At 47.9% G+C, this 144,179-nt stretch overlaps 1 pseudogene; it reads right to left on the bottom strand.

Annotated features, from left to right (window-relative positions):
• Positions 1 to 58,869: 58,869 nt before the first annotated feature.
• LOC147736756 (uncharacterized) lies at positions 58,870 to 119,316 on the bottom strand (annotated as a pseudogene).
• Between the last annotated feature and the right edge of the window lie 24,863 nt (positions 119,317 to 144,179).

Here is a 144,179-nt window from a genome sequence, read left to right as displayed (position 1 = left end):
GGACTCCCTCATCCCGGACCTCCCGACCTCCAAGTGCGAGGGTCCGGACATCAAAGCACGCCAGCCCTATAACTGGGGCAGCTCCAGAGCAGGAAGGCAGTTGTATCTTGGAGTCGAGAGACGTAAGAGGAACTCATCCTGGACGGACTACTGGCGCTGCCGTAGCTCTGTCCTGTGCACCATCGTCCTGCCTGTTGGCGCTGCCACAGCCGTCGTAACCTTCATCCTTCACCGTCGTCCGGATCTGCTGGCGAGGCCGCGGACCGTTGTAACCGTCATCTTCATCGGGACCTGCTTGGCTTCTCCACGGCCCGTCGACCATCCTTCATCCATCTCGGGACCTGCTTGGCTCCTCCACGGCCCGATCAGCAAACACGCCGAGCTCGAGGATTGAGAGCTATTTTACGCATTGGTAACTAAGACTGTCCCGCTATCCTTTTCCTCAACCAGAGATCAGAACCGAGGGGACCCCTGAGTCCAGACCTCCTTGTATCATATCAACGTAACCTAAGAATTGCATATAAAGTCTCGTTAACCTTCAATCTTGTGTGGTGTCCGTCTGTGGGGGGGAAGTTACTTATCTGTACAGTCGTTGGAGACGGCTCTCCCTGGAGACCTCTCCCCGTAATCTCGGCCGACCCTCCCGGTCCGTCTAACATGGGCAGATCACTCTTTAATTTACTTAGGGGACCCAGGGTCAACTCTGCCCCATCCATGGCCCCCTCCAGTCTCTGTAGACAGTGGCATAAAATGACACCTGAGTGTTTTATGAACACATTCCTGGCAACTATTATCCTGAAATCAGGGAATATTGAGTAATGTTTGGCCAGCTACAACTCCATAGTAAAAACTACCAAAGACCAGCTGGCATCATTGAAACATTACCATAAATCAGCCAGATGCCAACATGCAGCACTTTTCTCTCTAGATTTACGGAAGGAAAAATGTATTTGTAAGAACTTGGAAAGATGTTGGCGTCACATCCATGGTGTAATTGATAAAGAAAGGTATAAGACCTCTCTGGCTCAATATAATAAGAACTTAAAGAACGCACACAGAGCGGACATTGCGTTGCACTTTAACCAGGCAGGGAACACCCCTAAAGAATTATACCAAATGCTTAAATCCTTTACCAACCCGAAGGCCTGCAACAATGAAGCTGCTCCATCTCAAGAACTCTGCGATATAATAACTAATCATTTCGTAAAGAAAATCGAGCTCATTTATGATGAAATCACTAAAGACAGGAACCCTCTGAATGACAGTGCATTCCACCATCTTCCATCATTAACCAATGTGCCTTCACTGGAAAGCTTTCCCCCTCACACAGTTAAATCAGGATCCCTTTGGATAATATTCCAGCCAACATTTCCTCGTTACTCTTTAAACCGTTGTCCCCATCTACCTGCTCAATCCTTAATCTTTCACTAAGAGAGGGCCAATTACCACTTGAATGGAAGGCTGCACAAATAATTCCCATCCGAAAGAAAGCTAATGTTCCAATGGAGGATCCGTCCAACTATCGTCCGATTTCTCTTCTACCCCTTCTGAGTAAGTTATTGGAAAAGCATATTCATAATCATCTCTCTTTCTATGTTGAATCTACTGGATGCCTTGACTCCTCCCAGTCTGGTTTTAGGCCAATATTACAGTATTGAGTCAAAACTGATTGCCGTCACTGACAGTATAAGACACTCCCCTGACAATGGACAAGCAGTACTACCAGTGCTGCTGGATTTGTCAGCGGTTTTCGACACTGTTTCTCATCACATCCTACTCAGACTTGGATAAATTGGAATCCAGGGACAAGCCCTTCAGTGGATTTGGTGCTTTCTCACTCCTCAGACTCGGACCATCAATCTTGGCCATTTCCAATCACAGACCATGGAATCGACCAAAGGAGTTCCTGAGGGATCCTGCCATAGTCTCACTCTGGTCAACATTTATGTTGCTCCATTAGCTGGACTACTTAGAAAGCTGGGCTTCACACCAATCTCGTATGCTGATGACACCCAGCTTTTACTGTCATTTGACTAAAATTCCCACAATACTCAGACTGCTTTCTCGGAAGGCATGATTGCCATCGCTAATGGATGAGAGTGGAGAGGTACACCACTAAATTGTCTTTTCAAAAGATGTAAGGGTACAAAGTTCCTTAGTATTTGAATTCCTTTATTTCAACAATGTCATAACTTAGGGTCCAGCCAATGTGTTGCCATCGCTACTTGGAGGAGGAATCATTTCCTACAGCTAAATGCTGGGAAAACTGAGATCATGCTATTCGGAGAAGCGCCTCTGCTCTGGTATCCAGAATGGTGGCCTCGGGAATTCGGCGATACGCCGGTTCCTAAGACTGTGGTCGAAAACCTAGGCATACGTCTGGACCAGAAATGCACAATGAAAGAGCAAGTTACAATCACCGTGGGCTCATGCTTTCATAAATTAAGCCTCCTACACAGGGTATTTCCATTTCTCTCTCTTGCCAGAACAGCTTCTCTCTGTCTATTACAATGTTTGCACTGACTTCCAATAAGGAAGCTGTTCAGATTTAAGATATGCTGCATTGTGCACAGAGCACTAAACAGTAAAGGTCATGGCTATCTAGCAGAAAAGCGTATCAGCCACCTAGATCTCTACGCTCATTTATTTATTTATTTTATTTATTTTTGCAATTTGTTCAGCGCACAACTACCCGGAGGTGTCTCGGCGCTTTAAAGATCAGAAACTGCACAAACAAAGGCATCTCATGAGACAAATCCTTGCTCCTTGTCCCGCAATTCAAAAAATCCCGCTTAGGTGGGAAAGCATTTTTCCACTTGGCCCTCTATTATTAGAATCAGCTCCCTATTCTTCTCCGGAAATGCCCTGAATACCTTCTATTTAGAAAGCTCCTTAAAACTGAGCTCTTTTGGGGGTGATTCGGGCACTTTATAATCCAATAAAAATAAAAAATAAAAAAAATGTGAGAACACGCTGGGCTGAGTATAACGGTTTTGCTTGCTGCAAAACTTGAGGGGGCCCCCCTGCAAGGTACACACAGAGCCCCCCTCTGTACTCAACCATGAGCTCTCATGCCAGGGTACTGTGCTGAGGGGAACCCCTGGAGCTCAGGCCCGCCCACACCGAAGGGTCTGGGGGGTGTTTGTTACCCCTGCTGCGTCTTCTTGTAACATCCAATACATCCAATACTGTGCTATTGGTCTGTTCCAGAGCGCTGCTTGAAGATATCACCTTATTAGCTGCTTAATGTCGGTCTTTATAAGGTACATGCAGACAAAGATTACATTCAAAATTACACTCTCTGATCTCTTCAAAATGTGTGCTCTGAAGTTACGTTGTGATGTTGCAAATACTCCAAACACTGTCCCCCTCATACTCTTCATAGTTTAGAAAGACAACCCACAGTGTACTGGTGCTCATTGCTTTAGCGTATGCATTTCAACACAGCACAGCACATTTCACTTTCTGACAAAATCAATGGGTTTTCTTATATAGTGACCGAGCACATTTAATTGCCACTGAGTAGAAGCTTATAACCGTTGCTCGCTAGTAGTACTCAGTGTACTTGCCTAGGTGAAAATTAACAATGTTTGGATCTTGGAACATGTTGTGAATGAATCACGTTGTAACAACATGTATTACATCATGAGTATTCAAATGTAAAACATGTGTATGGGATACAGTGTAGCATAAAATCCTGCCTATATCTATTCGAAGCCAGGAGCGTATTCAGTTGAACCCATAAGGTGTTGTTATTAAAATGTTACAGATCACAATGACCAGTCACACTCAATAAATGCTGTGGCTCTGTCACTATTGTGGCAAATATCTTAATCTATCTAGCGTCTTCATCTGAGTCTTACAGAAAGGTGAACACACTTAGATGGACCATCGTATACATCACACTCTATTGATAGGACACCTGTGGTAAAGCATCCAGTACTTTGATTATGAAAAAAAATTCATTACGATAAGTAGACCTCCTTTACCAAAATATCAAATGTTACAATGTGATAACGTAGTCTTTATTGTGTTAAATGCCTGGCCTGAGAATCCCGATCTCTCTCTGATGGGTCTATCGAGTTTAATTGACCATGATTTTGCGTTTCAGACAGCCATCCTATGGATGTTTTGGCTAGGCAGTGTTCTCCTGGAATTCTGTTCTCAATTTCCAGCTGTACAAATCATTTTTAACAGCAGTGGATTATCTTGCCTTTCCAGAGCGACCAAATCTCTGTGTTGCTTGATGTGTTAACCCTTTCGATGCTGATGACGAGCTGGGCTCGTCATGGTGCACAGTGGTCGTGTGCTGATGACGAGCCCAGCTCGTCATAAAATGAGGAAAATAGCAATTTCCAGCACAGGAGGGGAATTGCCTTAGCAGCGAAGGTGTTAAAGAATAGGAAGCTTGAACATTGGGTCTCTGTTGGACTTGGCCCTTTTCCCGGAGATTTCTTGCTTTTCGCTCCCCTAATTCTGTATGTCCCCCCATTGTAATAAAATTGTATAGGTTGAGATGCCCTGTGTATTATTAAAATCAATGCTAGGTGCAGGTGCTCTCTACCCCCAACATGGCTGCCGCTGACCCCTGCTACTGCAGCATGATCTTTTCAGGCGCATTCTAGGTACCAGGAGCTGGCTGGGACCCCAAACATTGTTGCCATTCCAGCCTGCCTTGCCTGCCCACAGTTAGAATAGGGAAGCTCCTGGCACCTTCTAGATTAGGGGCGGAGCCTATTTTTGCCGCCTTAGAGGGTGGTCACCTGACCTGGGCCTATATAAAGGGAGGGAAACTTTCCAGTCAGTTGGGGCATCACTGACCTGGGGGACCCACGCACGAGACTTAGGCGGTAGGGCCTAGACAAGGACCTATGCCACTGGGAGTGACAGGGCTTAGGTGCTGCCTTTCAAGTTGAGTGAGCAACCCTGAACTAGCCCACTGATCTGGCCCGACGGGAGGGGAACCCAGGGACCACCTGCAGTGACTTGCTGAGGAATCCTGTCAGCAGCCCTCAACTCAACACCCCTTCAAGAAACGAGGAACTATCCACAAGGGCGCCAAAACAATCAAGCGCCAAGAAGAAGAAGTCTAACTGCGCTAACCAGGACCACTGGGGATCCACCAGGTATTGGGCTGTGCTCCTTCTGCCCCTTTGTCCTGACCTGGGTCTATGCGCAATCCTGCCACTGTCGTGTGGCCTGTCCTGTGTGAACTGTTGGATAAACTGCTTGCTAAGCGCTAGCCCCCTGAACTGCCTCACTGGTCTTAGCTGCCTTTCCAGCTCTCTCCTACTGATCTGCCAGAAGAGCGCTGGGTTTTCCCCTCAAGCGCTGGGTTTTCCCCTCAAGCGCTGGACTTTCAGGGGTGCTGTGGCCGTCCTAGCGCTACCATTGCCAAGCGCCAACTGGCCTTCAGGCGCTGTGTGTCCCCCGAGAAGCGCTGCATTTCGTCCCAAGCGCTATATCTACCCAGCGCTATAATTGTGCCTCAAGCGCTCACCTGCCGAATCCTGTGAGGAACTTCTAAGCGCTCCTTTGACCAACGAGGCGCTGCGCAGGCTGAGCACTGTGAGCGTCCCGGCAGCGCTGCCCCTTATCGGCGTTGTCCCCAACACATCACCGCTGCTCCTGGGACCGCATGCTGAGCCGACACTGCGGCCATCTGCCCCCTCGGCGGCCCCCGTCAGGAGAGGGCCGCCACCGTGTGCTGAGGGCCGCGCCAGGCCCAGAAGAGTGGGGGGGGGGGGGGGGTAGAAGGCGCCGACCTCTGGCGCACCCAGGGACCGCTATCACCGCCGTCAGCCCAGATCCCAGGAGGGCCTTCCTGCCACTGCCAGCATCGTCGCGGCAGCCCCACGATGTCAGGAGGGGGCTGCTGCAGTGTCGTAGCGGGCCGCGTTAGGCCCTGAAGCAAGAATACCCCCCATCACGTGACGGGGGACGCCAGCCGTGTCATCGGCCGCGCCCCCGTCCATAGCCGCGCAGCCATTGGCTGCAAGTGTCACGCCCCCAGGAGCTGCTCCGCCATTGTCCGTTGAGGTCAAGTCCCTCCTGCACCGCATACCGATTGGTTCCTGGGCCGGGGAGGCTGCAGAAGGCCCGGGAACAGCCTTGCATCGTCGGGGAGGGCTCCGAGAGAGTCTGAGCCCCCCCCATCCCCAGAGAAGCCACCGCAAGGGCCCGGTAGGCTGAAGACTGAGGTAATACCCCGGGTGGGCGGGCGGAAGGCCTGAGACCGCCCCCACCTCGGGGGAAACTGTAGTTGGGCCCCGTTGGCCCCCCATCGGCCCATGTAAGTGCTGGAACTGGGCCAAGGCCCCAAAAGACACGCTTGGGGGCATGGAGCTAGTTGAGTTAACCCCTGCCTAGGGTAAAGTTAAATGTTTATTTTTAGCCTCAGGCCTGGTTTGCTCTGGATTAATGAAATGTTCATTCGTGCTTAAAGCCATGTCTATTCCAGCCCTAATGACAAGAGCACCTTAGCCTGATGCATGGGTTACCCTGGTCTAGTGAGAGGCTCACCTTCGCTTGATGCTTAATTAAAATGTGTAGGGCTGAGTACTGAAAGGTTTGCTCTCACCTGCTAACAGGGTATTCCTGATTAAGGAAATGTTTACTTCTGCTAATTGAATGTTTTACCTTTAATGAAATGTGTAAGCTCCTGTTTAGTGCTGCAAACCCTGAATACCTACAGGTATCTTTTGAAATGGTTGTCCTTACCTACTGAAAGGTTTTACCTTGGTTAATTCACTGTTCTACATTTAAGGAAAAGTTATTCCTACCTAATGAGATGCCTGTTCTTTCATGATGAAATGTTGCCTGGTTTTCACTAACGTGTTTAGGCCTGCAAAGGAAGCTGTTGATTTAAGGCATCCAGTTATCTAAGGAACTGCCTATGACAGAGTAAGGAAATGTTTTACCTAGGCCTAAGGAAATGTTGTCGCCCAGTTAAATGCAAGGGTTATACTGACCTCCTGAAATGGGGGCCTTGCCTGATATTTAATGGAAGGTCCTATACTCCTGCCAACGGAAATGCTAAGTGAAAGCCTACAGTTATTCCATGACATGTTTACTGCTGAGTAATAACACGTTTATTCCTGCTAAGGAGTTTAATGAAATGTTCACCCTTGCTTGGTGAGAGGTTAATTGGTTTGCCTACTGAACAGGTTCCTTACCTGGTGAGACGTGGACTCTTGCTACAGGATATGCTCATCCTTGCCTGGTGAGCTGGTTGTCCATGTTTAATGCGAGGCCCACCGTCGCGGGGTTCCTTGGTATTTAATGTTTAATGAAATGTACCCTGGTTTATAGTAGAGTACTGAAATGCTAATCTCTTTATGAAATAGTTATTGCAAGACGCTACATTGATTTTTGAACTGTTCCCTTTACTCCCCTCTGACGAAACGAATTGATACTGTGATTTTTGATTACCCTGACTCTGCTCTAGATACAATTATTTGATTGTTTTAATAAAACTTGCTGGTGTGGTCTCCGTCATTGCATGTGCGTTTATTGTCTCAGTGGATGCGTGTGCTGTGTAGTCACTTAACACCTAAGCTTTCGGGTGCCTACCTGCTCGTGCCAGGCTACCCCCGGGGAACTGGTGACCCCAGTTCCTACAGTCTCTGAGTGCTTGATTCTCAAATCCATCTTCACTTTAGGAAACTTCATTGTCCTGTATCCTCTGCTACTCTTTCCAGATGTGTTACATGGTCCATGAAACAATCTGTAATTTATAGAACCTGTTTCATGGGGTCATTCCTCTAGGGGTGCCATGGCTTTCTAAACGTGTGCAATACCAGAACATTCTTCTTTTTTTTTCTGTGTATCTTTTTTTACTCCTCAACAAGCAGTCAGCGTTCCAAACTATTTTGAATGGAATAGTATAATATGGCAGTTTTTCCTCATTCATGTTCCTCATCTCATATCAACTCTTTCAAATACTTATGCAACAAAGCTGGTAACACCATGCAGTTTAAAGCAAGGGAGTGTTCCTTTAGATCTGGCCTAACAGTGCAGTTCTGTCAACCATTTTATACGCCGACGACACCCAGTTGGTTCTGGCCATAAAGGGTGATGGACAGAAGATGGCGGAGAGTTTCCAAGATGGGATGACTGCTATTAGTGAGTGGATGGCAAGAAATTGCCTGAAGCTCAACTCTGATAAAACAGAGGTGGTTATCTTCGGTAAGCTCTCCCCAGCCTGGTCGGCAACCTGGTGGCCAGCGGCCATGGGCACACCTCCTTGCCCCACGGTCAAAGTTAGAAACTTAGGTGTCACCTTTGACAACCAGCTCAACTTCATGGCCCATGCGAATAAAGTGGCTGCTAATGCTCACTTTAAGTTACGTATTGTAAGGAAAATCATACCTTACCTACCTGAATCAGCAGCAAAAACACTAGTCTCTTCGCTAGTGTTGTCTTCATTAGACTACTGTAACGGTCTGCTGCTTAATGCCCAGAACAGAGTCATCAAAAAATTACAGACCGTTCAGAATGCTGCTGCCCGCGTACTTGCAAAAAAACCTAGATTTGCACCCATCACGGACACGCTTAAAAAATACCACTGGCTGTCCATTCACAATAGGGTCAAATTTAAATCTCTGTGCATTGTTTTTAAATCACTTCAGGATTTAGGACCTCGATTCCTTAAAAAACAACTGATTCCTTACAATCCTTCGAGAATGCTCAGATCCACATCTTTTAACCAGCTAGTGGTTCAACGTAGCCGTACAGTTTCCTGGGGTGATCGCCGCTTTTCAATCGCGGCCCCTAGACTTTGGAACACCCTACCCATCCACATAAGAACCAGTTCGACTCTTCTTCAGTTTAGAAAAAAACTGAAGACATGGCTTTTTAATCAGTAACCCACTTTTCCGCTTTTTTCTGTCTAGGGTGAGACTTCAATGCAATTTCAGCGCCGAGACGCCTAAGGGTAATTGTACGCGCTCTATAAATGGCATTAAATAAATAAATAAATAAATATTTTTTATTTTTGTTTATTGAAATGCTTGCCACAAGTATACACAACACCCCAAGGCTGGGAGGCATCAATATCATCCTCACATGTGTCAATACAAGCCAATTTTCGTTTTTAACATAGAAAATGCAAAAAATAACTGACCCACCCCCACCTCTCTCGGCACTGAAATAGTTTTGCGTCATACAATTGTCGGATCCAAAAGCCATGTGAACACACTTGAGTGATAGCACAAAAAAGGTAGTTCCAAGTCCAATAAGTCCTGGCCAGACACATGAGGGAAGACGATCATGTAAATACGTAAGGCACGTTACACGTCAGGGGGGGCTCAATAAGTACACAGTCAGTGGAGCCCAAAAGTCTTTGGTTTGTGAGGCCTCAGACAGCTCTTCCGTGTATGCCTCCAGTTGTTCCCTACAATATATTCAGTCTCGGATCCATTTCTTCACACTAGGCGTGGATTTTTCACCCCAGCATTGCGCCACAGTACGCTTATCCAGCAGGGGCGAGACTGCGACTACCCGCCTGTTGCAGGGCTTAAGATACTTCACACTACCCATTAGGCATACCTCCGGTACACACTGCATGCTCTCCATCACAACTCGCAACCTTGGCCCAGAACGCAGCTGTCCCATTGCACTGCCATGCCAGGTGTAAAAAATAGGTGTCAGCCTGTCCGCACCGTACATAATTAGCTGTGTCCCGCAGGCCGAATCTACGTAATTGCACTGTATAATATAACTGGTGCAAAAATTTAAAATGAATGATGCGTAAATTATAGTTCGCCATGAAGCGCCCAGCAACTCTCAGTAAAATTTCCAGTGATCTAGAGGTAACTCATACACCAGCGTAGTGTTCCACTTAAGATATGAAGGGTGGTCCCCTGGCTCCCTCTCCCACTGTGACGCATCATATAACCTAGTGATCTGACCCTTGCGTTCATAGAAGGCGTGTTTAAAGCGTAAGAGTGGGTATTCCCCACGAATTGCTTTCTAGCGGCCTCAAGTTCTCTCCATACTAGGTGGATATGTTCAAGCTCTAGCACCTGTTGCTGAAGCTGTGTGCTTATCCCTCTTGATCTTATTAACAGCTGCCAAGATGGTGATAAATTTCCTCCTTAACACTGCCTTCATTGTGTCCCAGATCGTTGAAATGTGTACATCTGGAGTGTCATTGACTTTCAGATAGTTCTCAATTGTTCTTCCTCTCTGACCAACCACTTCCGGTCTGAGAAAGAGAGTCTCTTGCAATCTCTAGTTGCAAGTAGAGGTTGTGTATCATGGGAAGGAAGGATCTAAGAGGACCAGAGAGTGGTCAGACAGAGCACCAGGCTCTATCTCTACCAATGTGGTCCCATCCTGTACCTCGCAGGAGCCCAAGAAATGGTCGAGATGGGCATGGGATCTATGTGCATGGGCATAGAAAGTGTAATCACATGTAGCAGGGTGTCTTTCTCTCCATACGTCCCGCAGACCCATCTCTTGAAGCCAAAGGACGCCGTGGATGTGACTCCCGCTGCCCCCTGATGTTGCAATGAGCGATCTAACTCATTGTGGAAAACTAAATTAAAGATCATCCTGTGTCAACATAATGTCTGCTACCGCCCTTTGCAAAAACTGTTCCTGACCCTCATTGGGGGCATAGATGGCGCCTATGACCAGAGAGTGCTGACTAAAGTGAATTTGATACCCCAGTAGGCCAGTTATATCAGTGATTTTTGTCCCCACCTTCCTTCGAAAGGAGCCTAAGAAGAGCAGTGCCGCCCCAGCTGCCTTACATGGCAGAGAAGAGAAAAACTACTGAGGGAACAATCTGGATTTAAGTCTATGCCAATCGCTAGCTGGTTGGTGAGTTTCCTGAAGTAAGCAAGCATCAGCGCAGGAATTGCTCCAGGTATGAAAGAATAGCCTGTCTCTTAACTGGATTGTTAAGTTCTTTCACATTGAGGGTCAAAATACTCAAGTCCCCGTCATGGATGCCATAGAAAGTCAAGTCAAGTCAAGTCATAAAATTTATATAGCGCACTACATACCCAGAGGGTTTCAAGGCGCTTAGGAAGGGGGGGATGATTATTTGTCAAATATCCACGTTTTAAGCTGCTTTCTGAACGCTAGGTGATTCTGGGTGAGGCGAAGGTAAGCGGGGAGTGAGTTCCAGGTTTTGGCAGCCAGGTAAGAGAAGGATCTGCCTCCCATGGTGGTCTTGTTGATGCGAGGTACAGTGGCGAAGGCTTGGCTGGAAGAGCGGAGTTTGCGGGAGGGGGTGTAGAAGGACAGTCGAGAGTTGAGGCAGTCTGGTCCGATGTCGTAGAGTGATTTGTGTGCGTGGGTGAGCATTCGGAAAGTAATCCTCTTATTGACGGGTAGCCAGTGGAGATCTTTAAGGTGACCAGAGATGTGTTCGTTGCGTGGGATGTCTAATATGAGCCTGGCTGAGGCGTTTTGGATTCGTTGTAGTTTATTCTGGAGTTTAGCGGTGGTACCTGCGTAGAGGGTGTTTCCGTAGTCCAGTCGGCTCGTGACCAGAGCATGGGTGACTGTTTTCCTTGTTTCGGTGGGGATCCAGCGAAATGTTTTTCTGAGCATGCGAAGAATGTTAAAGCAGGAAGACGATACGGCGCTGATTTGTCTGCTCATTGAGAGTGAAGAATCCAGGATGACGCCAAGGTTCCGTGCGTGGTCTGTCGGGATGGGTGCATTTCCGAGGGCTTCTGGCCACCAGGAGTTGTCCCATGCAGAGGGGGATTTACCTAAGATGAGGACCTCTGTTTTGTCTGAGTTCAGTTTCAGTCGGCTTTGTTTCATCCATTCTGCGACTTCTTTCATTCCTTCGTGAAGGTTAGTTTTGGCGGTGCTGGGGTCCTTGGTGAGAGATAGGATCAGTTGAGTGTCATCTGCGTAAGAGATGATGTTGAGGTTGTGTTGGCGGGCGATGGCCGCGAGGGGGCTCATGTATACGTTGAAGAGGGTGGGACTGAGTGAGGATCCTTGTGGTACGCCGCAGATGATTTCAGAGGCCTTGGACTTGAATGGTGGGAGGCGGACTCTCTGGGTTCTTCCGGTGAGGAACGAGGTGATCCATTCCAGTGCCTTTCCTTGGATTCCGATGTTTCTGAGGCGTTGTAAAAGGGTGCTGTGGCAGACTGTGTCGAATGCTGCAGAGAGGTCGAGGAGGATGAGGGCGACTGTGTCTCCATTGTCCAGTAGAGTTCGAATGTCGTCTGTTGCTGCGATGAGAGCGGTCTCAGTGCTGTGTTTTGCTCGGAAGCCAGATTGTGAGGGGTCGAGTGATTTGTTGGCTTCGAGGAAGGCGGCGAGCTGGTTGTTGACAGCTTTCTCGATGACTTTGGCCGGGAATGGAAGAAGCGAGATGGGGCGGTAGTTTTTGAGTTCGGTGGGATCTGCTGTTGGTTTTTTCAGAAGGGCGGTGAGTTCAGCGTGTTTCCAATGTTCTGGGAAGGTAGCGGAGTTGAAGGAGCAGTTGATGACGTCTCGGAGGTGCGGAGCTATGACGGAGTCTGCTTTGTTGAAGATGTGGTGAGGGCAAGGGTCTGTGGGGGATCCAGAGTGGATGGAATTCATCAGGCGGATGGTGTCCTCAGTGGAGATAGGGTTCCAGGCGTTCAGGGTGTTAATGGGGGGAAGATGGACAGCTGATGGTAGGGTGGGTTGGTTTCCGGGTTGGTTGTCAAAGCTGTTGTGGATGTCAGCAATCTTGTTGTGGAAAAAAGAGGCTAGGGAATCGCAGAGGGTTTGAGAGGGGGTGATGTCGTTGGAGTTGGCCGAGGGGTTGGAAAATTCCTTGACGATGTTGAAAAGTTCCTTACTGTTGTGGGCGTTGTTGTCAAGTCGATCCTTGAATGCTGTTTTCTTGGCTTTACGGATCAGTTGGTGGTGAGTACGGAGGGCGCTTTTGAAGGCGTCTTTGTTGCTGGTGGATGGGTCTTTTTTCCAGGCTTTTTCAAGGGAGCGGCACAGTTTCTTGGACTTCTTAAGATCATCGTTGAACCATGAGGCCTTTTTGCTGCCAGGTTTGCTTTGACGTTTCTTCAGTGGTGCTAGGGTGTCGGCGGTGTTGGATAGCCAAAGGGTGAGGTTGGAGGCGGCTTCGTTGGCGTTGGAAGAGAGGGCTGGGGAGGTTTGAAGGAGCGATGTGGAGATCTGCTCCGTGGTGATTTTGTTCCAGTTTCTTTGTAGGGTTGGTTGGAGGTGGTTGGTGGGTTTCGGCTTGTTGTAGGTGAAGTGAACGCAGCTGTGGTCAGTCCAGAGGAGATCCGTAGTGTGGCTGAAGGAGACATGGTTGCTGGAGGTGAAGATGGGGTCGAGTGTGTGACCTGCGATGTGGGTGGGGGAAGTGACCAGTTGTTTAAGTCCGAGGTTGGTTAGGTTGTCCAAGAGGGTGGTGGTGTTGCGGTCGTTGACCTTTTCAAGGTGGAAGTTGAGGTCTCCCAGAAGGATGTAGTCTTTGGAGGGGAGCGCGTGTGGGGTGATGAAGTCCGTGATGTCTTCACTGAATTTTGCGCGGGGTCCTGGTGGTCTGTAGAGGAGCGTGCCTCTGAGTGTGGTTTTGGGGTCGATGTGGATCTGGAAGTGAAGGTGTTCGGAGTTCACGAGGTTGGCGTCAGAGCTGGTTGAGATGCGGATTGATTTCTTATGGACGATAGCGATTCCTCCTCCTGTATGGTCGGTGCGGTCCTTGCGTGTGATCTTATAGTCATCGGGGATGGCAATGGCGATGTCAGGGGCGGAGGAAGCGTTCATCCATGTTTCCGTTAGGAAGGCGACGTCAGGAGAGATGGTGTCTAGTAGGTTCCAAAGGTCAATGGCGTGCCTGTGGACCGAGCGGGTGTTGAGAAGGATACATTCTAGGTGGTTGGGGTCGGGAGTCTGTGTTGTGGTCGTGGCGGTGATGTTGGCGGTGCCGATGAATTTGCAGGAGATGCAGGAGAACGGTCCATGGGTGCGTCCAGGAGCGGCTTGGACGCAGTTGGGGGAGCGACCGGGGTTAAGGGCTAGGAGGGTGGCAGCATCGTAGGTAATGCGGTGGGGCTGGGCAGCGTGAGGGGCAGGGGGTCTGGCGCTGGGCGCGGTCCAGGCGCGGACGGGCGTAGACGGGCTTACCTTTGGCGCACCTTCGGCACGGGTTGGGCGCGGACGCTGCGCGTGAACGCTGCGCGCGGGAACTACTGTCATATATGGATAGTGGAAGGGGAGGGGCGAGGGCGGCTCAGCTGGGAGGCGTGGCGGGCTCAAGGGACGGAGCACAATAACAACAAGCACAAAATGGAGGGGAGGGCAGGGCGCCGGGGGCTCTTACAAACAATGCGCAGGTCGGGTGAAAATGGTCAAGGAATGAAAACGGAATGCAGACGCTTTAAATATGGCAAACTAGTCACAATGCAACTTAGAGATAAGCACGATATGAAAAACTTAACTGCATGCGCTTTTAAATCGCCAAACTCGGACACAGTGTAGCGAGAGAAATAAGCAGGTAATGAAAAGCTAAATACTAATTTCACACGCTCTTAATACGCAGATCTTAGAGTCAGAGCAGCATAAAAATAACGATACCACTTTCAGAGGGAGCGCAGGCAGGGGAGCGAACACTCGAGGCAGAAGCGAGGAGTGAATCACAGCGCCGTGAGGACAGAGGACGCGTTTTAATGTTAGTGGGAGGGCGGCTCAGCTGGGAGGCGTGGCGGGCTCAAGGGACGGAGCACAATAACAACAAGCACAAAATGGAGGGGAGGGCAGGGCGCCGGGGGCTCTTACAAACAATGCGCAGGTCGGGTGAAAATGGTCAAGGAATGAAAACGGAATGCAGACGCTTTAAATATGGCAAACTAGTCACAATGCAACTTAGAGATAAGCACGATATGAAAAACTTAACTGCATGCGCTTTTAAATCGCCAAACTCGGACACAGTGTAGCGAGAGAAATAAGCAGGTAATGAAAAGCTAAATATTGATTTCACACGCTCTTAATACGCAGATCTTAGAGTCAGAGCAGCATAAAAATAACGATACCACTTTCAGAGGGAGCGCAGGCAGGGGAGCGAACACTCGAGGCAGAAGCGAGGAGTGAATCACAGCGCCGTGAGGACAGAGGACGCGTTTTAATGTTAGTGGGAGGGCGGCTCAGCTGGGAGGCGTGGCGGGCTCAAGGGACGGAGCACAATAACAACAAGCACAAAATGGAGGGGAGGGCAGGGCGCCGGGGGCTCTTACAAACAATGCGCAGGTCGGGTGAAAATGGTCAAGGAATGAAAACGGAATGCAGACGCTTTAAATATGGCAAACTAGTCACAATGCAACTTAGAGATAAGCACGATATGAAAAACTTAACTGCATGCGCTTTTAAATCGCCAAACTCGGACACAGTGTAGCGAGAGAAATAAGCAGGTAATGAAAAGCTAAATACTGATTTCACACGCTCTTAATACGCAGATCTTAGAGTCAGAGCAGCATAAAAATAACGATACCACTTTCAGAGGGAGCGCAGGCAGGGGAGCGAACACTCGAGGCAGAAGCGAGGAGTGTCCCTCGCCTGTTCCCCCGCTCCTAGCCCCTAGCCGACGACACCCAGCTGATCCTCTCCCTAACCAACGACCCCGCCGCCGCCAGAGCCAATCTGCACGAAGGGATGAAAGAGGTAGCCGAGTGGATGACGACCAGCCGCCTGAAACTGAACTCAGACAAGACGGAGGTCCTCATCCTAGGCTCTTCGCCCTCCGCCTGGGACGACTCCTGGTGGCCTCCCGCCCTGGGCACCGCACCCAAACCGACAGACCAAGCACGCAACCTGGGCTTCATCCTGGACTCCTCCCTCTCCATGACCAGGCAAGTCAACACCGCCTCCTCGGCGTGCTTCAACATCCTACGCATGCTACGGAAGATCTTCTGGTGGATCCCCACCGAGACCAGGAAGACCGTCACCCAGGCCCTCGTCACCAGTCGACTGGACTACGGCAACGCCTTCTACGCCGGTACCACCGCAAAGCTCCAGAAGAGACTCCAGCGGATCCAGAACGCCTCAGCCAGACTCATCCTCGACATCCCACGAACCAGCCACATCTCCGGACATCTCAGAGACCTGCATTGGCTCCCCGTCAACAAAAGAATCACCTTCCGCCTCCTCACCCACGCACACAAAGCCCTACACAACCAAGGCCCGAGTTACCTCAACAACCGAATCAACTTCTACGCTCCCAAACGCCACCTCCGCTCAGCCAACCACGCCCTCGCCGCCGTCCCCCGCATCCGAAGAGCGACAACAGGAGGAAGGTCCTTCTCCTACCTGGCCGCCAAGACCTGGAACTCCCTCCCGACCGACCTGCGCCTGACCCAAGACCACCTCTCCTTCAGGAAGAAGCTGAAGACCTGGCTGTTCGAGCAGTAACGGCACCCCCCCACCCCCCAGCGCCTTGAGACCCTACGGGTAGGTAGTGCGCTCTATAAATGTCTTTGATTGATTGATTGATAGCCCTCCTGAACCTTCCTCTCCTGGCCACCCCCTATGGGATCTCCCTTACCACTACCTCTTTGATTGCAAAATGTGTGACTTTGTGATGAGCAGAAAGAAACAAACCCCCAATTCAAAAACAGTAAACAGCTATTGTCCCTGGTTCGGGGAGTGGGGGGGAGAAGTCCAACCCTAGAAAAAAAAGTGTAGATGGGGAACATGGCCATCCTCCTCAACTCTTACCCAGACACCCACAACCGGCTCCAAACATCAAATAGCTTATCTTCAGATGGGACCCTGAGCCACAGAGTCCTCCGACAGCTAGCCCAGCAGAGCTCTCCTCTCTGACGCGATGATCTCCGAGCCCCCCTGACCAGTAGCCACCCACCTCTACCTCTGGCGTCCACTTGCTCGACTTTTCCTCTTCTCGGGTACTGAGCAATCCAGATCATGAGCATCTATCTGTAGGATTTACATGGCTCCGCCAAGGAGTGTAGATGATGATGTTGATCTGGCCAGTGAAAAGTCAGTCTGAAGGGATGACCCCGTGAGTAGGAGATCTTGTCCCCCAGGGAGGCTGTTACCAGGCGAAACTCCCTCCTCTTCTGGAACGTAGATGTCGCAAGGTCGTGAAATAACTGTAGGGTTTTTCTTCAGAACACTATTGCGTTGACGACCTGGCCACCCGCAAGAACCGCTCCTTCAGGGGAAAGCAATGCACACAAGTTAAGTTGTCCTATGCCTGTGGCTGTCTAGGAACCCCACGGCACACTCTCTGGGTTCTGTCCAGGTGTATCTCAGTTCCTGGCTTGTCTCCCAGTACCTGGGCGAACAGATCTCCCACATAGACTTCAACATCCCCTTTCTCCTGTGGGGCCCCTCTGATGCGAATGTTGTTCCACCTGGAGTGGTTTTTGAGGTCCTCCGCATGGGCCTGCAGGTACAATTGCTGGTCCGTGGGCCGTATTATCTCCAGCTGCAGTTTCTCTATTTACTCATCCCATGCGCTCTCATGACCCTCCAAAGCATCCATTCGATCATCAATGTCTGTCACCTCCTTCCTTATTGCCTGTAATTCGCTAGTTCGGTCTCCCTTGATGTGTTGCAGGCCCTTTCTTAGGGACGAGAACAGAGTCTCCATATAGGAGCGTGTGACCAGCACCTCTAGATCCTCTCCGGGCAGAGAGGTCCCTCTTCCAGCAGCCATCGGATTTTGTGAACATGTCTTTGAGGGTGCCTCCTTTCTTTGCGCGGGCTGACGCCATTGAGACGAAACCACCAAGTCCACTGCCAAGAGGCCTGTACCTCAGGCAGCTCTCCGGCTGCAGCGAAGTCCACTCCTCCTCCTTGCGTGGGGGGCGAGAACCCTGCTCCACTGCCTCCCCATGGGCTTCTTCGCACTCACTGAATACAGGCTTCCTCAGGGGAATACCTCCTATACTCAAATGGCCAGATTGCCCCTCACTGGGCCTCGCCACACCTCCTCAGATCCTCTACCTGTTGAGGCACAAACCCCTGCTGGTTCGCTCTGCTGCTTTTTTTCCAAACTGGTCTCCCTGCACTGTCCAGTCAAGGGGGGGAGCAGCAAACCTCTCTGCCCTTGGGCCCCCCACCACTTACTTCATGTTACTGAGCGGCTTCTCTTGACTTCCTCTGGTGATTGGGCCCAGGTGGCCCGCCCTCCCAGTCCAGCCAGGCACATCACAAACCGGATCCTTCCTCACAGTCAGGGCCACGGCAGGTTTCAGATTGCAGCCCTCGCTGCCTCCACAAGTCCGCCTCCAGGAGGGCGGTGGTGGGGGTAGCAGCTCAATCCACTTAGGCCCTCTCTCCTCCCTTCTTCCTTCAGGGGAATGCTTCCCTCATTGTCGCAGCCCAGGGAGACTCTCCATACCCACAGACTCAGCAGGGGGGTTCGCTCCTAACCGCTCCTGCACTGGATCCAAACGTATAATAGCCCGGCACACTCTGTACACAAATGCTACAAATTCAAAATCCGTTCAAAGGAAATTGTTCCAAAGACGAGTCGATGTTCGATTTCAGTTCATTCTTTATTTTTCAGTCTTTAAAAACTTTTGAAACCGCCACTTTTGAAATCGCCAACGCGTTTCGTCCTATCCAGGGACTTCTTCAGGGCTTGAAATGTAAATACAGAGTATTGAAATTGATAATCTCTCATATGTTCATAATTGGTGATTTTTTGATTTTAAGTTAGTGCACTTCCTTGTACATTAGATGTGGTATTGGCAGCTAAAGAATCTCTGATAAGAAACAGTGTCCCGGATGAAGTGATTCCGGTTCCGCTAAAAAGTCCTCGACAGTGTCTGTCTCACGTAGATCTGGAAAGCGCTGTGCCAATACCACGTCTAATGGAAGTGAAGAGAAGAAAAAATCTTGGCCAGAAAAGTCTTCAGTGGTGAAGAGTCATCAATGTTTTTAAATTATAGGTCAATATATTATGTGATGTGTTGGAGGGAATCTAAAAAATGTTCTGGCTTATTGGGACTAGTACCCCTTCCTGCAAAAGTGCAGTTCAAAATAATCAAACTTTGCTTCTAGCTTTGTTCCTTTAAGGAAGACATTCCTTTGCCAGGAGTTGCTACTTTTCATTACCAAGTATTCCATTCCCATGCTTTAATTTACAAGGTGCTCCAGAGACGGAAAGTGGTGCTATGTGTTTCATATGATAAGAACTTATACCATCAGCGCAGAGCAGAACTGAGATTGCGACACTGTGGAGACCAGTGGTCTTTAACCTTTTGACCTGTGTGGACCCTCCCACCAAATAACTATTAAAAGCATAAGCGAATGCTATAATCTTAACCTCAGAAAAAATATACAAAATTATGAAAACAAGTGTACATCAAATATATACAAAGATTGTGATATACGTTCTAAAATTCACAAATGAAAAAACATGCAAAGTCGAAATTTTTATTTTAATGGAAAGGTTGGAGCTTTTCAGAAATGTTTTATTTCTAAAAGATAAATCAGTATATTAGAAACTCACATGTGACTTTTTCTTTGTTGCTTCTAAAGCATCCTTTCTTTTTCTCAGCACCAACTAGTGCTTCCGTTGAGGCCACCAATCGTCCATACTACTGTTTGCTGTACTTGTGCGGCTCCCACAAATAAAGCTAAGGAGACCAACCTAATGTTCAAGTCCAATCTCACATTCTTTCACATTAAAGAGAGTTTTTGATTTTTTAAAGTTTACAGTCTGCTTTTTTATGCATATGCACTTTATTAAAGTAATAATGGTATTTTACTAGCTAAACAGATTCCAAGTCCATTTTGTTGACATTGCAGACCCCCAGTGGTCCACGGACCACACGTTAAGAACCGCAGGTCTAGTCTGGGGACATTTACAGTTGACCAGGTCTATGTCATAAGCAAGTCATTTTTAAAGATATTAAGTAAATCAGGGGTGCAAGTACATAACTCTTTATCAACTCTGAAAAGCAAAGTGCATTGTCCCGATTTCACAAATCTTAGGCATTCAGAGTTCTGTTGAAAGAAACTAAAACTTGCTTTTACATGATCTCCGTGCACTTTTTGACTAACTAAGATTCACTCTTGGGACCAAGAGGCTCATGTTATCCAATGCTGCTGCAAAGTCTAAAACAAATCCACATAGAAGTCCCATTTTTTTAGGTTGAGTATTCAAGACCTGTAACTTCTCTTGTGGGATGAAAGCCTCCCCTTCCTGCTTTTGATTTGTTTGTTTCAGTGTCCTTTAAAAATCCTTGATTGCTAGTGGTCAGTCCTGCCTCTTTGTCCCTCCTTTTTGTCTTCCATTCCTCCCACACAGCCGGTACTAAGTACTGTCTCATTACGCCATCGTTCTTTATATGTTGTTTGGGAGGCTATTTTTCTTGCTTTCCTGCTCTGTCACTGTTTGCCTGTGTTCAGCTTTGGTACCATAGCTGCTTAGATTTAACTATAGAATTTCTCCCTGCGACCTCCTCTTAATGCTACAGTTGTGTTAGTGTGTTAGGCCTCCCACGCCATCCCTGCCGCTCCATTGGTTGTATTGTTTTAGCCTCTCTGACATATTCAATGTCTACCATCAGTTGGCCATTTTTTGGTAGGATATTACTTTGTTTGGGCTTTTTTTTTTAAGGGGGATGAGGCTTGTTTTTGTCTCTCGTGGCTTCTGATAACGTTTCCATATCCAGCATTGGCAATGGCTAAAATGAATTAAGATGCTATTAAATGGTAGCTCCCTTAAGAAGGTGCAGCAGTCTTAGTGCTCAGCGTGAAGATGGTGCAGTTCTGCTCTGCTTACGGTTGCAGGAACAGGTACGACAAGGAGAAGCCCATCTTTTTCCACAAGTTAGAAAACCCTTTTGCTTGCGTGCTTTGAGCGCTGCACTGTTTACTTTTTAATTAGGGTTGATAATTAATTAGATGTGTCTGCAGTGTCATGTCTTAATTGATGATTTCTGCTTATTTTGCTGCCTTATTCAGATCTGTGTGCTTTATCCCAGGTGACTTTTAAACCTCTCCAACATGGTCGCCCTTGTCCATGTTCTTTAATTTTCCTTCTTTTGCTTTTTTTCGCCGGACATGCTGCATACATGCGCGGTAATTTCATTGAGGGACACACCTTCGCCACTTTCACCTTACCCTATTCTGGCGTTCGCGGTCCTGACTCCCCATGCTCGCTAGTAAGTCCTGTCCCTCGCCTTACATTAATACTCTCCGTCGGATTTCCTCTAGTGACTGCAACAACAGAATCCGTCCCTCTCTGCTCTCCCCACCCCCTCTCCAATTTCCTGCTGTAGCGAGGGGCAGCTGTCCAGGAACGTTCCATTCATTTCTCTTCACCAAGAAGTGCCGTCGCCCGTTCTCTCTCCCCTCATTTTACTACGATGATCTCCCAAGTACCTCTATCTGGACTCTTCCCTCATTTGACTCATCCCAAACCTTATTTTACTACTATGATCGCCCAACTAACCAATGCTAGACCCTTCCCTCCTCTATCCCTCCTTTGACTCATCCCAAACCAGATTTTACGACTACGATCGCCCAACTAACCAATACTAGACCCTTCCCTCCTCTATCCCTCCTTTGACTCATACCAAACCTCATTTTACTACTATGATCGCCCTACTAACCCTTTATAAGCTCCTCCCTCCTCTGTCCCTCCTTTGACTCATACCAAACCTTATTTTACTACTATGATCGCCCTACTAACCCTTTATAAGCTCCTCCCTCCTCTGTCCCTCCTTTATCCTATTCAATCCAACGAATAGACTCACATGCCCACCGCTCCAACTAACAGCTTACATTTCCCTATACTAATCCACCACTATTCCACCTTGGGTTCCGGAGTAGCGTGCTACTTGCCGAAAAGCTCTTCAGCACCTCGTCAGGTGTTCCAATTCCAATTAATCACCTTGCCCCATTTGGTCTGTTTTCAGGTTGGTGAGTTTATCTTCTTGAGCCGCCCTGATTGACTCCCCGGACAACTTGTTTCTGCTGCTCCGTTTTTTGTTGGTTAGAGTCTTTCCATGTTTCAAATTGTTACCCACTATACTCAGCTATAGTTTAACGTTGCACCATTTCCCCACACAGAGGTTAATATGCCTCAATGCTCCTTTGAGGGCACCTGTGCTTACTTGAAACTCAACCTCCGTCACAGAGTGCCTTCTACTGGTGCTATCATTTCTACTATTGTTACGTACATAATCATTGGTACTGTATGATATGTGCCATGATTGCTTTCATTAATAGTGATATGCAAATATTACTCCACTGCATGTTAAAAACGTTATCATTTCGGGGGCTGGCCAAGCAGCATGGCCGACAGGATATGAGCTCCATTAGCTCCCGGCCGGCCCAGCTTACTAATCCTGATTATTAGCAGATCCTGGTGTGCTCGGACCGAAAACGTTGTGGGTTGGGAGACTCGTTTGCCTGGGGCTCCATCCGGTGTCGAGGAAAGGTGGATGGCCTGTTGACCGCCAGCCTGAAGCTACGCGAGGCCGGTGCTGCGGCCTACGCGCGGCCTACGCGCGGCCTACGCGCGGCCTACTCGCGGCCTACTCGCAGCCTACTCGCGGCCTGGCGACCGAGGCTCTCTGTGGCCGCGGCGTCGCTCTATGGGGGAGCAGAGGTCGAGCCTGTGAACACCCGGACCCCAGAGATAAGCAGAGGTGCAGGGGATCTCCCTGGGGTGCCGGGGCCCGACTGAGTCCGCCGCACGGATAAGCCGCGGCGGGAGTGACCGCCGCGATCCCAGCATCGGAGCCCTGGGGCTGGCCTAGTCGCGCTGATAGCTGGGGGGAGGTCCCTACTGCCATCGGGGACCTCCCGCTGTCTTGGGGCTCCTGTGTTTCCTGGAGGAGGCGGCCGGTGATCTCGACCTGGCTGCCTGAGACGTGAGGGAGTGCCGTGTGGGACCAAAGTGCGACCATCTGCAGGCGGAGCCCACCGGAGCAGCGGCACTGCCCCAGAGGGGGATTGTGGTGCGGCGGTGAGGGGAGTGATCCGGGACCGGGGTTCCGATCGGCCCGATCCTTTGGTTGAACCGGCTAGACTTGTAGGCCCTCCATCATCGGAGATCCTCGGAGTTTGTCTAACCCGGTGGGGGGTGCCGGCTGTGCATGGACTGCCGGCCGGACTCGGAGAACTGGTCGTGTCCCCAGGCATTTCCACGTTGGGCCTGGTGAGTGGCGGCGGGGGAGGCATTGGCTGCCACCCGAAATCAGGAACGCAAGCATTCTTGAATGGGGACAGTGGGCATGTCCTTATTGTCTGCGTGGCACCTCTGTGACTGGGGGTGAGGAGACAACTGCCCCTTGCTGTGGAATCAACTGGCAGTCGGGGATTTGGGCTGCCCCCTGGCCAAATCATTGCCTCAACTGGACAGCGGGAGGTCCGGGTGCCCCTGGGCTGGGCCTGGACGAGTGCAGCGGTCCCGGAAAACTGGCATAGGGGCAGAGCCTCGCCCTGGGACGGACACTATGCAGCTGGTGTGGAGGTGAGTGGGGCCTGGCACTGTACGTGTCCCTGGCGGAGCACGACCTGGGGGACTGCTGAGGACCCTCTGTAACCCCGGGCATTGTCGAGGGGCACATTGTTGGTTCGGACATCTGGGGGGGTCCCCATAGACTCTGATAATGCGTAAGGACAGGATGGCCCGAGCCTCACAGCCAAACACCATCACGCAGTACACCACGCAGCGGCTCCTTTCGCAGCGCATCACACCTCAATCCGGTCAGGAAGAGGAGGGAGGCGTCCCCGGCGGTTCCGGCGAGCCCTCCCGGGCAGAGCTACTGAAGGCAATACAGGGGTCCCACACTGCCTTGGAAAGACAGATCGAGACGGTATCCATAGATGTGAATCTCCTGAGGGCGGATCTCCGCAAGGTAACATATAAAGTCACTGCGGCGGAGTGGAATATAGTCCAGCTACAAGAGGAGGTGGTGCCTCTCAAACAGACTGTATGGCTGCTCTCAGCCTCGACGGGGGAACTGGAGCGAAGAGCGGAGGATGCCGAAAGGAGGGCACGCCGCAGCAACATCAGAGTTCTTGGCATTCCGGAACGCGTGGAGATGGGGAATGCAGAGTGCTTCCTGGAACGCTGGATCCGCTTCACGCTTTGTCCTACCGGACTGTCAGTTGTATTCGTGATGGAGCGCGCCCATAGAGCGCTGGTCCCGCTGCCGAAGCCTGGCGCTCTGCCACGGGCCCTCATAGCAAAAATCCTGAACTATCGCGACAGGGACTGTATCCTGAGGGCGGTGAGGGAAACGGCGGACCTCACCTTAAAAAATTCCTGGGTGTCCGTGTACCCGGACTACACCCGCCAGGTCCAGGAACAACGTAAATCCTTCCTAGCGGTTAAGCAGAAGCTCCGGGAACTGGACTTACAATATATGCTACTATACCCCGCAAAACTCAAGGTCCTATCCCAGGGCAAAGCTCACTTTTTCGATGGTCCTGAAGAGGTATGGGAGTGGCTCGAGATCAAGGGAGACGCATTCCCGCCTGGGGAACGAGGTAGATCCAGAAGTGCGTGGGGGACACGTCCTGCGAGGAAACGAAGATCCAGACGCAGGCGCTCGACTGGCGACGCTGATCGTGAAGAGAGACGAAGAGTCACAGTGGAGGATGATTGATGATTAAGTAACATTGCCTCACAAGGCCTCTGCTAAGCTGCCTGGCTAGGCACACACACCCTACACAACTGGTCTTGTGTTGGTAAAGACTACCTGCTCTCTACACGAAGCACCTGTTGGAGCCAGTCCCCTTCCGTTTTGGGTCAGTGTACAGTGTGGAGGAGGATTCATCAGTTCTGGTCTGTGGCTGGGGTGTTTCTGAAGACGGAGAGTCATGGCTCATGTGACACATTAGAGGAAAGGATGTATCCTCTTTCTGAGTAGACTGTGTGGTTTTCAGTAGAAGAAAGTACCTTGGCAAGCAAGACCCAGCAAGACATTAACCCTTTCAGAGCTCCCCTGACATTTAATTATGGCACGTTCCTCAATTGTGATTCCACCCCCATTTGTGGCACAACAAGGTCAACCTTCCATTCAAGGGGAGGAGTGGATAGACCTGTTTGATAATTACATTATTGCACTGGATGGGCTGGAATTCACTCCTGAATGGAATAAAGCATTGTTATTAGACACCATTAACAAGGAGGCTCATCATATTTTTTAATATTTAACTTAGATGCTGGGTAGTGACAATCAGCCTGTCGAGGATGTGTTCAATGAGGCAAAACTACGTCTGGAAAAAAGGTTTGTCAAGGAGGAAAATATTGTAATGTAATGTTACAAGTTTTAAGGCAGCCCTCAAAAACCAGGCAAATCGCAGGATGACTGTGTATCAGACTTACGTGAACTTTCTATAAAATTTAATTTTAGCCAAATGACCAACGATCAGGGATCAACAAAGTAAAAAAACACAAGAGCATCTGTGGGCAGCAAAAAATCCTTCCTTGAAGGATGCCGTCTCCATTGCCAAGGTTGTTGAAGAATTGGATGGATTGTATGAAAGAGATGAGTAGGAGAAGTTGCTGCGGTTGGAAAGACCAAGCAAATACAATAATCAAGCAAAGTGAAGGGTTGCTCCAGGTGCTGCAGTGCGTGTCATACCAGTCACTCAAAGTGGGGTTTCACTTCAAACAAGGAGTGCAAAAGATATGGGCTTAGAGGTCACTATGCCCGTGTTTGTAAAGAGTCTGCCAAATCCTGTGCTGCAGTTACCGATGACTTCAGTTGGGAAGACGAGAATGAGGATTGTGTGTTGATGGTTCTCCATGGCTTGGGAGAATATGTCAGAAGGATTCAACCAAAGGCACGGTCGTGGCCGGCATGGCTCTCGGGTGGGGGGGCCAGGCGAGGGATCACGAGGGAAGTGGGGTCGCGCTGGGAGTGGGGTTCAATAATTTAAGAAAAATAAAACCTATCTTTCAGCCGGCCTGGGTCTTGCATCTTCACTGCTCGGTCTGCTCCTGCTTTCCTGCCTCCGGCGGGAACGGGGAGCAGCCAGCCTCCCTCACCTAAGCCAGTGGAGCGTTGTGATTGGCTGGGACGCCGCCCAGCCAGGGACTGTAGGGGACTGCATATTCTCCATGTAGGATGCAAAAAAGAGTATGCATGACTGGTTTGGAGGGCCTCTCCTGCCCTGCCCACCAGCCCACCCGCAGTGTGGAAAGAAACATAAAATGGTAATAACCAAAGTTATTATCATTTTATGTTTTGGCTTTCTCGCACTGCGAGAAATCAGTGGGGCAACGCTTCTCCGTCCTAGTGGAGGAGTCGCCACTGCAAAGGCATCATTCCAGATTCTGGACAGATGGGTGGAACTGATGGATCGACTCCAGCTCTTTATTGAACCTCGTATCTAAGAAGATGTGGAGAAAGGAGAGGCCTTATGTTACGCTTCTGCCCAAAGATATTAATCCTAGAGGTTACCGGGAGAACAGATAGAAGTGTTGGGATATTTTTCATCTCCCGTTGAGTTCAAATCACGACAGGTCGTGTGAAAAGCTTATGTGGCTGAAGATGGGCCAACTATTTTGGGGTCGGGATATCAGTTTGACCTTCATATTGTTATTGATCGAAAAAGGTAAGAGTCTGGCTAAGTCGAAGGTGTCCCTTTAAAGGACGGTTTCCCTCACCCAGTAGAGGTGGCATGCTTCATCGTAAGGAATCCTGCTCGCACAATGAAGCCTAGTCATGGTGCGGGCTACAACCCTCTCACTGCGAGGGAAGAGCTCAGAGGGGTTCTCATTAAGACCCGATGTGAGCTGGCAGAGTGTTGTGAGTGGTACAGTGCTAATGAGGGTGAATTAAAGATGGCTACAAGATTTACCGCATACCTTTATTCTGGCTGCCTTATACTAGGGTTAAAAACAGCAAGGAGAACATACCAGGCAGTGCATGAGTAAGTATACAACTCACTATGAGTTGTATACTCACTCATACATTGCTCAGTATGTTGGGCCCGATTCACAGAACTAACTTAAGACAAAATCCTAAACGTACTACTTTTGGTATTCACAGAAGTTAGGATTTTGTCTTAAGTTAGTTCTGTGAATCAGGCCCGTTGTTTTTTGCTCTCCTACAGGTACCACCAGTGAATCCACCATCTTGCTACCCCTTGATCACTGGTCTAGTATCAAATTCAGTTTACTGAAACACTTACCGTTCTTGTTATTTCTTTTCACTATTACAGCAGTAGCTCACTCACTATCCTGAAGAAAAACATGATACTTTCAAGGTCATAGGCTGAAACATGTCGATTTAAGTTGAGGACGACTTGATCTAATGGTTCCTGTCATACCTCTTTTTCTCCTTGCTGTTTTTAACCCTAGCACAAGGGATTTTGCTTGGTCTTTTGCTTTATCGCCCAAAGTGCGCCGGGTATACCCCCAGAAGTGGGTCCCGGGCTCACTGTACCACTGGATTCAAGTTAGCCTGGCTGATGAGGGGGTGAGATCCCGAAATTGGTCCCAGGATGCTTATTTCCAGTCCAGGGAGGACCTAACAAGGCAGTTCAGGCTGGACTGTTCCTATCAGGCACAGTCAATCAATCAATCAATCAAACAATCACTGCATTTATAAAGCGCGCTACTCACCCGGGAGGGTCTCAAGGCGCTGGGGGAGGGGGTATGTTACTGCTCGAACAGCCAGGTTTTGAGCTGCTTTCTGAAGGAGAGATGGTCCTGGGTTCGCCGAAGGTGGGTGGGGAGGGAGTTCCAGGTCTTGGCTGCCAGGTAGGAGAAGGATCTTCCTCCGGCGGTGGCTCTGCGGATGCGTGGTACAGTGGCGAGGGCATGGTTGGTCGATCGTAGCTGGCGGGTGGGCGTGTAGAAGGTCATGCGGTCGTTGAGGTACTTGGGGCCCAGGTCGTGGAGAGCCTTGTGTGCGTGGGTGAGGAGTCTGAACGTGATTCTCTTGCTGACGGGGAGCCAGTACAGGTCTCTCAGGTGTCCGGTGATGTGGCTGTGTCGGGTGATGTCCAGGATGAGTCGTGTGGAGGCGTTCTGGATGCGCTGGAGTCTTTTTTGAAGTTTGGCTGTGGTTCCGGCGTAGAGGGTGTTCCCGTAGTCCAGTCGGCTGGTGACGAGTGCCTGGGTAACGGTCTTCCTGGTTTCAGTGGGGATCCATCTGAAGATCTTGCAGAGCATGCGCAGGGTGTTGAAGCACGAAGATGAGACGGCGTTGACTTGTCTGGTCATCGACAGGGAGGAGTCCAGGATGAAGCCCAGGTTGCGTGCGTGGTCCGTTGGTTTGGGAGCGGTGCCCAGGGCCGGAGCAACCAGGAGTCGTCCCAGGCGGAGGGTGATGATCCCAGGATGAGGACTTCCGTCTTGTCAGAGTTCAGTTTAAGGCGGCTGTTCCTCCTCCAGTCGGCGACGTCTTTCATCCCTTTGTGTAGGTTGGCTCTGGGGGTGGTGGGGTCGTTGGTGAGGGAGAGGATCAGCTGGGTGTCGTCGGCGTAGGAGATGATGTTGAGGTCGTGTTGGCGTACGATGGCTGCGAGGGGGCTCATGTAGACAGTTAAGAGGGTTGGACTGAGTGAAGATCCTTGTGGTACGCCGCAGATGACTTTGGTGGCCTCGGATCTGAACGGGGGGAGGCGAACTCTCTGGGTTCTTGCGGCGAGGAACGAGATGATCCACTCCAGTGCATTCTCTCGCACAGGGTCAAGACTGATTTACATCTGGCCATGTCTAAACTGGGGTGGCATGGGTGAGCAAAAGAATGATGGATTTAACCCAGATCTCTTGACTGGGGATGAATGTTCTGATTTGTTTGCCATTCCGTCGGTCAATTTTGTCAGTCGCAACCGCTGGAGGTAAGAGCGGCGGGGCAGTTGGACCGGCTTGGGGGGAGGGGGGATTTTGAGAGACAACCACAAGGGAAAATGAATTATTCATTTAATTTTCCCTTGTGGTCGTCTCTCTAAATTCTCCCAGCTGGCTCCACCGCTCCTACCTGCAGCGCTGAATAGTGTGTCTTTTGCTGTCTCACCCTAAGTGCGTAAGGTATGCCCAGATGTGGGTCCCGGGCTCACTGTGCCACTGGATTCAAGCCAGCCTGGTTGATGAGGGGTGAAACCCCGAAACCGGTCCCAGGATGCTTGTTTCCGATCCAGAGAGGACCTGGCTAGGCAGTTCGGCTAGACTCTTACCATGAGGCACGGGGTCAAGACTGATTTGCATATGGCCAGTTCTAAACTGGTGTGGCATGGTGAGCAAAAGAATGATGACTTTACCCAGATCTCTTGACTGGGGGTGAATGTTCTGATTTGTCCTGCATTCCAGCCATCAATTGTGTGTCTTTTATAAATGTAAATGTCCAGTATTTGTAATGCGCGAACAATTACCCGAGGGTGTCAAGGAGCTGGGGGCCGTTGGGAAGATTAAGCGAGCTATCGCCCGGAGTCACATGGTGCTGGGCAGACTCCTGCCATCGGAGTCGGGGATCGAACCGTGCTTCAGAGGATTATGGTGAAGGTTTTCAGAGAGCTTGAAAACCTAAAGTTTTTCCAATATAATGTTCTGGTTTTTGGAGAGTCCATTCAGGAACACAACAACATCTTAAGGCTAAGGTAGGCTAAGGGGGCTGGTCCTACCCTAAGGAAGGAGAACTGAAAGTTCCTTGTAGAGGAAATTAAAAACCTTGGCTGTACGATTTCGGGGCAGGGCATCCAACCGAAATTTTAGTTTTTGAATGCTATTAAGTCTGCACCTATTTGACATGATAAAGACCAGTTACGTTCATTTATGGGCTTGGTCGAATACTATACAATTAATTTTCTCAATTTTGCAAACAAGACTGAGGAATCTAGAATGTTATTGCGGAAGGGGTGTTCATTGGGTTAGGGCAATGCTCAGCAAAGTGCTTTTGATCGTGTAAGGAGAGACATTTGTGAGGCGGGAATTCGTGCACCTTGTGACACTCATTTTAAAACATTTCTAATGGTGGATACCAGTGCGCATGGTTTGGGGGCAGTATTACCCCAGGTGCGGACGGGTACGCAAAAAAACTGTGGATTCTACCTCATGCTCATTGAGGGATCGTCAAAGCAACAATTCAGTTATAGAGTTCGAGGCCCTAGCAGCTGCCTGCTCTGTCGAGCATTTTAGGACCTATTTATTGGGTTTACATTTTTGCATACACATTGCTCACAAACCCTTGGTGAAAGTTTTGAGTCCTGGTGGTACTCGTAAGGGCTCAGTTAGGCTAGCTAAACTGGCTTCCAGACTTTAGGAGTATTGTTACAACGTTACCCACATATCAAAATGGAAGAACGTGCACACTGACTGCCTTCTTGTATGCCTTTGGGGTATCCCGGGGAAAACGGTCACATTGGGTCTGCCTGGGATCAGGAAGGGGCTTTGGTTTCATTGTGCGATGTGGAAGAATGTAGCAGTAGCTGGGTCTGTGCTGATGAATTGGGTTTCGCAGGGACTTAAGTAGGATGAAAATTGGGGGTCTCTCAAAGGGGTGTGGTCGATGTAGTTAAGGGTGTGGCTTAAAAACATCTAAGCTAAAAACCTATGCTTAGCATAGTGTGCTACCAGACAAAGATTTTGCTGCTTCTGTCATTGCATTCACATATATAATACATCACATAAGATTACACCTACAACAAACTAGGACTATTGGCTTTGTCATTGGTTGTTATTTCCATAAGATAAACAAGCAACAACTATGGCTTTGTTGTATATAATATTGAACATACTTCCATTCTGAAATGAGACTGTGAAAGAACTAAAACAAGGCTCTTTGAAGTTACATGAAAGGCAGTGAAGGGTGGCACTGATGCAGAGTTAAGATATTGTTTTTACCCTGGGGGTGAGGTCAAAATTGGAGAGCCCGATAGGGAACCATCTCAGTACTTGATTTTTAGAACTGCCGGTGAGCACCGGCAGGACCTGGCCCGCTTAACGCCTTGGGCATTCGTGCATGGATCGGGACGTAGTCTTGAAGAGTGTTGAACAAATGATAGTGCATGGTGAGCGTAGGGAGAGCATGGTTGGTTCTTCTGTGAGACCATTTGTTAAGATTCTGGATTAACTAACTCTGAGTGACACAAAAGTTCTAATGAGAAATGACAAGTTTGTACCACCTGAGGGTTTGAGGTACAAAAACATTATCGTGAGGGGCACTTAGGGAAAACTATGACAAAAAAACGGGTAAGGCAGGATTTTTGGTGACCCTGTATGATCAGATCATGGTGAGGGTTGTGAATTTTGAAGTGTGTAAGGAGAGTGAAAAATGGCTTTAGACTGGTGTCATTTCAGCACAAGGACATATTGAGTACCCTGATAAACCTAGGAGTACGGAGTACGATACCCTGATTAAGAATTAAGAGAAAACTAAAGCAGAAAAGTGATGTTACAAATTTATATATTTGATTTTGTTTAAAGTGCTATTTGGTGTCATACCCAGGCCTTTCAGATTCCTTAAAACAACAAAAACTGGTCTGTATTTATCTTGTTGAAAGGGGTCAACCCTACCTGAGGTGAGAGCATGAAAAGCTCAGCAGATTCATAGTGGGCTCTGCTCAAGCCTGCAGGATGGGGGTGGAGAGGCACCAGAGGCTAGAGCTGAGCCGTCTCCTGCTGCAATAGGTCCTAAAAGTTAGATAAGGAGGCGCAGTGTGAAATGAAAGAAGAGTGACTTGAGCTGGCTTGAAATACCCTGGCCTTGTGCACCTGCAGAGCCCAACGTCTGCCACATGTCTAGTCATCAATTAAATGTGTGTACGGGGCTGTAGGCAGACCCAGCAAACACAAACAAAACAATACACTTACGTTTTGGCACTGCTGTAATGAATCCAACTGGATGTTCTTTTAATTTCCGCATTAAAACATGCCTAATGCCAAACTGAATTTGATCTGGTGAATACAACTTTACGATATTTTTCTCTATTTGCTATATACCCTGCTGTGCATTTGAAAAACCAGATAAAGTGTTTAAAAAAAATGAAATAAGCTGTCCAGTTTAATTGCACCACTAACACATATTCTCATATATTTAATGAAATACAAAGTCTCGCTTCCAGTTGACAGCTTCCTGTAAATAGTCTTTAGTCCTCTGCATCAGTGTTTTGAAGATGCTCATGTAAAAAGAAGCTGTAAATACTTTTCTCCAGTATTGGGGTGTCTTTCATAGATTCACATGCTTGAATATTCCCCGTCGTCAGAGTGGGAGTCCCACGGTAAATAAAATAGCAATAAATACTAAATATATAATAATATATAATAAATATATATATACATAATAAGGAAAACCCAAAAAATGCATACAAGAAGCATCTGGTACCTAACCAGAAATTTCCACATAGGAATGCATGGGGAAAAAGAAGTTCCAATGCAGCCTATCCTTGTCATTATGTTAGTCCAAACTGCAGCCAATCAGGCGTCAGCAGCCCTCTAGAACCTTCTCCTCAGAGCTCAAGCCCTCAGATTTTCTACCGCACGTCGTGTGTAAGGGAGTCTCCCTGAGCTCTGCTCAGTTTTTCTTCTTCAAGTGTTCCAGTTTTCTTCAAAATGTCCTCAAGTAAGAAGTCTCTCTTCAGAGCTTGTTCCTCCTGTGGAAAGCTGAGATTATTTCATGATGACCCACACAGTAAGTGTATTTACTGCCTTTACCCGGACCATGAAGTGGGCACCTGTAAACTCTGTAGAAAATTCTCAGAGAAAACTCAAAAGGACAGAGAAGGCCGCTTACTTGTCTGGCTTCAGAGGCTTAAGGACAAAGACAATGTACTTTCTGACGCTGAAAGTCTTGGGTCAGGCCGTTCTAAAGCAGCTTCTAAACGTGGTAGTGTGCAGGAGGTGCCTTCACCATTTCTTAAAAAGAGGAAAGTTTCCCTCACTTTGACCCCTGCGGTGTCTTCACCTTTACCTACCACGTCTGGGCCCACGAGACAAAGCTCTCAGGCTCCTTCTGCTTCAAAGTCCAGTTTTTCTGTGAGGAAAACGGATTTCCCGTCGACGACGGTAGTGTCAGCTCCGTCGACGAGAATGGCTGTCTCTGGATCGAAATCGACGACGACAGTCACGACGACGCTGGCCTCTGGATCGTCGTCAGCTTCAGCGTCGACGTCTTCGTCGTCGATGAGAGTGGTTCTCAGTTCTAAGACCGTGTCTTCTGTGATTCCTATTTCGTCTTCGACGACGAAGAAAGTTCACTCGTCGACGACCCGGTCGTCGTCGACCAGAAGTTTGAAGACTTTGACTCCGTCGACGCCCTCGTCGATGAGCGCACCGTCGACGTCTGTCCCGTCGACGAGGGGGCCTGTGCCATCTGCCCCGTCGACGACCGCTCCGTCGACGACCGCTCCGTCGACGACCGCTCCGTCGACGACCGCTCCGTCGACGATGACTCCGTCGACGATGACTCCGTCGACGAAGACATTGAAAGTGAGGGCTCCGTCGACGATGGCTCCGACGATACCAATGAAGAATGTTCCGTCGACGGTCTCCTCGTCGACGATGGCATCCAAGTCGATTCCATTGCAGAAGTCAACTGATGTCATGCCGTCGACGCGTACGCAGGACACAATTTCGACGCCAGCCTCTTCATTTGCTACAATGCCTCTATTGCCTTTACAGTCCAACAAACCACAGTTCGAGACTCTTACAGAGCAAGAGATGATTAATCCTCCATCTCCTCTATTTGCTACTGATTCTGATCAAGAGTCTGATGACCAAGCGCACAGTCTTTCGGATCTGAATATTAAATGCCAAGAATTCAGTAACGACGAGGAAGATCAATATGGCCAACATCAAGCAACTCACCCTCAAGTTCAAACTGCGATGTTGCCTATATCAATGATATCGAATCTCCAAAGTATGTTGGAAGATTACAATCGGCGTTTCCCACCAACGCCACAAGTTACAACTGTTACATCGGTGCTAAATCCAGTTTATGAACCGGTTCTGGCTCCTCCTCAACCGGCGTCGCCTGTAACTGTTCACCGAACTACTTCAGTTCGTGTTCTCACTACCATTTATCCAGAGGATGATGATGACGAGAATCCTCCAGAGCGTGAGGATGGTGAAGTTTCTGAAGTAGATGAGGATGGTGAAGAACATTTGGCGGAGTGGGATGATTATCGTGCTCAAACACCATCTCCTTCTCAGGTGCCAACAGCGGATTCTCCTCCAGTAGACATCGCGGGCTTCCACCAGTTAATGGACAGGGCGGCGCAGCGATTCAAATTGCCACGAGCACACCGAGAGGAAGATTGCTTCCTATACGATTTCAAGAATCAGCCCTTGAAACAGATCCACACAGTCCCGATTATAGACTTCATCTGGTCTGAAGGGGAGAAAATAATGAAGACGCCAAACTCTCTACCAGCACAACTGCCGAGGTTAGAGAAGAAATACAAAGCTCCTGTAGGATCTCCAGCATGCCTTACAGGTCGTCACGCAGGCAGCTCAACGAGGTTCAAAGAATCCGGCGTCTACAATCACTGCTCCTCCGGACCGTGAGGGCCGTCGCCTAGATGCTATTGGGCGAAACTTTTCCTCCATGTCCTCTACAACGGTTCGAGTAGCTAACGCAATGGCCATATTAGGTCGTTATGACCGTCAGGCTTGGGCCGACATGTCCGCTTATGTAGCGTTAATCCCAGATGCTTCTAAGGCAGAAGCTCAGAAAATTCTGCAAGAAGGAGAAAGAACGGCAGAAGAACTAATAGATTGCGCAGTGGATGTAGCCTGCACTGGTTTTCGCCAGCTCGCTGGAGCGGCCGTCCTGCGTCGCCAGGGTTGGTTACGCTCAACTTCGTTTCGTCAGGAAGTTCAGGCAAGAATCCTAGATATGCCATATGACGGCGAGTCATTATTTGGAGCGCATATTGATGAAGCGCTACAATCCATTAAAAGGGACACGGACACTGCACGTGCTTTGGGTAACCTTCAGTTTAAGAAGCAGCCCTTTCGGGGTGCTCGAGGACGTGGCACTACATCCACTTTTCGTGGAGGAAGCAGTCAATATCGGTCCTTCAACCAAAGTAACCAGCGTTTCACCGGAAACCGCCAGCAGTCTTCCCGTCAGCAACCTGCCAGAACTTACAGAGGGAAGTCTAATTTCAGAGGACAATCCAACAAACGTCAATGACTTGTCTATCGGACGGAGAATTGGAGGTCAAATCTCTCTGTTTGGTTCTCAATGGTCCTCCATTACTACGGACCGTTGGGCACTCGACATTGTGAAGAGAGGCCATGCATTGGAATTTGTCGAGGTACCTCCTCCAACGCCACCTTCCGGACCGCCACCTCCGCACCTCAAAGAGCTATTTCATCAGGTTCGCCTTCTCCTTCAAAAAGGTGCGGTGGAAGTTGTGCCAAAGTCGCAGAGAGGGAAGGGGTTTTATTCCCGTTTTTTCCTTGTCATCAAAAAGAACGGAGAATGGAGACCAATACTGGACTTGAGAGCACTCAATCATTATCTCAAGGATCAGACCTTCCGTATGCTCACGCTTGCAGAGATCTTGCGTCTGCTCTCAGTCGGAGATTTCATGACTACCATCGATCTCCGAGACGCCTACTTCCATGTCCCGATTCTGGCAGCTCATCGCAAGTTCCTGCGCTTCAAGGTGGGGCACCTTCATTTCCAATTCAGGGTTCTTCCATTTGGCCTCCGTTCGGCCCCCCGAGTCTTTACAAAAATGTTGGCTCCGGTCATGGCTTTTCTTCGTCTCCAAGGCATACAGATATTCCCATATCTCGACGACTGCCTCCTGAAATCACAATCCCGCGCACAACTTCTACACCATACTCCAGTCTGTCAGACAGTATTCCGTTCCTTGGGTCTGTCCATCAATCTAGAGAAATCTCAATTGCAGCCAACAACTTGCAAGGATTTCCTAGGAGCAACGCTGGATACCAAGCTAGCCAAGGCATTTGTCTCCCGGGAACGCCAGCAAAGGATTCTCCGACTAGTTTCGCTACTTCTCGCAAAGAAGTGCGTTTCAGTCCGTTTGTTGAAGTCCTTTCTAGGGATGGCTTCGTCGTGCATCGCACTTGTCCCTCATTGCCGACTACGAGCACGACCTATCCAACAGGCTCTGGACAAGCAGTGGCGTCAAGTCACCGGTTCCTTCAACGATCAAGTTTCCATCACCATTCCCATGAAGAAGGGGCTCAAATGGTGGGCACAACCACACCAGCTAGCGGCAGGCACGTCTTTTCTGTCCAACACCCCAGATCTGACACTAACAACGGATGCCTCCCTGGAGGGCTGGGGAGCTCACCTCCAAGACCTGTCCGTGAAAGGGAAATGGACTTTGCATCAAAAGACCTGGCACATCAACAAGTTGGAGCTTATGGCTATCTTTTTGGCCCTGAAATCATTTCAACCAGTGCTGCAGGGAGAGTCAGTTCTCATACAGACGGACAACACGACCTGCATGCATTATATAAACAAGCAGGGCGGAACGAAGTCTCCGGTGTTATCACGCCTGGCAGAGGCGATTTGGGACTGGTCCATCAATCACCAAATCCAAATCACCGCAGTTCATCTTCCGGGGTTGTCCAACCTCCTGGCGGATTCCCTAAGCAGGTCCCGGTCATCCAACCACGAGTGGGAACTCCACCAGCCAACACTCGATATGGTCTTTCACCGTTGGGGATTCCCGGCAATCGACCTCTTTGCGACTCCAGAGAACCGCAAATGCCCCGCTTACGCAAGCTGGCATCCCCACAAAGGATCCCAAGGCAATGCCCTTTTGATGGATTGGTCGAATCTCTTCGCCTACGCTTTTCCTCCGATCCCTCTAGTACCTCGAGTACTTTGGAAGATGCGGAGAGAACCCTGCCACATCCTTCTGATTGCTCCCAGGTGGCCACGACAGGCGTGGTTCTCAGAGCTGCTACTCCTGTCTCAATGCAAACCCATTCTTCTTCATCCTCGAATGGATCTTCTCTCCATGAACAGGGGTCAAATCTACCATCCGGACCCCTCTTCCCTGAGCTTGTCAGCCTGGAACCTGAGCACTGTGAATTTGCACATCTAAGCATCCCTCAGGAGTGTTGTAACATCCTCGCTCAGGCCAGGGCTCCATCAACTATAAAGACTTATAAGTTGAAATGGAAACGTTTTTGCCACTGGTGTGCAGACGCCGGAGTACATCCTTTGCGTGCCACGCCCGCTGAGCTCCTCCCTTTCTTTCTCCATCTGGCTCAGTCGGGTTTGTCACATGCTACTTTAAGAGTTTTTCTGGCGGCAATATCACGCTTCCGCCATGATGGCTCCGCCTCCTTATGCTCATCCAGATTGATACGTCAATTCTTCAAAGGGCTTCTTCGGACTTTTCCTCCAGTTCGGCGTCCTCCTCCAGAGTGGCGCCTCAACATTGTCCTATCACAATTAATGACTGCTCCGTTTGAACCAATCCATAAAGCGGACCCCAAGTATGTCACCTGGAAGGTTGCGCTTTTACTTGTTTTGACGTCCTCACGTCGAGTAAGTGATATACATGCTTTCACGATTAAACAACCATTTCTGCAGTTCAAACCGGATTCTGTGCTTTTACGCACTAACCCTACTTTCCTTCCAAAAGTGCCGTCAGACTTCCACATTAATGAGCCTGTCATACTGAAGTCTTTCTTTGCCAGCCCGCAATCACCTGCGGAACAACGCTTGCACTCCTTGGACATTAAAAGATGTTTAAAGTTCTACATCAGCAGAACAGCCCAGTTCCGAAAATCGGATCAACTCTTCGTGGCCTATGGCCGTTTTCAAAAAGGGCGTCCAGTCACCAAACCTACAGTAGCCCGCTGGGTGGCTTCGGCGATTGCTTTCTGCCATCAGAAAGCGGGAAAGCCTTTACAGTCTACAGTAAGAGCCCACTCTACCAGGTCCGTGGCCTCTTTGACTGCACTCTTTGCCGGAGTTCCATTGCATCAGATTTGCAGAGCAGCCACGTGGTCCAGCAGGCACACGTTCACAAAGCACTACAATCTGGGTGCCATGGCTGAAGGAGATACCGCAGTGGGACAAGCTGTGCTCCGTAATCTTTTTCAATAAGGTGAGCCTCTGTTCTACCCTCCTCCTATGGTTTCCAGTCTTATGCATGTTTTCTCTATGTATACATTTAGTTGTATAACTTCTATGGCATGGGTTTACACCTGTTAATTCCAACCTTTTTGTGTATACATTGCATCCTGGAAACTTTGGGTTCGGATACGGACTGCTTACTATTCTATATTCAAGCATGTGAATCTATGAAAGACACCCCAATACTGGAGAAGAACAATTGTTACTTACCTGTAAACAGTTGGTTCTCCAGTATTGGTGTCTTTCATAGATTCACATGCGACCCTCCCATCAGAGGCTCGCTTCTCCTCATAGACTCTGTGGTCACTCTTGTGCTACGAAAATCTGAGGGCTTGAGCTCTGAGGAGAAGGTTCTAGAGGGCTGCTGACGCCTGATTGGCTGCAGTTTGGACTAACATAATGACAAGGATAGGCTGCATTGGAACTTCTTTTTCCCCATGCATTCCTATGTGGAAATTTCTGGTTAGGTACCAGATGCTTCTTGTATGCATTTTTTGGGTTTTCCTTATTATGTATATATATATATTTATTATATATTATTATATATTTAGTATTTATTGCTATTTTATTTACCGTGGGACTCCCACTCCGACGACGGGGAATATTCAAGCATGTGAATCTATGAAAGACACCAATACTGGAGAACCACCTGTTTACAGGTAAGTAACAATTGTTCTTCTACAGCAACAACCGAGAATGAGACCCTGTAACTTGGACTGTGTGTCTTAAAAACATCCATATCTGTGGCATCTAAAAACCCAGGTCTTTCCTGCCACAAAATGTTGGTTTGTGTGAAATGTATTCACTCCTGGAGACAGGAAAGGAGGTTCTGTTAGTGGCCAGCAGAGGGCGCACCTCGCCTGCTAATGAAATCTACAGAGCACATTGTATGAAAGGGGAAGAGTTTCCTCTTCCAGGTCAGCGGTGGCAGAGACAGCACCAGCAGCAGATGCTGACATCACTTCGGCCTCTCCCTCTGTGTCCAGCCTGCTGCAGAGGAAGAAAGACGCCCTGTCTGTCTGTGCAGTTATCTTCATCTTCAGACCCTCACAGCCCCCCCACCACCTCTCCCAGACCCCAAATCTGCACCAGCCCCACCCCAGCCATAGGAGGAGGAGAGAGCCTGGAAATGTCTGCACCGGTTTCTGCTCAGGTAGGAGATTGCCAGCACCTTCTGCTGTATTTATAGAAATAGACGGAATCATCCAGGGGAAATCTCTGTCAGGAGCCGGGCTCTTCTATTTGGAGGTGGCGGGGGAGGGAGGGGGGGCTTTCCTTCTGGCCCGGTGGGTGTTTGTGGTCATCATTTGGTTAAGATCTGTACACGGTGCTTTGCATCTTAGTGCACTTAGAGAAATCTGTGCTTGCTGCACTGCATTTCACTGCACTATGAGAAATCTACGCACGCTGCACTCATCGTACTGAACTATGAGGAATCTGTACACACAGCAGTGCATATTACTGCACTATGAGGAATCAGTGTACTGCACTGCATCTTACTGCACTGAAGAACCTGTACCACTGCACTGCATCTTACTATATTGTGAGGAATATGTACATGCTGCAGTGCACCTTACTGAACTATGAGGAATCTATGCACTGCACTGCCATATTCTGCACTGTGAAAAATCGGTGCACACTGCACTGTCTCTGACTGCGCTCTGAGGAATCTGTGCACTGCATCTTACTGCACAATGAGGAATCTGTGCACGCTGCACTGCATCTTACTGCACTATGAGGAATCTGTGCACGCTGCACTGCATCTTAATGCACTGTGAGAGATCTGTGCACACTGCACTTTACTGTACTATGAGGAATCAGTGTCACCACAGTGCAACTTACTGTACTGAGGAATTTGTGCCACTGCACTGCATCTTACTGCACTGTGAAAAATCTGTTCACATTGCACTGCATCTTAGCGCTCTATGAGAAATCTGTGCACATTCTTTGCTCGGCTCTCGCTGTTAGTTTATTGACTTGCCCACCTGCACCCCTGTGTCAGAAGCATGTCCACCAGGCAGTTGAACGTCAAGGCTTCCCTACTGCCCCATGCCCCTTTGCCCCCGTTTTCCTATCCCAGTCTAGGTAAAACCTCAGTCATTGCAATAGTTTCCAGCGGCTTAGGTTGGCTTATAGCATTATCTGCTGCAGAGGTTGTGTGTCTGCTGCCGGGATTGTGTGTGTGTGCATTGACCTTGGGTCTCCCAGGTAGGCGACCTTCCAATCAGTGGAATGTACATGTCTGTGTTTTTGATTTGTCTCTGCAGGTTGGATGTGTGTTTTATGTGAACAGGGTAGCGTTGTCTTTGCAGACTGTGTGTGTTTGTGTGTGTGTATGAGACACGTCTACAGTCTGTCTTTTTAAAGATGTCTGTCTTAGCAGATGTTGGCGACTGTCAGTCAGTCATTCCTATTGGCCTCTCATCTCTGTACAGAAATCTTTAGGTCACTGGCTGTAAGAGGGTCTGCTCTGTGCAGAATAGTCAGGTACTACTCGGCACACTGCAGACGTCTCAGCAAAGTCACATGTGAAGTTCTAGTTCTTCCCCATTGTTTGGTAGAATTTGGCAGCTTTGAGTGAGACTTCAGCACAACCTCCAACTGTGTGAGTGAACCAAGCACCCAAGGCTACTTGTATGATAATGCTGCAAAGAGTTACTGTACTCTCATCAACGGTGAGTTGATGAGGATTGTACTATGAAATGGGAGTCTATGTGAAAGATTCCATTCTGCTCTGCTTGTCACTTCAGCAGGAAGGGGAGAATGTAAATGTTTTTGTACTTGTATAGCGCACAGCTACCCGCAGTGGGTTTCCCGGCGCTTGTACGAATACCGCAAGGGAACCCTTCCTGGCTTTCCCTGTGAAGTGTCCACTCCTGGGCACCCCCATGGTGCAGACCAGGCATCCCTCGCGTTGTGGGGGCCGTTGTGGAGACTAAGCAAGCTATTGCCCAGAGTTGCAGCGTGGGACCCATGATCAGAATAGGCACTGAGGCGAGAATATCCGGTCAGGGGAATTAATGAACCCAAGACCCGCCGGGGCAGGAATCAAACCCTGGTCCCTGGCCAGAGCGCTGCATCGAGGTCTGCCTGCTCTAACCATTGAGCCACACTTCTCCACAAAATGCAACAAAATGCACAAGCAGAACATGCTAGAAGAGGCCAGAAAAGAGAAATAAGAGTGACACAGAGAGTAACATGAAGGGTGGAGTAAAGTAATTAATAGATATTGATCAAAAATATGAAAGAAATATGTTTGTAGGGGAGGGAATGAGAGTTCTTGAAGAAGGGCAGGAAAATAAATGTAATGAAGATTGTGTAGAAATTGCCAAAAGTTGAATTACATGTTGTGAATTAAAAAATGTGATTTTAAGTGGAACCTGAAGGTGATTTTTCAAGAGTCTATAGGTGTAATGTGCTGTTTAGGGGTACCAATACTTGAACCAACTTTAGAGCTATGGGTCTGGGATTTAATCCCAATCAACAAACGGTGTGAAAGGACCCAAATGGAGGAATCAATGTATTTTCCTGCGTGTTACCAATTTTAACTCTAGTGAGATAGCTAGGAGGTTCTAGGTTTGCCCTTTCCTCCTGTATAAATAGGTTAATGTCAAATCAGAAGGGGGGAGAGTAGAGGTAGGAGAGATAGGGACTCGTCCTTCACGAAACTTGTCAGATAACCAAAAAGAAAGTCCCTTGTATTGCAGAAGGAAAGTGCACCTCTTGCTAGGACTGTAAAGAAAGAAAAAATGTTTTCTTTCAAATAACCCTTACCCCTTCCCCAGGTTTCCCCTCGGTGGCATCCTTCATCATAGGATCCATCCCTGCCCTCTACGGACAGGGGCGTGCTGCTACCGAAGAATATGCGTGAGCACTTAAATGAAAAATAAGGGTGTCCCTGTACACCTATACACCTATACACCTATGTGGTCTTGTTATGAAGATGAAGTGGGTTTTGGAAGTGAACGTTAAAAATATCAAAATAGTGGGACAGAAACAACTTTCTTTTCTACTCCTAATTAATATACTAAAATCTGGGGACAAGCAGAAAATGCTAGAGGTGTGACTACCTACTGTTTCCCTAGTTGGTCGGCTCGTTTCAGGCCCTACCCCAAGGCTTTTCATTAGGTCCACAAAGGAGAAATGATGATCCCACTCCTGATTCTACTATTAGCACAGTTAAAGTGATAAACAAAAATTAAAATTAAAATATATACAGCACCTAATTGGTTTGCTTTAAATCTCAAAAGTCCTGCAGAGTTACAAAGAGAAAGAAAAAGGTAAAAAAAAATGCACAACCTTCTGGTCTACAATGTGTTAAAAATCATTGGTTTATTCAGTGGTTATAGTGGTGAAAATAATCCAAACCAGTGCGTATAAAGTGGGAAAATGCCGTGATAATTGGACTAACAAGACATTACAAAACATTTAAAAAGCATAAATTGCTGGCACTCGCTGTGTTCCCAATGTGATTGAGGTTCATTACATACATGATCAGAGACCTTGACCGGGCCTCATTAGTCCTTTGAGGAGTTGAAGGGACGCCTATAGTCAAATACTAAAGGTACGTTAATAAATGAGAGATTCTCAGATGTTAGAATACTGTCTAAAACAATGTGACAAATCGCTTACGGGATGTTTGGCAGAGCATGTCTACTTGCTTCGTCAAGGCTACTCCCTTTTGGCAAACCTTAGTTGCTCACTCGAGGCTCCAATGTTACTGGAGCAGAGTGTGAGTTCAGCATATAACGTTGATTCATTGCCAAACTTAAGCGTCCACGTGGGTTAATGCACATGCTGCACAGATCTGTAATTTGTATCCTACATACCAGTCCTAATAAGTTCTGTTGGAAATGGCGCTTTCTATGGTGCATTTCCTGGACTTTTTTTGCTTTTCTCCGTTCCGGTTTTCCGCTGATCTATGTGCTAGACTTAGGATTTTGAGCACTTTTGACACTTCCATTTAGTGCCAAAACGCTGTGCTCGTCATATACATTCTGGTGATTAGTGTAGACATAATTGGCTGAATTGAGTTAGCTGAAAATTCTTTGTCTAAAGGTGAGATATATATCTAGAGCATGTAACTCAACACCTCCTCCGACGGCCTGCAGCACTGGTTGTGCCACCCACGGATGTAACTTTAAACGTGCCGCAGGTTTGCCATGACGGGTCTCTGTTTGCAGGTTACTGTTATTTGGCTTAGGATTTAAAAGGCTAGTTGCACAGGTTCTGCAATTCTCTTGCTATACCGGAGTACTTCCTAGTGACAGGGTGCGGTGTCGGGAAGAGGTAGGGCATGTGTGCGTTTGTGCTACATGCACTTGTAATGATTGGCACCAGGTGGTGTGTTCGGTACAGTAGGACATGTTTCCCACATTGGATTGATATGAGGGATCTGTGGAAATGCGCAGAAGCTGGATTTCGTGCATACAGATGTGTGGCAGTATAGTGTTTGATATTGATGAGTTTGTAATGGCGAACCTGCTCCGGTGGTGCGAGTGAATTCGACATTATGACTGTGGAAATACCACTTTGAGAAAGTGGGAATTTCTGTGCTCATGGCTCTGTGTGCCTATCTGACTGTCTCCAATTCACAGCTGGGGTCTGGGGGGACAGTTCCATTTGAGCATTCCTAATAATACAGCCATAATCTAGAGGCTCAAAAGAAATTGCAGACCTCTGACTTTGAGGGGCCTTCTTGGGTTGGTTAAGAAGGGGTAGAATTGGAACCTGCATTCCAAGGGGCAGGGTTGTGACCCAACTAAAGATACTGATCAAGTCTCCCAGGGTAGGATGTCAGACAGGACTCAATTTAGAGAGTGCCCTGTTGCAGGGATTCTGCCCAAGAACAGAGCTATGTATAGGATTATGGGTTCTTAGTGAGTAGTGACTGAGTCATCCTTCCACCTGAGAACCCATAAGCCCACGACGGATTAGCTATAGAGTCTCACTTGCTCTCCTACTCACTCACAGAGACATCCCAGAACACAACACTCCCAGATCTCTCAGGAATCGCACACCCTTTCACTCAAACTCTTGTACCTGTACTCAATAAAATCTGACAGAGACACAAAAACAGTTTTAAAATATTTATTTTAACTAAAATGCCCTAACATGCAGTATACGTGCCACAACAAGCCGGAAAATGCATAATATAAATAGTCAGCATAGCAGCTAGTCCATATATCATGAAGGGAGATGACATAATGAAAAGACAGTAGAGCCTAATCTCCCTCCCATTGCTATTAAGAAATATTATTATATATTGGAAGAACTCTGGGCTTTGTCTGCAGACCCCATACCTTAGATTATAGATGGTAGTTCTACATCGTAGGGGCTGTCTTGCTCTTCACCCTGTGTGTTTTATGATCAACTTTCACTTTCAATCCTAAACCTGGTTCCTTTGCTTTTTAATCTACTATATTCAGAAGATGTGGCCTTTTGAGAGTGCAATACACCATGTATAACTAATAATAGATAGGTGAAATGACCAGTCAACATTTAATTATCTATTTGCTTATACTATAAGAAATGTTACTTTACAGAAAGATAGACATCCGCGAACAGAAGCGCACCCCTTATGATATAATTAACGTGGCAAATATCGTTACTACTGATTGGTATGTAGAATATTATATTATGAACAACAGGTGAAGTAACTTGTTAGCCCGTTGCAATTTTTCGTATGAGTATTAGATTATACATCCACTTTGAGATAGTGTATCAATATAATGCTATCTAACTTTCCCTTGCGGCCCGACCTAAGATGGCGACCGTATTTTTCGAGTCAAATCGCTCTTACGAGTTAAATAATACATAGTAGTTAATGTCATTAAATATAATTTTGAGAATTTATTAGGTATGTAGCTTATTAATAGACATATGAATATTGTACGAACGTATACAATAAATTTAGATATTTCGGCAATTGTGTAATATATAATGAATTCTATAACAGTTATACTAGTTATTTAACAAAGAAGTGTTAAAACGGAAACATTTACTTAAATAATTAGGTTATACTCTAAATTCGGTAATCCGAAGGTAAATTACTTTACTAAAATGGCTCATGCCTAGCTACCATATAAATAGGAGAAGTAAGATGGCGCCGACGTAGAACTTTTCGAAAACATTAGAAAACAACAGGTAAGCCGGAACTTCGAGCGCATAAATACAGGTTACGAATAGACAATATTGGTGCACGATATTTACTTAGGATTTAACAGTGATAGATATTATTAATATTATAGGTGTCGTACTCGCACATTATGACGGAGGAACTATAAAATTGCAGAAGGAAAACGTCAATGACATAATTCTCAAAATTTGAGGTGAGGGATTACTAAAAAGAGTCCGTAACATTGTGTTATGTTTGAAAACCATGTAGTTCAGATTAACGTCGATAATTTTCTTTGTAGATTGAATTTGCCAACTATGATGAAAAGTACATAATCAGAAGTACTACATAGACAGGTGAGCGTATTATTAAGAGAGGACCTTAACTACATATACTATAGTACATATGGTTAAATAATCACACTTATATTGTTGTGGTTATTTTTAGACGGAACATAAGAACTAGAACATACTTACTTAGGACCATTATTGGATTAAGAAAACGTTATATTGGTACGTTGTAGCTCGTCTCAGACCACATCTAATGATACATTTTAATAGCCATGATTTACCACTTCATGACTATGATAGTAACTTGGAATGACACCACTCTTTGGTGACTACTTACACTTTATCTATATAGACGTTTATAGCACTTTTGGGTGTCTTGAGTGTGAATTTGGTCTTTGCTTTTTACTATTGCTATGGACACTCTATGGCATGAGGGTGTATTGCTTCAAGATTTATAATGAACCTGTGATTATTAATGTAATTGGATGAATTTCCATATGTATAGTTTATTTGAATATGTATATCTTTTATTATTTGGGTTGCAGCCCTGAAGAAGTCAAAGGTCGATACAGACCAGACGAAACACGTGTTGGCTGCGTCAGAACGTTATGGAAAATTAGAAATAAACTTTTCAATGAAGAAAATAAATTGAAAAATTCCATATTTGGAAGACTGTAATTTATGGACAATTGAGTGCTCGGAAGAAATTTGTATAGGGTACCTTATGGCATCGGTCTGCGGGGAGGGAACCAGCAGCGCCATCGGACTGAGGCCACAATGTCAGACACTATCATTCTCCCGATCCTGAGGTCTAGGCTGCGAGCTCGAGTCCCGTGGACTCAGCAAACTTTCCTCACCACACTCTACAGAATGCAAGCTAGGCCAAGTTTCCGGCTGTATGCTTGGGTTCCTCGGACAGCAAACCCCTGTACTCCTCATGCCACGGCACCCACAAGGAGGCCGCTGATAGATACGAGCACACTCTTCGGCAAAGTCTGATGACTGCACATATCGGGATGGTCCTTGTCCCAACCGACGATCACTTCCACCTGTTTCCACCACACCCTGCATGGTCCTTATGATCTTGTGGAAATGGGTAGATCTTTTCTGTCCCAGGGATCTCAAGAACAGGAGGCCAGCCAACCGGCTCTTGGAGAGTGCTTAGTGGCCTGGTCCACAACAGTTGGCAATTAGCTGCAGGCCACCGACATCTATGTAAAATCCACCAAGTGATAGTCCCCTTCCTAGACCCCAAAACGCCCCAGGCCAACACAACTCTGCGGATAATCCAGTTGCTTTACCTCCTGCCCCATAGTTCCTCTTGTCGATGTCCCAGCGGTGAACCAGAGTAGAATGTTTCCAGTCCCCAAAGCGTCTCTAACTTCTGAAGGCAGAGCCCCAGTAGCTATACCCACAATGGTCGTTGAAGATGAGATGAGTTCAAAAGACCACCCTTGAAATGCACAGCTGTCACATGGCCGTTGGGGACATTATCGACACCACTCAAGTCAGCATGAGCCCGGCAGCCAATATGCGGCTTTGAGCATGTTACTACATGGCTTTATTGTTGCAATCAACTTTGTTTGTGCCTTTCTCATGAGAACTGTCTGCTGTGTTAGTTCTCTGCCTGTTCCTTGAGTTTAGTCTGAACATTGTGAACAAGGTCGACAAACAATGTCCCTTGTTATTCTGTTCTGGTGAGGCCCTGGCACCTAGACAAAACACACCAAAGCAGCTGTTGTTGGAAACTTGTACTTTGATATTATGGGGATACATGCATAGGGAACACACACTTGGAGAGGGACCTTTACAGGGTGAAGAGCAAGACAGCACCTACGATGTAGAACTACCATCTATAGTCTAAGGTATGGGGTCTGAAGACAAAGCCCAGAGTTCTTCCAATATATAATAATATTTCTTAATAGCAATGGGAGGGAGATTAGGCTCTACTGTCTTTTCATTATGACATCTCCCTTCATGATATATGGACTAGCTGCTATGCTGACTATTTATATTATGCATTTTCCAGTTTGTTGTGACATGTATACTGCATGTTAGGGCATTTTAGTTAAAATAAATATTTTAAAACTGTTTTTGTGTCTCTGTCAGATTTTATTGAGTACAGGTACAAGAGTTTGAGTGAAAGGGTGTGCGATTCCTGAGAGATCTGGGAGTGTTGTGTTCTGGGATGTCTCTGTGAGGGAGTAGGAGAGCAAGTGAGACACTATAGCTAATCCGTCGTGGGCTTATGGGTTCTCAGGTGGAAGGATGACTCAGTCACTACTCACTAAGAACCCATAATCCTATGCATAGCTCTGTTCTTGGGCGGAATCCCTGCAACAGGGCCCTCTCTAAATTGTGTCCTGTCTGACATCCTACCCTGGGAGACTTGATCTGTATCTTTAGTTGGGTCACAATCCTGCCCCTTGGAATGCAGGGTCCAATTCTACCCCTTCTTAACCAACCCAAGAAGGCCCCTCAAAGTCGAAGGTCTGCAATTTCTTTTGAGCCCCTAGATTATGGCTGTATTATTATGAATGCACAAATGGAACTGTCCCCCCAGACCCCCATCTGTGAATTGGAGACAGTCAGATAGGCACACAGAGCCATGAGCACAGAAATGCTCACTTTCTCAAAGTAAATGTATTTGAGCTTATATAGCGCACAGCTACCCGCAGTGGGTTTCCCGGCGCTTGCTTAGGGAACCCGTCCTGGTATTCCCCTGTGAGATACTCCCGGCAGGGTATCCACAAGGTGAAAGCCAGGCATCCCGCCGCGAGGGGCCGTTGTGGAGATTAAGCAAGCTATTGCCCAGAGTCACAGAGTGAGTCGAGAAGGCACCGGAGCAAGAATTATCGAGTCCGTGGACTTTTTAGCCCAAGACCCGCCGAGGCGGGGAATTGAACCCTGGTCCAGGGCCGATCTCCGCTTCCGGGTCTGCCGCCTCTAACCCCTGAGCCACACTTCTCCACAGTGGTATTTCCACAGTCATAATGTCGAAATCACTTGCACCACCAGAGCAGGTTCGCCATTACAAACTCATCAATATCAAACACTATACTGCCACACATCTGTATGCAAGAAATCCAGCTTCTGCGCCTTTCCACAGATCCCTCATATCAATCCAATGCGGGAAACATGCCCTACTGTACCGAACACACCACCTGGTGCCAATCATTACAAGTGCATGTAGCACAAACGCACACATGACCTACCTCTTTCCGACACCGCACCCTGTCACTAGGAGGTACTCCGATATAGCAAGAGAATTGCAGAGCCTGTGCAACTAGCCTTTTAAATCCTTAGCCAAATAACAGTAACCTGCAAACACAAGCCCGTCATGGCAAACCTGCGGCACGTTTAAAGAGTTACATCCGTGGGTGGCACAACCAGTGCTGCAGGCCGTCGGAGGAGGTGTTGAGTTACATGCTCTAGATATATATCTCACCTATAGACAAAGGATTTTCAGCTAACTCAATTCAGCCAATCAGGTCTACACTAATCACCAGTATGTATAGGACAAGCACAGCGTTTTGGCACTAAATGGCAGTGTCAAAAGTGCTCAAAATCCTAAGTCTAGCACATAGATCAGCGGAAAACCGGAACGGAGAAAAGCAAAAAAAGTCCAGGATATGCACCATAGAAAGCGCCATTTCCAACAGAACTTATTAGGACTGGTATGTAGGATACAAATTACAGATCTGTGCAGCATGTGCATTAACCCACGTGGACGCTTAAGTTTGGCAATGAATCAACGTTATATGCTGAACTCACACGCTGCTCCAGTAACATTGGAGCCTCGAGTGAGCAACTAAGGTTTGCCAAAAGGGAGTAGCCTTGACGAAGCGAGTAGACGCGCTCTGCCAAACATCCCGTAAGCGATTTGTCACATCGTTTTAGACCGTATTCTAACATCTGAGAATCTCTCATTTATTAACGTACCTTTAGTATTTGACTACAGGCGTCCCTTCAACTCCTCGAAGGACTAATGAGGTCCAGTCAAGGTCTCTGATCATGTATGTAATGAACCTCAATCACATTGGGAACACAGCGATGTGCAAGCAATTTATGCTTTTTAAATGTTTGTAATGTCTTGTTAGTCCAATTATCACGGCATTTTCCCACTTTATACGCACTGGTTTGGATTATTTTCACCACTATAACCACTGAATAAACCAATGATTTTTAACACATTGTAGACCAGAAGGTTGTGCATTTTTTTTTACCTTTTTCTTTCTCTTTGTAACTCTGCAGGACTTTTGAGATTTAAAGCAAACCAATTAGGTGCTGTATATATTTTAATTTTAATTTTTGTTTATCACTTTAACTGTGCTAATAGTAGAATCAGGAGTGGGATCATCATTTCTCCTTTGAGGACCTAATGAAAAGCCTTGGGGTAGGGCCTGAAACGAGCCGACCAACTAGGGAAACAGTAGGTAGTCACGCCTCTAGAAATTTTTCTGCTTGTCCCCAGATTTTAGTATATTAATTAGGGGTAGAAAAGAAAGTTTTTGTCCCACTATTTTGATATTTTTAACGTTCACTTCCAAAACCCACTTCATCTTCCTAACAAGACCACATAGGTGTATAGGTGTACAGGGACACCCTTATTTTTCATTTAAGTGCTCACGCATATTCTTCGGTAGCAGCACGCCCCTGTCTGTAGAGGGCAGGGATGGATCCGATGATGAAGGATGCCACCGAGGGGAAACCTGGGGAGAGGGTAAGGGTTATTTGAAAGAAAACATTTTTTTTTTCTTTACAGTCCTAGTAAGAGGTGCGCTTTCCTTCTGCAATACAAGGGACTTTCTTTTTGGTTATCTGACAAGTTTCGTGAAGGACGAGTCCCTATCTCTCCCACCTCTACTCTCCCCCCTTCTGATTTGACATTAACCTATTTATACAGGAGGAAAGGGCAAACCTAGAACCTCCTAGCTATCTCACTAGAGTTAAAATTGGTAACACGCAGGAAAATACATTGATTCCTCCATTTGGTTCCTTTCACACCGTTTGTTGATTGGGATTAAATCCCAGACCCATAGCTCTAAAGTTGGTTCAAGTATTGGTACCCCTAAACAGCACATTACACCTATAGACTCTTGAAAAATCACCTTCAGGTTCCACTTAAAATCACATTTTTTAATTCACAACATGTAATTCAACTTTTGGCAATTGCTACACAATCTTCATTACATTTCTTTTCCTGCCCTTCTTTGAGAACTCTCGTTCCCTCCCCTACAAACAAATTTCTTTCATAGTTTGATCAATATCTATTAATTACTTTACTCCACCCTTCATGTTACTCTCTGTGTCACTCTTATTTCTCTTCTCTGGCCTCTTCAAGCATTTTCTGCTTGTTCATCTTGTTCTCCCCTTCCTGCTGAAGTGACAAGCAGAGCAGAATGGAATCCTTCTCATAGACTCCTATATCATAGTACAATCCACATCGACACACTGTTGATGAGAGTACAGTAACCCTTTGCAGCATTATCATACAAGTAGCCTAGTGTGCTTGGGTGACAGTTGGAGGTTGTGCTGAAGTCTCACTCAAACCTGCCAAATTCTACCAAAAAATGGGGAAGAACTAGAACTTCACATGTGACTTTGCTGAGACGTCTGCAGGGTGCCGAGTAGTACCCGACTATTCTGCACAGAGCAGACCCCCTTACATCCAGTGATCCTAAAGATTTCTGTACAGAGATGAGAGGCCAATAGAAGTGACTGACAGTCGCCAACATCTGCTAAGACAGACACCTTTAAAAAGACACACTGTAGACGTGTCTCATACACACACACACAAACACGCACAGTCTGCAAAGACAACGCTATCCTGTTCACATAAAACACACATCCAACCTGCAGAGACAAATCAAAAACACAGACATGTACATTCCACTGATTGGAAGGCCGCCTACCTGGGAGACCCAAGGTCAATGCACACACACACAATCCCGGCAGCAGACACACAACCTCTGCAGCAGATAATGCTATAAGCCAACCTAAGCCGCTGGAAACTATTGCAATGACTGAGGTTTTACCTAGACTGGGATAGGAAAACGGGGGCATGGGGCAGTAGGGAAGCCTTAAAATTCAACTGCCTGGGGACATGCTTCTGACACAGGGGTGCAGGTGGGCAAGTCAATAAACTAACAGCGAGAGCCGAGCAAAGAATGTGCACAGATTTCTCATAGAGTGCTATGATGCAGTGCAATGTGAACAGATTTTTCACAGTGCAGTAAGATGCAGTGCAGTGGCACAAATTCCTCAGTACAGTAAGTTGCACTGTGGTGACACTGATTCCTCATAGCATAGTAAAGTGCAGTGTGCACAGATCTGTCACAGTGCATTAGGATGCAGTGCAGCGTGCACAGATTCCTCATTGTGCAGTAAGATGCAGTGCACAGATTCCTCAGAGCGCAGTCAGAGACAGTGCAGTGTGCACCGATTTTTCACAGTGCAGTATATGGCAGTGCAGTACATAGATTCCTCATACTGCAGTAAGGTGCACTGCAGCGTGTACAGATTCCTCACAATATAGTAAGATGAAGTGTAGTAACACAGATTTGTCATAGTGCTGTAAGATGCAGTGCTGTGTGTACAGGTTCTTTAGTGCAGTAAGATGCAGTGCAGTGACAAAGATCCCTCATAGTGCAGTAATATGCACTGCTGTGTGTACAGATTCCTCATAGTTCAGTACGATGAGTGCAGCGTGCGTAGATTTCTCATAGTGCAGTAAAATGCAGTGCAGCAAGCACAGATTTCTCAAAGTGCACTAAGATGCAAGGCACCCTGTACAGATCTTAACACAAATGATGACCACAAACACCCACCGGGCCAGAAGGAAAGCCCCCCCCCCTCCCTCCCCCGCCACCTCCAAATAGAAGAGCCCGGCTCCTGACAGAGATTTCCCCTGGATGATACCGTCTATTTCTATAAATACAGCAGAAGGTGCTGGCAATCTCCTACCTGAGCAGAAAACTGTGCAGACATTTCCAGGCTCTCTCCTCCTCCTAGGACTGGGGTGGGGCAGGTGCAGATTTGGGGTCTGGTAGAGGTGGGCTGTGAGGGTCTGAAGATGTAGATAACTGCACAGACAGTTCTCTGCAGCAAGCTGGACACAGAGGGAGAGGCAGGAAGTGATGTCACCATCAGGTGCTGGTGCTGTCTCTGCCACCGCTGACCCGGAACAGGAAACCCATCTCCCTTTCAATAAATGTGCTCAATGGATTTCATCAGCAGGCGAGGAGCGCCCTCTGCTGGCCACTAACAGAACCTCCTTTCCTGTCTCCAGGAGTGAACACATTTCACACAAACAAACATGTTGTGGCAGGAAAGACCTGGGTTTTTAGATGCCACAGATATGGATGTTTTTAAGACACACAGTCCAAGTTACAGGGTCTCATTCTCGGTTGCTGCTGTAGAAAAGTATTTACAGCTTCTTTTTACATGAGCATCTTCAAAACACTGATGCAGAGGACTAAAGACTATTTACAGGAAGCTGTCAACTGGAAGCAAGACTTTGTATTTCATTAAATATATGAGAATATGTGTTAGTGGTGCAATTAAACTGGACAGCTTATTTATTTTTTCATTTTTTTAAACACTTTATCTGGTTTTTCAAATGCACAGCAGGGTATATAGCAACGTAAATAAAGAAAAATGCCATAAAGTTTTATTAACCAGATCAAATTCAGTTTGGCATAAGGCATGCTTTAATGTCGAAATTAAAAGAACAGCCTGTTGGATTCATTCCGGAAGTGCCAACACGTAAGTGTATTGTTTTGGTTGTGTTTGCTGGCTCTGCCTACAGCCCCGTACACACATTTAATTGATGACTAGACATGTGGCAGACGTTGGACTCTGCAGGTGCACAAGGCCAGGGTATTTCAAGCCAGCTCAAGTCACTCTTCTTTCATTTCACACTGCACCTCCTTATCTAACTTTTAGGACCTATGGCAGCAGGAGACAGCTCAGCGCTAGCCTCTGGTGCCTCTCCACCCTCATCCTGCAGGCTCGAGCAGAGCCCACTATGACTCTGCTGTGCTTTTTATGCTGTCACCTCAGGTAGGGTTGACCCCTTTCAACAAGATAAATACAGACCAGTTTTTGTTGTTTTAAGGAATCTGAAAGGCCGGGGTATGACACCAAATAACACTTTAAACAAAATAAAATATATCAATTTGTAACATCACTTTTCTGCCTTAGTTTTCTCTTAATTCTTAATCAGGGTATTGTACTCCGTACTCCTAGGTTTATCAGGGTACTCAATATGTCCTTGTGCTGTAAGGACACTGGTCTTAAGCCATTTTTCGCTCTCCTTACACACTTCAAAATTCACAACACTCACCATGATCTGATCATACAGGGTCACCAAAAATCCTGCCGTACCCGTTTTCTGTCATAGTTTTCCCTATGTGCCCCTCACGATAATGTTTTTGTACCTCAAACCCTCAGGTGGTACAAACTTGTCATTTCTCATTAGAACTTTTGTGTCACTCAGAGTTAGTTCATCCAGAATCTTAACAAATGGTCTCACAGAAGAACCAACCATGCTCTCCCTACGCTCACCATGCACTACCATTTGTTCAACACTACGTTTCGATCCATGCACGAACACCCAAGGCGTTAAGCGGGCCAGGTCCTGCCGGTGCTCACCGGCAGTTCTAAAAATCAAGTACTGAGATGGTTCCCTATCGGGCTCTCCAATTTTGACCTCACCCCCAGGGTAAAAACAATATCTTGACTCTGCATCAGTGCCACCCTTCACTGCCTTTCATGTAACTTCAAAGAGCCTTGTTTTAGTTCTTTCACAGTCTCATTTCAGAATGGAAGTATTTTCAATATTATATACAACAAAGCCATAGTTGTTGCTTATTTATCTTATGCGAATAACAACCAATGACAAAGCCAATAGTCCTAGTTTGTTGTAGGTGTAATCTTATGTGGTGTATTATATATGTGAATGCAATGACAGAAGCAGCAAAATCTTTGTCTGGTAGCACACTATTCTAAGCATAGGTTTTTAGCTTAGATGTTTTTAAGCCACACCCTTAACTACATCGACCACACCCCTTTGAGAGACCCCCCAATTTTCATCCTACTTAAGTCCCTGCGAACCCAATTCATCAGCAAAGACCCAGCCACTGCTACATTCTTCCACATCGCACAATGAAACCAAAGCCCCTTCCTGATCCCAGGCAGACCCACTGTCACCGTTTTCCCCAGGACACTCCAAAGACATGCAAGAAGGCAGTCAGCGTGCGCGTTCTTCCATATTGATATGTGGGCAACGTTGTAACGATACTCCTAAAGTCTGGAAGCCAGTCTAGCTAGCCTAACTGAGCCCTTACCAGTACCACCAGGACTCAAAACTTTCACCAAGGGTTTGTGATCAGTGCGTATGCAAAAATGTAAACCCAATAAATAGGTCCTAAAATGCTCGACAGAGCAGCAGCTGCTAGGGCCTCGAACTCTATAACTGAATATTTGCTTTCACGTTCCCTCAATGAGCATGAGGTAGAATCCACAGTTTTTTTGCGTACCCGTCCGCACCTGGGATAATACTGCCCCCAAACCATGCGCACCGGTATCCACCATTAGAAATGTTTTAAAATGAGTGTCAAAAGGTGCACGAATTCCCGCCTCACAAATGTCTCTCCTTACACGATCAAAAGCACTTTGCTCAGCATTGCCCTAACCCAATGAACACCCCTTCCGCAATAACATTCTAGATTCCTCAGTCTTGTTTGCAAAATTGAGAAAATTAATTGTATAGTATTCGACCAAGCCCATAAATGAACGAAACTGGTCTTTATCATGTCAAATAGTTGCAGACTTAATAGCTTTCAAAAATTAAATTTTAGGTTGGATGCCCTGCCCCGAAATCGTACGGCCAAGGTTTTCAATTTCCTCTACAAGGAACTTGCAGTTCTCCTTCCTTATGGTAGGACCAGCCTACTTTACCCTACCTTAGCCTTAAAATGTTGCTGTGTTCCTGAATGGACTCTCCAAAAACCAGAAAACTATCTTTGAAAAACTTTAGGTTTTCCAGATCTCTGAAAAGCTCCACCATAATCCATTCAAGCACGGTTCGATCCCCGGCTCCGACGGCAGGGGTCTGCCCAGCACCATGTGACTCTGGGCAATAGCTCGCTTAATCTTCCCAACGGCCCCCAGCGCCTTGATACCTTCGGGTAATTGTTTGCGCATTACAAATACTGGACATTTACAAAAGACACACAATTGATGGCTGGAATGCAGGACAAATTAGAACATTCACCCCCAGTCAAGAGATCTGGGTAAAGTCATCATTCTTTTGCTCACCATGCCACCACAGTTCAGAACTGGCCATATGCAAAGCAGCCTTGACCCCGTGCCTCATGGTAAGAGTCTAGCCGAACTGCCTAGCCAGGTCCTCTCTGGATCGGAAACAAGCATCCTGCGACCGGTTTCGGGGTTTCACCCCTCATCAACCAGGCTAGCTTGAATCCAGTGGCACAGTGAGCCCGGGGCCCACATCTGGGAATACCTCACACACTTATGGTGAGACAGCAAAAGACACACTATTCAGCGCTGCAGGTAGGAGCGGAGGAGCCAGCTGGGAGGATTTAGAGAGACGACCACAAGGGAAAATTAAATTAATAATTTGTTTTCCCTTGTGGTTGTCTCTCAAAATCCCCCCTCCCCCCAAGACGGTCCAACTGCCCCACCGCTCTTACCTCCAGCGGTTGCGACTGACAAAACTGACTGACGGAATGGCAAACAAATCAGAACATTCATCCCCAGTCAATAGATCTGGGTTAAATCCATCAATCTTTTGCTCACCCATGCCACCCCAGTTTAGACATGGCCAGATGTAAACCAGTCTTGACCCTGTGTCTGATAGGAACAGTCCAGCCTGAACTGCCAAGTTAGGTCCTCCCTGGACTGGAAATAAGCATCCTGGGACCAGTTTCGGGATCTCACCCCCTCATCGGCCAGGCTAACTTGAATCCAGTGGTACAGTGAGCCCGAGACCCACTTCTGGGGGCATACCCAGCGCACTTAGGGCGAGAAAGCAAAAGACCAAGCAAAACCCTTTGTGCTAGGGTTAAAAACAGCAAGGAGAAAAAGAGGTACGACAGGAACCATTAGATTAAGTCGTCCTCAACTTAAATCAACATGTTTCAGCCTATGTCCTTGAAAGTATCATGTTTTTCTTCAGGATAGTGAGTGAGCTACTGCTGTAATAGTGAAAAGAAATAACAAGAAAGGTAAGTGTTTCAGTAAACTGAATTTGATACTAGACCAGTGATCAAGGGGTAGCAAGATGGTGGTTCACTGGTGGTACCTGTAGGGGAACAAAAAACAACGGGCTTGATTCTCAGAACTAACTTAAGACAAAATCCTAAACTTACTACTTTTGGTATTCACAGAAGTTAGGATTTTGTCTTAAGTCTGTCTTAAGACAAACTTAAGATAAAATCCTAACTTCTGTGAATACTTTAAATGGCAGTTTTTATTACTTGAATTGTTATTGCTTCTTTTATTTTCGACATGCAGTACCTAAGAAGAAGCTGGTTAGAATGCTTTGAAATCTTCTGCGTTAATCCTGCTACAATAAGAATTAAACAAACTTGGTAGTTCTGTTCAGGTTTAAATGGCTTAGCTGCTTATGATAGTTGTTCTCCATTCAAGTTGAAACCTACCACACCAGAAAGACCACAAAAACCATACATGAAAACATAGGCTGCTCCCCACCACATTTAATTTTTTGGAATCTTGGAAAATGCATTGGTCAACCACCAACGGGAAATGTCGTTATTTTTCACTTAGTGCATTTCCATGCATTCTTTTTTGAAAAGGTTGGAACTCGTCTACATTATTCCAAAAATGTTCACTTTAAACCACTTTGGGTAAATTGGCCCCAGACAGACACGCAGCCTAATGCCCAGAAGGGCCTGTTGCATTCCGTGATCCAGCATTAGTGGTCTGAGGTCACCATTAAGTGTTTCGACATAGCAACAGTATTCTTGCTCCGCATGTACATGGCAAAGTAAACAATAAATCTCCAGAAGATTGTCAATCATACAAACTAACCCTTAAATTAGTTTTCACTAATAGGTCAAAACCATTCCTAACACATAAGAGAAATAGCTGGTATTAAGTTCTACAATGCTCTGGGCCAGTCTTATTTATTTATTTTTGAGATTTTTATTGCGCGACAATTACCCGAAGGTGTCTCGGCGCATGTGACTATTCAGAAGGACCAATACCCAGAAGCCTTACTGGTTGAATAACCATGTTTTAAGAAGCTTACGAAAGCTGACAAGATTCGGAGCTGTTTTAATAGTCAGAGGGAGGGCATTCCATAGCTTGGGTGTTGCTACCATGAAACGCCTGTCCCCCCCAGGTCACAGTTCTGGTTCGGGGAACTGGGAGCAAACAAATGTTTGCGGATCTAAGCTGTTTTTTAGGGCTGTAAATCTGAAAGGCCTCTATCAGAAACCTGGGGCCCATGTCGTGGATAGCCTTGTAAGCAATACAGAGGGCCTTGAACTTGATGTGGTGGTCGGGTGACTTCGGGGAATGCCTAGCAGATTCTGGCTGCCGCATTCTGTATGGACTGAAGTTTATTTAGGACTTGTTTCTGAGTGTTAAGAAAAAGGGCGTTCCCATAGTCCATCTTAGAGAATACCAACGTGGTAATAAGGGTTTTTCCTGCAGAGGTCGGAAGATAGGGCATGAGTTTCTTGATTTTCTTTAAGATAAAAAAGGCAGATGAAACAACTTTGTGTAAGTTCCAAACATCTAGAGAGCCTTCCTTTTTGTGTTCTCGGTTTACTGAGTTACAGATAAGGCTGGCCAGAGGCCTGAAAAGCCTTTTTGGCACATAGAATTGGTTAACTGCACTTCAGAGGTTGTGTGTTTTTGATTTGTTTAACTGCAGCCGAATCCCCAATACCCCCTAGTACGGTACTGCATAAAGAGTACTGTCCCATATACCACCTCAAGTAAGAGTTGGACATGTGAACTCAGGCTCTCCATCCAATTTCTCAAAGTGTGGGTCAGAGACAGTCAACAAATTAAACTTCTATGCCATCATATAAAGCTAAGACGCAGTCTCCTACTCAACCACCATCCAGTAGCAGTTCTAGGGATACGCAAAACAAGTAAGTCTACCTGCTAACTCCATATCACCACCTAGAACTATGCAGGTAGAGTGACCACATTTTCCAGATTCTATAGCAATGTCAACGTTTTTTCCCTTTAAAACTGACCACAATACTTATTCCAGTAACCAATACCATTGCACCAGTAACTGGAGTGAATAAAAATATTTTACCTATAAAACAGTTATTGAAATAACAGATCAACAGCTGAACAGTTGCCCCAAAAACTGAGATCATGTAGTAAGTCAATATTGGAGGGCTTAGGTGGAGTTTCACAGGTCACAGATGTACAAGTGCTTCGGCCTCTATTTCCTCAGCTGTTACATATAACTCTATCTCAGGAGGGCAGAATCACAAACTGGCATAAAATGGAAACAGCGCCGCATGGCAAACAGGCAACTGTACAGATTAAAACAGTTCAAACGTCCTTGCCAAACAGCACAGAAACACGCAGCAGCTGGAATGGGCGCTTGGTACCACCGCAAGATCAGTGGTTAGTAACAGCCTGGCAACCTTCCTTCTCTGCTGACCACCTCTTTCACTCCCTCAAATGAAGTCAATCCATGCCTCGTCACCCGCAGATGTATGGGAACTCAGTCTTTGTACTCTGTGTACTTCTTGGCAGAGCCATTTACTTTGCCAGCTGAGTGCTTTTGGGCAATAAGCGCCATCTTGATCAGTACAGCCCTAGGCAAGTCCACATGGCACTTCTCAGCAAGCTCCACAAGATAGATGAGAACATCACTTAACTCGTGGGAGAGATCTTCCCTCTCCTTTTCTGTCCAGTCAGGGAGGCCTTCAGCAACCTCCCCTCTCCACTGGAAGTGCTCAGCAACCTCTCCCACTTCACCCACTAGGGCGAGTAGCAGGTTTCGGGGATTGTGAAACTGGTTCCAATCCCGTTCATCTGTGAAGGAGGCTTGTCGCTGTCGGATTTCCTCCAAAGAAGGTGAGTCGCTGAAGGTGAATCGGTCTCGTCTAGGCTCCGTAGTATCATTCGAGTTTCAGCTCCCTTTTCAATAACATCTCCATTCTGCATTATTCCGTTCAAGGCTGTTTCTTTGTCCTTTATGCTGTACGCTTCCACTGCAATAAATACTACAATGCGAACCTTCAATAAATCATTTCGTTTGCCAGGAATACCTCAGTATTCCGCGACGTCGATCTCAAAATAACGGATCTTTCCCGGTCCCAAAAGTAGTACGTTTAGGATTTTGTCTTAAGTTACTTCTGTGAATCGGGGCCAACATACTGAGCAATGTATGAGTAAGTATACAACTCATAGTGAGCCAGCCACTATGAGTGTGTACTTACTCATACACTGCCCGGTATGTTCTCCTTGCTGTTTTTAACCCTAGTATAAGGCCGCCAGAATAAAAGAATGCAGTAAACATTGTAGCTGGCTTTAATTCACCCTCATTAGCACTGTACCACTCACAACACTCTTCCAGCTCATATCGGGCCTTAATGAGAACCCTTCCGAAAACAAAACATCCCCGAGCTCTTCCCTCGCAGTGAGAGGGTTGTAGCCCGCACCATAACTAGGCTTCATTGTGCGAGCAGGATTCCTTACGATGAAGCATGCCACCTCTACTGGGTGGGGGAAACCGTCCTTTAAAGGGACACCTTCGACTTAGCCAGACTCTTACCTTTTTCGATCAATAACAATATGCAGGTCAAACTGATATCCCGACCCCAAAATGGTTGGCCCATCTTCAGCCACATAAGCTTTTCACACGACCTGTTGTGATTTGAACTCAATGGGAGACGAAAAATATCCCAACACTTCTATCTGTTCTCCTGGTAACCTCTAGGATTAATATCTTTGGGCAGAAGAGTAACATAAGACCTCTCCTTTCTCCACATCTTCTTAGATACGAGGTTCAATAAATAGCGGGAGTCGATCCATCAGTTCCACCCATCTGTCCAGAATCTGGAATGATGCCTTAGCAGGGGCGGCTCCTCCACTAGTACAGAGGAGCGTCGCCCCACTGCTTTCTCGCAGTGTGAGAAAGCCAAAACATAAAATGATAATAACTTTTGGTTATTACCATTTTATGTTTCTTTCCACACTGCGGGCGGGCTGGTGGGCAGAGCTGCCCGGACAGGGCAGGAGTGGCCCTCCAAACCAGTCATGCATACTCTGGGTTGCAGCCTACATGATACTCTATCAGTCCTCTACAGTCCCTGGCTGGGCGGCGTCCCAGCCAATCACAACGCTCCACTGGCTTAGGTGAGGGAGGCTGGCTGCTCTCCGTTCCGGCCGGAGGCAGGAAAGCAGGAGCAGACCGAGCAGTGAAGATGCAAGACCCAGGCCGGCAGAAAGATAGGTTTTATTTTTCTTAAATTATTGAACCCCACTCCCAACGCGACCCCACTTCCCTCGTGATCCCTCGCCCGGCCCCCCCACCCGAGAGCCATGCCGGCCACGACCGTGCCTTTGGTTGAATCCTTCTGACATATTCTCCCAAGCCAGGGAGAACCATCAACACACAATCCCCATTCTCGTCTTCCCAACTGAAGTGTCAGTAACTGCAGCACGGGATATGGCAGACTCTTTACAAACCCGGGCATATTGACCTCTAAGCCCATATCTTCTGCACTCCTTGTTTGAAGCGAAACACCACTTTGAGTCACTGGTATGATACGCACTGCAGCACCTGGAGCAACCCTTCGCTTTTGCGTCTCTCTGAGGTTGATTATTGTATTTGCTCGGTCTTTCCAACTGCAGCAACTTCTCCTACTCATCTCTTTCATACAATCCATCTAATTCTTCAACAACCCTGGCAATGGAGATGGCATCCTTCAAGGAAGGATTTTTTGCTGCCCACAGATGCTCTTCTGTTTTTTTACTTTGTTGGTCCCTGATCGTCTGTCATTTGGCTAAAATTTAATTTTATAGAAAGTTCACATAAGTCTGATACACAGTCATCCTGTTGATGGAGCAGATTTCATCTGCAGTCAGGCATTGTTTTATTTTTTGTGCTTCAGACAGACTGCGTTTAAATTGCCACGCACCATTTGGTGCAAGTTAAAAACATGGCACATGAAAAATATGAAAGTGAGGCCAATTCAGTCTGACATGCTTTTGCTGAATTAACATGTGTTTTTGCAATGTAGAGAAAAGTGGCCTTTTTAGCTTTGAAGATTAATAGAATGTTTCTCTCTTCCCAGCTCATCCCATGCAATCTACATTCACTATTTCTGTCTTAAAAGACTTTGACTTGTTGCATATGTTGATAAATATTTTCAGTTAATAACACCTCTTTTATTTTGTTGCACATTGCATATTTATTTTGCATGTTGTACATAAATAATAGAAAAGCTGCTTTACGCTAGTAGCTTGGCTAGGTAAACATTTATAAGGAGTATTAGTATGAATTTGGGAAACATAATGGGCTGATTTACATGAAATTAACATTATCTTTGTGTTTATTTTATATTTGGGCCTACCATTAAATGGCTGCCTGTGAAACCATCAAAGCTATGGCTTGCTTTGAAAGAGAAGAGAGCAGGCGCAGACTGTACCAGCTTTCCTAAAGGAGTCAAGGACATCTTGAACTGTACATTCTTGTGATTCTGCCAATTTAACAGTGTTAGTAAAAAGTATCCATCTGACTGCGCTTTGGTAGGAAGGAAGGAAAACTATAGAAACATTTTCCCTAGCAATTGTTGCAAACTTATACAATGTATTTATTATGTATGCTTCTTTTGTTAAAACTGATATAGTCAGGTTTTTAGAATGAGTCAGGGTGCTGAGAACTCATGCCATCATGACGGACGAATCACGTACAGGTTTTCCTGAAGTTGACACATTTTGTGTAGTCTGCCAAAATTTTGTGTATAAATACTACCTCTCCGGAGGAGGGGCTGGCTTTCTCAGCTCAGCTGGCTTCTAGGCTCATTAGGGGGGTGTGTGAGCTCTTGAGAGAAGGAACAGATTAGGCCAGACATCCTATGGGTTAGGTACGAGAACGTCCCGGGAGATTGCTGAAGGGGAGGTGCGTCCGAGGAGAGTCAGGGGGAGGTTTCTTGCTTCCACGTCATATCTTGGCACTGCAGGCCACATTCCTTTGAAGCCTGTGAAGGAGGGGCTATCTCCCTCCCTGCTTGCTCTTTAGACACAGACAGACAGAGAGTGCAGCTGATTAAATAGAAATAGATGCTAAACTTCAAGTTTATGCTTTGACTAATTAATTAGGTCTGAAATGATTTATTTGCCTTATGCATTTATTTCTCTTTATTGGAGATTTTTGCAAACTATTTGATTTTTGATTCGCCTTGCAAGACTATATTTTTCTTAGAAACTCTTTAAGAGTTTTGAATGACATTTTGCGCCACATTCCTATATGTAATGCTCATATGCAGACTGTAATATGTTCTGTATTAATGCTATTTTTCCTGTTTTCCAAATTCTGTAACCTGATTGATATTTTACTAATTAATAAAGGGTCAGAGAAAAATTAACTTTTGACTAGAAAATAAAACCCTTTAAAATAATCAACAACTCTCTTTATTGGCTTAAATTAATAATTGCATTTTTGACTGTTCATCTTTACTTAAAGTCTCCTGAAGGTAATACATGGTGTGAAGGGCCCAACACCTTTTGAGCGGTAAATTAGAGGTAGCATGAGGGTTTTGCATTGAGAAACCACCAGAAGAAATTACCGCTCCATCACTGTGATTTGCCTGGTTTTTGAGGGCTGCCTTAAAACTTGTAACATTACATTACAATATTTTCCTCCTTGACAAACCTTTTTTCCAGACGTAGTTTTGCCTCTTTGAACACATCCTCGACAGAGGCTGATTGCCACTACCCAGCATCTAAGGTAAATATAAAAAAATATGATGAGCCTCCTTGTTAATGGTGTCTAATAATAACGCTTTATTCCATTCAGGAGTGAATTCCAGCCCATCCAGTGCAATAATGCAATTATCAAACAGGTCTATCCACTCCTCCCCTTGAATGGAAGGTTGACCCTGTTGTGCCACAAATGGGGGTGGAATCACAATTGAGGAACGTGCCATAATTAAATGTCAGGGGAGCTCTGAAAGGGTTAATGTCTTGCTGGGTCTTGCATGCTGAGGTACTTCTTCTACTGAAAACCACACAGTCTACTCAGAAAGAGGATACAGCTTTTCTTCTAATGTGTCACATGAGCCATGACTCTCCGTCTTCAGAAACGCCCCAGCCACAGATCAGAACCGGTGAATCCTCCTCCACAGTGTACACTGACCCAAAACGGAAGGGGACTGGCTCCAACAGGCGCTTCGTGTAGAGAGCGGGTAGTCTTTACCAACACAAGACCAGTTGTGTAGGGTGTGTGCCCAGCCAGGCAGCTTAGCAGAGGCCTTGTGAGGCAATGTTACTCAGCAGCTACAGCGGGCAGAGACTGCAGGCAAGACAGTCTGATGCGCCCATTAATCACAGTGATCTCCGGTCACTCTTCGGCCCGAAACCCCCATCTTGGCAGACGCAGTCTTCATACATTATAAGGCCAGCAGTGTACAGCCCCGGACATGGCAGTTCAGCAGAGACCTCGGTGCATGAGGCAAAGTTACACTGCAGACACAGCAGGCAGACACAGCATGCGAAAAGTAAACATGCCCATTGCTCACTTCGGCCACCTGACATAAATCTTGACTGGAAACTCTGACTTGAAACTCCTTTTCCAGTGCTACCCATGCCTCAAAATTCCTTTAGATGCGACACACACCCAGCGGCTGCTGCTGGCCCCAGCACCGACTCCACTCACACCACAGTCTGGTGTCATTCACAACACGTGGCTGGCGATTGTTGCCAAAATGTTGAAGTGACTGCACCACACTAGTTGTAAAGGTAGAACTCTTTTAGTAACAGACACCAATAATGTAGGGTGATTTTCCCCTCCCCAGCCACTCAGCAACTTATCGGGTAGAATCCAGCACCAACAACATTCCGATGGGATATTGCATCATGACATTATCAAGACCATGAACCCCGAGTACTACACAATGTAAGTGGCACAGCCGGATAGTGGGTCCATCACCGAGTGTCCAAACAGTTCAGTGTGGAAAACTAGAATTCCAAATAAAAGCTGCGCCTTTCACCATGAGACCAGCTCAGCTGGCTCAGGCTACAATGTAAAATAAAGTTGTGCCGGTCACAAGTTTGAAGTCATATCCCAGCACTATACAAGCATTTTACATAGGTGCAGCTGTCACGGTCTATGCTGTTATGCAATATAACGGGTAACAATAAATAAGCATATTTCCTTTTAGCTTCTTTACGATAGCTCCCTGCACTGTAAACAGACACCTGCATCTTGAGGGTGCTGTGCTGATAAGTCAAGCCTCTACCCCCAGAGTGTTATGTTCTGTATTGTATATTTTCACCCTGGTACTGTGAAGCTGTTTCCCAACAACATGGAGGATTCCACTTCGGGAATCTGGTTCGAGTGGATTCTGAGAATCTCTCAAGAAGACATTTGCCAGACATCAGAGAGGTGCTCGGGGTCATTGTAACCTGCTGAATAAAGCTCTAATTAATGTTATCCTCTGAGTCCTGTCTTACAAAACTGGCAACGAGGATAGGATCCTGTTGAAGAGGACACAGTGCAGAGGAAGAAGATACGTATTGTGACAATGTTTTTACTTGAAAGCTCAATATCGATGTTATGGGGTTTTCAGTCTAAAAGGGAGAACAGCACAGGGTACACAACCCTTTAACGCACAACTCAGGTTAAACAACAGCAAAGAGTCCCTGACCCTTAAATGCGCACCTCACGTTAAACAGCAGAACAGGATACACGACCCTTCAATGCACACCTCAGGTTAAACAACAACAACACAAAGTCAGCAGAACCTATAACAAATATGGCCAGAATAAGCAATCAGGTACATATGTGAAATCACAGCCGAGCCATCACATGCAGACTATCCCCATGACGAGAATGTTTTCAAATATATGTAGGAACAGATCAAGAATGGAAAAAACTCTTACAAGCAAGCAGCAAAACTAGCACACCGCATACTTAAATGCACGTTCAAAATTTGCATTGGCAAAATAGGAAAGGTTAAATATTGCACTGCTCACCATTAAATTATTGCTATGCACAAATGCAGAAAGAAAAAATGTGTGCAAATAACAAGGAATGCTAAGAAGATTGGTGAGAAATGATGAGGCATGCTAAGAAAATTGGTGAGAAATTATAAGGTATGCTAAGAAAAATTGGAGAGGAATGACACCGGTACACAAACCTAGCACCCAAGTATCCACCTGCTGGGAAGGAGAAGGTTATCAAAGTACATAATAGGTGCACAATCATGGAGTGAAAATGAAAATATTCCAAGATCTCACAATGGAGCTGGGATTATTGCTGTTCTATGCACCGCACATTTTTGCGTTTCGGAACACCACGATAAAGTAACTATCCGCACTTCTTCAACCAACAATTCAATAGCTCGAGGGTATATTCAATAGCTTTGCCGGTGAGTTAATGGAGGGTAAGTTACATAATTGACGCAGCTGAGGTGGCCTACAAACCCGACCAGACGATACACAGACAAAACACATTTTTCTGAGTGCTTTTCCACCATAACGCATTAATGTTTAACTTTGTGGGCTGTGGCTGGGCACGTGCCACTGGCTTGGCTGTGCTCGTGACCCAGCTCGCACAAAACGCACATTCTGCATAACAGTTTTGAACCTCTTCTCGGGTCTTGTGATAGGATGTCTGTCTGCCACCTCAGACAAAGCAACGTTTTATTACTCTACCCGACTCACGGGCAAAGTGTGCCTTTTAATGGTTCAATAAAAGGTGCCGCTGCTGGTGGGTGCCATAGGAGGCCATCTCCTGCATCCTGGGCCTAGAACCACAAGCCCAGGAACGTGCTGGAGTACCCAAGCAGCCCTGTCTGGATGCCCCTCGCGCGTCCCTGCAACTGTTTACACAAGCTTCACTTGTTCACGCGAGTGAGGAGTTAAGGCACTGAATGCACAGCACAGCTTTACCGACACATTTATCTTCAGTGATGTTAATATGGCGGAATGACAATGCCGTGCAGTGAAGTTGCCGTAAACTGGCGGTTCAAAGCCGGCTGATCATTGAACTGAAGTATTTCAGGAAGGAAGGGGGCCATCTGTTTTCACTCAGCTGCGTGTTTATATTTGCATCGCGCTTTAAGTGCCATGCAAAAATAAACACGGGGCTGAGTGAAAACAGATGGCCCCCATAGAGATAAGAAATTGCTTTGCGACAGCAGCAAAGCAGACGACCCTGTCTGGATTGGCTGGAAGAAAAGGCGAAAGGGCGTCAACAAAAAAAACTAATTTCCAATGGCAGGCCACCATTTAGCACAAGCATTAAAAAGGCAATAGGTCGCGCCTTTGATTAAGTTAAAGCTATTTGCTTTGCTAATGGTATTGTATAGGAAAGCAAATGGCTTTAACTTTATAAATGGCGAGACCTATGGAATTTTTAATGCTTGTTTAAGAAGTGGTTTCATATAGATTATAAAGAAGTATATAGGACTCTTCTTGAACTGGGTGATGAGGAGTTAATTATCTGTATAGGGGCTTTTTTGAAGACTACTGTCCGAGCTCGTAACTCGATGAATACTGTATGATTGTATTTGAATAGTCCTGTAAAGTACTGTGTATTTTAGTGTACTTTCTTTTTTAAATTCCCATTATTTTGTTTGTTTTGATGTATAATTTTTTTTCTTTTATGGATGTTTTTATCTGAATAAAGCTATGAAAATGGAAATGCCCAAGTCAGGCAAGGAAAGCAATGCTTTAGCCATGTGAAAGGGAATCGGGGCAGATTTTGCAAATACTGAGTACATGGTTTCTCATATTGGGTTGAGCAGTTCAGCAAAGATTCTGCCTGAATTTCCAGAGCAAGAGTATTCCTGTGAAACAGCATAGGAAATGGGAAATGCTTGTATTCCGACCTTGTATGGTAAGAAACATATTTGGTCTTGGATTACAGCATAACAGAATGGATTTACATTCTGTGTCGAATAGCTATGAGACAGTCAGAAGCTTTAGATTGCAGATCAGGGTAAAAGTTGAGAAGGAGTAAAATATTTGAGCATCACTGGCAAAAAGATGCCAGGCAAAACCAAAGTTTGAAATGACGTCTCCAAGACATGCAATGTAACAACAGAACAGCAGGGGCCTAGAACCAAGCCCAGGGGATTCCTAACTGACAGGTAGGAAACCTTGAGTGGAAAACACCATGAGTCTGAGATACATTATTCAGAGCGATAACAGAAAAATCAACTTGGTGCTTAGAGAGTTGACTACAGTATTGAGGACTGAAATTATGGTACTATGGTCCACGGTATGAAAAGTGAGCGCGAGGTCAATACATTCATCCACTAAAACACATCTCATAAAATGTTGAAGATTATGCCCTTGAAATTCCAATAAGCTAAACAACCTTAATGGATGGCTTCATAGGTCTGCCTTTAGCACCTTTTGAATTTACTAAAATTATAGAAGATGGGCTAAAAACCACTACATATCTGTATGCTGTGCTGGGGGAAATTAATTTGTAAATGGCATGGCAGCAGACCTGCGGATGAAGAGGACTGGCTAAAGGATATAGCCAGTCCCCTTCATCCACAAGTTTGCTGTCATGCCATTCACATATTACTTCCACCTAGCACAGAACAGGGCAGTGGGTCAGCCCGCTTCAGCCATTGGCCAAAATGCCCTGAGTGAGGGCATTTTGCTCTTTCATAAAGTGCATATCCATCCACAAAGAAGTTCCCTTCAGCACCAGGAGCTACTGTGATAATAACATACTTTTAGGTTTAAAGGATTTTTTATTGAGACAAAAAAAACATGGGGGAGGGGGATAGGAGGTTAGGGTTACATACAGTACAGTAAAGGAAAATGGCGCAACTCAGGAGCGTTGGTGAAAAGCAGTCTGTTGGTCCAGAGGAAAAGCACAGCAAATGAGATACGAAAAAGCAATCTGTGTAACCCCTGTGTGCATATCAACACCCCGAATCTGAGCACGGAAAGCTATTAGCAACTCAACAAAGCACAACCCAACCCCCCGTCCCCCATCCCCCCAATAAAAGAAAAATTGAAGAAAACAATACCCCAACTCCCCCGTCCAATGGCCCTGTACTAGGATTATCCGCCCCGAAAAGCCCGCACCCCACCCCCCAGGATCCCGTCCCCCATTCAGTCTAATCCGCCGGGGTCATCGGTGGCGTCAGCCTAAGAAGTCTAAGGTACCTCGGGCAGGTGAGCTCCCACAATTCAGTGGACAGCAGCGCTAGGAAGGGTTGCCACAGCTCTTCAAATTGGTCTATCTCCCCCGCCACCGTAAGCGACAACTTCTCCATTCCCAACACATGCCAGAGCCTATGCAACCAACCCGTAATGGAGGGGACAGTGGTGGTGCGCCAGTGGATAAGGATGTTCTGGACCGCAGACCCCAGCGCAATTGCGATCTGCCTACCCCTGCGGGACTTCAATGGGTACATTAGGTCATTGGGGAGGCCCAGCAAGACATACGCCGGGAAGCGCGGCAGCTCGATCTCAAAGTGCTTATCCACCTCGTCCAAAACCTCCTTCCAGTAAGCGGTCAGCACGGGGCAAGCCCAAAGAATGTGTGAGAGGGTACCCTCCTGCCCGCAGCCCCGCTAGCACCCCTTGTCAGTGTGTCTATGCATTTCATACAGTCTTTCCGGGGTGTAGTACCAGTAAGTGGACACCTTAGTAAAGGTCTCCGTAAGGCCCGTATGATATGCAGAGTGCCGCGCCCGATATGCAATTTTGTCCCACTCCTTGTGGCTGAGTGTCCTACCCAATTCCCTGTGCCAGAGCTCCCTCCCTGGGTTATAATAGTGAAACGGCGGGGGTTGTAGGTACTTGTACAAATCGGTAATCAGCTTAGCATCGGAGGTCCGGGTCACCAACCATCTCTCATACGGTGTAATTTGACGAGCAGCGGTGTCACGCACCTGGGGTTGGAGGGCCCAATGCCGGACCTGCATGTAGCGCAATCTATCCAGCTCCGTCAGGCCGAATTCCTGCCGAAGTTGCTGAAAAGGAATCACACCCTCCGGCCCGTAGATCTGAAAAAGCACCCTGCAGCCCGCACTCACCCAATGGGAAAAAGCTCCCGGCTCCATCCCTGGGGAGAAGTCCGGGTTACCCACTATGGGTGTGAACGGCGAAGGGAAGGTGGTAAGGTCCCGAACCTCGCAGACTGCATCCCACACCCTCAGGGGGACCCGCGTAACAAAAGAGGCGTAAAGGTTAGGAGGGCGATGCGCGCGGCGCAAGAATGGAACCTTTTGTAGGGTGCGGCCCGCCACCGCCTGGTCTTGAAAAAGCCAGTGTTTGTCGGACTCCCACCTGCTCCACTCCACTAGGTATCGCAGTTGCACCGCCTGAAAGTACTTACGGAGGTCCGGGATACCAAGACCCCCTGCCTCCGGGGCAAGCGTGGAGAGGACCCTCTTCATCCGCGGCTTGCGGCCTTGCCAGACAAAGCGGGAGATGTCAGCCTGCGTTTGTCGTATCCAGCCCACCGGGGGCTGGAGAGGTAGAGCACGAAAAAGATACAGAATCTGGGGCAGCACCGTCATCTTAACCGCCGCGATTCGACCCAGCCAGGACAGTAGGCCCTTGCTCCAGCGGCCAAGCTCCTCCTTGATCTTCCTGCTGAGGGAAGTGTAATTGGCCGTAACCATCTCAGGCAATGTGGGCGCCAACAGAATGCCCAGGTATGGCACCGTAGACGAGGACCACTGCATGGGGAAAAGGCGCTGAAGGTCCCTCCTGGTATCCGCCGCCAGGGACACATCCAACGCCACTGACTTGCTCATATTCATTTTGAAGCCGGCCACACATGCAAAGGTGTCCAGCTCCTGGATGCAAGCAGGTAACGACCTCCTAGGGTCGTCCAGGACAGGACATCGTCCGCATAAAGGCTAACCGTGAGGACATACTGGCCCATCTTGACCCCAATAGCATCCGGGTTGTTGCGAATCCTCTGAGCAAACGGCTCCATGTAGAGGGCAAACAAAAGCGGCGAGAGGGGGCAGCCCTGCCTCGTGCCGCGTTCGATGGCAATGCCACCGGAGCTACACCCATTGACCCGCACCGACGCTGAAGGATGTTTATAACAGTTGAATACCATGGTGCGGAACTTATCACCGATTCCCAGTTTCCTGAGAGCCAGCTCGAGATACGGCCAATGAACTCTGTCGAAGGCCTTCTCCGCATCAACTGACAGCAGCATCCGCTCCCCTGGGATCCGCGAGGCCTTCTCTAGAACATGCGTCACCCGCTTGGTGTTGTCAACCGTCTGTCTGCCAGGTACAAAGCCAGCCTGGTCCGCCTTCACCAGTCCGGGGAGGTGCGGACCCAGCCTGGACGCTAGAATCCCCGTATACAACTTGAGGTCGACATTTAAAAGCGAAATGGGTCTATACGAACTGCACAAGGCCTGGTCCTTCCCAGGTTTCGGGATTACCGAGACCGTCGCATTCAGGAGATCCGGTGGGATGGCTCCCGGTTCGGAGAAGGAATTAAATAGCTGAGCAAGGACAGGGGCCACAGCCGTGCAAAAAGTCTTATAAAACAGAGACGTGTATCCATCTGGGCCCGGGGCCTTACCATGCTTCAGTCGCGCTATAGCGGAAATCCCCTCCTCAACATGGATATCCCACTCCAGATGGTCCGCCTGAGCAGGATCCAGCACCGGAAGGGCCATTGACTCCAAATAGTCTTCGGCGTCTCGCGGCGAGGAGGGCTCCTCAGCATACAGCGTCTCGTAGAAGCTGCAGAAGGATTCCGCCACCTCTGCGTCACCGGAAACGACCACCCCGTCCGTGCCCACCAGTTCTTTCACGACGCTACGCTGCTGCACGACCCGGAGCCGGTGTGCCAGGAGCTTACCACATTTGTCCCCCCCTGAGTAGAAGGCATGCTTCAAGCGCAAGGCGGCATACTCCGCCCTATCAAGATCCAGTGCCGACAGGAGTTTCCTCGCAGCCTTCAACTGCCTCCACACCCTTGGAGCCCCTGTGCGGCGGTGGACCTGCTCAAGCTCCCGGACCTGAATGGTCAGCTCGTCCCTTTTCCGTTGCCGCTCCCTATTTTCGGCTGAGGAGATGGAAATAAATTCCCCCCGAAGGACCGCCTTCAATGCCGCCCACTGCGTCGCTTGGGACGTGTCAGTGTTGCTATTGTGAGTCAAATAATCCTGTATGACCTCCCCAATGCGCTTCACTACAGACTTTTTGTGTAAAAGGGTATCACGAAGGCGCCACGTCCCCCGAGAGGGAGAGGCCACCGGCCACTTGAAAACGCCGGCGACTGGTGCATGGTCAGACAGAGTCAGGACCCCAATGTCCGCCGCTGTGGCGGCAGCGCGCATCGGTGCACTCACCAGGAGATAGTCCAGCCGCGAGTAAGTGCGGTGCGCATGTGAGAAATAAGAGTAGTCCCTATCAGTGGGGTGCATGGAGCGCCAAAGGTCGTGCAAGTCCATTTCCGCAATCCGGGCCTTCACAGCCTGGGAAAGTTCCCCCGTCTGCGGAGAGCGCTGCGCCGACCTGTCCATCACCGAGTCGAAGACAATATTAAGGTCTCCCCCCAAGATGACATGGCGGTCGGGAGAGGCAGTGACGTCCACCAACACGGAGTCCAAGAAACGTTCCTGGTGGTCATTTGGGCTATAAACGGAACCAACCGTGAATGCTATTCCCCCTAAGCGCATGCGATATGCAAGAAGCCTCCCCTTCTGTTCAGCATACTTATACAAAACCTCCCCCCTGAAGGAGCTCGCTAGAAGAATGGCTACCCCCGCGGTCTTGTTCGCTGCGGAGGAGAAGAACTGGGTGGGGAACTTAGCAGAGCGCAGCCTATGGCAATCCCGGGACAATAAGTGGGTCTCCTGCAGGAGGCATATGTCCGCCTGCGTCCCCTCCAGCAAAGATAAGATCGCTCTGCGCTTCACAGGGTTATTCAGACCCTTAACATTTAGGGTCACTACCTTTAGGGACGACATTCCTCCCGGGGATCAGGAACGCTGTGCAGTAAGCAAGGGATCAGCGGGTGGGGCGCGCGGGGCAGTTGCGCGGGAAAAGCCAAAACAGGCCAAGCGTGGGCATGGACAACATCGGACGGGACTTCCCCAACATCAAAACAACCCTTACACCCTCCCAAAACACACCCGTGGCAACTAGCCAAATGCAAACTTAAACTCCCCATTGTCTCAGTCAAGCCCCAAAACAGGCAAGTCTGTAGAAAAAAGCAAAGTGGACGTTCAGCCACTCAACTCCATCCGCTCCCTCCCGACCCCCCCGCCCCAAACCCAGCATCGAAGAAGCTGAGAGCATCTCCCCCCGGAGTGAGTGTTAGGCCGTCATGGCCACGCCGGTGGAGCCGGCCGAGTCCCTGGCTGCCGCCCTAAAAGCGTCGGCCATGTCCGCCCTGATAGTAGGGGAATCAGGACGCCCTGCGCTAGCCGCCGACTGTCTCCTCGCCGACCTCCGCCGGCTCCGTCTCTCTGAGCGCCTCCATGACGGTGTAGCTCCTTCCTCCTTCGCTGCCGTAAGCCCCAGGACCCCACAAATGTCTTGCAAGGAGCGTAGCTGATGCAGCACCCCATTCCACCGGAAGATCAGGCGGAAGGGATGTCCCCAGGAATACAGCGTCTCGTGTTCACGCAGAAAGTCAGTGGCAATCCTGAAGGACCTGCGCTTCTGCAACGTGATGGCGGACAGGTCCTGATAAAGCGCTATAGGCCGCTCCCGGAAAGTCAGGGGTTGTTTCCTGCGGGCCTCAGTCATGATGCGTTCCTTCAACGGGAAGTCGGGCAGGAAAGCCAAAATGTCCGGTGGGGGCGCCGATGACTGGCGCTGTCGGCCAACTCTGTGTGCCCTATCAATGCGAATAGGGAAGTCCGCAGCTTACCCCAGGATCTCTCGGAACAGGTCCTGCAGATAGCCCACCAAGTCGGTCCCTTCGTCCGTGGATGGAACACCACGCACCCGGATGTTATTCCTCCGGGACCTGTTCTCAAGGTCCTCAGAGTGGGCCTGGAGCTCGACACACTGCTCCCGGAGGCGGAGAACGTCCTGTTGAAGATGGACTATCTCTTCATCCCGGCGCTGGGCCGCCGTCTCCACCATCTCAACTCGCTCGCCGAGGCCCTCCACTTCCCTACGCACTTCACGGACCTCACTGGCCACTTCCCGCTTCAGCATCTGAAAGTCTTCCTTGAGAGAGCTAAACAGTTCCTCCATAAAGGACCTCGTGACCGGTGGCTCTCCCCCAGTCGCATCCGCCGAGGCCCGGGAAGACCCCGGCGACGGCTGTGTTCTGTCCTGCAGCTGCTGGGCCCTGCCAAGCATGTCCGGCAGGGTACGGTCCCCCTTCCTCGAACCGCCTCTCCCAGTCATCGCAATCGCTGCAATCGATGAGTGGGCTCAGGTCCAGCTGCCTCAGGAATGCCCAGTCGCCGGCAAGCGCCCGATGTGGGGATCTCCCTGCGAGCAGAGGTGCTGCGTCACAAGCGACAAAATGGCGGGTCAGTCCGGGCACTGCCAGCCGCGGGCGTCCAGCCGAGACAGCAATTGAGAGCTATAGTAGGGGGCCTCCCTTCAGCATGTCCCACAGAAAGTTAGCCCGGCAGCGGAGGCGGCTGCAGACATCCGCCAGCAAAGGGCACCGTGGAGGCCACCAACACCGATCCCTCGGGGACAAAATGGCGGCAGGGCGGGGCAGGGTAGAACGGCCAAGCCCTGCGACACCGCTGGGGCCCCTCAGGAACACAGCAATCTGAGAAGTTCCACAGCCAATTTCACACAGTCACACAAAAGGGCCCAAATGGTCCGACCCCAGCATTGAGGCCGCTGTACTTCGTTCACGGGACCAGGGCCCACACAGTGCAGTGTGTCGCCGTCACAAGTCTGGGCGCCAAAGCACACGTCCAAAGTCCTCCGTGCCGCCGGGTCCCTGCCCGCAGGGATCCATTATCCTTCGTCGCGGGACGGGTCAGACTCCCTCCGGATCGTCAGCTTTCAGCACCAGGCCCAGCCGAGGCGCCTGGACAGCACTCCGGTTCGCTCCGCCTCCCAGGCTCTCCGTCGTCCCTCGATCTTTGATTGGTCTTTTGGGGTGCTTTCCCCGAGGCGATTAGGGCCAAAGCGACATCAATGTGCGCGCCAGGTACCCCGCCACACTCCTCTCACACGCTGAGCATCAGCGGGGGGAGAAAAGCGTAAGAAAAGGGCTCGAGCTTAGTCGGGCCGGAGGAGCTGCGGGAGGAAGCGTCCGCTCACCCCACCATCTTGGCCACGCCCCCAATAACATACTTTTGGTTTTATCCAATCCTTTTTGTCTCATTGGTTGGGGGTCTCGTAGCTCCCCCAACAATAACGTTTTACAAAAGCCATGGCAAAAAAAAAAAAAGACATTTTCAAAGATAAAACGCAAACAGCCAAAGTATGACCAATTGGTTTTGCTAAGGCTCGTTTTAAAATATTCTCTATATTAAACCCATTCATTTAAAAATATTTTCGTCAATAAACAGGTAAGTCAAAATTATGTACAACTGCTCAAAATGTCTTCAAATCAATGCTTCAAAAAAGCAGATTGTATTTTTCTATTGAATTTAAACACGAGCCTTACAACAAGCATTAAGCCCCACATTTTAATTCAACACCGAGTAATTCATCACTGGAAGCCATGAAGCAGTTGGAAGGGCCCAAAGCTGCAAAATTTTTAAGACATAAAATATTACCAAGTAATTAGAATGCGCTTCAGGATCCACGCGCTTTCTGTGTGCCTGAGAGCGTTACGCTGAAAGCATGAGGAGAGAGGCGGTATAGACAAGGATAGGACGGAGCGAGTGGGTGTGTGGCTGCAAAAGTGAAAGCAGCTGCAGCGTCCACATGCTGAATGACCCATGAAAGACAAATGGCGGCTGCGCGCGTGCACGCTCACGTGAACGCAAGTGCTAGGACAGGCAAAGTGTGGGGTAGCACTTTGAAAACCCCCTACTAAATGTCTTGCAGAGCAGCGCATGCGCTGGCTCAGTGAGACCTAAAAAACATTAGATGAAAGATGGGCCAGTGTGCCATGACACGGGTGAGAGGCCCCTCATCGGCTAAGGGTTTCATTGTTTTTGGTCACGATTTTATTACCTTGCCACGTTCAACAATATTGTACATTTTTTTGGGTGTCCTGTATGTTCTTTGTCTATGGCGTGGGAAATTATTTACAAGTTATGTGCGTTAGTTCTTTGGTGTGCAAGTTTTTTTCCCCCGTGGTGGTGTTCATGAAGCCTTTTATTTCACGTGCTACACTATATTGTGTAATGAATGCAACTCATCAATTAATGCAGATTGTAGAGATTAGGTTATGGGCCTACAGTAAGCTATTCGGTATTCTGCTACCATGATCTTGCTTCCATTGTGCATCTATGTACCTTCCATGTACTTGGATATGTGTGTTTGTTACCTTTCTCCTGAAAAAGCATATCCAATGCACTACCCTATTTCTCATCCTGTACCTCTATCAATATCTTCAATCTACATATAATTACTTCCTTTATGCATCTATATACTTTCAATGTACTTAGGGATCTATATATTTTTCACTTTCTTCTAATTTAGCATTTCCAATGCACTACCCTATTTCTCAGCCTATACTTCTCTCAATATATCTTCTAGCCCAACTTTCTGACTCATCTCAAACTTCTTTCTACTACTCTTTCCAATGCACTACCCTATTTCTCACACTATACCTCTATCAATATATCCTCTCATCCACTCATTTATCCCAAACCCCATACCACTACTATGATCCTAAAAATACCCCTTTCTAGACTCTCTCCTCTACTCTACCCCTCCCTGCATCATCTGACACCTCTTTTTACTTTACTGATCCACAAAAACAGACCTTTCTAAACTCTTCCCTCTGACTCTTCCCTCCAAAACTTATTTTTACTCATCCAAACGCCTCCTACTGCTATGACCTCCCAAAAAAATATATCCAAATCCTTCATTCTTCAATCTCTCCACTATCCATTTCAATCAAAATACCAGACTAACATGTTCACTTCTCAAATTCCATATTCCACTATACTAATTCACCACTAATAAAGTGTTTTAACACCCCATCAGGGTTACAAGCGCTATATAAATGCAAACCCTTTTCCCTTTTCTACCCCTTCTCAATCCAAATAATTGACTAACATATCCACCACTCAAATTACTTTCATGTTTTACCATACTAATTCAACACTAATCCTTATGGGTTCCAACGTAGCATGCTACTCACCAAAAAAGATCTTCAAAACCCTATCAGGGGTAGCAAACGCTATATAAATACAAACCTCTTCCCCTCTTCTATCCTGCCGCCTACCCTTCTCTATCCAAATAACTGAATAACATATCCACCACGCAAATTACTTCATATTTCACTATACTCATTTTCAACACTAATCCACCCATCAGGAGTAGCAAGTGCTATACAAATGCAAATCTTTCTTCCCGTTCTATGCCTCCTCTATCCTCACTCCAAATAACTGACTAATATCCACCGCTCAAATTACTTTCATATTTCGGAATATCTAGCCTTCAAGCTCAAGAAAGCGGGTCAATCCAGAAACCTCAGAAGTTCAAACTCCCTACTACTCATCCCCTTGAAAACACGGAAACAAAAATCCGCCAGCCGCTCCTTTGCCAGCAACGCACCAAAAATCTGGAACTGCATCCCAGTGGACATCAGAACCACCCCTTCCTTTCCCGAATTCAAGAGACGACAAAAAATCCTCTACCTCAACCACGCGCATTCCCGAACTCTACCTCAATAGCGCAACCTGGAACTCGGACTACCTCAACAACTCTACCTCAAAACCGCCCCCCAGGCGGAAGACCACTATTATTCATCCTCTCTGGTTTCTATACTGCTTAGTTCTTCTCGAGGTGATCTGTTCAATCTTGCATCCCTTGGTTTTGAACTATTCTCTTTCATGTGTACCTTTATGTTAATAGTTGTTACTACCTAGTATCTTAAGTTGTAGTTTCTGTTTAAAGGGGGGGATATGTTATATCTTGCTTAGGCATTCATGCATCTCCTCTGGTCCCTTGGCTCCCAGCTGCTCAGCCAGTGTGAGGGTTCTGAGTGGAATGTTGGTGTGATGGACATGCATGGAATGCTTGGGTGCCTGTGTGGTGACGTGTGTCAGCTGGAGTATGGGCTGAGCAGCAGGCAGGGAGCTCCTGGTGGTGCTGCTGAACTCGGATATAATCCTGCAATAAAGACTAATAAAGAATATTCAAAGATACTCCTTGGCTACTTGTCATACATAACAACAGAAGCCTTAGAGGCAGACAGTACTACAGAGGAAAAAGCAAGGAGACAATAGCTCAGTTAATTCCTGGCCACAACAGAGCATCAAAAGAATTGTTTAAAAAAAATGTGCCATTAAAGTAACAGAGCTCCTGAGACGCATGAATGGCACAGCAAGGGAAAAAAGAGTCGAGTCCCTAGATCTACGGAAAGCTACAGTGGTCAAGAGCCTGAAACCTAGAAAACAACCTAATGAGTGCTATTCTTATAGGCCCTTGTTTTTGCTAAATGTGTAAACTAGAATATTAGCAAAGGCCCATGTGAACAGACTATACATAGGTTGGTGGAAGTGGCATTCTGACCAGACAGGCTTTGTGCCAAAGAGATTAAAGAGATACAACCTCAGAGAACTATAAAGGGTGAGCAGAGTGAGAGAACCAATGGGGGTGTCACTGGATTGAGAATGTCCCTTTGGCTCTACTAAACAGCCCTTCTTATCAGCAAACTCTAGAAAACTAGGTTGGGGTAAAATTCCTAGAATGGGTAAAACTGCTTTATAACATGCTGCAGCAAGGGTCAGGGTTAATGGGAGATTGTCCACGTTGTTTCTGCTAGAGATCCTGCTGTTCATATTTATGATTTATATAGCACATAGCTAGGCTTTTCTGCATGTAAAAGAGACATGTTTTAGCAGTTTCCTAAAGGCAATCTCGCAGGGAGGTGGGGAAGTTGATGAAGAAGATGGTTTCATTGTCTCAGCCAGATATCTGCACATTCTTGATCTGCTGAACCTTATCAGGATATTTAATTTGGAGCTAGCAGAGCCCTAAGATCCTCTGGTAGGGTAATAAGGCATAATCAGATGTCTAAGATCCATCTTTCGAGATGCAGAAAATGCTTGAAACGTGCAACAGAGAGCCTTGTTTTGAATTCTTTTATCCTTGGCTGACCAGTGTAAGGCTTTTATCCACTGCCAACCAGTGAAAGGCTTGTCTCCACTGTTGACCAGTGTAAGGCTTATCTCCACTGTTGACCAGTGTAAGGCTTTTCTCCACTGTCAACCAGTGTAAGGCTTTTCTCCACTGTCAACCAGTGTAAGGCTTGTCTCCACTGTTGACCTGTGTAAGGCTTTTATCCACTGTCAACCAGTGTAAGGCTTTTCTCCACTGTCAACCAGTGTAAGGCTTGTCTCCACTGTTGACCACTGTTCGCTTTTATCCACTGTCAACCAGTGTAAGGCTTGTCTCCACTGTTGACCAGTGTAAGGCTTCTATCCACTGTCAACCAGTGTAAGGCTTGTCTCCACTGTTGACCAGTGTAAGGCTTTTATCCACTGTCAACTAGTGTAAGGCTTGTCTCCACTGTTGACCAGTGTACGGCTTTTATCCACTATCAACCAGTGTAAGGCTTTTCTCCACTGTTCACCAGTGTAAGCCTTGGTTCCACTGTCAACCAGTGTAAGGCTTTTCTCCACTGTTGACCAGTGTAAGCCTTGGTTCCACTGTTAACCAATGGAAGGCTTGTTTCCACTAGTATTGAATGCAGTCATCTTCACAATACAGCCCCTTAGCACACTCTGTACCTCTCAAAGACCTCCTCAGCGGCAACAGCACTGACTTGCATACATTCATGGAATGCTCGAATGTCTCTCAAAACACCTGCATAATTCTCAAAATCCAGGGGCCCAAGACTGCAGGGTCTGTCATAAAAACACAATACATCATCGGCATATAATGCTATGCGATCCGAAATTTCCCTGGACCATTCTAAGCCCCGCACCAGAGCATCCACCCTGACCAAGGCAGCAAACAGCTCCATGGCCAGGGCGGACAACAAGGGGGAAAGCCCTGTCGGATGACGAAAGAGGTCAACACACTTCCGGCAATATGAACCAAGGCAGTCAGGTCCATATATATTAGTTGAATATAGGAGAGAAATCTAGGCCCCATATTAAGACATCGAAGGAGTGTGAACAAGTATGTCCAGCTCACTGAATAAAAAGCCTTGCCAATGTCTGCTAAAAGTAAAGCCGCTGGTCGCCCCAGTCTATGACAGCAATGGCATTGTGGGCACGGCAGATGTTATGACGGGTGGCACGGTGAGGCATACACCCGGCCTGGTCCAGATCAACCAAATCTGACATGTGGCATGAATATGTTGGCTAAAGCTTTGGCTAGGAGTTAAACGTCAATATTTAGGAGGGAGATTGGACGGTGAGAAGAATGAACCTCCGGCGGACAACCCGGTTTAGGGAATACAACAATTTCTGCATGTCGCCAATCCAGAGGCATACACCTTACTTTTAGCACATCTAGGATCGCTTCTATCAAGTGGACTCCTACTAGTGACAGAGGCTCTGAAGAATTCGCTGGGAACCTGTTTGGGTCAGGGGCCTTCACGAGACGTAGTTTCATAAGGGCAGAGGCCAGCTCCTCCACTGCAAAAGGCGCTTTGAGTAGTGTCCTAGCTGTGGTAGACTAGGACTTCGGGGTAAGGCAGCTATAAAGTTCTCAATTTGAGCAGCCGTCACGGTCTCCCTTTCAACGTATAAAGCCTCACAGTAACCATCAAAACTGCTGGCCACCTCGCCCGGGCTGGAAATCAATGTCCCCTGAGCATCGAGAAAAGCAGACACACAAGGGAATTTTGAAAGTCTATGAAGCAATTTACTAGATTTATTTCCCAATTGGTGTATACGGCTCAGGAAGGCTTGTCACTCACACTTAATCTCCTCAAAGAGCACCATCTGATACTGTTGCTGGGCCAAGCCCAGTTGTCGCGTCGTCCCCACTCTACGTCACAACTATGCGTCTCCAAATCCAACATCCAAGCTTCTATCTGAGATAGCTTGTTCGACCATTGTTTACACTCTGCAGTACTGAAGCTGATCTACACACCTCTAATAGTGGGGTTTATCGCGTCCCACCATATCATTTTAGAAGCGGCAGTACCCACGTTGTGGGAGAAATAATCTACTATGGCATTGTGTAGGTGTGATTTATAAAGCGGGTTCCTCGGGTGCAAAGGCGAGAGCCGCCATCGAAACGTAGGGTGCTGGGGACCCACCAAGGGCCACAACGCCACAGGAGAATGTTAGGACAATCCTCTAGGGAGGATATCTACAGCAGAAACTCTATGTATATGGCCAGCTGGCACCAGCATGTGGTCCAGCTGAGAGAAAGCCCCATGCACTACAGAATAGTAAGTAAAACCAGCTTCAGTGGCGTGACACCCTCCAGGTGTCCACCCATCCCATATCTTCAACCAGAGCCTGCAACTGGGACCCATACGAGGCCCCAATACCACCCACCCCCGTCCCAAGTTCTAGATCACGCTCTGGGAGCATAACATTGTTCCAACCTCTTCAGACAACAGACAACCCTTCCGTCCCCCAGAGACCTATAATAGGATCCACAAAGGCATGTCCGATATGTAGGGGGTATAGACACCACCCACAACCACAGATTCCCCGTGCAGTGTACTAGACACAAAAACATGCCTCCACTGTGTATCTACCCAAGTCTTTAGGGTCAGGAAGGGAACTCTGCGATGTATAAGGATGGCCACTCCTCGCAAACCCCTAACAAAACTAGAGTGATCAGTGGCGTAACGAAACATGAGGGGGCCCCCCTGCAAACTACATGGAGGGGGCCCCCCTCCCATCCTCCATGCCTGTCTAGAGCTCTCAGGCCAGCGACCCGACATACTGCAGGGGATGCGGGCGATTGTTAAGCCACTGTCACCAATGCAGCCGTTAATAGTAACACTGGATGGTGGAGTTAAAGGTTGGGCTTAGTCTGCCAGCAGGCTGTCATAGGTGGTGGTCCATTCATTACAGGGTCCCTGCCATCAGTAGGAAGTTTGCCCAATTTTAGGTGGGTTTCCTGATGCAGACTCCTGTCATGATATACAACATCGGGCCCACTCATCGTTTAGTTTTGACAAAAGTGCATTCACTGCTCCTTCCCGTTTACGTTTTAAAACATTGGACAAAGCGACAATGCAGTATTTCAAAAGCAGATATAACTACAAAGAGCACATTTTGATAATACATTTTTATTTTTATTAGACAATAGCAATCTTAAGAGGCATTGCATAGCTTCATACACACTTTGACCCCAATTCCATCACAGTCTCTCTCTCTCTGTCAGTCAGTATCTCTCTTTCAGTCAGTCAGTCTATCTCTCTCTGTCATTCAGTCTCTCTTAGTCAGTCACTCTCAGTCAGTCAGTCTCTCTCTCTCTCTCTCTCTCTCTCTCTCTCTCTCTCTCTCTCTCTCTCTCTCTCTCTCTCTGTCAGTCAGTCTATCACTCTCTGTCATTCAGTCTCTCTCAGTCAGTCTCTCTCAGTCAGTCAGTCAGTCTCTCGCTCTATATCTGTCTGTCAGTCAGTCTCTCTCTGTCAGTCTCTCTCAGTCAGTCTCTCTCAGTCAGTCTCTCTCAGTCAGTCTCTCTTAGTCAGTCTCTCTCTCTGTCAGTCAGTCTCTCTCTCTCTGTCAGTCTCAGTCTCTCTCTCTGTCAGTCAGTCTCTCTCTCTCAGTCAGTCTCTCTCAATCAGACTCTCTCAGTCTGTCAGTTTCTCTCTCTTAGTCAGTCTCTCTCTCTGTCAGTCAGTCTCTCTCTCTCTGTCAGTCAGTCTCTCTCTCTCTCTGTTAGTCAGTCTCTCTTTCTTTGTCAGTCTCTCAGTCTATTTCTCTCTCTGTCAGACTTTGTCAGTCAGTCTCCCTCTCTGTCAGTCAATCTCTCTCTCAGTCAGCCAGTCTCTCTCTCTCCCAGTCAGTCTCTCTCTCTCCCAGTCAGTCAGTCTCTCTCAGTCAGTCATTCTCTCTTTACCCCAGTCAGTCAGTCTCTCTCTCTCGCTCTGTCAGTCAGTCTCTGTCAGTCAGACTCTCTCAGTCAGTCTCTCTCTCAGTCAGTCTCTCTCTCAGTCAGTCTCTCTCCAAGTCAGTCTCTCTCTGTCAGTCTCTCTGTCAGTCAGTCTCTCTCACAGTCAATCAGCCTCTCTCTCTGTCAGTCTCTCTGTCAGTCAGTCAGTCTCACTCTCAATCAGTCTCTCTCTCTCTCTGTCAGTCAGTCACTCTCTCTCTCAGTCAGTTTCTCAGTCAGTCAGTCTCTACTCTCTCTCCATTCTCTCTCTCAACTCTGTCCACTCTATCTCTACTGCCTCTCTCTCCACGGTCTCTCCTCTGTCTCTCTCTCCACTCTCTCTCTCCACTCTCTCACTATCTCTCTCTCCACTGTCTCCCTCCACTGTCTCCCTCCACTGTCTCCTTCCACTGTCTCCCTCTACTCCCTCTCTCTCCACCCTCTCCCCTTCTCTCTCTCTCCACTCTCTCTCCACTCTCTCTCTCCACTCTCTCTCTCCACTCACTCTCTCCACTCACTCTCTCCACTCACTCTCTCCACTCACTCTCTCCACTCACTCTCTCTCCACTCACTCTCTCTCCACTCACTCTCTCTCCACTCACTCTCTCCACTCACTCTCTCTCCACTCACTCTCTCTCCACTCACTCTCTCTCCACTCACTCTCTCTCCACCCACTCTCTCTCTGCTGTCTCACTCCACTGTCTCTCTCTCCACTGTCTCTCTCTCTCCACTGTCTCTCTCTACTCTCCACTCTCTCCCCACTCTCTCTCCACTCTCTCTCTCTCTCCACTCTCTCTCTCTCTCCACTCTCTCTCTCCACACTCTCTCTCTCTCTCCACACTCTCTCTCTCTCTCCACTCTCTCTCTCTCTCTCCACACTCTCTCTCTCTGCACACTCTCTCTCTCTCCACACTCTCTCTCTCTCTCTCCACTCTCCACTCTATGTCTCTCCACTCTCTCTCTCCCCTCTCTCTCTCTCTCTCCACTCGCTCTCTCCACTCGCTCTCTCCACTCGCTCCCTCCACTCGCTCCCTCCACTCGCTCCCTCCACTCGCTCTCTCCACTGTCTCTCTCCACTGTCTCTCTCTCCACTCTCTCTCCACTCTCTATCTTTCTCTCCACTCTATCTTTCTCTCCACTCTCTCTCTCTCCACTCTCTCTCTCCACTCTCTCTCTCTCTCTCCACTCTCTCTCTCTCTCCACTCTCTCTCTCCACTCTCTCTCTCCACTCTCTCTTTCTCCACTCTCTCCAGTGTCTCTCCATGCTCTCTCCACTCTCTCTCCACTCTCTTTCTCTCCACTCTCTCTCCACTGTCTACTCTCTCTCCACTGTCTCTCTCCACTCTCTCTCTCTCTCTCTCTCTAGCCACTCTCTCTCTCCACTGTTTCTCTCCACTGTTTCTCTCCACTCTCTCTCTCTCCACTCTCTCCCACTTTCCCTCACAAAGTAGTGTGCGTTCCATGGGTGTCCGCAGAAATGTTTCCAGGGGGGGCACATTTTTAACTTCATCACCATCCCCCTTGCACCCTTCTCTCCTCTGCCTTGCACCCTTCTTGCCCTCCCTCTTGCACCTTTCCCCCTCCCCCTTGTATCCTTCTCCCCCTCCCCTTGTACCCTAGTCCACCTCCACCTTGAACCCTTTTCTACCTTGCACCATTCTCCCTCTGCCTTGCACCCTTCTCCCCTCTGCCTTGCACCCTTCTCCCCCTCCACCTTGCACCCTTCTCCCCCTCCACCTTGCACCCTTCTCTACCTTGCATCCTTTTCCTCTCTGCCTTGCACCCTTCTCCCCCTTCGCCTTGCACCCTTCTCCTCTCTGCCTTGCACCCTTCTCCCCTTTGCCTTGCACCCTTCTCCCCTTTGCCTTGCACCCTTCTCCCCTCTGCCTTGCACCCTTCTCCCCCTCCGCCTTGCACCCTTCTCCTCTCTTCCTTGCACCCTTCTCCTCTCTTCCTTGCACCCTTCTCCCCTCTGCCATGCACCCTTCTCCCCCTCTACCTTGCACCCTTCTCTACCTTGCACCCTTCTCCTCTCATCCTTGCACCCTTCTCCTCTCTGCCTTGCACCCTTCTCCCCTCTGCCTTGCACCCTTCTCCCCTCTGCCTTGCACCATTCTCCCCTCCGCCTTGCACCCTTTTCCCCTCCGCCTTGCACCCTTTTCCCCTCCGCCTTGCACCCTTCTCCCCTCCGCCTTGCACCCTTCTCCCCTCCGCCTTGCACCCTTCTCCCCTCCGCCTTGCACCCTTCTCCCCTTGGCCTTGCACCCTTCTCCCCTCCGCCTTGCACCCTTCTCCCCTTGGCCTTGCACCCTTCTCCCCCTCCGCCTTGCACCCTTCTCTTTTTTTTGTAAATATTTTTTTATTGCAGCAAAATCAGAGAGTCATGCAGTATAACTTGCACCCTTCTCTACCTTGCATCCTTTTCCTCTCTGCCTTGCACCCTTCTCCCCCTCCGCCTTGCACCCTTCTCCTCTCTGCCTTGCACCCTTCTCCCCTCTGTCTTGCACCTTTCTCCCCTTTGCCTTGCACCCTTCTCCCCTTTGCCTTGCACCCTTCTCCCCTTTGCCTTGCACCCTTCTCCCCTCTGCCTTGCACCCTTCTCCCCTCTGCCTTGCACCCTTCTCCCCCTCCGCCTTGCACCCTTCTCCTCTCTTCCTTGCACCCTTCTCCTCTCTTCCTTGCACCCTTCTCCCCTCTGCCATGCACCCTTCTCCCCCTCTACCTTGCACCCTTCTCCACCTTGCACCCTTCTCCTCTCTTCCTTGCACCCTTCTCCTCTCTGCCTTGCACCCTTCTCCCCTCTGCCTTGCCCCCTTCTCCCTTCTGCCTTGCACCATTCTCCCCTCCGCCTTGCACCCTTCTCCCCTCTGCCTTGCACCCTTCTCCCCTCCGCCTTGCACCCTTCTCCCCTCCGCCTTGCACCCTTCTCCCCTCCGCCTTGCACCCTTCTCCCCTTTGCCTTGCACCCTTCTCCCCTTTGCCTTGCACCCTTCTCCCCTCTGCCTTGCACCCGTCTCCCCTCTGCCTTGCACCCGTCTCCCCCTCCGCCTTGCACCCTTCTCTACCTTGCACCCTTCTCCTCTCTTCCTTGCACCCTTCTCCCCTCTGCCTTGCACCCTTCTCCCCTCTGCCATGCACTCTTCTCCCCCTCCGCCTTGCACCCTTCTCTACCTTGCACCCTTCTCCTCTCTTCCTTGCACCCTTCTCCTCTCTGCCTTGCACCCTTCTCCCCTCTGCCTTGCACCCTTCTCCCCTCTGCCTTGCACCCATCTCCCCCTCCACCTTGCACCCTTCTCCCCCTCCGCCTTGCACCCTTCTCTATCTTGCACCCTTCTCCTCTCTTCCTTGCACCCTTCTCCTCTCTGCCTTGCACCCTTCTCCCCTCTGCCTTGCACCCTTCTCCCCTCCGCCTTGCACCCTTCTCTTCTCTGCCTTGCACCCTTCTCCCCTCTACCCTGCACCCGTCTCCCCCTCCGCCTTGCACCCTTCTCTACCTTGCACCTTTCTCCTCTCTTCCTTGCACCCTTCTCCTCTTTGCCTTGCACCCTTTTCTTCTCTGCCTTGCACAATTCACCCCTCTGCCTTGCACCCTTCTCCCCTCCACCTTGCACCCTTCTCCCCTCTGCCTTGCACCCTTCTCCCCTCTGCCTTACACCCTTCTCCCCTCCGCCTTGCACCCTTCTCTACCTTGCATCCTTCTCCCCCTCTGCCTTGCACCCTTTTCCCCCTCTGCCTTGCACCCTTCTCGGCCCCCCTCCTCCCCTCCTGCGATTGCCCATGGTGTGTTCTAACAAGAGGGCTTACCTGAGGGCACCATTTTGCTGCCTCGTCCCTTCTCATGTGAGCTTTGCCCTGGAGAATGCTCTCTCTGGGGGCCCCCACTCCCACCCTTGTCAGTGTCCCGAGCACTGCTCTGTGCTGTCTCCTGCTCTTGCTCTCTGAGGCCCCCACCCCATCCTTGTCCCTGTCTCTTCTCTTCTCTTGTGGGGTGGGCTTTGCTTATGGAGAAGAGAGTGTTGGGGCTGGGCTCTGAGCTGCCTCAGAGGGGAAGTGGAGAGTGCTGTCTCTGGGGCCCCCACCCCACCCCATCCTTGTCCCTGTCTCTTCTCTTCTCTTGTGGGATGGGGCCCCCAGCCCATCCTTGTCCCTGTCTCTTCTCTTCTCTTGTGGGATGGGGCCCCCAGCCCATCGCCCATCCTTGTCCCTGTCTCTTCTCTTCTCTTGTGGGATGGGGCCCCCAGCCCATCCTTGTCCCTGTCTCTTCTCGGGTGGGGCCTGTCCCTTCTCTTGTGGGATGGGGCCTCCACCCTATCCTTGTCCCTGTCTCTTCTCTTGTGGGGTGGGGCCCCCACCCAATGCTTGTCCCTGTCTCTTCTCGGGTGGGGCCTGTCCCTGTCTCTTCTCTTGTGGGATGGGGCACCCACCCCATCCTTGTCCCTGTCTCTTCTCTTCTCTTGTGGGGTGGGGCCCCCACCCAATCCTTGTCCCTGTCTCTTCTCGGTGGGGGCCTGTCCCTGTCTCTTCTCTTGTGGGATGGGGCCCCCACCCCATCCTTGTCCCTGTCTCTTCTCTTCTCTTGTGGGGTGGGGCCCCCTCCCAATCCTTGTCCCTGTCTCTTCTCGGTGGGGGCCTGTCCCTGTCTCTTCTCTTGTGGGATGGGGCCCCCACCCCACCCCATCCTTGTCCCTGTCTCTTCTCTTCTCTTGTGGGGTGGGGCCCCCACCCAATCCTTGTCCCTGTCTCTTCTCGGTGGGGGCCTGTCCCTGTCTCTTCTGTTGTGGGATGGGGCCCCCACCCCATCCTTGTCCCTGTCTCTTCTCTTCTCTTGTGGGGTGGGGCCCCCACCCAATCCTTGTCCCTGTCTCTTCTCGGGTGGGGCCTGTCCCTGTCACTTCTCTAGTGGGATGGGGCACCCACCCCATCCTTGTCCCTGTCTCTTCTCTTCTCTTGTGGGGTGGGGCCCCCACCCCCTCCGTGTCCCTGTCTCTTCTCTTGTGGGGTGGGCTTTGCTTATCGAGAGGAGAGAGTGGGGGGCCGGGCTCTGTGCTGCCTCAGAGGAGCAGTGGACTGCTGTCTCTGGGGCCCCATCCTTGTCCCGGGCCTGCCTCCGGCTCTGACTGAAGAGAAACAATGTTGATACTTTGTTTCTCTTTAGTCAGAGGGAGGGGTGAGGGGAACGGAGCAGGCTGCACCTGCTTCAGACACAGAGGGAGAGAGGCTTGCTTCAGCAGGCCTCTCTCACAGCCCTCAGAAGAGCTGAGGGGGCCGGGCCCCCTGGGGGCCCCCTTCATTAACTGTAGAGAGTGAGGCCCCCCGCACTGCGGGGGCTGCGGGGGCGTTTGTTACGCCTGTCTGCGTAAATCCAAAGCGAGCAAGGCAGGCGACCTTAGACCTCAGAAGATGTGCCGCTTGTAGCAGGAGAATGTTAGCCTGTAGTTGTTTGGCCTGCCAGAGTACAGCACCTTGCTTTACCTTGTCCAGGAGTCCACGAACGTTCCATCTGATAGCACAGAGTTGCCCAATAGGACTAATAGAATCTGCCTCAGCCATTGGGCTCTGTGTAGAATCAATCAGCATAACCTTTGGGTGGGTCACTGACAGGTGAACACTAGGTCTGCGTATAACATGATGAACCAGAACCATAACACAGTCACCGCCACCATGCCCTTCGCCACTACGACTACATCTGCCCCCGGGCCAGTAAAACAGGCTGTGTAGGCACAGGGCACTGCTCCAGGACGAACATGAGCCTGCCACAGACAGAAAAGAGTCCTTGAAGAGCCCCCAGAATATGATAGGTGAGGACTAGGGAGTGGCAGCCCTCAACCACAAGCCACACCAGGGCCTAGTCTGGCTGCCTCTGCAGTCGGGGACCTGCTGCCCCTTGCCCCCTAATGGGGTTCTCATCTGAATGGAGGTGCTGTGTCTCAGTGCCCGGGTCCATGTCTTCCTCAGGGTGTGGCTGGTGACACCAATCAAAGCTTTGTGCAGGCCGGTTCCAGCAGTATATAATGACTGAGGGTATTTACTGGTGCCTGCAGCTGCCGTCATGTCACATGTGCTGCCACTGAAGAGGGCGTTGGCCCGAAACGCGTCTGGCAGGAAAGGGACTCTGTTCGCAGCTGCGCCCTTGCGCTGGCATTAATTCCTACCTGTAAGTGCATTCCCACCTAGGTGGCAACCTTTTCTTCCATTTGTTAGCGGCCGGCCACGGTCGCGGGTTTGCACATCCGCGGACAAACTGCGGGTCCACGGCTGCCTCATTTGGGCAGCTTTTTGTGGTACAGGAGGTGCCTTTACTTGCGGGGTGCTTGCGGGGACATTGGCAATCCCTTTAAAACTTTTTTTGCATGCGAATGGCGGCGGCGACCCACTTGGGTTTTATCGAACCACCAGTCCCAGAAAGCATTGCTTCAGGTTTCACACCTGTGCATAATCACTGAGGGTATTTACTGGTGCCTGCAGCTGCCGTCATGTCACATGTGCTGCCACTGAAGAGGGCGTTGGCCCGAAACGCGTCTGGCAGGAAAGGGACTCTGTTCGTAGCTCGCGCCCTTGCGCTGGCATTAATTCCTACCTGTAAGTGCATTCCCACCTAGGTGGCAACCTTTTCTTCCATTTGTTAGCGGCCGGCCACGGTCGCGGGTTTGCACATCCGCGGACAAACTGCGGGTCCACGGCTGCCTCATTTGGGCAGCTTTTTGTGGTACAGGAGGTGCCTTTACTTGCGGGGTGCTTGCGGGGACATTGGCAATCCCTTTAAAACTTTTTTTGCATGCGAATGGCGGCGGCGACCCACTTGGGTTTTATCGAACCACCAGTCCCAGAAAGCATTGCTTCAGGTTTCACACCTGTGCATAATCACTGAGGGTATTTACTGGTGCCTGCAGCTGCCGTCATGTCACATGTGCTGCCACTGAAGAGGGCGTTGGCCCGAAACGCGTCTGGCAGGAAAGGGACTCTGTTCGCAGCTGCGCCCTTGCGCTGGCATTAATTCCTACCTGTAAGTGCATTCCCACCTAGGTGGCAACCTTTTCTTCCATTTGTTAGCGGCCGGCCACGGTCGCGGGTTTGCACATCCGCGGACAAACTGCGGGTCCACGGCTGCCTCATTTGGGCAGCTTTTTGTGGTACAGGAGGTGCCTTTACTTGCGGGGTGCTTGCGGGGACATTGGCAATCCCTTTAAAACTTTTTTTGCATGCGAATGGCGGCGGCGACCCACTTGGGTTTTATCGAACCACCAGTCCCAGAAAGCATTGCTTCAGGTTTCACACCTGTGCATGATCACTGAGGGTATTTACTGGTGCCTGCAGCTGCCGTCATGTCACATGTGCTGCCACTGAAGAGGGGGTTGGCCCGAAACGCGTCTGGCAGGAAAGGGACTCTGTTCGTAGCTCGCGCCCTTGCGCTGGCATTAATTCCTACCTGTAAGTGCATTCCCACCTAGGTGGCAACCTTTTCTTCCATTTGTTAGCGGCCGGCCACGGTCGCGGGTTTGCACATCCGCGGACAAACTGCGGGTCCACGGCTGCCTCATTTGGGCAGCTTTTTGTGGTACAGGAGGTGCCTTTACTTGCGGGGTGCTTGCGGGGACATTGGCAATCCCTTTAAAACTTTTTTTGCATGCGAATGGCGGCGGCGACCCACTTGGGTTTTATCGAACCACCAGTCCCAGAAAGCATTGCTTCAGGTTTCACACCTGTGCATAATCACTGAGGGTATTTACTGGTGCCTGCAGCTGCCGTCATGTCACATGTGCTGCCACTGAAGAGGGCGTTGGCCCGAAACGCGTCTGGCAGGAAAGGGACTCTGTTCGCAGCTCGCGCCCTTGCGCTGGCATTAATTCCTACCTGTAAGTGCATTCCCACCTAGGTGGCAACCTTTTCTTCCATATATATATATATATATATATATATATATATATATATATATATGTATATATATATATATATATATATATATATATATATATATATATATATATATAAATAATGTACTTTATTTGATTTGTAAAAATCATAAAGGGGTGGATCTTACCACCATGCAATCAGCATGTACATCGTGAAGTCAACATAAAAACAACTTTAATATGGTAAGTTAAAATAACGTAATCTTAGCTAATTTACACAATCGCAGTGTAAACTTATAAAGATATAGCTGAAGGAAAGTATGACTATCTCATTGGAACTTCGAAACAACAGATGATTGTTCTGGGAAAAGGTGCAAATACTTTGGGGAATAAATGTAATTTGGTGGGAGATACACATTTTGACTCAGAATGAAGAACGCAACCTGGAAATGTGAGAATAAAGGGGCATCCATTAGGAAAGAAGGTGGGGGTCCAGGGTCACCCGTGATGAGTTCCAGCAGTACTATTTTGCCGCTCCAGGAACTACCATGCGCGGCCTCCCAGCAGCACATCCTCTGTTGCCACAGCAGGTGGGCTTCTCACGACACAATAAGGCTATGGCCCAGCCAAGGCACCGCCCCAAAGGCCGATCAGGCTGAAGCATCGCACAAGCAGGCCCTTCCTGTCCCCTCCTCACAACGCCTTCCACCATGGCCCACCACCACACCCGTAGCACAGGTGCCCCGGCTCAGCGACAAGCCGGAGCACAACCGGGGCCCAAAGTCAGATCTTCACACTGGAAGGCCCCCAGTCCAGGGCGCTGCCCAACACAGCCACACACACCACCGATGCCGCCCGTCAGTCCCGCACCCCCGCCATGAGGCTGGTTCATGTAACCGCCGACACTGCATTCCGTTGGCTCCTGACCGCCTTCTCGAGCACTAAAAACTCTGGGGTGCAAACTGCGAAATCACAATGGGACTCCGGCAGGATGATGGAGGATTTCAGTGATGGCTATTGGAGCTTGCCTAAAGCGTGCCCGCCATTTTGGACCATTTGGCCACGCTCCCACTATTAACCAGTTTAAGGTTTTTCGGTCGAGGACCGGAAATGCTGGCTTTGCCAGCTTCCGGGAGGAGATCGTAAGCTACTTAGTAGGGACTTGGAACCCGCCTCCCTCGCCCGTCTCTCCTCCATTGGCTGGCTTCCTAAAAGGAGGCCAGCCATTGGAGGAGAGAGCCATCCCTCCAAATAAGCTCCGTCTTTTTCGGATTCGGGGGCGTGATTTTTTGCATTCTTTAGCCCTGTGACGTCGTCTGTCACTCAGGGCGCAAAAAACACGCCCCCGAATCTGAAAATGGCGGCTCTTTTCTTTAGGCCATTTCTCAACAACAGCCGCCCCAAGAAGTCGCAGCCTCCTCCACCTGGCAGTCTCTGAGTGCCCATTTTCTATTTGCGAGAGAGAATCAAATCGGCAGCCCCTGCACGCGTGCCGTTCCCGCCCCCCCCCGCTGTCCGTGCGCCATTCGCCCCCCCCCCCTGTCCTGCACGCGAGTCGAGGTCAGAGAGCGGGCTTCACGTTTCCCTGAGTTAAATGGTACCCCAGCTTGCCCCCTCCCGCTGTTCGCTGCTCCCGCCCCGAATCCGAAAATCGTTGCGGCCGCCGTTTTGTTTTTGCCGTTTTATTAAAAACTCCAGCTCCTTGAGGCCTCTCAGCGTGCTCTGGGTGCTGGTCTGAAGCCCGGCCCTCACCCCGGCCGAACCCCCCGCCCCCGCACTGAAGCCCTCCCCCGCACTGAAGCCTCGTGCGTCAGCGCCATCCTTCCCTGCGTAGCTCCTCGAGGGGTATTCCCAGCACTACCATCCCCAGGCGCTACAATCTGTAAACACGGGAACAGCGCCCTCCCTGCCCCCCCCCCCCCCGCCCCCCCATTACCAGCGTACGGCACAAGTGCACTTCATTCATGCCGGCCCCCTTTGAGGCGCCTCTTTCTTTCGAGCCCACGCATGAGACCCTTGCTGTCTGGGCCCCGCCAACACGCACTTTAAAGGGGGTGGAGGTTTAGAGCTACAAGTTCCAGCATCCTTCGCGCTCATAAGCCAGGAGCGGCAACAGCAGTGATATGGGGGGAGGGGGGGCTGGGGTGCTCACGCTCCGGTCTGACTGCAGCCGTCTCAGATGAGACCGACCCGGGAGGCTGCAGACTCTGAACCGCACAGGTCCTCGGGCTTGGCCAGGATCACAGGTGAGTCGGTCATGCTCGACAGGATTCCCGCCCTCCATAGTCCCCGCCAGAGGGAGCCTTCTGCTTACAACCCTGGCTTTAACGTGTCCGGAACAGTGAGAAGACTAAAAGTCCCAGAACGCACTGGTTTAACTGAACTAGGAGTGGGGGGGGGAAAGGTGCAACTTGTCCTCTTAACCCCAGAGCACACGTCCTAATAAAGGTGGGGTCTCCCCAAGGGGGCAGCAGGCGCGTGACATCCCCAGAAGGCGCTCCTACACCTTCTAACCCCCAGGGTCTTATCGAACACCTCTTTTATTTGATGTACACACAGGATTTATCGTCAATGTTGAATGTGTAGGTGCGATGTAAAGCGCTGATGCCCTGCATTGGGCTGAGTAGTGCCACGAGTCACCCCCAAGGCAGGGTGTCGGAGCGCTTTACCTCGCACATACTCCATAAATGTAAGCCCCTCTCTTTTCTTCTATTTCTTTTATAGCGCTTGAGCACTGTAGTGTCTGTCTGTAAATGCTGGGGACAAACACCCGAGCCTCTTAATCGCTTCCCTGTTAGGCTTCCCTCCCCATGCAAAGCCTTTTTCCCCCTTTTTAGGTCGAGGTAATATTGTCCCCGGAGGTAAATCCGAGGCTGTGGCGCGCGCAGGACCCCAGCTCATCTGGTCGTGTGTTATCAGTAGGCAGAGATGTGGCGGGTTCGCACATGCAGTGATCGGGGGTCAGACGGGGGCGCGGGCTCTGTTGGTGGCCCAGCCCGTCACTCGTAGGCAGAAAGAACAGCTATCTGAATAGCTCAGTGGGATAACGACCTCGGATTATGTACATTTTGTCGAAGAGGTGTTTTCTTTGTCGATGTTGCTATTGGTGAGCATCACGTCGGCATGATTTTAACTCCCTTAGTTGAGCGGCTGTGTAGTTCATTGTACAGTGTGTTTTGGGAAACGAGGGCGTGGTTTACTTGGCACTTCCTTGTGAGGGCGTGTTTTGCAGCCATTTACAGATTTGGATGTTGAAGCATAGGTTGCTGTTTGTAGGTATTAAGAAATGTATCATAGTAAGATTTTTGGGAAAGCAATGCGATGTTTGTATGGTGGTTAGTGCCGTTGTGATTGTACAAGTGTTGTGATCATATTCTTTAGACCAATTGGACCTGCACTGTCAACCAGAGCTAAAGACGTCTATTAAATCACGCTTTGGGTTCTTGTTCCAGCCCAAGAGCTTATATGGATAGGAATGGTTGCTCAATAGAGTATGCTTTAGGAGATAGTTGAAGGAGCCTGCACCAGGAAACACCGCGCAATAGAGCATGGACAGATAGTATAATGATGACTGGAGAGCTCCAATGGGAGAAATATTAAAATATCTAGTGATCCTTCGAGTGCTCCTTCTTACTTGACTGGATTTCAACTGCAGCAAACTTAGGTATTTAAAACAAAGTGCGAGCAGCAGAGAAACTTGTACAGTGTTGCTGTGTCTCTTGGAGTCCCAAGTTAACAGGCACAATGTAGTCACTGACTGTGGTTCACAAGTCAGATATCAAATCCTGCTGGCTGGCCCTGAACGTTTTGCAATAGACCGTGACGGACGGTGGAGCTGATCTATCTGTCTGCTCTCTTATATGCTGTTCGATATTCTAGAAGGAGTAACCACTGACAGAAAGGGGGTTCACCTTTTTCTCCCATTCTGTTTAGATGTGTGAGTGTATATATATCTCAGTAGTTTTGCCATAAATGGCGTTAGCACCGTTACAAGTCAAACCTAAAAAGTAGTTGATGGTAATATTGACAGTATGATCACAAAAGAGAGTGGGGAGGGAAAGGCAATGGATATACGTCCTCCCAACGCATTTAATATGCACTGAAAATTGCTGTTTGTCAAGAGTAATATTTTGTATGAGTTAGGAGCCATAGGTACTCCTATACTGTGGATGGAAGTCCCTCACCCATTTGTCAGGTGGCATGCTTCATCACAGGGCCCCTCCCAGCACTGGCCTGTATAATACGTGTAAATTAATATATTTCTGCCCATGTAGCACCCTCCAGTGAGTTGAGAGGTACAAGTCACTGAAAGCAATCCGTGTCATGTACTCGTGGCTCATGACATTTATATAGGTAATTATCTTGTAAGAGGGAAAATCAAATAGACTGTATTAGGCAAAGGGTAGGCCCCAATAGGTCATGCTAGTTGTTGGAGTACATATGGTTTAGCATATAATTATAAGTACAAATTAATCATAAACTCATGTCATCTGAATTATGACGGATGTCATCCACTGTCTGAAAAACAGTGAAGCTCAGCGCAACATCACCTCCAGAATCAAGCAAGCATCTCCTCAAAACACCAGTTAAACAGAACTCAGCGCCAACCACAACACCACCACCTCACCATGCCTCACTACCACCATAGCCTCACTATGCACTACAATAGTATCACTCAACACCACCTCAACATCACTAAGCACCACCTCAACTTTAGTGTGTGTGCGTGGCTCTGTGTGTGCTGTGTGTGTGCATACGTGGCTCTGTCAGTGTGTGTGTGTGTGTGTCCGTGGCTCTGTCTGTGTGTGGGTGTGTGTGCGTGGCTCTGTGTGTGTGTGTGTGTGGCTCTGTGTCCACGAATACTCTCTACTACTCTCTAATGCTCACCTATTGCCATTGTAAATGACAATACCATTTATTTATGTTTTTTTAAAAAAAAAATGAAAAAAAAGTCATGAGCAATGCCAATAGCTCTACCTTTAATAATGCCGAGACCATTGCATTGTAAATGCTTGTTATCCACTGTTACCCTGTGTACGGCTTGTTTCCACTGTTAACCAGTATAAGGCTTTTATCTACAGTTAACCAGTGTGAGACTTGTTTCCACTGTTAACCAGTGGAAGGCTTCTTTCCACCATTTACCAGTGAAAGGCTTCTTTCCACCATGATTTACCAGTGTTAGGCTGCAAGCCGAGACGAGACAGGTTGGCATTGAGGGATGTGTAAAAGACACCGGGCTGTGGCATTCTGGATCAGCAGCAGACACTCAATGGTCTAGCGGGAGGCTCTGAGATAGAAAACATCCCCACTGTCTAGGCGTGACATGATAATTGTCTGGACTACAATTTTTTGGGTGGTAAGAGGCAGAGTCCGGAGAAACATTTTGAGACTTCCCAGAAGCCTGAAGCAGCAACCAGACAACTTCTTGACCTGGACATCCAAAGATCAACTTCCATCCAGATTTCAATATTCTTCACCACAGGCTTGGCAGGAGGAACCAGGCCAAGGTCATCAACCATTAGTCAGGGAACTGCAGAAGAGGCTGGTTTCCTACCACAAAGACTTCACTTTTCACTCCACTGAGCTCAAACCAGTTGGATCCCGCTGAGAGGCAGCTCCCACGATGGCCCAGAGCATTGCCATGACCAAGCCATAGTGACGAAAACAGCTGGGTGTCATTGATACAGGAAAGCAGCGTCTTATTAACAATATCTGATGTCACTGGGAAAATTACTGTCTAGGTGAGGAAAAGACATAGGACAAATAGATGACGAAGATTGGAAAGACGCGTGCTTTATATTGGTTTGTGATTATTTTGTTTCTGCAAATACAAGCCTCATTTAGGCCATGAAGGCTGGTAGCTTTTTTACCAAAGACTCATAAAATAGGATTTAAATGTCTTAATTGCCTCCTTCTTTGGGCTGCCAAGTGAGATAACCAGCTAAGGAGAGTTAGCTGAGTTTAATTTATTTTTGATCCCAAATCTTGATAGCCTCACTATGCCATGTCAGGAGACACGTGGCAAACATACCTCTGCACACTGAAGGCGGCTGGCATTAATCATAAAATTATTATTCCACCTACCAGCCCCCCCCAAAAAAGAGTTTAATTAATAAACGAAATATTACATTGGTGCTATCTGAGAGAGGTCTTAGTCAAAACCTAACCCCAGTCTCCGTGACTGAAACATTTTACTAGCTGTAGAAGTCAGAGAAAGATATAGTAGAACAACAGGTGGGTTTCAAATGAGGTGGACTAAAGTCAAAGACACAGTTACAGAAAAATAAGAAATGCAGTAGATCAAGTACATTTGATTTCACTCTGTGTATTAGTATCTTATTTTACAGCAACAACGAGCAGGCTACTCACATACGGTTAAGCTCTTTTTGATTGATACAGAAACTGCAGATTCCTCACTTTTAGACTATCTCCAGAGTGCTTCTGGAAATGTTCAACAGCATTGCTTCTGCATGCCTGAAGGTGGCGTAAGCTTCGTTCCACTTCAGAAAAGACACTTGTGCCTGCTTATAAGCACCAACCCTGCACACTGTCAGCTTCTTTCTTGACTCAGAGTTCACCAAGTAATCAGATGTGTTGGTGTGAAGATCTCGAGAATGGAACCACAGAACGGGAGGTGGGAGGGCAGCCAAGAGAGTTACATAGAGAATCCACCAGAAAGAGCGTTACCGAAGGTGAATAACGGGAGATGGGAGGGCAGCCAAGAGAGTTAAATAGAGAATCCACCAGAAAGAGCGATACCGAAGGTGAATAACGGGAGATGGGAGGGCAACCAAGAGAGTTACATAGAGAATCCACCAGAAAGAGCGATACCGAAGGTGAATAACGGGAGATGGGAGGGCAGCCAAGAGAGTTACATAGAGAATCCACCAGAAAGAGCGTTACCGAAGATGAATAACGGGAGATGGGAGGGCAGCCAAGAGAGTTACATAGAGAATCCACCAGAAAGAGCGTTACCGAAGATAAATAACTTGTACTTCTGATGGATACTTCTATCCACAGATTCCCCACCTTTAGAATAGATATGAAAGCAGTTATCTTCCAAGGTGGTGGGTCAGTTGCTTAATAAAAGTTGAGGGGCTCCCTCTACAAAGTTCAGGAGCCCCCAGGCCATGGGTCCGCTGTTCGTTCATAGTGCCGGAGGGAGCCCCTGGAATGTCTCAACTCAAACAGTTTTTCAGAACAGAACGGGTGAAGTATCATTCAAATCTGACCTTGCTGTCATGCCTCATAAAAGTGTGCCACGTTGTTGCGTCGCAGATATCAAAAACAGGCACTCAACGTGCCAACGCAGTGGTAGCAGCCATAGCTGTGGTTGAATGAGCCCTCAGTCTGCTGGGGCTGCTTTTGGCCCTTGCGTAGCAGATCTTTACGCAGAGGAGTATCCACCTAGACACAGTCCTCTTCTGCACTACCTTGCCCTAGAGAACACCACAACGAGCGGGCCGTCCACTCGAAGGCCCCGAAAGAGATTAATATAAAAACTCAAAACTCTTCTGGGGTCTAGCCAATGGAGTCTCTCCTCCTCTGTCGATGGGTGAGGAGAAGCAAATAATGTTGAGGCTGCGCTAGTTTTCTGTGTTCCTGGAAAAAGGTGGTATAGGGCAGCTGGACTATGAGCCTTAAGCTCACTCGTGTGACTAGCGGCAGTTATCATCATGAGGAAGACTGACGTCAGAGTCAGGTGACGTAAAGGGCAGCTTTGCGTTGGCTCAATCCATCGTTATTTTCACACTGTGCCACCTCAGTTTGAACCCAGCCGTATGCAAAGCAGTCATGACCCTGCTCCAATAGGAACAGTACAGCCTGAACCAGCAAGCCAGGCAGTCTCTAAACCAGAACACAAGCAACTTAGGACCAGTTTTTCCCTCTACAGCTGGGTATAGCTTGGTTCCAGTGACACAGTGTACACAGAACAGACATGTGGACATACCTGTTGTTAGAACCGGCTGTCTCTAGTTGGCAGAGGTATGCACTTCTGACAAATAGGGACACACCTTTTCTAGTCAGGGCAAGGGGATCACACCCTTTGATAACCCCCTGCTCACCCCCTTGGTAGCTTGGCAGAGCAGACAGGCTTATCTCAGAGGCTGTGTCTTAAGCATTCATGACCACATACAGTAATAAAGTGAATACACTACAAATGGACACGACACAGTAGTATTAAAAAAATAAGGATTTTTATATAAGGCTTAGCACAAGACCAAATCACGACAAAAATATACCACAATCTTAATAAATACTCTTGGAAGGAAAAATAATAGTTCAAGCGTAGTTTCTTCTAAGCACAAAGTCTTTAGTATCAAAAGAAACTCTTCTTCTTTAAAACACAGTTCTTGGCAACAGTGTAACCCACACAGGAGTCACACGACGTCGAGGCAAAGTTAATCCAAAGGGTTCAGCGTCGACCGCGAGGAGCGCTACGTCGAGCCCGGAGTCGCACAGACCCCCACAACACAGTACCTTGGAAAAGCGAAGCACACGATGATCAGCGGCGCCAAGATGTCCGGCGTCGCGTCTTCGGCGTCGATCCGGCCTCGGAGTCTGGGCGACCTGCAGCGGCGTCGACAGATGTCAGGCAGGAGCAGCGCTCACGAGGTGAAGCAGGATACGGCGTCGTCGTCGATGTCGATGATGATGTTGCAAGAGTGAGCAGCGCTCACGGCGTCGAGAGGGTGCGAAGTCGATGCGATCAGCAGCGGTGCAGACACGAGGTCCCTTCGAGCTGGAGCCGAACTCACTACTCACTGGCGTTGCTGCTGGCTTCGATCGGGCCCGGCGGCCGGCGTCGAGGAAGCGGGACACTGGAGCCGTTACTCACGATGTCGAGCTGGATTCGGCGACGTCCGTCGGCGTCGAGATTGCTGGTTTCTTTCAGAGGTGCTGGATTCTCAAGTTCCAGCAACAAGCACTTTTAGCAGATGAAGTCCTTTAGCCCTGTGACTTCAACAGGAGGCTGGCACTCTTCCAGCCCTTGGAGATTTTCTTTAGCAAAGCTTGAGAGTACACACTCAGTTCCTCTTTCCTGGTTCCTTGGCAAAAATAAAGAAGCAACTGCAGGATTCCCCCCAGCAAACAGCACACTGGCAGAAGGGGTAGGCAAGTCCTTGGATCAGCAGGCTTCTTGTCCTTGGTTCAGGTTTCCTTGTCAGAAGTGATCTAAATTCTTGGTTCAGGGGTCCATCTCTTATACCCCTTTTTGGCTTTGATCCCTTTGTCCATGCAGGGGAATTTCCCAACATCCTGGGTCTGTTGTGGGTGTAGCCAGGCAGAGGCACCTGGCCTATTCACCGAGCAGGGCTGGGTCCTCAGACGCCCAGCAGGAGGTGGAGCCAGCATTGTCACTGGCAGGAGCAGAGCTATCAGCCTCCTGGTAGGAGGTGGGGCCAGGATCGTCCATGGCAGGCACAGAGCCATCAGTCGCCTGGCAGGAGGTGGAGCCAGCATTGTATCAGGCAGGGCAGGCTATCAGAAGCTACTCTCCCCCTACTCTCAATGCAAATGTCCCACTCATCCCACACTGACTCATCAGATCTCTGGAGCCACCCAGCTCCTGTCACACACACACCAAACCAGCAGAAACCAGAAATAGTTAGACAAGAAAATAGCCACTTTCAAAAAGTGCTATTTTCAAACCCAGAGTCCAAAAACCATCCACATAAACGGATGCGTAATTAAAAACCGAGTTCAGGGATACCAAACTCGGCATTGCACCATGCTCCCCGAGCCAGCTAGGATTATAGCATTATCAATCCCGGCAGCCAATTCTAACTAATGGAGAGCAGGTTACCTCGCAATAGTGAAAAACGAATATGGCTGTAATTCACTATTAGGACATGCCAACTTGGTCAGGCCTGTCCTACCTTATACTTACATGGCACCCTGCCCGTGGGCCTACCATAGGGGTGACTAACATGAAGTTAAGGGAAGGTTTAGGGACTGGCAAGTAGGTGTACTTGCGCAGTCAGCGTGACAGTCCCAGACTGCACGTAGGTCTAGCAATGGCAGACCTGTAGACATACTTTTACTAGGCCGCTCTTGTGGGTGGCACAACATGTGCTGCAAGCCCACGAGCAGCATTTGTATCTACAAGCCCTGGCAATCCTGGTGCACTAGACTAGGGACTGACAGTAAACCAAATAAGCCAAACATGGAATTCAATCAATACAGTAATTTAACATAGGGAGCACTTGCACTGTGGCACTGATCAGCAGTGGCACAGTGCCCAAAGCGATATACCAGCAAAACATCGTAAACAGAGGAGGCAAACAGAAAAAATGGAGGAGAGACTCAAGTTCAAGTTCGGGCATTTGTATAGCGCGCTACTCACCCAGAGTGTCTCAAGGCGCTTCCAATGATGTCAGGTCTAACACCTGTCCCACTTATTGCGACACACTGACGTATGCAAAAAGTAATGGATGGAATGCTTGAATTAATCTCAGTCAATAGGACCCTGATGGAGATCGGTCATCCTCGAGAGCGGGGATGAGTTTCCTCCCTGGTTTTTTGATCAGGAGCAGGACATATGAAACTTCTTTTTATTGTTCCGCAATGTACAGTTGTAAATTTTTCAACTGTGATCTTCAGGGATTTCTATGGCTGGTGTATCACAGTCGGAGTTGTTGTAAATCATTGATGGTTACTGGACTTTAGCTCTTTAAAAAGTGAGTATTTTAGTTTTAGCATTGAATATGCATGGTGCTTTTTAGGCCTTGCCTATTAGACAGGGCAGGCATTGTATGTTACATATACAAAGAACATCCAGGGGGCTTGGAACAGGCTCTTTGATTACACTGGCTGGCATTCCTGCCACTCTCATTGGCCTGCTTCTTATTCTTGTGCCAGCTTGTCAATCTTGTGTTTGATCCTCCCCTGGAGCAGAGCCTCTTTAGGATCTCTCTTGATTGGCTGACTTCTATGCGTCCACCATTTGCTTTTTAAGCACCACTATTCATTATTTTTGGTAAATGCTCCATGAAAGTGCATGTTTTCTAGAGAAGTCTCCCTCATCTACCTCTCTCCAAGTGCACTCCATGTCGGTCATTTGTTTCACAATACCACCTCCATGTTGACTTTGCCCTTTTCTAATCCCCTTTTGCTTTCTCACCAATGTGCTTCTTCCCGTCTGCTCTGTGTTGCTCTTGCCCATTGCTTCTCCTCCCCACCCTGCACATTTCTTCTTTCTCATCTATTGCTTCTCTTCCCCACCTCATAATCCACCATGCCTGCTCACGTGTGTTTCTCATCTGCCTGCGCCACATTTCTCTCTCACCTGTTACTTCCTCTCCAACTAGTGCCCCTGTGTTGCTTCCACCACCGTGTTCTTTTGTTTGCCAAGTTTCCAATATTGTCCATAACATACAGGATAATAATACCGGGAACTCTAAGGATGGATGACAATATTTGAATACTCATCCTTGGGTTGCAGGCTGGTTACAACAGTTTTCAGATATTTGATAGGCATATTTACAGGTGGGCTCCACTTGAGGCAGGAGACTCCTAGATCTGTAGCATGGTGCTACACCGTTTGGCCATCACTTACACCCATCACAAATAAGGCTTAGGAGTTAGATAATCCATTAGTCATGCATTATCATTAGGGCTGTTCTTGTGTGATCCATGTATAGGAGAGTAGGGTCTGCAATCCTATGGTCACCCCCGATTTTTTGCTTTTTGCTTCAACTGGTTTACAACCTTCCCTGGCTGTGGGCCTGCTAATCAGACCCACAGCCTAGCTGTCTCTCTCTAAATTGACATCCATGTACCTTAGGTGCACATCCAATTGGACTGAGTCACCTTATCAGTCCCTGTACAGTGTACCCTAGGTACCCAGGGCATAGGTGCACTCAGGGCCTACCAGGGGCTGCAGCATGTATTATGCCACCCCTGGCTGGCCATCCAAATCTGACACAACTGCTGATCAATCAGCTGGGGCAAGGTGGTGTAATCACCCTTTGCTTTAGATATAGTATCCCTATATCTAACCCTAAAATGGACACACATCCTCCTATCAGTCACTCCTATGGCAGGCATTATCAATCCTGAAGGCAGAGTGCTTGGAATTATGTGAGATGGTGCTCGAGCATGAGCTGAGCCTGTCTGCAGCTTGCGGAATCAAGTCCTGTAGCTGTTTCCATGATAACGCTATACCATATACTCTTAAGTGCATTATAATCCTCGCGGTTATTGCTAACTTTGGTATAGCATTATCAAAACATGTCGAGTAAGGTGTCATACGAATTGGAATACTACCCCCTCGCCAATTCTGGCGACGGGGGTAGCATTCCACCCTTCTAGAGGGACACGACATGTATGTAACTGTGAACCCGGGTTAGAGTTAACTCGAGCCTCAGCATCACAAAATGGATGCTGCTACCACAGACACAAGTCTGACCTCCTGCTGCTGGGAGTCCTTCCAGCGAGGGAGGCTTGGACAAAGGGTTTCCTGCCTTGGGATGTGCTAGCACCACCACAGACAGGATTTTGTGTATTGGGTAGGACAGGGCTGAAAGGAATGAGACATGCTGGGGCACACAAGGTGTCCCTGTGCATACACCGGTCTGAACCAGTTCCTGGGGCACTCCAGCCCCAGTGCTGGCGCAAGACCGGACAAAGGATAGCGGGTGTAACCACCCCCCTTCCTGGTCCCACCCAGAGGAGGGACCTAGTCGTAGTACAGCCCCCTTTACCCGGATAAAGGTAGGAGCTGGTCCCATTCCAAATTAGATTATCCTGAACAACTTTACAAGAAGAAACTCTGGACTTCGACGTTCTGCTCCACAGAAGACTGAAGAAATCTCCCTTGTGGGCAAGGAGTGTCTACCCTGCACAAGCAGGCACCATCAGCGTCCAGCAGCTTCCTTTTGTCGTCTTCCTTCCCGGATCCAGATTTCAGAGCCCGACGAGACCCGGATTCCCAGACCTCTCCGACCTCTACCTACATCTGCAGCACTACTGAGATCCGTTGGTACGACGAGACACGTGGGACCGGCCATCTTGAAAGAAGCAGCACTTCCCTCCAGCACGACTTCCGAGGCATCCTCATCCAAGTGCTTTGGGGACTGAGAAGCCCCGACCCCGAGCAGCTCCTGCACCGAAGATCAGCCCTCCAGCATCCACGAGATCTGCGTGGGGCCCTTCTGCCTGTTTGCTGCTCGACGCGTTGTCTGGTCACTTGGCGGCTGGCTAGTGACCTCCTAGGCGACGAACTCCGACAACGTCACTGCTGGTCTGGTTGCTCCAGACTGGCCCTTGCTCCCTTCCAAAAGAGGAGCACCCCGGACCCTCCTGGTCCACTCCAGATGCCGTTTCCACTCACCGCGTGGGTTGCCTTTGCCAAGGCCTGTTGACTCCGAATCCGAAGCCGACACCGCCGTCAGCGAGAGCCTGCGTGGGACAGCTCGTGCCTCCATCCTGGTCGTCGAAGACACCACCTGGACCACGTGGCTGCAGAGACAAGCGTCCACCTTCACCTGATCGCGACGATGACATCTGGTTCCACTCCTGGTTCCACTCCAGTCACTGGCTAGTGACTTTGAACATTGTCCCCTCTGCTTTCAGGTTCTTCTCTTTACTGATCCACCCTTGGATCACGCCGGACATCTTCGTCCTGACTGCCTGCAGCATCTTTTCCTCCAGGCTCCATAGACTTCAACGCCGGAACCCGACACGACTTGGCACCTATACACCCGCAGCCTGTGGGTGAGGTAACACAAGCATTTCGGTGCTCAAGGGTAGATTGACTCTCCTAGTGTCCAGTTCCACAGTCGTTTCAGTCCTATCTAGTCAGGGACGTCCGTACTCACCTTTTTCTTAAACTGTACTGTCCATAGACGTTTGTACGCATCTTGCGTGTGAGTTCACACTCTGCACACGCGCTCCGTGGACCTCCTATTACTTACCTCAAGTTAGTATAGCGTGGTCCCAGCGATCCTACAGCCTCTGGACAGCTCCACTCCTAGTATTGACTTTCACATTCCACTTACTTAGTATATGGTTTGTCGTGCCCCTAGGGCACCATTGTAAATCGTGCAACTTAAACCTAAGAGATTGTCATGTGCTTAGCCCTCTGATCTCATAAAGAGTTCAGAGGTGTATGTTAGTTAATAAATGCTTGTTTACTTTCATAACAACCTGTGTGGTGTCCTTTCACTTGGTATTCAAGGGGTTATATGTGGTAAAACAGCTGGCTTCACATGCCAAAAGAGTTTAGCCTAAGACTGCTTTGTCCATGCTACCATTAGGATAGCTGGTCTATGAGGTTGACTTACAACCAATCATCATAAGGGTTGTTTGGACTGATACAAGGTGATCACTAGAACTAGTGAGCATCATATATCAGGCCAACTTCTCACATTGGTCAGCAGCGGTTGGGATTTGAGCCTGCTGTTGTTTTTGCCAAATATAATCTTGAGATATCATTTGAAAGATCACATAAGGTACCATAGGTTCATATAACAAGCTTAGAAATACTCTGAGTTCTACTGAACCAGCTGTTGTAGTAGAAAGGGAGTAGCACACCCTGACTACAACTCTTAGCAAGGGATCAGTAGGTAAACCCATAGTGTTGGTAAGTGCACCACTTACACCTCACTAGAAAAGCATGTCTACCACAGGAGAGAACACAGTGGCTCCCCTTGGTGATATTGACCCTCCACAGGTCATGTCAAGATATGCAGCCCTTAGCTTCCAGGAGATGAGACAATTGTGTACCTCCAGGAAACTAAAACAGGGTTCTAACCCTACAATTCCTTTTCTGATAGGTCTCTTAGAGACATTGATGCCAGAAGGGCTTCTAATCCAGGCCCATCTGACCCTACAGAGGGAACCATACCCCCAGTAGAGGAGAGCTCTAATCTCCCTGAAACTGATGAAGTGGAGGAAGATGGAGACTCATCTGATGGAGAGGTAAACCATGGTCAGGGAGGAGTCAGCAGACTTACCAGGGGCAACTTAAGCATACATGAGAATGGAACTGGGGGAGCCCCTGGCCTATCCTCAGGCAGGCTTAACCTTGGGAATAGACGAGTTAGGTCTCACTCCATAGGCTCTAACAGATCTATTCACACCCATGTCTCTCAGGCATCTTCTCAGAGAGGGATGACATCCCCTCAGAGAAGAGAGCATGAAGCTAAGATGAGGGAAGTCAATCTGAGGATTGAGAGGGAAGAACTTGCCCTTGCCAAAGAAAGACTTGCCTTTGCCAGAGAGCAGAAATTGAGTGGGGCAGACCCCACTGGTGGCAGCATTATCCCTAGAGATAAAGACATGAGTTTTGATACTAGACACCTGAGTAAAATAGTGCCCCCCTTTAAACAAGGGGATGACATCCACAAATGGATGACTGCTCTGGAGAGGGCCTGCACTGTACAGTGCATCCCCCAGAGTCAGTGGGCAGCTATACTGTGGCTCTCCTTCGAAGGTAAAGGTAGAGATAAGCTCCTCACTACTAGAGCTGAGGATGCTAACAATTACCAAATCCTGAAGAACACACTGATTGATGGGTTTGGCTTAACAACTGAGCAGTACAGGTTGCTGTTGAGAGACACCCAGAAAATTCAGTCTCAGGATTGGGCTGACTTTGTTGATTGTGCCACTAAGGCTTTTGAAGGCTGGTTACTGGGAAGTAAAGTTACTGATTACACAGGATTGTATAATCTAATTATGAGAGAGCAAATCTTAAGTAATTGTCAGAATCAGTTGTTGCATCAGCACCTTATTGACTCAGATCTGACCTCTCCCCAAGAATTGGGAAAGAAGGCAGACAGATGGGTCAGGACAAGGGTCAAGCAGCAGAATCAGAACCAGGGTAGTGGCCAGAAGAAAGCAGACCAGAAGTGTAATGAGAATAAGCAAAATGACCAGAAGTCTTTAACAGGGCCCCAACAATCTAAAGAGGGTGGGTCCCAGAATTCCCAAAAGAAGAAGAATAATGGTCAGAGGAAACAATGGTGCCAATACTGTAAAAGTAATACTCACTGGTTTAGTGAGTGCACCAGGAAAGGCCCAGCTCCTACCACTACTGCCCCTAAGGCACCTGCACCCCCTAGTACAGTTAGTAGTGGTAGCAATCCTCCCAAGGCTATAGTAGGGTTACCCCTGGGAACTGAGGGGGGTTCTGACCTAGTCAGGACCTACTCAGGCTGTTCTTGTTTGTACTGGGGACATGGATATGACCCCTACAATAAGTCCCAGTACTCTGGGCAAGTACAGGCAAACGCCTTTAATCAATGGAAAATTGGCTCAGGCCTACAGGGACACCTGTGCCAGTGTCACTAAGGTGACACCAAACTTTGTGGACCTGATCAGGTAATACTAGGTTCATACTACCTAGTGACCAATGCTAGCAATGTCACTACCAATCACAGTGTGGCAGTTGTTAATTTCTCCTGGGGAGGGGTAAATGGCCTCAAAAGGGTCGTAGTTAGTTCAGACCTCCCAGTGGACTGTCTTTTGGGCAATGATTTGGAATCCTCCTTATGGTCAGATGTGGAGTATAGGACTCATGTGGAAATGTTAGGTTTGTCAGCACATGTCCTTGCTGTGACTAGGTCACAGGCCAAGAAATGCCCAGCTGAACTAGTGCTGGATCCTGGAACAATGGATCAGACACTAACCAAGAGTAAGAGCAGTAGGGTTAAGGCTGTGCCTTTCCCCTTGCCTCAGGCAGAGGATCAGCCCTCACAGGAGGCTGACCTACAGACCCCAGAAGGAACTGTCCTAGAGGGGGAGCTTGAGCCTGAACAGGTTGAGTTCCTTGGGACAGGGGGACCTTCCATGGCAGACTTGAGGCAGGCTCAATTTGACTGTTCATCTCTTGAATCCCTCAGACAGCAGGCTGCTGCTGAGGCTGCAGGGAATGCCACAGGTGCCCATAAAGTATACTGGGATGATGGACTCCTTTACTCTGAGTCAAGAGACCCCAAGCCTGGTGCTACCAGGAGGCTGGTCATCCCCTTGTCTCTGAGAGGTTTCCTTCTCACCTTGGCTCATGAAATTCCCCTTGCAGGTCACTTAGGCCAGAACAAGACTTGGGACAGGCTTGCCCCACATTTTCACTGGCCCCATCCTTTACCTGTGGTGGGGTACCCTTTGAAAGAGTGGGGATTGACATTGTTGGACCAATGGACCCCCAACAGCATCTGGGCACAGATTTATACTGGTGGTAGTGGATCATGCCACCAGGTATCCAGAAGCTATTCCCCTTAGGACCACTACAGCTCCTGTTGTGGCCAGGGCCCTACTTGGAGTTTTCTCCCGAGTGGGGTTTCCTAAGGAGGTTGTCTTTGACAGAGGTGCAAACTTCATGTCAGGATACTTGACTGCTATGTGGAAGGAGTGTGGAGTAAATTACAAATTTACCACACCCTATCATCCACAGTGCAATGGGCTTGTGGAGATATTCAACAAGACCCTAAAAGGGATGATAAAAGGGTTACCTGAAAAGCTTAGGCGAAGATGGGACATCCTTTTACCCTGCCTTCTGTTTGCTTACAGAGAGGTCCCGCAGAAAGGGGTTGGCTACAGCCCTTTTGAGCTTCTGTTTGGGCATCCTGTAAGAGGACCCCTATGTCTTGTGAAGGAAGGATGGGAGTTACCTCTCAAAAAGCCTAAACAGGATATTGTGGACTATGTACTTGGTCTCTGCTCCAGGATGGCAGAGTACATGGATAAGGCATCTAAAAACCTGGAGGCCAGCCAAGAACTTCAAAAAGCTTGGCATGACCAAAAGGCTGTCCTGACTGTGTATCACCCAGGACAGAAGGCGTGGGTGTTGGAGCCAGTGGCCCCAGCAGCTCTCCAAGGCAAATGGTCTGGACCCCATGCCATTATTGAGCAAAAGGGAGAGGTCACCTACCTGGTGGACCTTGGAACTCCCAGGAGCCCTCACTGAGTACTTCATGTGAACAGGCTCAAGGCATTTGTCAACAGGGAGGACAGGGGCTTGCTCATGGCCACAGATGAAGGGCAGGAGGAGGAGAATGACCCTCTCCCAGACCTGCTCACTCAGAACCCTGATGATGGGTCAGTAGATGGTGTAGTCTTTTCTGACAGCCTCTCTGAGCATCAACAAGAGGATTGTAAACAGGTTCTTCAATGCTTTAGACAAATGTTCTCTCTAACACCCAGTCAGACAAACTGGTGCACCCATGAGGTGGACACTGGTGACAGTCTGCCTATAAAGAGTAAAATCTACAGGCAACCTGACCACGTCAGGGACTGCATAAAGCAAGAAGTACAAAATATGTTGGAATTGGCAGTCATTGAACCCTCAGAGAGCCCATGGGCTAGTCCTGTAGTGCTATTGCCAAAAGCTCACACCCAGGATGGTAGGAGAGAGATGAGGTTTTGTGTAGACTACAGGGGTCTCAATGCTGTCACTAAGACAGATGCCCATCCAATACCAAGAGCAGATGAACTCATTGACAGATTGGCTTCTGCCAAGTTCTTGAGTACATTTGACCTGACAGCTGGTTATTGGCAAATCAGGTTAGCTGAGGATGCCAAGGCCAAAACAGCATTTTCTACCCCAGGAGGTCCAATCCGGGACGCCGCCACGAGACGACATACGAAATTGGAGCACCCGACTGCAGGTGCTCAGTGGTTATTACCACGAACACCGAGTTTTACTACGTCCCGGTGGCCTCCTCATCTTCAATTTATGCCCGTACCGGAGCTCGACATTATAGAAAAGAGCAAGAAATTGTCTTTGCGAATACTAGATTCCCTGCGGATGTCCGCACTACCCTGAACAATCTTTATACCTAGTCCTTTTACACTCTGAACACTGCTGGATATAGCATGGGAACATCTACTGGGCTTACCTACTCGTATATACATTCCACTTACTTAGTATATGGTTTGTCGTGCCCCTAGGGCACCATTGTAAATCGTGCAACTTAAACCTAAGAGATTGTCATGTGCTTAGCCCTCTGATCTCATAAAGAGTTCAGAGGTGTATGTTAGTTAATAAATGCTTGTTTACTTTCATAACAACCTGTGTGGTGTCCTTTCACTTGGTATTCAAGGGGTTATATGTGGTAAAACAGCTGGCTTCACATGCCAAAAGAGTTTAGCCTAAGACGGCTTTGTCCATGCTACCATTAGCATAGCTGGTCTATAAGGTTGACTTACAACCAATCACCATAAGGTTTTTTTTGGACTGATACAAGGTGATCACTAGAACTAGTGAGCATCATATATCAGGCCAACTTCTCACACCATGCATAAGGACAAAAAGACATCAACCCATATACCCCCTGTCAGGAGCCAAAAAAACTGGGAGTATGGTTTGATGCAGGTCTCACTTTCGGACCTCAAATCAACCGTATGGTGGGTATGTGTTTCGGAATCCTGAAAAGGCTGAGGAAAGTTCTGGAACTGCTATCCACGGAGGCCCGTAAAACCTTGGTAGGTGCATTGGTGACCGCAAGGTTGGATTATGCGAACCTGCTGTACCTGGGGGCACCTGGGAAAAGCTTTGGTCGCCTTCAAGTGCTGCAGAATGCGGCAGCACGTCTCATCCTCAGGCTGCCCAAAAGGGATCCCTCGCGGGAGGCCTTGCAGAAACTACACTGGCTCCCTGCGGGAACACCTATTTGGAATGCTGAATTTGTGAAAACACTAATAGATGTGATCCATTTACCTGAGAAAATAGCAGTTGAAAAATATTCAGCCCATAAAAAGAGTGAGGATTACAATACCCGTGGAAAAAATTATGTAGATGCAATTGCTAAGCATTGTGCTAAAAATCAAATTTCAATCAATCGAGAAAAGCAAAAAGAACATGTTCCGAGTCCTTTAATGCTAATTACTGTAGTTAAAACTTGTCAGGAAGTGAAACAACTACAGGAGGAGGCAGAAGCAGAAGAAAAAGATATTTGGTTAAAAGCAGGATGCAGACAAAGAGAGGAAGACGAAATATGGGTTTACAAAGATGAAAGACCAGTAATGCCCGATAGCATGATCTCAGACATGGTCTGAATGTACCACGGTGAGGCCCACATTGGTAGAGATGCTATAATTCATCTCTTCAGACAGACTTGGTATAATCCCAATTTCAGGATGATTGCTGAAAGCTTGTTCCAAAGGTATGTCAGCAATTCAATCCAAACAGGAGAACCATTTTAAGTTTGGGAACCATAGGACGGAAGGGTGGCCCATTTACAAGGGTTCAGATGAATTTTGTAGAGTTGCCCCCATGTAATAGGCTTAGGTATGTTTTGTGATAATCTGTTTGTTCTCCCGATGGGTGGAAGCTTTCCCCACGAGAAGAAATGATGGGATAACTGTCGCTAAACTGTTTTTACGTGAGATAATCCCACGTTTTCGGTTCCCGTGACGATTGAGTCAGACCGAGGACCTCATTTCCAAAATGAATTTATGCAAATGATCTGTGAAGCTCTGGACATTCGCCAGAAGCTACATTGTGCTTACAGACCTGAGGCTTCAGGAGGAGTGGAACAAGTGAATGGAACAATTAAAAACAGAATTGCAAAAATGTGTCTAGTAACAGGGCTTAAGTGGCCTGATGCCGTGCCGCTTGTCTTAATGACACTAAGAAGCATACCTGACAGGAAGACTGGACTAAGTCCACATGAGATTTTGATGGGCAGGGTGATGAGGCAGGCCTATTTACCTGTTGATAAATTGTTGACAATTAATGAAGACATCATAGTGGATGACTGCAAAAATCTGTCTGATGTGGTAACATCTGTGCTCCACCAGGTGGGAAATAAGTCAAATTCAAAACAGATAAATCCAGCTCATGATCTAGTCCCTGGGGACTGGGTTCGAGTGAAAGTACTTCGCAGGAGAAATTGCTTGGTACCACGGTGACAGAAACCACGTCAAGTTATCTTGGTCAGTACTACTGCAGTCAAGTGTGCTGGACTGAAGAGGTGGGTGCATGCTAGCCACAGAAGAAAAACATTAGGATGGGGTCCCTGGGCTTGTTTAACGACCCTCGGGGTACATGCCCTACTGACACTAAAAAACTAGAAATAGTATCCGGGTGTCAGAGAAAAACTACGAATCTACTTTGAAAGCAACAAAAAACAATACTGTGTGATGGTTGAAGTGACGTGACTATGTGTCATCCTGCACTCAGATTTCCCTTCTTGGAAAAAAGTGCCCATCAGTTTCCGCCTGATTCCGCCCTACATCATTTGGGCTCTCCTTACCCAGGAGAGAATGCAGTATATCTATCAGTGTAGTAGTGATAGGTTGATTTCAGAAAATTCAAAAATTTTGCTGGTAGGGCTACCAAACTGTTTTACTGCGGGTTACTGAATTACAGTGCCAAAATAAATGTGTGGAAAAAATAGTGATGTTAAAATTAGGTAGCTATTGAGTGGATGCAAACATTTTAATCAGTTCCCTCAAAACTCCCAATATTAAAATGTGAAAAAGCAAACAGATTTGACATAATATCTGTTATTCAGTATGGTCATGCTAGCCACACCATGTGTGTGCCTGCACCTGAATACCCATACGACGGTGAAAGTACAACTGACTCTGATTCTGAAGCTGAACCAGAGAAAACTCCAGATATTAAAGATCGACAAGAACATCGATATCTGGAAGTATCAGAAGCCAGTTCTGTGTCTGAAGGTGAAGGTGAAAGGGAGGTTGTGGAGATATCAAATTCTGAAGATCAATCTGAAGATCGAGAATTGGTAAAGACAGACACCAGTAAAGACGTAGAAGAAAGTGAAGACAAAGCTGTTGAAGAGGAGAAAACTGAAGAGCAATCTGAAAACTCTTAAGGCAGGAACGGAAATCCTGAGACTGGGGAAGAGGAAGTAACTCATGATAAGGATGAGATTCCAAGTACCAGTTATGAAGGTGTTCCTAACAGAGTAACAGAAAAGAAAGTTAAATCCGATGAAGATAAAGACATTGTGAAAATTATAATCAATGATACAGCTGAAGATACTAAAAGTGAAACTGATGACAGTGCAGATGAAACTCCATTAAGAAAAAGCCCACGGAAAAGAGCTTGGAGAGTGGAGCATAACACGTAGAGCCAAAGACTAAGAGAGTCTGTAAAGGAGACAATTGCCCTAAAGAAACTGGTGGATTGAGATTTAAACTAGTGAACAAAACAAAAGAGCAAGAAGAGCAAGTGAATGAAATCACTAGCCAGAAAGAAACACTGGGAAAGAAAATAGAGGTTGTCCAAAGACCAAAAAGATTAAGACGACCGAACCAGAAGTATAAATCACCTGAGTGGACTTACATTGTCCTACCACCAATTGCTGAAGTGAATAGCAGTCAAGAAAACTTGTACAACCCAAAGGCAATTGGGAAAAATGAGTAAAGAAGTCAATTAAGAGAATAGAGATAGGTGCTCAAAGCATATGGTATTAAGTAAAAATTCTGTCCTGTGAGACGGATATTGTAAATATAGAAGAGGTCGAGTTGACATAAGGTCAAAGAAAACTTGTTAGAAAATTTAACTATAGTGTAATCTAGAATAGAACTGACACAAGGTCGAAGAACATTTTGTTAGTAAATTAAGTGGTGTACAACTTATAGTTGACACTAGGTCGAAGAAAACTGTGTTAGGGAAACATGGCAATCAGTAACCATAAAACAAAATGTTCTATTTTAGAAAATGGTGTAGATGTTGCTTGATATGTATGGGATTGTTGATAATATTATGGGTAATCTTAGCTATTGTCATTCCTTTTCAAGAAAGCTTAATGAAATTGAAACCAAATGTGAGTTCAAATAAGCCAAGTGAGAAAGAAAAGTTTCATGAGACTCATGTGTATAAACCAGAAGTGCATCAAGATAGGTCAATTAGTGACTAGACAAAGAATACGTTTTCACGACTATTACTTGATGTGACGGGGTGGAACTCGTGTCCGATAATACTGGAAAATGCAGTCCAGATAACTTAAAAGACTGGTGGTCAGCTGTTCCCCTTTCTGTTTCCGACAAACAGCCGGACTCAGCCTGGTTAGATGAATGGACTCGCGCAGGCTCAGAAGCAGCCTGGGGACACAAAGCTGGAAACGAATACGGCTCCTTTAACTCTGCCGATGAGGGAGACGAGGCTCAACCCACCGGCAACGTCACACGCTCAAAAGACGGCGGAATCGGAATAACGGCAGACAGCGTTTCCCAAGGAGAAGACGGACGAGGCTGGAGACGAAGTACGGAACTGGAGCCCTGCAGAGAAGAAGCCCTGACGAGCCCAGCAGTGGACAACAAGCCAGGAGGCCAACGGTCCTGCGAATCGCCCCGCCACACTCCCGCGGGAGGAGTGTGGCTTGCTAAGGTATGGGGCAAAGTGGCGGGCTGGGTGAATCGGAATAGTACAGTAAATGAGTGAAACTGCTAAAAGCGTAGCCTCACTGTCCCTTTTCCTTCACGAGCACTAATAGGCACTAGAGCTTACGTTTCGTTGCACTTCTTCACTCGGTGTCCCTCACCCCTGGTCCCCTAACATTCTGCGAGGTTGTCAGCCTGACTCCTTGTTGTTTCTTTTCTTCCCACGCATGATTGGAGTTGAGGACCTTAGCCCCCGACGACCACTGATCACTTCTGGTCTGGAGAACTATCGGCACCTGCGTGGAAGAAACGCCCTGGAACTCTCATCGTTTCCCAAAGGAGTCAGGACGGAACCCGACGAGTTTGCTCGCATTAGACAAACTAGTAGAAGGAGAAAAGCATACTTGAAAATAAAACCCTCTTTGAAAACTTTATTCAACGTGTCAGAGTCGCTCCCTCCCACCTCTCCTAGTCCTGATCCCGTACACTTGAGTATATTAAAACTATGAATGTTGATGATTGTTATGTTTGTGTAAAATTGCCAGCATCAGTGTCAGAAGGGGTGACCTATCACCACCTTCCTCTTACATATGGGGTGACTTGTAGTGTAATTGCAAGTTTGTTTTATCAGACTGGAAAATTGGAATATCATTATTCTAATGTAGATGAAATGTTTGCAAAATTAAAGATTGATAATGCATTGAACAAAAGGAAACCTGCAAAAGAGATGGGAGAGAATTTCTTAGAACTAGATGAGTTGACACATGAATACGCTTTTAATAATAATTTGACATGTAAAATGAAAATTGAAGAGAAAGCATTTCTGAATATGGTTGAGGAAAGAAGGATTGCTTACAAACGAAGTGAGAAAGTGAAACATGCGAAATCTAAATACTGGACATTTGATGATGAGAATCATGATGACAAAAATGTGAATGTGGCTAAAAACATAGATACTCCAATGTTAGGGAAATTCTGTATTAGAAGAGATAATACTATGTACGATAATTATTTTGTGGGTGCAAGTCAATGTAAAGACACTTATAGTATTATAGGGGGTTGGGGATTTAAAGGAAGAGATGATCCTGTTTTTCCTGGAATTTATTTCATTTGTGGGAATAGAGCTTACTATAGGTTGCCAGACCATTGGTATGGGACTTGTTATGTGGATTTGGTCTTTCCTAAAATTTTCCATGTAGATAGCGGTACGGAAAGCATGAGAAGGTAAAGTCTTAAGCAGAAAAAGAAGAGAGAGTGTGTTGGAAATAATAGGTGATGTTTTTGGAGCACTCATACCAGCAGTGGGAATTTTGTTTAATGAAAATAGAATCAGAAAATTGTCCACAATAGTTGATCATTTATCAACAGACACCGCAGGAGGATTCCTGATGGTGAATACAGAAATGGTTGCTATGAGAGCTATGGTAATGCAAAATCGACTTGCCCTTTACATCATTTTAGCAAAAGAGGGAGGAGTCGGTGGAATTTTAAAGGTGCAACATTGTTGTACTTACATTCTGGATAAAAGTCAAAATCTTGAAAAGTATATTATAAATATTACAGATTTACATAAAGAAATGGAACCACTGGAGGTTGAAGGTGTCCTTGAAAAGTTAGGTAAAAGTTTCTCAGCAATTAAACATTGGTTCCAAGAAATAGGTAGTTCAATTATAGGTAAAATACTAATTCCAATAACAATTTTAGTGATAGTGATCTTCCTGATAAGATTATGTTGTATATGCAAAGGTAGGAGAGATTTTAGAAAGGCAATAAAGAAAAGAAATGAAGAACGCAAGGCAAAGGAAAGAGAAAAGAATGAAATAGAAATGGAAGAAATCAGAGAGGAGATTTTCAAAGATTCAAAGGAGAAAGATACTAGAGAGTAGATGGTACTAATACGAAGAATTTGAAACATGTTCTGCTAAATATTCAACATTTTGAGAGATGTTTGGTGATAAAATCACCAGATGAGGGAATTGATGGAGCAAGGTGGCAAACAAAAATGTTGTGTACCCCTTGTAAAGTCAATGTTCCATAACGTTAACATTTACTAATGGTGTGTTGTGGTGAATTAATCAACAACAGTATAAGATGCACATACATGAACATGTGGGAATACTAATTTTGCCTGCATGAAGCAATATAATTAACTAATTCGTATTGTTTTTGTGTTGTGAACTAATGCACAGCTTAAAATTAAGTAAATGCAATATGAAAATGCTTATTGAACACATTATTGTGCTAAAAAGTTGTTGGATATGTAAGTATAAAATGCATTTATGTGGCTTATCTGCTAAGTAACAACTAATAGGGAAACCTTAGTACGGTGAGAGGTAAACAGAGGGCTTTAGTTCCATATTTAACATGAATTTGTGTTTGTTTCTATGATAGTTCCAAAAGGGGCCTCTGAGGCCTACAAAAATATGGTTGCTCTGGTGAACTGCGAGCAAGTGCTGGACTGCACATTCGGGCCCAAAGCCTGCCAGCGAGAGTGAACTGCCTGTGCTCGGATGGGAAGTTCAAGGCTACATTGCCCTGGAAGCCAGGATGGTTGCCAAAACATGGACGGTCGAGTGTTCTAAATATGAGAAAGTAATGCGACGTTGCAAGTCGAGGAAGTGACCAGGCCAAAGACTGTCCTAAACAATACCCCTTTATAATTTCACTGATTCACCGTGAATATGATGTTGTAATGGTGAGGAGATGCTCACCCATCCCAAAGTTGTCCAATCAGAACCCGAATTGAAGATGTTAGATACTTTTTAGATAGATTAAGTTAGGAAATTAGTGTATAAAACCCCCTGATTTTGCTTAGAGGCAGTCCCTTTTTTGATTTCCTCTCGAAGTGCTATCGGATTGAAGATCGATTCCTGGATGTAAGATACTTTGATTTCTTTCTGTGTGCTTTGCAGGATTGAAAGGATAAGATGAGGGCGTTAGTTAGGGATGTTAGGAGAGAATGAATTTGGAACTATCTATTCTTTGCTAAACTTTTAACTGATTTTCTAAATAAAGTCACTATTTTCTGAGCTCTAAATAAAATGATAATTCTGAAATAAAGTTTAAGATTTTTCTGAATAAAGAATTAATAAATGCCTAAATGTCAGACATATTAAAGTTTTGCCTTAAATAAAATTGGGAAAATGGAATATTAAAGCGGGTCTGTAATTTTTACTACGCCTAATTTTCTTTCTAGCAGATACATTGCCACTATGGTGGTGTGTCTGAATAAAATTAATGTTCGGTTAAACCATGGTAAATCTTAGTAAAACTATAGGTGTAATGAATAACTGATTAAATAGGTTTAGACACTCCGCCAAATGTTACAGCATTACTCCTTTGTGATTAACCAATCCTTGAAGCCGAGTTAAGTGAACAGAGTAAACGTGCAGTGTTATGGGCCCCACTGATGGAATAAGTGTGTGTTCAGAGGTTTCAGGGAAAAGGTAAGTGTTAATTAGAAATGATTTTTGGAGTCCTGCTGTAGCATAAGTCATATGTCAAAGCGAAAATTAAAAGAACAGATTTTTTTCTAATCTTCCTGTGTTTTTTGGGTTATTCCTTATATTTAATACAGTTTTATATCCTCAAACAATTTAGCCCCAAATTAGGCATAGCTACCAAGGTTTCAGATTGCTAATTGTGACATTTTCATATTTTCAGGGTAATTATGAGTGACATTTCACCACTGACCAGAGTCACCTGACCGTCACGGGCGTGGCCCAAGATACTTCTATTAATCAATCAGGGAATTTTAAAGCGCACTACCCACCCATGAGGGTCTCAATGCGCTGGAGGAGGTAGGGAGCAGCTACGGTCAGTCAAAGAGGCAGGTCTTGAGGGTCTTCCTGAAGATGTGCAGGGTGGGGGCGCGTCTGATGTTGATCGACAGCTTGTTCTAGGTCTTGACAGTGATGTAGGAGAAGGTTCTTCCCCCCGCTCTTGCTCTGCGGATGCGTGGGGGTTTAGTGAGGGTGAGGTCGGCGGATCGAAGGGTCCTTTTGGGTACGTGGAAGTAGATTATGTTGAGATATCGGGGTCCAGTGTTGTGGAGGCATTTGTAAGTGTGGGTGAGTATGTGTTTGTGTCGAGGATGAGTCTGGCTGCGGTGTTCTGTATGGTTTGGATAGTTTGAGGAGCAGAGGCTTGTTGATTCCGACGTGGAGGGTGTTTCCTTAGTCCAGTCTGCTGTTTATGAGTGCATGGGTGACCATTTGAAGATCTTTCAGAGGATGAAGAGGTTATTGAACCAGGTGGATACGACAGCGTTGGCCTGTCAGGGCACGGAGGGGGAGGAGTCGAGTATGATGCAGAGATTTTGGGCGTGGTCTGTGGTGGTAGGGGGACTGCATGGGACACCAGGTGTTGTCCCATGCAGAGGGGGAGGGGACAAGGACCTCTGTCATCTCTGAGTTGAGCTTCGGGCAGCTGCTGCTCATCCAGGATGCAACATCCTTTATTCCTTCCTGGAAGTTGAGTCTGGTGGTGATTGGGTCCTTGGTGAGGGAGAGGATGACCTGGTTGTCGTCTTAGGGGCTGAGCGATGATCCTTGGGGTACTCCGCAGTTGATTTCCATTGGTTTGGAGAAGAAGGGTGGAAGTCTGATCTGGATTGGGAGGGGTCTAGTATGGAGTTTTCTCCGATGATTTTAGTTAGTTGGAGGTTGACGGTCTTCTCTGTGACGTTTGCCGTGAAGGGGAGGAGGTAGATAGGTTGTAGTTCTTGAGGTCCGATGGATCTGCTAGGGGTCGAACTTCTGTGCATTTCATGTCATCTGGAAAGATGCCGGTGGCGTTGATTGTGCGTCGTAGTTCCGTAGCGATGGTGGTGGTGGTTCTGTGAAAAATGTGCATGGGCAGGGGTCCATGGGGGCTGTGTTGCTGGAGGGGGGGGGTGGTTTCAAAGTAGGGTGTCTGGTCACTGAAGGCCCTTGATTTTCTGAAGGAGTTAGGAGCCGAGCTTGTTGCAGAGGTCCTGGCAGGGGGTGATATCCAAAGTTTTATGGGGGGGTTGGTGAATTCCTGGATGATGCTGAAGAGTTCCTTGGAGCTGCTAGAGTTGACGAGGATCTTGTTCTGGATGAAGGTCCATTTCGTGGATCTGAAACGTTGTTGGTATTCTGTCATGGTGTTCTTGTAGGTGATGCAGTCCTCAGAGGATTTGCTGTTTCTCCAGTTCTTCTTGAGACATCTGCAGGTGCTTCTGGATTCTTGGAGTTTGGCGGTGAACAAGGTGGCTTTTCTGGGGCTCTGTTTGTCGGGGGTAGGTAGGGGTGTGAGCTCGCCTGCGCAGTTGGAGATCCATCTGTGGAGTTCTTTGACTACGAGGTGGTCGTTGGTCGAGGTGGCATAGGCATCGCGGTTGAGGGTGGAGTTCAGCTGCTCCTCAGTAATTGGTCTCCAGTTTCTTCCTGTAGGTTGGGGTTTGAACGCCATGGGTTTGTCGATGTGGAAGTGTATGCAGTGGTGGTCCATACATGGGGGTTGCATGGTGTGGCTCAAGTGGATGTTACCTCCTAAGAAGATGGGGTAGAGGGTGTGTCCTGCCTTGTGGGTGGGGGTGGTGACAAGTTGTTTCAGTCCGAGGTTGGTGAGGTTGTCCAGGAGGGTAGCGGAGTGATGTTGTTGAGGTGGAAGTGGAGGTCTCCGATGAGTATGCAGTCCATGGAAGCAATGGCATGGGGTGCTTTGAGGTTGGGGAAGGTGGTGGTGAACGCAGTTCGAGGTCCAGGAGGTCTGTAGCTGAGGGTGCTTCTTAGGGTCCTTCTGGGACAGGTCTGAATCTTGAAATAGAGGGGTTCGGTGGAGGAGGGCTGTCGCTTGAACTCATGGCCATGAGTTGGAGGGAGCTCTTGTGTACGATGGCAAGTCCTCCTCCTGGGCGGTCCTTCCTCTTGATCTTGTATTCGTCAGGGATAGCGGAGGCAATGTCGGGCGGTCGAGGTGTCTGTGAAGAAGGTGAAGTCTGGTGAGAGGGTGTCGATGAAGTCCCAGATCTCTATGGCGAGGCTGTGCATGGAGTGCATGTTGAGGAGGATACACCTCAGGACTTCGTTGGTATTGGCGTCCAACGTGGGTGCGGGTGCCGTAGGGGTGCGGATGGAGGTGAAGGTGTGGCGGCAATGATGGCAGGAGAACTGGCGATGGGTGGTGTTTGGCGTGGACAGCTGGCAGTTGTTCCTGCCGGGGTTGAATGCAAGGAGAGCAGCTCTGTCGTAGAGGTGGGTGGCCGGAGATCCAGGGTCCCTGGTGCTGAATATAGATGGGTTGCGAACGGGTGCATGCAGGCTTGACTTTGGCATGCAGCGACCGCCATTACATAGGTAAGGGGGAGGGAAGCATAGCTGGGAGGTGGGAGAGGGAAACCAGCAGGGGGAAGGCCATGGGGCAGCAGCGGTGGGGAAAACCCGTGCACAGAGGACACAACAGAACAACAAGAAAGACAGATGAAGAAAAAGAAAATCAGGCAAAGAGGCACAAATCAAAAAAGCAGAATAACAGACACCAGGGCACAGTAATAACTGACATAGACAAGGATGGCACAAAAATGGGCACAGGCAGAGAGGCAGACAAAGGCCTCGAACACCTACTGGTAGAGGTGACGCGGGGTCAGCGGCGGTGGCAAAACAGCAGAGCTGCTGGGGGAGAGAGCAGGTCCCTGGCCAGGGGTCTTGTTCGTGCACGCTCGCAGGGGCTGCCATTAAATAGGGAAGGGAAGCGCAGCTGTGAGAAGGGAGCTGGAAACTGACAGGTGGAGGGGCCACAGGGGCAGCAGCAGCAGGAAAAACCTGTGCACAGAGGACACAACAGAACAGCAGGAAAGACAGATAAAGAGGCACCAATCAAAGAAGCACAATAACAAGGCACCAAGGCACAGTAATAACAGACACAGACAAGGACAGCACAAAACGGACACAAGCAGAGAGGCAGACAGCGGCCTTGAACACCTACTGGCAGAGATGCCACGTGGTCAGCTCTCCTTGTGACTCTATGTCATTGACAGACGTACATCCTGGATACATATGTTCTTTCAACCATTTAAAGCCAATTTCCTTATTATATTTTTTTACAGACTTGAATTGCAACAGGTTAACCTATTTTTCAATATATGTACTTACACAGCTAACAAGACTTATATAGAAACATCTTACCCCAACACCCGTACTACCAACCTGCCGTGAGAAAACAAACAGCTGTGATGCAGCCAGTGCTGGCCACGTCATAGCGCTTTTTTCCTAACTGTACCTATTTGGTTCAGTTTTTGTGAAATCGGTTGATGTTTGCACACTTCAGAGACAACAGTGTTACATAATAAAAGTGTTTATAATCAACTGATATATGGTTTCTTTGGCTGCTTTACGCTAACTTACGTTTATTTGACAAACTAAATATATTTTCAAAAGCTCACTAAGTATTGCAATCTGTTCTTTTCATTTCATTATTTTAACTGACCTTACTGCTGCAAAGAACCTGAAATATAAGGGCACTCGTGAGAGGCCCCTGCGGTGAGTGGGCCTGAGACAGCTTTATGAAACTGAACAGAACTCAAATTGTTGTGCAGACAGTCCATGACTGCAGAGCTCTGAGCTGTGTCACTTTCACAATTGCTTTAGGGCTCCCAGTTGTGAAGTTACTTTGTGCAGCTGCCTCTCAGCTAAACTAACAGTTACAGGCTTACTGAAGACATGCGTTTGGCATGGTGCGCAACATTTACAACGCGAGCGTTACCACGACCTACTATTACCACGCGGTTGTAACAACGAAAGTTGTTACAACGCATTGCGCTGGGGGGCGCTCAAGGATAGTAAATCATTTAATTTACTATCCCAACACCTTCCCTACTATCCACGGGGACTGGTGTTGGAATAGTAAATTAAATGTTTTAAATTTGCGCCCCCCCAACGCAAGTCGTTGTAACGACTTGCGTTGCTACAACCGCGTTGTAATGGTAGGTCGTTGTAACGCGCGCGTTGTAACGACATATATCCGTTTGGCATCCTGTGCTGCAGGAGACAGTACGGGCTTCATAGCACGTTGAAGATGTGGTCGCTCCCTAAGCAGACAACAGGTCTCATGGGATTTGTAGTCCCTTTACCAGGCAGCTTCAGTGGTGTGGCATCCAGCGCTGTATTTGATAGTCCGGCACGATATAGCGTGTGGAAGATCTTGACCCTCCTCCTCCAACTGCAGACAAACAGGTCTCTTGCTCACTGTGCCACTGGATTCAAGCTAGCCTGGCTGAAGAAGGGTGATGTACCCTGAACTGGTCCAGGGATGCTTGTTTCCAGTCCAGGGAGGACCTGACCAGGCAGTTTGGTATGGATTGTTCTCATGGGGCATAGGGTCAATACTGATTTGCGTATGGCTGGGACAAACTGGGGTGGCATAGTGGGCAGAAGAACTATGGATTTAACCCAGATCTTTTGACTGGGGGAGAATGTTTGCATTGTCAGCATTCCGTCCATCATTTGTTTGTGTAAGTCTGTTGACAGTTGGGGGCGGAGCTAGCCGGCAAACGAGATGGCTGCCTGATGCCGCGGCTCCGCCATGCACTGACTTAAATATCCTTCATAATCAGCAAATAGCAATGTTTTAGGGCAGATTCCAGGTTCCTCACACTGCCCAGTACAAGGAGATCGGGCGAGCGCCCCAGCAGCAACGAGAGTGAGGAGGCAAGACTGCGTGGAGCTGCGGTGGTGTCCCCGAGGTGATAGGCCGGGAAGCCGCGGGCTAGAGTACGTCCTGTGCCCGAGCGACGTAACGAGGCGTGCGGCTACGAACTGAGCACTGTGCCGGTCCGGCAGTTACTTCTCGCCCTGGAGTGAGGGGCTCACCGGAAGAGCTACGACGAGCTGCGGCATCCCGCGTCCCACCGCCCATCGGCGCAGGAATCCTGAGACTGCTCCCGCTCCTACTCAATTCACTATCGGGCGGAGGAAAGCCCCGGCCCCTCCCGGAACGCCGGACGAGCGAGGGCCTGACCTTGGCTGGCTCGGGGGACTCCCAGTGAGATTGAAAACGTCGAGAGCTGGCCTGGGAGCTCCTACCCTGACCTGCTCGAGTGAGGGGGCAGACTCTCCTTCGAAGGGGCTTCGCGCCATTTTTTCCCATTGACGCTAGGCAGGCTGGTGCGGCATCGCGCACTTGAGACTGAGGACGGAATCGTGCCTGGTGCGCGGTGTGTCCCCTGGTCGGAACAAGGTTGGAACATTTGATAAAAGGGCTGTGTTTCAGGCCCCCCCACCCCCGGGCTGGCCTTTCATTCGGGGTTGCAGTCCATTATACTCTGCTTCTGCGGCACACACCCTACTTGCCCTGGGCCAAAGTAGTGCGTGGCTCCTGAGACGTGGCGGCAATTACATGGGGCTGGACATTCCCCCTCTCTGACGCACTTTGGAAGGCGGCCTGGGGTGCGACGACGACCGCGAGTTGCATAGTACTGTTGCCACACGTTCTGGGGCCTTTCTCACGTGCTCCACGTTTCCTCGCAGACTTAAGGTGAACATCGTGGTGAGATGGGCAAAGGCGATAGAACCCAAAGCAAACTGCCCTTTTCACAGAAGTGGTTGCTACAGCAGAGCCCGATAACGGAGGATGGCCCTACGTCGCGGACAGAGGAGGCTCGGGGCACTGACTCATACATTAAGGCCATGCTGCTCTCCATGGAGCAGGGCATACAGACCAGCATTTCAGCCCTGGGATCAAAGATAGACGCTATGTCCTACAGAATGGACCGAATGGCGGAACATGCAGAGAGACATGAAATGGCCAAGAAGAGGATGACCGAAGTTGAAGAGGCACAAACAGACCTAGACACGGCGCAAAAGAAAATAGAGAGACTGATGCAGGCCCTGCAGGACAAGACGGAGGATTTGGAGGCGCGCTCACGGCTCTGCAACCTACGCATCACGGGCCTTCCGGAGAGCACATCTACGGGCCCTATGGAGCGCTTTGTGGAACAGCTACTCACGAAACCTCTGGGAGATGGAGTGTTCTCAGCCATGTTTACGGTGGAGAGGGCACATAGATCGCTAGCCCCTCGCCCGCAGCCTGGAGCGCCTCCGCGGCCCATAATAGCGAAACTACTTAACTATAGGGACAGGGACACTGTGCTCCACCTGGCGAGGTCAAAACAACAACTGCAATATGAAGGGTCCGCCATTTCGCTATACCCAGATTTCACAGCGAAGGTGCAGGAGGAGCGAAAACAGTTCATCCCACACAAAAAGCGTCTCAGGGAGATGGGCCTGGACTATGCCTTGCTGTACCCGGCCAAGCTGCGCGTCAATAGAGGAGGTCAGTCCCATATCTTCACGGATCCCAATGCTCTACAGCAAGCGATGAAGCGTTGGACGAGGGAGCAAAAAGCGAGTACTGAAAGGAACCCTGAAGACGATGAGAACGATAGCCGGCTGGACAATCAGGATTGATCTCTTTCACTGCCCGATTGATAGCCTTGTGTCTGAGCTGCGATGTTCCGGGAAGACCATGAACAGCTCCCCCCAGGAGGAGTGATGGGACAAACGACGCAGCTTACGAAGACTACGAGCTATTCAGATAGGTGGTTCTGCGAGGGGGGTGATACATGGCAAGGATAGATACTCTGGTTACATAACAGTACACAGTTGATCCCTGCGCACACTGAGCTCTAGCAAACGAGTCTTCTCTTTGACATTAAGTGACGACTCGCCCAGAATTGGGGACATTCACTGGACAGGGTCTTGAGCGCGCATTGCAGAGGCGTGGCGCGCAACGGACAATCTTAACAGTTATGGAAACGTTGCACCAATTGTAGTCACTGCAATGGCGGGAGCGGGCAGAGGGACACACAAGCATTCTGAGACATAGACAGAGACTATGACACCTGGCTACCTAGGTCCCCGCGCGTTAAGCACACTGTTGTGGTGGTTGATTAAAGTTGGGGTGGGTTTGCTGGGGAGTGGGGTGGGTGGACTACTGCCGGACCGGGTTGGGGTGGGTCTGCTGTGGGTAGGGGGATGGAGAATGGAAGTATGGGAGTTAACGTTTTTGTTGTGGGCAGGCAGGGTGGGGAAGTGGAGGGCAGGGTGCAGTTCGCAGAATGTTCGCTGGCTCATTCAGATAACACAGTGAATGCTCGTGATTTTGTGGTTCCGAGCTATCGTATTACTTTACATTGCCTCCGATGTCTAGTACCCCAGTGATGGATTCGGAAAATCCTGTTGATACCCTTCGAGTGTTGACCTGGAATGTCAGAGGACTGAATGATCACAGGAAGTTGAGGAAGGTGCTCCACTATTTACAGAGACACCACATAGATCTGGCTCTCATACAGGAAACTCATTTACCACTCACAAGCAAGATGTTACAACACAGAGGCCTGGTGGGGAACTCTACAGTGGCGGGTTTCACTACACACTCTAGGGGAGTTCTGACATGGGTTAATCCACGTTCCAATCTAGATCTACGGCTGGTTCGGGCTGATACTGAGGGTCACTATTTAATATCAAGATGCGGGGGAAGGGACATGACTTGATTGTAGTTAATGTATACGGCCCGAATTATGACTTCCCAGACTTTTATGCCCAGCTGGCCCTGAGCTGTAGAACATATGCCACAGCACACATGCTCTGGGGGGGTGATTTCAATTTAGTGCTGGACCCGGAGTTAGACAGGTCCTCTGGGCCCTTATGAAAACCGGCTGTGGCTGCGGTGACTCTCCAGGCTGAGCTGCTAACACTGGACCTGGTTGATGTATGGAGAAGTAGAAATGCGGGCAGGGGTGGGTATACTCACTACTCATCCTTCCATAACATACAAACCAGGATTGACTACTGGCTGGCCTCTCACACCATCACTGACCGAATTTTGGCATGTACTGTACTTGCGCGCACACTATCTGACCATTCACCAATACTACTGGTTCTTGAGACACCGACATGCAGGATCCCCCCGTTTACATGGCGCCTCCCCCGTATGCCCTGTTAGATGACGCCTTTAAAGGGGAACTGGCAGAGGAAATTGACCTCTTTTTTTAGCAGAATATAGAATTTGTGGATACTTTCCACACGGTTTGGGAGGCGTTCAAGATCTTCATTCGCGGGACCGCTATGTCCAAACATTCCAGTGTCTTGAAGGCCATACGGCAGCGGCTGCGCACCCTGGAATCTCAATTAGCCGACCTGGAGAATCAACTCTTGATTGACCCAGACCACTCTACGGCAGATAGAATACGATCCCTTATCTCGGAATTCAACGAGGAGGCGGATAGAGAGGTTTGCTATATGGGGAAGTATGCCCCGGCGAGAACTTATGGCAAGAGCGAGCGACCTAGCTCGCTATTAGCCAGAATATTGCGCAACACCAGGAGGGCCCCCAAATTGACTGAACTTGTTACCTCAGGAGGGAGCATGGCCACGACAGACGAGGAGATCATCACGGAATTCCGTGACTACTACTCCAACTTGTACACTACAAAAACAGAAGATCTGGAGTCGGACATGGACGACTACCTGGAACATATACAGCTGCCGTTTTTAGCTCAGTCAGACAGGGAGTTCCTAATGTCCCCTATACAGGCAGACGAGATTTCTAGCGTTGGCTAGCATGCGTGTGCACATCGCCCCCGGGGTAGACGGTTTGACAGTGGGGTTCTACAAGGCACATAAGGATAAGACCGTGTGACCCTCGGCATGCACCCCAGCGCCTACCTCCAGCTCGGGCTGCTGTGCGCAGCACCGCTCCTCGCCTCTCGCTCGTCCGACTCCGGCAGAGGCTTACCACATCTCCGAGGAATCCAAGGGCAGTTCCGCCCACACGGCTTGCCGCTCCCGCTCCGCGGGAGCCGCTGCGCACAGGAGTGCGTTTGAAACCCACAGCACCTGGTCACTGGAGGCGGAGGCAGGGGCGCGAGGAAAGGCGTGGGCTGCGAGTGTGCAGGGACTCCAACATCCAGGAGTCCCTGCGAAGACCACGGACTGAGCATCCGGTCCGCTCTCCCCGCCGGCCCGCCCCCCGCCCACCTGAGAGTGTAAAAGGCGCTTTCTCCAGCTATTCCCTGGGACGCTTAAACCGACAGGCAGAGGCTTACCACATCTCCGAGGAATCCAAGGGCAGTTCCGCCCACACGGCTTGCCGCTCCCGCTCCGCGGGAGCCGCTGCGCACAGGAGTGCGTTTGAAACCCACAGCACCTGGTCACTGGAGGCGGAGGCAGGGGCGCGAGGAAAGGCGTGGGCTGCGAGTGTGCAGGGACTCCAACATCCAGGAGTCCCTGCGAAGACCACGGACTGACCATCCGGTCCGCTCTCCCCGCCGGCCCGCCCCCCGCCCAACACGCCCACTATATCTCGGCTCAACACTCCCGCAGCCCGGGGCGAAGACTGGGCAAAGACAGGGCCGTTCGAGGACGGCAGAGGACGGCCCCGGCCCTGTCACCCTGTACTTTGCTTCGTTCCCGCAGACCCCTACGATTGCTGACGCACATCACTGAGAATCACGATGCGTCCCAAAACTAGAAGCACGTCTAAGAAAGCTGCACTGGTGACGCAAGTGACCGGTCCTATAGACCTTTTCATATCCAGGGTAAACGACACCATTGATAAGAGTATCATTCTACTGGAGAAAAGAGTCTCCTTGGACCTCATGCAGGCCAAACGATCTTCGCTCGGCTCACTTGCCACCGCAAATTCCCCTGTTCACCAGGTTGCTAATAATTGCTCTTTACCACTGCCACTAACTATCGTTCCTACGATGACTGTTCCAAATTCTGTGGATTTATCCGTAACCCAAACAGACACCGATCAATCATATGTCGACCTTGAAGCAACCCCAGACTTAGAAGTCTGCCAATCACCGACTGAAAAATTAGACCAGAGTGTCATTAGTAACCCCTTACTACCTGATCCAGTAACGACCTTAGAACCAACAAAAACAAGGAAAAATACCTCCACCCTCCTTAAGGCTATGCCAATTATCAAGGAAAAACCTATAACAAAAACAAAGAATCACAATCTGATCACGCCCACCCCAAACTCCTCGGCAGGTATCCCCGGTTGGGTGGAAAACATGATTATGGACCTTAAATCAGACCTCGAAGCTAAAATTACAGCACAGATCAAACCCCTATTATCAAAGCTGGACAGACTTACGTCACTAATCAACACGAAATGCAGTTGTAAGCCAAGTGGTAATGGTCCCGCTCCAACGCACGGGGTAAAGGAAATACTCCCAAAAAAACCATCTAGTATCAAACAAATAACAGGCATACCAAACAAGCCTCACACTTCACCAACTAGAAAAGCGGCAGGAACACAACCCCTAGCTAAAAAAGGGAGTAATCTAGATGCCCCCCAAGACACCCCGGTTGCGGTAAATCTCCCCTCTGCTACACAAACAGGTCCAGTAGGTCAAACTAAAGCAAACAACCGACAAACAAAAGGAAATACCACCATCCCAGCAGAGACCCCCTCCCCAGAAAAACCACTAGAACTGAAGACCAAGCAGTCTCGGCCCAAAATAATCAATTTACCCCCGGAAGCTTCTCCCTTCGTGGTGGTGTTAACAGCCGTTCCCCCACTGAAGGAGGGTGTAAGAGAAACTTTCGCAGAGCTGAGGAACAAATGTGCCCAGTGGCTCCAACTCCATAAACCCTTACCCGCTCACATCAGGGGTGATATCTTCTCCGTACGCAGAGGAGACTGGGTTGGCAGAAGCACGAAGGCAATAGCGGGGGATGTCATCAGTATCAAATTTAGGGAGATAGGGGCATCAAATTATATCTGCAATTCACCCAACAGAGGACCAGCCACCCAAATAAATCCCCTTCCCTTGTCCTATTTCCTACCCCCATCGTCAAGGCAAAATTTCCCCTCTCCCGCACTCCCATTAAATACTGGGCCTATAAATTCCTCTGAACACAACATGTATCAATACCAGCAGCACCCACATACGCCACGATTCCCACAAGTTCCGCAACAATCAGTTTTCCAGTGGCAACCACCCGCCCAATTTCCTCAACCTATACACTTTGCTACCCAACCACCTGCTCATCTTCCTCAATACCCATATCATACCACCCAACAGTGGTGGCTACCCCAGCAATCCACGCAACACAACACTCACCTATGGCAGCAGCCGCGGCAAGGACGGTTTCCCCCATTCAACCCACTAGGCCCTAATCATCAAGGCAGAGATAGGGACGAATGGAGTGGACAGGATCACTGGAGAAAGTACAGTGACCCCACACGCTGAGATAGCTGGAATGGTTTTCAATTAGCAAACAGGTATAGCGCCTTGGAGTGCGTTGACTGACTACCACAATCACAAGAACACTCCCAAATCCACACAGACCTATCGGAACCCACGGTCTCCCCATTAGTCCCTCCAGACCCAGAGATCCCTCCAGCCCCAGAGATCCTTAACGAACCAAAAAGAGTAAAAAGCTCAAGGGATAGTCCAACAATCCTGAGCCTGATCTCATGGAACATCGCTGGACTAAGGACAAAAATAGAGGACGGGACAATTATGCACCACACGCATAATCATCAAATAATATGCATACAGGAGACATGGTCATTACAAGAACATCACCTGCAGGGGTACAAAACGTACTCCTCTCTCGCGCAGGCGGGACATATAGGTAGACCAAAGGGAGGTCGGTGCATCTATGTAGCCAACACCATCCAAAACGCTAAAATAAAGGTTATAGAACTGACACCTAATTTGCAGATCCTTGGTCTTTTCCTCCGGAAAAAAGAGTCAATGGTTATCATTAATTTTTATAACAATCTGGATGAACTGGACTTTGAGGGAGTCCTGGCCGATCTCCACGAAAAATTAACTACTTTCAGAATGAAACAAGGAGAAAGAGGCCCGGCAGCAATAATATGGGCAGGCGATTTCAACCTTCACGCCTGTACCCAACCAAAAAGGAAGTGTCCTGGCATGGTGACAGAAGACGGTCTCTCACTCACCCATTTCTTGCATAACAAAATGGGTAGACAAATGAATGATCTCCTATCCGACCTGGATCTCCAGATAGTAAACACCTTGGATTATGGGGATAATTCACTTGCACCTACTTATATAGGAAGAGGCTACAAAACCACAGTAGACTTCATAATTATATCAACATCCTTACAACTAAGAATAAAAAATTTTGAAGTCATACCGAATCCCCAAAGTGACCATGCAATACTAACCTTGGAAGTCTCACTAAACCATCAACAATGTTCTCCAGTAATAATAGCTAATGCATTGACCCAGGAAAATATCAACATGGACAAAGTAAACGGATACTCTATAAAATGGGGAAGGATAAACCCAGAGGAACTCACCAAAGAGTTAATAACATCAGTCTATCCCCAAATCAAAATTTGTTTGGACATAGCAACTAAGGACGTGGAGCTTCTAAATAACTTTGCCCAAATAATGGACAAACTAAAGGTTTTACTCACAGCAAAACAAAAATCTGGTCCATCCCGGCCAAAAGGCTGGTTCAACCAAGAGTGTACTAAGGCTCATACAAAATTGAAGCTAGCCTTAAACAAAAATGAAAGGGACCCCCGCACAATAGCCACCCTCAGAAGTGAGTATCACAAAATAAGGAAAAAGAGGAAAGAGGAACTGAAGCAAGCGCTGTGGCATGAACTCCACACAAGTGCCCAAGAAAAAAACCCTCAAGCCTTCTGGAGAATTATAAGAACTCCTTTCTTGGCAGACGACACGAGCCCAAAAATCGAAGCTGCTATAGACGCTACAACTTGGGTATCACATTTTACCAGCATCTTCCAAAAACCAGCCTCTGATCAAGAGACGGAAGAGGAGGAAAAAACATTCCTACCATACCCCATAGATATAAATTTCGAAATCTCTGAGATTCTTGTGGCATTGAACTCAACCAAAAAAGGAAAAGCTCCAGGGCCGGACGGAGTCCCGGCAGACTTTTTTAAATACCAAACAGAACTTTGGGCACCGATTTTAACAAGGGTCTGCACCGCAACGGCAAAATTAGGAATTCTGGAGTCATGGACAAGGTCCATTATGGTGCCGATATTTAAAAAAGGTAACCGTATGAACCCCGCCTGCTATCGCCCAATTTCTTTGCTGGACTCACTGGGGAAAATAGCAGGAAGAGTGATTTTAGAAAGACTTCAGGACTGGGCGGAAGAGAGAGGCATCCTATCCGACCTTCAATTTGGATTTAGAAAAGGACTAGGTACTGTGGAGCAAGCCCTAAATCTATCGATAATCTTCGGAAAATATGTGCATGCAAAGAAAGCAAAACTTTACATGACTTACGTAGATCTGTCTGCGGCCTTCGACTGCGTTTCCCATACAAAATTGTGGTCCCTTTTAGCACAGATGGGGGTAGATCCATCACTCCTGAACTTTTTAAGGGAACTCTATTCCAACCCATCCGCAAGAGTCCGCTACGGGACAAAGGGGGAACTGACGGCGTCTTTTAGAGTAGAGCGTGGGGTCAGACAAGGATGTGTCCTGGCACCCTTCCTTTTCTCCCTCTATACCAACAACTTGGAGGTTGAGCTCCTGAAGGGTGCCCGTGACCTTCCACTGGCCAAACATCGCCCGATCCCCGCTCTGCTCTACGCGGACGACGCCGTCCTCCTTGCACAAACCCCCCGTGAACTCCAAAGGTCCCTTAATAGATACTCGCAGTTCATGGGAACTCTTGACCTTCATATAAACGTAAAAAAGACTTTCATAATGAAGGCTGGGGTTGGGAGGAAACAGCAAAATTCTATCTACCTTGACAGACAAAAAATAGATTCTACAAACGAATACTGCTATCTGGGAGTCATGATAGATAATAAACTCTCCTGGAAACCAGCAGTAGAAGCCAGAAAACATTGTTTTAAAAGAGCATTAGCCGCATTGGTGTCGTTTACACAAAAACTAGGAAAACGTCCGCCCAGGGAATTGATAACCATATACAAAGCCAAATGTCAATCTACAGCTTTATATGGAGCAGGACTATGGGGCCACACGGATGTCACCTCTCTGCAAATTGCAGAAAACAAGTTTTTTAGATTTCTTTTATCCGCCCCCAAAAGTTCTTCGACTTACGCCTGCCATTTAGAACTGGGGGCACCATATATCGAAGATCTTGCCAAAATTCAACCACTCCTCCTTTGGCGACGTATCTGGGCGTCAGATAAAAACGACATCACAAAAAAAATACTGACGGATGCAATGTCTCTGGACTACGTTTTAAAAATTAAATGGCTGGCCTATATCCGGACCTTTCTCTCTGACCTTGGAATAGAAAAATATTATTAAAACCCCGAAAAAATTGGAGAACTTTCAAAAAATAACTTGAAAAGACGAGCCCTGGACCATCTGGGTAATCTGAGACTACAAATAGAAGCTGGGAAGCAGTCGGTGCAGCACGCAATAATGGTTCAATCTAACCTTTTAATGCAGCCCTATTTAAACCTTGACATTGGCACCTTTGACCGATTTCTCCTGATAAGATTCAGACTGAACATATTTCATAAATTGGTAGCTTTTCCAACGCCAAACGTTTGGGACTCAAATCCACTTCCATGTCCATGCGATGGGAAATCAAGACAAACCACCCTTCACACTGTTCTGTTCTGCAAATTTTATCAGGAACACCGCAAACTCTGGTTACTAACTCTTTTAAAATCTTGGGGTCTTAGACAATGCCGAGTAGCCATGTTGAGCTTGCAGCTTTTGGATACCGAACCTACATGTTACCATGTTCTTAACTTTCTGAAATGTATATACGGACACAGGAAAAACCTTTGATTATAATAGTACTGTACAAATTACCGAAATTCCTTTTCACTGTTTTTAAGTAATCTGTAATCATATTGCATTGAAGATTTTTTTACCTGTACTGCTTTTATGGATCTTTAAAAAAATCCGAATAAAGTTTACTATTATTATTACATAAGGATAAACTCATCCCCCACCTGTCTTCCTTATTCGACGAGATATGCGATGAAGGCAGCATGCCCCAAACGATGAGAGAGGCCCTATTGGTTACCATCTTGAAACCTGTCAAACCCTCTAATGTCTGCAGCTCGTATAGACCGCTATCCCTATTGAACGTAGACACCAAACTTTATGCCAAGGTTCTGACCACTCGGCTATCCCTTATCGCGCCGGAAATTGTAGCCCCGGAACAGTCTGGCTTTGTGCCTGGTAGGAACTTGACCTATAAGATACGCACAGTGTTAGGCACTTGGCAACATGTGCGACAGGATGCGAAAGCTGTCGCAATTTTCTTGGATATGGAGAAGGCATTCGATTCTGTAGAGTGGCCGTTCATGCTGAGGGTCCTGCGCAGACTGGGACTGGGGGAGCAGTTCTTGCAGATGGTTGGAGCACTATACTGGAGACCTACGGCGAGGGTGCGACTGGGGGATTGTGTTTCGGATCCTTTTAACATCAGCAGAGGCACGAGACAGGGCTGCCCCCTGTCCCCGTTGCTATACGCCCTCGTTGCTGAGCCACTGGTGTGCGCGCTCTGAGAATATCACTGGCACCGGGGGGTTAGTTTCCCGACATATAAAATAGTCATCTCGACGTACGCGGATGACACACTACTCTATGTGCGGAACCCAGAAGCGAACCTATCCCCAGTTTTACGAGAGGTGGTGCGTTTTGGCGCTCTCTTGGGCCTAAAGATCAATTGGGAGAAATCAGTGGTGTTTCCGCTGACCCCGGTGACAGACCGCTTTGACATGGAATATCCTTTACACTGGTCGATGGACTCGGTACGATACCTTGGCATAATGATCCACACGAACGCGGAGGTACTATTCCGTGAGAACTATGGGGCGGCATTCAGTAAATGTGAGGACAACGTGGAAAAGTGGTGTAAACTCCCACTTTCCCTGATGGGCCGTATAGCCATCATGAAGATGGTGATTCTACCGCGATTTCTTTTCCTGTTTAACACTCTTCCCATTATACTCTCGAAAGCCTTCTTTGTGAACCTAACAAAACTTATGGTCCGTTTGGCCTGGGGTGGTAGGCAGCCGCGGGTTAAGTGGAGCACGCTCACGCTTCCATACGAGCTAGGTTGCTCGGTGCGCCTGATCTTGAGAGATACTATAGGGTGGCCCAGGCCACCCACTTACATACGTGGATTCATGGCGAGAGGAACATCCCCCATGTGCGGATGGAGCAGCTCTTTGCGGACCATCTTCCACTCCCTGCCACGGTCTGCACCCCCGTAGACCGTAGAGTCGGAGTACTGGACTCGATTACGGCTACAAAGCATGCCTGGTACTCATTGTTGAAAGCCAGGGGTGGAGAATTGCTCTACTCCCCCTCGATGGCGGTGGAATGGCTGCAGTGGCTGGCTCCCATCGAGGACAAGAACGTTGTCCGTGCCTTACACGAGCTGGGGCTTAAGACTGCGGGGGCGCTGTTTGCGGACGGGAAAGTTAAAACGTGGGACCAGATTGCCCAGGGAGTGGATAGCCCGACGCTGCTACAGCGGTTCCAGTTTCACAGAGTCCGAAGCGCCTAGAAGGACGCTCTGGGCCCGGACCTGGAAGAGCCGCCTGACCTCCCGGAACTCTCACATGTCATAGACACTGAATCTTCGCGACAAATGACAGCGCACCTATACAAGGGCATTGCCTCCTATAGGGCAAAGGAACCCTCTAAGGCCCGTCTGGCCTGGCAGAGCGACTTGGAGATCGTGATATACGACTCTATGTGGACATATTGCTGTGTCAACACTAGGAAGCTGTCACTGAATGGGCGTCAAAGGTTGATTCATTTTAAATTCTTGCAGAGAGTGTACTACACTCCAGAGCGACTACATCATTACAGTCTTCGGCAGTCCCCTGAATGCAAGCGTTGCCATGCGCCTGTAGCTGATTTCCTTCACATGGCGTGGGGATGCCGTAGGATACACGAGTTCTGGGTAGCGGTCATAGCGGAACTAAGCGAGATACTGAACCATGAACTTCCTGTTGATCCGGCCTTAGCACTGCTGGGCTATTCAAAGGCATTACCGGTGGCATGCAGGCGACTGGCAGATATGGGGCTATTATTGGCAAGACGTACAGTGGCGCAGTGCTGGATGAGGGGGCCGACGCCAACCAAGAAGCAGTGGGACAGGGATATGGTATACTGCTGCACACAAACGGAACGCTACAGTGAGCTCCTCCCACCCACCAGATGACCGAAAAGCTTCTGGGGCCTGTATAACACTTTTAGACACACTAGAGAAGACATGGCTGACACACAGCAGGAAGGGGTGGAGGTTGCACAATAACTCACACAGAGACGATAGGCCTCCGAGGAGTCAAGGAGCGAGGGGTTTGTTGGTAACCTGCGGGGGACAGCGGTGGCTGGGTGGAGTATTGATGCTCAGCCACCCTGTAGTACGGGGTCGGCAGTGACACACACAGGACACTTACCTGGGAGAATACGGGGCACACATACTAGTCATTCCGAGGCGATTACACTCGGGGCGGGGAATACGGACACTGGCACACAATGCAACGTGGCATTTTTTTTTTGCAACATGAAGGTCAGCGAACTGGTTGTATAATTAGGGGGGGGATTTCTCGGGGGGTTTTTGTATATAGGGGGAGGGGAGTTTGCTTCAGGACGGGAGGGGGTATCTTATAAAATAAAATACACCTACATTTCTGAACTCTGAGGATACGGACTACACGGATCAACTGCTATATTAATGTGATCTTTCACATATGCGCTGTTATGGCACCTACAGCTCCTAGCGGTTTATATACCTTCCCTAAGGTTCCCTAGCGCCGCCGTACCCCAGGGTTGACGCCACATGGCTATGTACTGATAGTTGCATGATTACTGAATAAGTCTGTTTTTTATCGCATTGCCGGCCCGAGGGGGTTGTAGGCAGTAAGCTGTGTATGTACCAGTCTGTATTAAGAAAGGTGTTTAAAAAAAAAAAGTCTGTTGACAGTTCGCATAGCTCTTTGTTGATAATTAAAGCTTGGCACAATGGGGTGCTCTCCAGATCAGGCCAAACAGGGTTTTTCAGGTGGTCAATCATAGCTCCGATCCTGTGCTTCCCTGTCTCCTCGGATTCTGTACTCATGCATGGATACATACTGACTGGGTTGTTACTACTTTGGCCTTTTACCATAGGAGAGCAGAGTCACCGAAAGCACAGTCCCTAGAGACTGCCTGTCCCTAGGGGCAATAGCCAGACTAAAGTGTCAAGCACAGGAAATACATGCCTATAAGAAACACTTTGAAAGATATTAGCAGAGGATACTAGTTTTGAGGGAGTAATGAGCTCTGAGGATTTGCTTGATAAATCTGTTACCCCACTAGAGATGGCGACAGGGGGTGCAGAAAGCCCTGTAAACCTGGGAGCAGGTGTAGAAGTTGGTAATGACCAAACTGGGGACACAGAGAGTGAGATTAGCAATTCAATTGTTGGTACATCAGGACACCTCTCACCTCTCGCCTTGGTTTTGGCGCCCCCATTGGCTCCACCTTTTATGTTGGCCCCTCTAGCCGTAACAGCTGGCTTAGGCTTACAGGAATCTATGCAAGGATGCCACAGCAATTACATCAGCCACTTTAGCAACTTCAGCTCCCTTGCCTAGTGCTATCTCACCTATTAGCACAAATACAGACTTGGTTGCCACTTTGCAGGCGTCCTTTCAGGGAATGATTTCCTCTTTATCGGCTGATATCAAAAAAGGATTCGAAACCTCTGCAGCTAATCAAGCGGATATTAGGTGTTTTTGTGAAATTCTAGATAGAAAACGAAGTGATCTAACAATGAGAACAGAGGCGCTTGAGGATAGGGTAACAGGTTTGTCCCTACACCTAGATGAAGCTAAATCAAATATCACCACACTTAGGAAGGAAGATCAAATCCTAGAAGAACGGATGGAGACGCTTGAGAACAACGCCCGAAGGAATAATCTTCGCATAATGAATATTCCTGAGGATAAGGAAGGCTCGGATATCGAGCAGTACATTATCTCGCTGTTGAAAGAGGCGCTGAGATTAGATCAGTCAGAGGAAGAATTAGCCTTAGACATCCAACGCATCCACAGAGAGCCTTTTAGGAAGAATCCTCAAAGAATCAAGCCCAGAAAAGTTTTGGTCAACTTTCTCACATACTCCCTTAAGGAAACTATTTTAAACCTGGCTTTAAAGCAGAAATCTGTCAGTGCGAAGGGATTTAACTTTCAAGTTCGATCAGACTTATCCAGGGTTACTCTGGACAAACAATGGGAATTTGGGAAAAGGCTTGAGGCTTTCAGAAGTTATGGTGCAGTGGCTCAATTGGTTTTTCCAGCTGCATTGAGAGTTATGTATAATAACACCATGCACAATATTAGATCAGTGCAGGCAGCGGATGAGCTACTTCTCACTATAGGCAGAGAAAAAGGAGCAGGTAACTAGATGAAGTTTTCTGGGATAGTTAAGCTAATCTTTTGGCATTCAAAAAAAAAAAAGAAGCAGCGGTGAGAAGAAGGAAAAGAGAAAGCACATAAGCACATAAGAAAAAGAAAGAAACAAATATAAAAAGGGAACCTATAGGTATGAAGAGCGGAGGGAAATTATAATTGAAGGAAGAGGAAGAAATTGGAAACAAAAATGTTGAGATTAAGTAGTGAAATGTGCAATATAAGCAGTGCACCCCACATACCCTTTAATACAACAGGGTTTAGGTAGAGGGTACGGGTCATGTAGGCCAGATTTACCTCTTTCCACTTATACTTCCTGACGTTTCTCTTTTTCTTTTCTTTTTTTCTCTTTTTTTTTCATCTTCCGGCTGTAAATAGGATGGGAGTCCATGACAGAGTGCTATCTTCTGGTTTTCCAGATAGATAAAACAAGGGTTTCCCAGGGGGGAGGTGGGTTAGACAGGGGCACTGGGGGGGGTTGCAGGGGAAAAAAGTCCTCTTTTTCACGGCAGTTTGGTTTCTTGCGTCAAGTGGTCATTGTTAAGATATGTCTCAGTTAAACTTTTTCTTTATAGGGGCATATTGCGTACAGATTTCTTTAACTTTGTGGGTGTGAAAAAAGTAAAGAAGTGTAAACACTATTTTAATGAGTAAATTGGCTATTCTCTCCTGGAATACTAACGGGTTGCGAACTAGCCCTAGGAAAAATAACATTATGCAATATCTCAGAGATTCAAGTGCCCAGATTATAGTACTCCAGGAGACACATTTGACCGAGCCAGAAATTCATATATTGGTTAAGAGGAACAGATGGATTGATGTTTGTATAACAACGTCACAAGCAACACACACTAGAGGTGTGGCAATTCTATTCAGAAAAACCATTAAAGCGAGACTGGTTTCTAAACTCGTAGACCCAGGAGGTCGATGGGCAATAGTCTCAGTTATAATACATGGTTCTCCTATCACCATAGTGGGATACTATGGCCCTAATCAGGACGATCCATCGGCATTGAAGGTCCTTTTCTCACATTTGTATTTGTTTCCTGAGCCAGTTATCTTAGCGGGTGATTTCAGCATAGTCCTGGATCCCTTAGTGGATACATCACCTTCTAATAGAGCTAAAGTTCTGTCCAAAACTAGGTCTTACCTGCAAGATAACATGAAGCAGTTAGGATATAATGACATCTGGAGAACAATGCACGGATTACAAAGAGGAATTACATTTCGAAACTATAGATTTCATCATCAGTCTCGAATTGATTTTATTCTGATTAGTCAATCCTTAGTCCACCTGGTTAAGTCGATATCTCATCTACCTTTTCATCTTTCAGACCATGCGGCAATTCTTTTAGATTTGGAAGGGTTTCCCAAAAATCGATCAAGTAATTGGTCTTTTGATCGATCACTATTGTCCTCAACGAATATCATTGATGCCCTCAAGGTAGAGTTCCAGTTTTTCCTGGATGAAAATATAGGGTCTGCCTCTCCAGGTGTTACATGGGATGCATTTAAGGCATTCTTAAGGAGTCAGATAAATAACAAAGCTTCATATCAGAATAAAATATACAGAGAAGCAGTGGCCTCCTTAGAATTGGAGTTGGCTAATGTTCAAACAGACATTGCTAGGCACCCTGATGCCTGCTCATCTATAGTACATGAGAGGCAGAATAAAGTGGCCATCTTGAAAGGAGAGCTAAGCTCAGTATTAAATGCTTGGGTCCTAGAGAGATGGGAAGCCAGTAAACTGGCACATTTTGAGTATGGCGAAGGTGCCAGTAAACTGCTGGCATGGAAATCGAAGACCGAGCTAGTTCGTAATAATATTAACGCAATTTCGACTGGTGGAATTACATTCTCTACCGATGTTGATATTAGGAGAACGCTCCGTGACTTCTGCAGTGAAATTTACTGTGAAGATAATAACGTCGAGCCAAAGCAGGCTGAAGATTGGCTGGCGGGCGTCTCTCTTCCTGCTCTGACATTAGAACAGAGTAACAAACTAGAAGATCCGATTTCACAGGAGGAGGTCAGGTTAGCTGTAGCCAGTAGTAAAAAAGGTAGGGCATCAGGCCCGGATGGTCTGCCATCTGAAATTTATAAAGCTCTGATTTCAACTATTATTCCCTTTCTGGCTGAGCTGTTTAACAAGATCCTTCTCGAAGGGATGCCCCCTCCTAAATCATGGGATAATGCTTCAATCACATTGATTCTAATACCAGGAAAATCAGCAACAAGCTGTGGGTCTTACAGACCAATTTCCATTTTAAATACTGATTATAAAATCTTTACATCTGTACTTGCAAATAGGTTGGGGGCAGTAGCAACAAACATCTTGCATACAGACCAAAAGGGCTTTGTAAGGGGGCGTCAGCTGTACGAGTTGACCTCTGATCTTATAGGTGCTATCGATATGGCGACGGTGGCATCACATCCTCTGGCTGTAATGACCTTGGATGCCACCAAGGCCTTCGATAGAGTTAATTGGGTTTACCTATCGGAGGTCTTGGGAAAATTTAACTTCGGAAAAAATTTAGGCGCGCAGTCAAACTCTTGTATAAGAATCCGTCAGCATCTATACTCGTCAACGGAGAACTATCAGACCCATTTAACATCACTCGGGGTACCCGCCAAGGCTGCCCCCTCTCCCCCCTCTTATTTGATCTTTATATAGAGCCTTTTCCTCAAAAGATCCGAGACAATAGTAACATCAAGTCTTTTGTGTTTGAGGGATGGGAGAGGAAGGTAGCCTTGTATGCGGACGATGTTCTCATTTTTACATCTGAGTTACGGTCGGCATTTCCCGCAGTAATTACGTTGGCTAAGGAGTTTGGAGCCGTATCAGGTTACGAAGCTAATGCTGCCAAGACAGACATAATAGTAGTAGTAGTACAAGCTTTATTCGAGATATTTTCTCATAAAAGCACAGCATAAAATCAGGTACATTACAAGTAAAAACAAGTCATTTTACATATGCATATTCTTAAAAACACTTGTGGGAGCTCGTACAATACCAAGAGTGAAAAATTACACACAAATGTAAGCAATTTCATTAGAATTAAAAAAAATATATATATATACATCAGGTTAACTGAGCCTACCCATTAGAATTTATATAAAAAGATACATCAGATTAACTGGGCCTACCCATCAACCACCGCCTGATTGCCCAAGCCCACCCCAGATATTTGGCTACTCATTTTTACATCTGAGTTACGGTCGGCATTTCCGGCAGTAATTACGTTGGCTAAGGAGTTTGGAGCCGTATCAGGTTACGAAGCTAATGCTGCCAAGACAGACATAATGGTCTGGAATGACCCTGAGCCCGTGGCAGGGGCCCAGATAAGTCCAGTCCTTCGTTATTTGGGTCTAAATATATATAAAGATATAGACGAGATAGTTCCAGCAAATTTCTCGCTTATTGCCAAAGAATGTCGTAGGCTAATGAAATCATGGTCTACACTTCCACTATCTATATTGGGTAGATCTAATTTAGTCAAAATGACGATCCTACCCAAGGTTATATTCTTATTCAACACCATTCCCCTTTTTTTTGATCCCACGATGATAGCTAAGATCCAAAGCAATATTCGTTCTTTTATTTGGAACAATCGTAACCCGAGAATTGCTTGGAAGAAGATCAGGCGGCGTAGAGAGAAGGGAGGTTTGGCGGCGCCTGATCTACAGCTTTATGGGTGGGCCTTTCAGATGTCCCATGTTAGGATGTTGCTAAAATCCCCGATAAACTTGGGTTGTGGGCACATGTTTGCTGCATTACTCAGAGGGGAAAAGGTTGCCGATCATGAATTTTTGTTTAAGTTTGGGGATCCCAAGTTTTTTAAGAAAATAAAACTAAAGGTGTTTAGAGATTCATGTAGAACATGGGATAAACTTAGGTGTACCATTAGAATCGACTACTACTCCTGTAAGGCTCCATTATGGAACTCACCTGGTTTCCCGAGCTGGCTCTTGGATAGCCTTGCAGTACCACTACGAGAGGCAGGATTGGTAGTTCGGGGGATATCTTTGTTGATGGCAGCCTATTGCCGTGGGAGATATTGAGTTTAAAAATAGGGACTCAGTTCTCCAGGTTCAAATACCTTCAAATACAAAGCTGGGCACATTCACAGATTTCTGTTCAAGGTAGATTTCAGCTGGGAGGGGACAGTACATTAGTGTCCCTCCTAACATAAGTCTCCATTCAAGAAAGAGGTTTCACTCTGGTACAATCTCTTACTGGATGAAGCAGAGGGTGAGTTTCAGTTACCAGATCTGCTGTGGTCCACATATATTACGAATATCAGCGTGGAGAATATGTGGTTCGAATCTTTCAAGATCATGTGGAACATTGTCAAACCATCTTGGTTACGCCGAAACCACTTGTTTACATTACATAGGGCCTACTATTCGCCCCAACGTTTGTCGAAGTTTTCAGACAATTCGCCTGTTTTATGCCCTAAATGTGGCTTGGCAGAAGCTTCGAATTTACACATGTTCTTGGACTGCCCACTCTTATCACAGTTCTGGAATTCAGTTTCTATATCGTTATCCACCTCCCTGGGATCCCAACTAACATTATGTTCTGCTCTTGTTATTTTTGGTATTTCTCCAGAATTTCATGGGCCAGCAAAAGATCTTCTTTTTTTTGTATTTTGTCAGCTAGGAGAGAAATATGTAAGAAATGGAAAGATCCTTTAGGTCCTACTTTGCTTGATTGGCGCACGTCTGTGCTACAATCATCAAAGTTGGACCTTTTAAGATCAGGAAACGTAAGCAAGAGAAACTTCTGGAGACTATTAAATTGGTAATGGGTTTTAACTTGATCTTGGGGTTTTTTTTTTCCACCAAGGTCCAATGATTACGCTGCTTGGCACCTTCTCTTACATTTGACTATACCCAATAAAAGTTGAAATCGATATAAGACTGGGTATATGAACGCAGCATTCCTTCTTCAAACCCAAGGCCATCGAAACAGAAATTACTCCATCTAGCAAACTCTGTGAGGATATCTCGGATTTTTTTCGACAAAAAAATCCTGAAGGTCTATGACTCCTTCACCCCCTCCGAGCCAACAACTATGGCAGACCACGATATCATTGTGATGCCTACCCCTCCCTTAACTCGGTTCCTCCCAATCACCCACGAGGATGCATTGAAAGAACTACACAAATGCAAATCAGGTGCTCCTGATGACCCCTGCCCCCCCAAACTGTGGAAAATGATGTTGGGTGCCACGGTAGGGCCACTCCTTTACATCTGGAACATGTCCATCGAGACTGGCACGTTCCCCGACTGCTGGAAACATGCCACTCTTCTCCCATTGAAAAAAAAACCCAATGGTGCCCCCGATGATCTGAGCAATCTCCGCCCCATCTCCCTACTAGCAGCCCCGGGAAAAATGCTGGAAAAACTTATCCAACTGAGGAAATATAAAATTTTATGGTCAAGTTGTGTTCCCTAGCGCGTACCCCACCGTCTCCATGTACCAGCTTAAAGTGCATGTAACTTCCCTCCTGTGCCAGCTATGAAGACGCAAATACATTTGCGTCCAACGTTAACATGTCCTCTTTCAGACCCACCCTGAATGGGTTAATTAGTCCGTTCCTAAGTATGCTATGCCAACGTCTTTTTGTAGTGTACCTTACACGTTTTTCTGCTCTGGCAAAGTAGGCCCTGAATTTCTGCCATCGAGCCTTTTTTCTGGCTTCTGACTCTGAAAGCCTCAGCCCAGGCTGCCTCTGTACCCGTGAACTCTGACTTACTTCCAGCGCGGCCCACCGCGCTCAGCTCAGCCTGCTGCCTGCCAAGACTGACTATAACCTTCGGGTTATCTGTTCCGCTCCTCGAAAATACATTCCTGCCTACTAGCTTCAGTAAACATCCCCCTCAGCTACAGAGCCAAAGGGCCGACCTGTCTCAGTGCAAGTAATTCATAGCCTCTGTTACCATGCTCCCATGGAAGGCCCCATGCCCCACGCTTCTCATGCAGACACTCAGGCGCTTATACACGCATCCATAGTCAGTATAGAATAGCTTCTGCCCCAGAGACCTTTCCGTCCAGATAATATGGTTCCCAAACATCAGATATCAGATATGATAGAAGTACAAGTTGATCTGACATGCCAGACTTCTGTCTCTTTCCGTCAGTGTAAATGTCAAGTCCCCTGCACCCTCCAGTTTCACGTCAATCACACGTCATGCAGCTGCGCGCGCATCCAAGCTTCCGATTTCTGCTGACATTGCAACATTTCTGTTAGTGCCACCCCTTTTGTGACACCTACCTGTGACGTTTCTAGCACACACCTCCAGTTCACGCCTAGTCCACGCCTTCTGATTACGTACTAGTAACACGTGGATACTGTTATCTTGTCTTCTCTCAGCTGTTACGCCTACTGTATTGCTTTCTATGACATGAATTAAGTATATAAGCTATGTACTGTAAATAAAATGTAGCGCTCTATCCCTTCTTCCACCCCTGTGGTGGGAAGAACATGATATTCTGGTCTTGACCATTCCTTTTTGAGGAATAAAACCCCTAAGAACTCTAACACCACGGACTCTGGTTCTTTCTTTCCGACTTGAGTTATTATTGATTAAGTACTTACCTGCATAGAAATTTCGACGGTAAATTATATATTTACATCATTTTGGCGCCCGAATAGGGACCCCTCCCCCACCTCACGCGCCGGTTGGTGCGTTGCAAGCTCTGTCCCCTGCCATCAGTTAGACGGAAACTACGCGTACCGGCAGGATTTCCTGTATCTCCCTCTGGCCCACGGAGGTGACGAAGACTGCGATCAGTACCCAGACGAGGCGGTGAGGAGTGCGGAGGATCCCGACCAGAGCCTAGCCGAAAGAAGCAAGGTCCGAGGTGTCAAGAGGCCCACCAGTTTTCCGAA

Source organism: Lissotriton vulgaris, chromosome 1_2 (genome assembly GCF_964263255.1).
Source record: "Lissotriton vulgaris chromosome 1_2, aLisVul1.2, whole genome shotgun sequence".
NCBI classification, from domain to species: Eukaryota; Metazoa; Chordata; class Amphibia; order Caudata; family Salamandridae; genus Lissotriton; species Lissotriton vulgaris.
This window is presented reverse-complemented; position numbering and strand designations above follow the sequence as displayed.